The sequence below is a fragment of the Rosa rugosa genome, chromosome 1, assembly GCF_958449725.1.
Source record: "Rosa rugosa chromosome 1, drRosRugo1.1, whole genome shotgun sequence".
NCBI lineage: Eukaryota > Viridiplantae > Streptophyta > Magnoliopsida > Rosales > Rosaceae > Rosa > Rosa rugosa.
Window position 1 is genome coordinate 26,953,225 of NC_084820.1, and position 144,179 is coordinate 27,097,403.

The 144,179-nt window shown below is 40.4% G+C and overlaps 8 protein-coding genes, 1 long non-coding RNA gene and 3 pseudogenes across 11 annotated transcripts; 7 read left to right on the forward strand and 5 right to left on the reverse strand.

The window, feature by feature from the left end:
• Positions 1-12,372: 12,372 nt before the first annotated feature.
• Positions 12,373-50,990, forward strand: LOC133724472 (uncharacterized). Of its 2 annotated transcripts, none has more exons than XM_062151226.1 (3): positions 12,373-12,643; positions 12,729-12,817; positions 50,602-50,990. In XM_062151226.1, the coding sequence occupies exons 1-3, from the start codon at positions 12,475-12,477 to the stop codon at positions 50,734-50,736; spliced, it is 393 nt and encodes a 130-aa protein (XP_062007210.1). In that variant the 5' UTR covers positions 12,373-12,474; the 3' UTR covers positions 50,737-50,990. The 2 variants fall into 2 exon arrangements, with proteins under 2 accessions (XP_062007210.1, XP_062007209.1); XM_062151225.1 differs by lacking the exon at positions 50,602-50,990 and adding an exon at positions 14,172-14,556.
• Positions 16,863-19,569, forward strand: LOC133727360 (G-type lectin S-receptor-like serine/threonine-protein kinase LECRK3). Its single transcript, XM_062154957.1, has one exon. The coding sequence runs from the start codon at positions 17,095-17,097 to the stop codon at positions 19,435-19,437; it is 2,343 nt and encodes a 780-aa protein (XP_062010941.1). The 5' UTR covers positions 16,863-17,094; the 3' UTR covers positions 19,438-19,569.
• On the reverse strand, positions 20,237-23,561 carry LOC133727377 (G-type lectin S-receptor-like serine/threonine-protein kinase LECRK3; annotated as a pseudogene).
• Positions 26,349-107,554, forward strand: LOC133724471 (uncharacterized). 2 transcript variants are annotated; one of them, XM_062151224.1, is made up of 7 exons: positions 26,349-26,467; positions 105,284-105,984; positions 106,195-106,353; positions 106,511-106,624; positions 106,741-106,794; positions 106,876-106,968; positions 107,072-107,554. In XM_062151224.1, the coding sequence occupies exons 2-7, from the start codon at positions 105,313-105,315 to the stop codon at positions 107,213-107,215; spliced, it is 1,236 nt and encodes a 411-aa protein (XP_062007208.1). In that variant the 5' UTR covers positions 26,349-26,467; positions 105,284-105,312; the 3' UTR covers positions 107,216-107,554. The 2 variants fall into 2 exon arrangements, with proteins under 2 accessions (XP_062007208.1, XP_062007207.1); XM_062151223.1 differs by lacking the exon at positions 26,349-26,467 and adding an exon at positions 103,786-103,944.
• On the forward strand, positions 40,069-42,656 carry LOC133724469 (G-type lectin S-receptor-like serine/threonine-protein kinase LECRK3). The gene has a single exon (XM_062151221.1). It carries the CDS (start codon positions 40,241-40,243, stop codon positions 42,569-42,571), a length of 2,331 nt encoding a protein of 776 aa, XP_062007205.1. The 5' UTR covers positions 40,069-40,240; the 3' UTR covers positions 42,572-42,656.
• Positions 42,803-46,776, reverse strand: LOC133724470 (G-type lectin S-receptor-like serine/threonine-protein kinase LECRK3). Its single transcript, XM_062151222.1, has 2 exons — positions 43,674-46,776; positions 42,803-43,180 (listed from the first exon to the last, which is right to left on the reverse strand). Exon 1 carries the CDS (start codon positions 46,774-46,776, stop codon positions 44,464-44,466), a length of 2,313 nt encoding a protein of 770 aa, XP_062007206.1. The 3' UTR covers positions 42,803-43,180; positions 43,674-44,463.
• LOC133727431 (uncharacterized) lies at positions 57,995-59,957 on the reverse strand. Its single transcript, XR_009855178.1, has 3 exons — positions 59,340-59,957; positions 58,809-58,931; positions 57,995-58,576 (listed from the first exon to the last, which is right to left on the reverse strand). It is a non-coding gene; the product is annotated as an uncharacterized LOC133727431 (long non-coding RNA).
• LOC133725356 (G-type lectin S-receptor-like serine/threonine-protein kinase LECRK3) lies at positions 81,229-85,025 on the forward strand (annotated as a pseudogene).
• Positions 99,652-102,153, reverse strand: LOC133727533 (G-type lectin S-receptor-like serine/threonine-protein kinase LECRK3; annotated as a pseudogene).
• Positions 107,555-111,959: 4,405 nt separating the features above from the next.
• On the forward strand, positions 111,960-114,823 carry LOC133724473 (G-type lectin S-receptor-like serine/threonine-protein kinase LECRK3). The gene has a single exon (XM_062151227.1). It carries the CDS (start codon positions 112,140-112,142, stop codon positions 114,591-114,593), a length of 2,454 nt encoding a protein of 817 aa, XP_062007211.1. The 5' UTR covers positions 111,960-112,139; the 3' UTR covers positions 114,594-114,823.
• Positions 114,824-117,022: 2,199 nt separating this feature from the next.
• Positions 117,023-120,020, forward strand: LOC133727664 (G-type lectin S-receptor-like serine/threonine-protein kinase LECRK3). Its single transcript, XM_062155158.1, has one exon. It carries the CDS (start codon positions 117,273-117,275, stop codon positions 119,706-119,708), a length of 2,436 nt encoding a protein of 811 aa, XP_062011142.1. The 5' UTR covers positions 117,023-117,272; the 3' UTR covers positions 119,709-120,020.
• Positions 120,021-126,100: 6,080 nt separating this feature from the next.
• On the reverse strand, positions 126,101-127,048 carry LOC133725363 (uncharacterized). The gene has a single exon (XM_062152585.1). The coding sequence runs from the start codon at positions 127,046-127,048 to the stop codon at positions 126,101-126,103; it is 948 nt and encodes a 315-aa protein (XP_062008569.1).
• Between the last annotated feature and the right edge of the window lie 17,131 nt (positions 127,049-144,179).

Consider the following 144,179-nt stretch of genomic DNA (forward strand, 5'->3'; position numbering starts at 1 on the left):
CAAAACACTAAAGTAAAATTCTAGATCTATCAAAATGAAATTAAAACAACATTAGGTCAACTGCAGATCAAGAATAGACAAACCCAAATAGAAATTAGTTGCAAATTATTACAATTGAGAATCGAAATTAAGTTAGAAATTAAACAAAGCTTCTCAATTTCCAAATCGCATTGAAAAAAAAAAAAAAAAAAACTTCCAACTTCATCTCAACCCCTCCAGATCTATGATTCCATATCCTGCAATACATAAATTTAAAAATCAAAAACCCTTAACATGAATCATATATTATTAACCCACATTGAACACACATGCAAATATGCAATACCAGATATCAATAAAATCAAATCCTAAGTAGAAGTACCTCAGATCTGGTGTTGATGTGGCTGACGTTGGTGGTGATTATCAGGTGCGGTAGAGATAAATCCAGACGCGATGGCTTCGTGGAGCACTACTACTTGCAAGGGTGAGAGACAGTAAGAGGGGGATAGTGCGACGCTGCTATGAGAGAGAGAGAGAGAGAGAGAGAGAGAGAGAGAGAGAGAGAGAGAGAGAGAGAGAGAGAGAGAGAGAGAGGTGCAAAGGGTTAAAGAGGATTTGAATGAGTGAAATCAATCTTGTAGTATGTAGGGTTAGAGAGAAAAGTGAGGATTTGGTGTGATCAGGTGCACGTGAAATCTGTTTCTTGGCCAATGATAGACTAAAAACACATAAAAACAATTATTTTTATATATATTAAGAAATCGCCCGGTTCGGTTTTAAACCAGCCGGTCTGACAACGAAAACCGGTACCGAACCGGGTTTACTCGGTTTCGGTCCAGATTTCCTCATTTCTGCTACTCTTTTCTTTTGTTCGGTCACCGAACCGGAAAAACAGGTCTGGTTCGGCCGGTTTTTAAGGTGTCTTCGGTTTTATGCCCACCCCTAATGAACCTTCATGTGTATTCCGTATTTAGATCCCTATAGAGATACGTAGTGACCACATTTATAAGCTGCACATTTAGTTATTCAGAAACTACCAAACTGACAAGGTAGTGGAGTGCAAAGACATCTATTACGAAAGAATATGTCTCATCGTAGTCAATTCTAAGGCGTTTTGTAAGAAGTCTTACGCCATAAGGCGAGATTACCATTTCTTTTTCTCATCACGCTTTCTATCGAAGACCCATTAGTCAACAGGTTTTATGTTTTGGAGGTGTTGACATCACTGGCTCGAAAACCTTCCTCTTCATTAGAGAATCAAACTTTACCTGGATCGCATCTTTCCATTTAGGCCAAATCTCTCTATGTTGGCATTCATTCATCAACGGAGCGTGGTTCGATATCATGAGACTCAACAAACTCATGCACAATGAAATGAGTGAATACATCATCAATCATGATAGAGTTTCTATCCCACGTCTCATGTACACTAGTATAATTTTTAAAGCGCTCTATATTCTTAGGAATAGGTTCTAACGTTGAGGCGTCCTCCAACGATAACCATAATCAGGAAGATTCTCATGAGACAGATTTTAAGTGTCGATGATCAAAGGATTAAGTTGTGCCAAAGTATCATTCGAACCCACGGGCCTCCCACGCATCCTAGCTGGGGCCATGGCCTGTAACGCCAGAGTGCCACCCTCTATGGCGTTGGTGTCATGTCATCCTTACAGGCATGTTTGCTGCAGGTATGTGTGATCTCGTCACTTTAGCGGGGATCGCGATGAGACATAGTGGGGATAAACCATGACAATTCCAGTCATTCCTGCTGAAAATCCGTGTTCTTATCTCCCCCTAACAACGGGAAGACTGTCTCATCAAAGTGACAATCCGCTAATCTAGCGGTAAGGAGATCGCCTAGCAAGGGCATTAATTGGGGGACGATTGTTGGAGTCTCAAATCTAACGTAGTTGCCCATTCGTCTGTACGGACCCATCATAGAGCGCTGTGGCGGCTCAATTGGCACATAAATGGCACATTCAAATATGCGTAAGTACTAGATACTGGTACCCAGTCACTAGATGTAACGTAGAGGTAGATTGAGTGGCGGTGGGTAGTAGAGAATTAGCATAGTTGCACTCGATATTGCATCACCCTAAGCGGATATAAGGAGATTGGTGAGCATTACCAATTTCCAAGCTACCATCGTAGTCGTTTATGCGAGACCATTTGGGTCTGTATATGGGAATATGATGTCCAACATTAGTCCCATTGCAATAACTATTAAAAGTCTTCGATGTAAACTTTCTAGCATTGTCACGTCCAATTGACTGAATAGGATCATCCGGGGAGTGAGCCCATTATCATATGATATGTACTAGGAGTGTAGTATAAGCAGCATTTACAGGTGGACAATGGCACACCACGTGACCAGCGTGTTTACGTGTCAACCAACATCATGAAATATTTAAACGTCCGCAAGTTGGTTGAATTAGTCCATAGAATCCTCACGGATTCTATGTAAGAACAGAATGAGTATGTTTATATCATTTGCATAGAACGGTCTCAGTCCTAATTTCACTAAGGAACAGGCTTTGTAAAACGACTGATAGGCCTTAGAAGCAACCAATGAGGATTGTGGTTGGGCCTGAGCGTCTAAAACGCTATTTGAAGCAAAGTTGGTGATTGCAGCATCACTTAAGGCGCCATCACCATGATGGATGTTATCCATGGCATCATGGATAGGGATTGTGCCAGCGCCAAGCTGGTGGTGGACGACGGCGGCGCCAGAGGCAGCAGCGGCGGTCACACTTAGTCTAGGAATCAACTTTTGATTCATGCTTCGTTTTGCTCGAAAGAATGGATGTTCGTGTGAAGTCTTTAGTAGATGGATCATCATGACTAGGATGACCTATCCTGTCGTGACAAAGCCAATATGTGTCTAAATCCAAGAGATCTTATCTCACGACTTTAATGGATTTAATAGCTCAAATAGTGACATAGAGTCCACCAGAGAGACACATAAACTTCTCTAAGATGCGCCTTTGTTCGCAATCATTAGAGGTATTGCAAAGAAACCCATTTCCGTTCTCTACATGAGTTTCCGCATGGAATCTGTTGGCTCAAATAGCTCAATAGAGTTCGATTCTACCTAGGAGCGTAGAGAGTTTCTATGACTGTAATCAAGGTGTCATGTGGCAAACGGAATTTGGGCCATTCCATATCCTTGAATTAATTCTAATGGCCCAGCCATCGTAGTCAAAAAGTGATATGCTCATAATCAAAATGGAGTCATAATGAAAAGAACTCGAAATTTTATTCATAAGCCAATGGAGTACATCATTGTTTCTTAACCATTAAGAGAATCTAATCCAAATGAACTAGCTAATGCAAAACAATGGCAGTCGTCTAACTTCTTTCGATAACTCCAAAGCAATTGTGATCAAGTGAGTAGAGAGATGTCGGTGGAGCGAGGCTCGCTTAAGTACTACTAATCTCAAAACCTTTCTAGACATCACACTTACTTTGGATGAGCCTAGTTTGAAGAAAGACTAAGCCATTGGCATTTACTAAAATAATATGACAATTGCCTATATCTCTTGAAAAATAAAAAGACTTAAACAAAATCGCCAGTCTCTTGATCTTGGCTTTTGAAGTCTTCAACCCTCAGAGCGAGATCGTCATCTTGATCTTCTTGCTCCATGTAATTTGCTTCCCTTGCTTCACGATACATGTTGTACGCGTTTGCAACATTCTGGAATACTTTGCATGCTTTGGCCCAATGTCCGGACGCTCCTCACCGAAGAGAAGCATCATTATTGTTACATCCCAAACCTAAATTTATCGGTTTACTAGTCATTTGAACGGTAAACGACAATTACTGCCACTTTTTACTCTGTTTCGATACTTTTAGTGGCCCTAAAAGTTGACTTTTTGTTTGGGTCAAAATTTGAGAACATCTCCTTCATGAAAGTCGTAGAGAACGTTAAACCGAGTCCGAGCATATGTGGTACGTAAAAATCAGAGTTCGTATGCGAAAGTTATGGACGAAATTACAAGTTACTGTTCATGGTAAGTTTCTATATAAATGGAAAGTTACTGTAACTTTCCATTTCCGGAAACCTACCCACTCGGTAACTCTCTCTCTCTCTCCCCGGTTATTTTTTCCGGCATTTCTTCTGATTCCGGCCACCGATCATTCTAGGACCGCCTCTTCCTCCCGTACATGCCTATAGTGGTGGTTCACAGCGATTTGGCCGAAAAACTGCAGATCGAAGCCAAATCCGATCACTGTAGCAGTTGGCTTCAACCGCCGCTTTCTCCCAATTCCGACCACCATCTTTGATGATTCTGGACATTCTGGAAAGCCCATCCTCCACTGGTAAATCCCTCCAAGTTTCATAACTCAATTTGAAGTGTGAAAGGAGAATCAACGATTTGAAGAAGTTACTGTGCAAATTTGCAGATTTCCGATCAAGCTCCAATTTCTGGAAATTCAAGGTATTTTTGGGCTTTGTTGTAGTTGAGAAAGATGTTTGAAATGTTGAGTTGATAATGTTGGTGATCTGGTTCGGAGTTGGCCGGCGACTCGTGGGCCATTGTGGGTGGTGCGTGGAGGCGCGTAGGGCAGAATTTTACTTCTTATTTTTTAGCCATTTAAATCACATATTTGTTGTAGAACTTGTAAATGTATTTTTGGTGGAAATTGGAGAAGTTTGTTACCGATTGTGAATTTCTGAAGTTTGGAGTTTCAGATGTCAATTTATGGGAAACCGACCTTCGGATTTCCCTTGTTCCCGCTAAGGATTACTCTAATCGACGGATTGATATTAGTAGTGAAGTTTAGGTTGAATCTGAGAAGAAATGGAGAAGTTAGTTTACGAGGATTTGATTTTAGAATCGTATTTAATTTGCAAATAATTATGTACAGGGCGACGTACCGAGCTACCGCTCGACAAAGAAACCCGTACGCATGGTCGCCAAAATAGTATTGTGAGTGGACTTTTGTTTTTAAATAATGATGCATGCGATTGTTTTTCCCGAAATAATTATTTGTTTAATTAATTATCATATTATTATAATTTGCTTTTGGGAAATTGATATTGATTTATCTTGATTATGATTTGGGAAATGGGACTTCGTTGGAATTATATTTCTTGTTATTTATCAACTTTTAATTTTGGCGTTGGGAATGCCTTGGCAATGGTTTCGGGTTTTGGTTTTGATCCTAAATTATGATTTATAAATTGATCTTGCTATTTGTTATTAATTTGAGATTATTTTGACGTGTGGGACACGTTGTTGATTTTATAGAATTATCACGAGATTTACCGAGTACGGTTGCGAATCGTACTCGTGCTTGCTTTGGCGAGATTTTGGGGAAGCGTTATGGATTTACTTGTTTTCGAATATTATTTTTCCACCATACTTGGGTTATTTTATTTTTAGTTCTCCTCCTCACATGAGTTGCAGTCGAGGTTCCTCTTCACTTACTTTGTGTTTGTGGGTCGAAGTCAAGGATAGGGCCTGGGAGGCCCGACCTGAACCTGGGAGGCTCCATTGAAGTATGGTGATGTTCGTCTTCCCCATTTTATTTGCTTGTTTAACCAACGGGGCTGGATTATCTTCTTTCTTATGTTTTTTCAAAGTTAAGAAATAAGTTTTGTATATCTTGCACGCATCGAGAATTTTATTTCAAAAGAAAAATTGTGGAAAAGTATAAATTATTCCCTTATTTCTTTTTGTTACAATTATTTATTTTTGTCCACTCACACTAACGTGTTTTTCAATTACTTTCCCCTGGGCCCTTCGATTGCAAATGCCCAGGTTGCTGGCTAGATTAGTTGGGATTGGGCGTACATGGAGTCGAGGCATAGTCAACAGCGTAGCTTTCACGTATTCTTTTTATTTTCGTTTTCCTTGTTTACTTTTTGTATTAGATTTGCTCTGATAACCTATGGGATTAATGCTTTTAGGTTGAGTTTTGTGTTGTGTTGTGGAGATTGTTGTGATTTGGGGAGCAAGGTGGCTCTAGGAGATTAAGGATGGTTTGTTTAGAAGTGTAAATGTGTATTGTACAGGTTTTGGGTAGTCCATTTTTAGGGGAAGTTCCGCCAAATTTTTTGATAGAATTTCTTCTAAGGTGGGCCCCGCAGGGTCACCTCGGATTTCATGGTGAAATCCGGAGCGGGTCCTGTCAATTATAGTCAGACTCCCTTGATCGAGGTGCTTTAGGGTTGTTATTATTCTTGGTGGCGTCATTACCATAACCAGAGGATCTGCCTCCCTCTCTCTTCACATGTTGACCTCCACGGTTCCGTACAAGCCTATCTTGGCGGTTTCCTTCCTCTTTAGGGCGAGAATATGGACCAGAACGTCCAGAATTATCCCTAGCTTTAAGGTTTGGCTCCTGGCCCCCTCCCTTAGGGGCGCAACTATAATTAGACTCTGGAATAGACTTGCTTTTCACTAGGATGTTGTCATGCTTTTCAGCTACATTCATGGCTCAAATAAGCTCATGAAACATTGTGATGCGTCCTGGATTGACATCAATTCAATAATTCTTAGAAATCATCAGTGCAGAGGCGGGGAAGGTAGAGAGAGTCTTCTCGATCAACATCGTATCAATGATGTTCTTTCCACAGAACTCTATCAAAAATTTGATACGAATGGCATCCGAATTGTAGTTAAGTACAGACTTGAAATCACAGAAATGGAGGCTATGTCATCTCACTTCTAAATCAGGAAGCAGGGAGTCACGAACGTTGCCAAAACGCTGCTCGAGTTCTACCCATAGCTTTCTAGGGTCCTCTTATTGAGGTACTCATTCTGGAGCGCGTCATTCATGTGCCTTGTCATGAGAATGATGGCTTTAGCTTGATTTGCCTCCATAGTAGCTCTATTCGCTTCCAAAGCGGCAACTTGTGCATGAGTAAGCACGTTTCGACTTGGCTCTTGGATCGTATCCATGATCCCTTCAGTTTAAGATGCTGGTGCACATCTCGTACCCATTTGTGGTATCCTACGCGTGTTGTCTCCAGTGGAGCAAAGTTCAATTTATTCAGGTTACTCATCATGAAAAAAACAAGAAATTAGGGTTAGTTTCGGAGCGAAAAATGCTACCACGAAAACAATAAAAATTTTTGAGCGTAATCGCTCCCAAGACATTATGAATTTTCGAGCGTAATCGCTTTTAAGAAATTAGGAATTTTGAGCGTAGTCGCTCCCAAGAAATTCGATTCCAAGAGGTATTGGATTATATCGAAACAATGATGTGTTTGTGGTCGATCATAACTTCTCAACAAACTCTAAGTTTGGAGGACTCTATAAGCTCCAAGCTTGGAGTGAGCACAAACCCCCACAGTTCGGCTTTTGGTCACCCCAATGAAGAAGAAAGGAGGGGTAGAAGAAGGGAGATTGCAAGTCCCCAACAAAAAGAAAAGAAATTGAAAGTATGGAAAAACAGAAGCAAAAACGTTTAAAAAATACCTTTTTTTCTTTGACTTTGACCGTGGGCCGCTTCCTTTTTTTTTTTTTTTCTTCTCTTCTTTTGGCAATGTGGGCAGCTGCCCCTTTTTTCTTTCTTTTCTTCTTCTTCTTGCAGTGGGCCGCGTCCTCCCCTTCTTTTTTTTCTTTTCTGGCACGTGGGTCCGCTTCCTTCCTTCTTCTTTTTTTTCTTTGTCTTTTGCTAGCACGTGGGCTTCCTATCTTTTTTTTGTTCTCTTTCGTTTCTTCTTCTAGGCCCGCTTCTCTTTTCTTTTTGCCCACTCCCTCTCTTTTCTTTTTTTTGGGCCGCTCCTTCTTCCTTTTTCTTTTCTTTCTGCCTTGTGCTGGGCTGGCCGGAACTGAGGACAGGTGCAGCGATCTGGGAGTCCCGGCGATTCAAGGACGTGCAGCGGTTCTGCAGTCCAATCCGATAGCTTTCCGGCCGATCTTGGGACTTATGTTTCTAGTTCCCGGATTCTGGAGTTAAGGCGCTGTTTGTGACCAAATTTGACGGTAGATGGAAGTTTGGAAGGTCGCAAACCGGGCAAGGATCCTTTTTCTCTTCTGGGGGCCGGTTCGGTACTTTTCCGGCCAGTTCCAATAACTCCGCCGCCGGTTCTGGGCTCTTGGGATTGGGGGCTTCAAGGTGTGCGACGGTGGTTGCTAGGATTTGAGGGCTACGGAATTAGGGTTTCAGGGTTAGGGCTTCGTGCTGATAACATGTTTTAAGAAAACTGAAATTGGGAGAGAATTGAGTCGTGCTTTCATAGATAATTGGGGCCTCCTTATATAGATGATTACAAGCATAGAGATAAAGTTGTATGTGGAAACATAATCGTACATTGATTGTATATCTATTCAGATTCTCCAAGATTATCTCTAATACGAATCCTATTACAACTAGAGCAAGTAACCTAGAGTTTGAGCCAGACACATATTCTAGATTTACTTAAACAATATAATATTTATCCAGAGCGAGGCCTTGCTCTGAAATTAAAGTGTTATGTTAGAGTTTAGGGTCACTTTTCGGTCTTATATCCACATCGACCGTTCAGTTTTTAGGTACTAATGTATAGATCATCTATGCAAAATTTCCGCCAAATTGATGATCTTCAGATTCAGTTCGTCCATTGGTTTAAGAGAGTTGGATACCTTAATGACTATCAATTTGGCTAAAATTTTGCAGAGATGATCTATACATTAGTACTTAAAAATTGAACGGTCGAGATGTGGATATGTGACCGAAAAGTGACCCTAAACTCTAAAAGCGCACTTTAATTTCAAAACGAGGCCTCGCTATATATATATATATATACTATTATTAAGAGAAGAGAGCTTACTCTCCAAAACTGAAAAATTTGACGAATATAATCCTCTAATATTAAAAAACTTTAGAAATTGAAATAACCAACATGGACAATAATGTCAATTTTAAAAAATAAAAAAGTTTAAATTCCTTAAAATAAAATAAATTATAGTTATTGTTGTAGAAAACTGCTTTAGTTAAGAAACTACCTACTTCCTTACTAAAAAAGAAAACACCCACACACATAGAGTGTGGGCACATGCTATATATATATATATATATGGGAGATGATCCTCTCCTAAGCTCTTTATTTACCTGAGCTTCCTAAGCTTTGAAGCAGATAAAGACATGTGGATCTCTCAAATCTAATGGTCTACAATTTCTCAATTTTATTTCCCTTCCTTTTTCCTTCACAGCCACTTTCTTTCTTCTCTTTCTCTCTCTTCTGTTATTCTTTTCCTTTCTCTTCTCTCTCTTATGCTCTTCTTTTCCTCCTGGTCTTCACTCTCACAACCCAAAATTGCATAGAAAAAATCTTATCTGTGTCATTGAGTTATCTGGATTTTGGTTTAATATGGAAATGGGAGGGTGAGTCTCTCCTTCATGTGTTGTGTTAGTTTGTGAAAAAAAAAAATCCATGATAAGGAAGAACAACTATCTTCGATTCTAATGAACAAAGAAAGAGAGTTAGGGGTAGAAGGAAGAAAACCAAGAAATCAAAGATTAAGACAAAAATCTTGTAGCAGATCGAACAAAACCCAGATATGAACAACAACACCATTTAAAGAAAAGAAAAAAGATTAAAAAAAAAACATGAAGACAGATAGATTTCAATCTAAATGAGAGCTAAAACAAAATGACCCACCAGTCAAAAATCATTGTTTTCTGTTCAAAGATTTCACGGAATAAACTTTCTTATGCTTCAATTCCATCATCCTCTATTTTTCGAGATGGGTAGGCTATGAATTATTTACAACCCCTCCTGACTATTAGACAAAAATTATGAACATCAATTAAGAAGAGCAAAGAAAAATAATGGCAAGACTTAGATAAATAAGGAAGGGAACAAATAAAAATAAGCTCTGCTATGAGTCTATGACCATGATTTGAGAGAAAGATGATGAGGTGTTGAAAGTCTTGAGTTTGAACTTGAAGAAGACGAAGGAGTAGAACTTGGTCAGAGGAAGGATTGACAAGATAAAATAATAAAGTAGGAGGAAAAACTCATATCATCCGTTAGATTCATTCTGTACACGTGTCACTTTCTCGTGAAAAGGTTAGGAAGCTTAGGCAAATAAGAAGCTCTAGGAGAGATTCCTCTCCATATATATATATATATATATATATATATATATATATATATATATATATATATAGGGCCTTTCCATTAAGGGATTCATTCTTTTGGTTTTTCTAGGGATAGGGCATTAGACCAACTTTTCGATTATATTTTTGCATCTCAACCGTTTAGCTTTTAGGTCCTAATGTGCAGATTATTTATGCAAATTTTCAATCAAATCGGTGATCGTTAAGGTATCAAATTAGATTAAATCAACGGACGAACCAAATCTATCAAACTTGAACCGTTCATACTTATAATCTTAAATCGCTATTTTGAATGCCTTAACGATAATCAATTTGACTGAAAATTTATAGAAGTGATCTACACATTAGGACCTAAAAACTGAACGGTTGAAATGCAAAAATATGATCGAAAAGTTGGTCTAATGCTCTATCCTTAGAAAAGACAAAAAAAAAAAAAGGATCCCTTAGTAGAAAGGCTCTATATATATATACTAGTCTTTATTGACACATGTATCTATTTTTATTCTTATTTTTACTTTTTGGAGGAAAAAAAAGTAGGAAGTTATAACGGTAAGATGTGGGAAGTTATATCGGTAGAAAGTGAGATCAAATTTTTTTTTTTTTTGAATTTTTATTTATATTTATATTTTACTATTTACGATAACACCTCTCATATATTAAAAAGTATTTTAAATTAACCTATAGTCTAAGGATATTTAAGTAAATTCACACCCACTTTGTTAGACAAAGTGGGTTCTCTCTTAATAATAACTAGTATTTCTCTACACATGCTCTGCATGTATATGTATTTTTCTTTTCAGAAAAAAAAAAAGAAAAAAAAATAATGGATGAAAACAGTTATTGCAGAGAGAGGCTAGTGGGAGAGAAAAGTGGAATTTGTGGGATTTATTTTGTTTATTTTTTTTAATAAAAATATAATTTGCAATTGTTATAATGGCCCTTGTGATTTAATTAATTCTCAAAGTATTTTAATGTTTTAGGGTCATTTTTGTCAAAAATTTTTATTTTGGCTAACAAAGCCTCTTCTCTTAATAATAGTATAGATATAGACAGATCCTATCAAGAGCGAGGCCTCGCTCTGAAATTAAAGTGCGAGGTTGGAGTTTAGGGTCACTATTCGGTTGCATATCCACATCTCGACCGTTCAGTTTTTAGGTACTAATGTATAGATCATCTATGCAAAATTTCAGCCAAATTGATGGTCGTTAAGGCATTGATAACTGCCTTAAAGCTAGTACGGTTCAGGTTGGACAGATTCAGTTCGTCCATTGGTTTAAGCGAGTTAGATACCTTAAAGATTATCAATTTGGTTGAAATTTTGCAGAGATGATCTATATATTAGTACCTAAAAATTGAACGGTCGAGATGTGGATATGAGACCGAAAAGTGACTCTAAACTCCAACATCGCACTTTACTTAAATTTTTTTTTTTTTTGAATTTTTATTTATATTTATATTTTACTATTTACGATAACACCTCTCATATATTAAAAAGTATTTTAAATTAACCTATAGTCTAAGGATATTTAAGTAAATTCACACCCACTTTGTTAGACAAAGTGGGTTCTCTCTTAATAATAACTAGTATTTCTCTACACATGCTCTGCATGTATATGTATTTTTCTTTTCAGAAAAAAAAAAAGAAAAAAAAATAATGGATGAAAACAGTTATTGCAGAGAGAGGCTAGTGGGAGAGAAAAGTGGAATTTGTGGGATTTATTTTGTTTATTTTTTTTAATAAAAATATAATTTGCAATTGTTATAATGGCCCTTGTGATTTAATTAATTCTCAAAGTATTTTAATGTTTTAGGGTCATTTTTGTCAAAAATTTTTATTTTGGCTAACAAAGCCTCTTCTCTTAATAATAGTATAGATATAGACAGATCCTATCAAGAGCGAGGCCTCGCTCTGAAATTAAAGTGCGAGGTTGGAGTTTAGGGTCACTATTCGGTTGCATATCCACATCTCGACCGTTCAGTTTTTAGGTACTAATGTATAGATCATCTATGCAAAATTTCAGCCAAATTGATGGTCGTTAAGGCATTGATAACTGCCTTAAAGCTAGTACGGTTCAGGTTGGACAGATTCAGTTCGTCCATTGGTTTAAGCGAGTTAGATACCTTAAAGATTATCAATTTGGTTGAAATTTTGCAGAGATGATCTATATATTAGTACCTAAAAATTGAACGGTCGAGATGTGGATATGAGACCGAAAAGTGACTCTAAACTCCAACATCGCACTTTAATTTCAGAGCGAGGCCTCGCTCTGGATAGGATCTGTAGATATATATATCTATAATTTTTTTTTTTTTTTTTTTTGACTCATATGCTTTCTTTGACGCGATCAGAGTTACACGACGGGGGTAATACGTAATTTAGCTTCGAAGCGGTGAGGTGCGAAGCGGCGAGGAGCGAGGCGGGGGAGAAGAAAGAGGAGATGGCTCCAGCGAAGAAGGGAAAGGCCAAGGCCAAACCTGCCGCCGCCACCGAGTCGACTCAGTCCTCCGCTACCAACAATTTCCCGGCATGTATTCGCTCCGTACCTCCCTCCTCCGTCGCCATCACCATCCACGCCAAGCCTGGCTCCAAACTCGCCTCCATCACTGGTCTCTCTCTCTCTTTTCCCTTTTTCAATCTTCAATTTCATCATCTCTGCATTCCTGTAATCTTTGCTTTTCTTTTTGAATGAAGATTTCAGTGATGAGGCGTTGGGTGTCCAGATCGACGCCCCTGCAAAGGACGGCGAAGCTAACGCCGCCCTACTCGACTACATTAGTTCGGTAAGGATTTTGGTTATTTGGAGATCGTAAGAGAGATGATTGGCTTTGTAATTCATACATGAAGGAAATGTGATGTAGTGTGGCTTAGCATAGCTCCAAGAAATTGTGCCTAGAATGGTTAAGCTCTAGACGAAGCTCCCGAGTGTTCAAAGTTGAAAAGAAACTTACTTTGAGAAAAAATATAGTTGAGCTTTGTTTCTATTCCATGAAGAGGAAAATTGTTTCCTTAGTGAATACTTGAGGAGAAGAACATCTGGTTTTTATTAGTGATATTTAGCAACTGAGACGGGAGAGTGGCGGGATTGAAATGCACTGCCAGAATGCTGGTCCTTTTGTGATGAAAGCTTAAGCGAAAGTATGAGTTTGTTTTGACTTCTTGTAATTAGAAATCTCAGCACAATCCAGAGACTTCAAAAGTATGGTTACATATTTACAGGAATAATGATGACTAATAGGGAGGTTGTGTACTTGTTGACATGTATGCAGTGCAATAGGATGCTCATGAGGTTAGTTTAAGGATAGGTTTTATAGATAAAGATACGCAGGTTAAGTTTATGGTGGAGACTGGCAAAGGGCTTGGTTAAGAAATAGTGAAATACTACTTCCCAAGTTTGAAGGGTACTTGTTCTCCTATTCAAGAAAAGTGGTTTTTAGTCGGAAAGCTCTAGTACCTGTAAGCAAACTTTGTTGGGAAAGTGATTTGAGGCATGCAAAGGGGATAAGTATTGAACTAGCAATAGATGTAAGTGGCATAAGTGGTGTTTTGAATGGTGAAACAAACTCCTTGGATGCGATTCTGCAAAGGCACATGGGTGGATGGAAGCTCTTGTCTTTCATTATGTTTCAGAATGTTGATTGTAGTCGAGTCCCCTTAAGATCATGTTTAGTGTGACTAAGAATGGCAACAATTTAGATGGGTTTCTCTTTGTTCCTAAGAATAAAGTTGAAATCCCTTCACAGGTCACTGAGTACTACTCGTCCAAAATTAGCTAGAAACCATTTGTTTAAGTGACTTAAGGTATGGTTTTGCTTGAAAATACGTACTAGATCCCCCCCCACACACACACACAACACACAGATTTACACAAATACATGCATAACTTAATATTTTCCCCCATAAAGACAGAACAGATATTGAAGAAAGTTTGAAGAGACATTCATATCTGTTTCTTTAAGGAGAAGATCAGTAATTTCTGCAATGGGTGGCACAGAATGAGGCCTAAAATTTCAAGGGTCTGATGTTTATTATCATATTATACTTTTCTAGTAAATTTTCTATAAAATGTTTGGTTCTGTAATTGGTCTAGTCAAGCTGTCACATGTGAAAACTTCATATATTCTTCTCGAATTACAGGTTTTAGGTGTAAAAAGAAGGCAGCTTTCTATTGGATGTGGCTCTAAATCAAGAGACAAGGTTGTTATTGTAGAGGAGATGACTCTACAAAGTGTTTTTGACATTCTGGATAAAGCTTCAAAGTGCAGCTCATAGAGTGAGAGATGTAAATATGATCTTTGAATTGGGTGTGAACTTGTGAAGCTTGATGTTAGCACCTAACCAAGTCATACTTGATTTGTCCAGTTCTATCTGTGTTTATAGAAAAGTTTCCCCACTGATGGTTTAGATGCTTCAAAATTTGTATTCTGTTCCCTGTTTACTACAAATAGTTACTTCTTTATAAAAGAAAATTATGCCTAAACTTAATCGGTTAATAATATAATTACATGTTAACTGTCTCAAATATTATTGTCTTCATAATTCATTCTTCATGATATTCTAATTTTATTCCTTTATCTTGTGTACCGGTGTTAGATAGATTTTATAATACCTTACTGCACTATGCATCTTACTCAGTTCAAGAAAAAGTATTTTACACGTTTTCTTGGTGAACAGAATTATGTACACATTATCTGCAATGTCTTCCTTGTTCTTGTTCTTGTTTTTTTTTTTTTTTTCCATTAAATTTCAATGGTGGATGCAACTTCTGTATTGACCTCTTGTAGACCTGCTTTTTAAGGAATCTGAACTTCAAGGCGTTATCATCGTTAAAGTTGGATAACCTTGTGGCTCTTGCAGGCTCCAAGGCTCAAACCAATCTATTTGTGATGAAAGCATCTCTTAACTTACCACACATTATAATCCCTTTTCCAAACTATCTTGCTAGAAGCAGGACATCAACATATGTTGAATGTTTTCTATTTTTCCATTTTACTTCACCAAAAACCATTTAGTTGATATAGTTTTAAGGGAAAATTTTACAAAGAGTACCCGAACTAAGGCCCATTCTAAACTTTAGTACCTGATGTTTAAAGTCCGACCCAACAATCGTACACGCCGTTAGTAACGGTGTTAAGTAGCACATTTTGAGGGATATTTTAGTCACTTCATGTCTTAATCCATTTTTTTTTTTTATTCATTGCAACTTGGTTTCTCTCTCCTTGATTTTCTCCCCATTTATGAGACCAGTTGCATCATATGTAAAAACAAAAAAAAATTGGTCTCATAAATTTTTTTAATTAAAAAAAAAAATTGGATTAAGACATGAAATGACTAAAATATCCCTCAAAATGTGCTACTTAACACCGTTAGTAACGGCGTGTACGATTGTTGGGTCGGATTTCAAACATCGGGTACCAATGTGATAGTTTTGAATAGTCGGGTACTAAAATTTAGAATGGGCCTTAATTCGGGTACTCTTTGTAAAATTTTCTCTAGTTTTAATGTTTGCCTGCTGTCGAATATCAAACAGCCATCATCCTAGATAGGGTTGGCTATTTCAAATAGCGAGCACAAATTTAAAGGTGATTCCATTTGAATCCTCACAGATTCAGGTAGTCCTTCAAAGATTTTTTGTTTTTCTGTTTTTTAATGAAAGATATTTTCACATTTGAACATAACGTTTCTTTTTTTCTTTCAAATAATAATAATAAAAAAAAAGGCCATGACCTTAGCTACTGATTAAATGCACCGTTTTGGTTCAGAACACATAGGTAGGGATGGGAAACAAAAAGACTTCCCTACAAGTTTGGTTGGAATCAAAATGTGCAGAAATTAGTGAACTGATTGATTTGTAGGTTCAAATAGCCTCACCCCCAATTTGAATGTCCTTAAAGTTGGGTGGAGATTTTTCTAATCCTCCAACTCTATCTGCTTCATCTAGTCTATTTTATTTTACATTGTAATTCTGGTTGCAATTAGGTCATGACACATTCATCCTCTATAAATCGTTGCTGTTGACATCGGACGTTTCTAGAACCTGAGAAATCAAATCTGGTTGGTTCGATGTTAAAAGCTTTCATCTGAGTTGTGCATTAATGCAGATTGGATCTGTCATAACGTGTTCACCTCTTTTAGATCTGTTCGTCTTCAGCTTAAAGTACTTTAAGCTGAAAAACTTGGATCCCGACCAAATCTATGATGGTCAAAATATTCAGATTTTTCCATTCGACAAGACTTGAACCATTGTTGCATTGTCCCCCACCCCGAAAAATCTCTAGCGCCCTCATTTTCCCGTTTTTCAAACGGAAATACACAGCCCCTCTCTCGATGGTCTCCTCGTCCCCATCCCAAACCCCCACCTTAGGTGGAAGGTAATTGGGGTAGCAGTGGTGGTGACTTGGATTTTTCATCTTGATCTAGAATATGGAGTCATTGTTGGTTGCCTCTTTGCTCTTTAATTTCTTTATGGCTTAGCTGAGGTTTTCACATGAAACCTTGAGTGGAGTGAGTAAAATAGCAGCCAAAGTTGACATGATCAGTCTGTTAATAAATGTTTTTACGACATACCTCATCATCTTTTCCTGAGCAGTAATTACACCTACAGCCTGAAGGTCGCTAGTTATTATCTATTAATCCTGTCGTAATTGCGAACGAGAACCATAATTTAGTGATAGGCAGAGCAAGAAAAGTCAATATTATCCCAGTCAAGGCATGAGAAAATACAGCCTCATCACTTTTCAAGTTCATTGGAAGTTTCAGACTTTGCCTTGTCTTTAGGTTCCAAGGTCCTTAAAGAAGTTTCAGGCTATAGTGACACAACTTGCAAAAGACGCTCATTTGTGAGGACCTTTGAACCTTGACATTTTCTGAAGAGTGGACTTGACTTGGCTAAAGCAAGTCATTCCTACAGAGAGAACGGGCACCTACAGGTAACAGGTTCATTACTAGCATTAAAGCAACTTTAGAATAAGAACTTCAGGCTACAACCAATTTTGTGGACTGTTTTAAGGAAAAAAAAAAAAAAAGGAGGGGAAAAAAGGTAGAGAAGTCTCATTGAGATATGGCTTTTATAGTTTGTTATCTTCTTGCCTTTGCATTCTTCAATTATGCTGAAGCACAACAACTGCAGTCTAATATAAGCAGGGGATCTGCTTTAACACCCACTACCAACTCCTCATGGTTGTCTCGTTCCGGTATGTATGCCTTTGGCTTTTACAAGCAAGGCAATGGCTTTGCTGTGGGGATAGTTGTTGCTGCAGTCCCCCAAAAGACTGTGGTGTGGACTGCAGATCGAGATGGTGGACTAGTCTCAGACAATGCCACCTTGTTCTTCACAAGTGATGGGATTGCCTTGCAGTCGACAGAAGGCGGGCGAAGTTTGGTGGTTGAGTCTCCAATGCCTATTTCTTCTGCTTCGATGCTTGATTCGGGTAATTTTGTGCTGTACAATGCGAGTCGGGCAATAGTATGGCAAAGCTTCCAGTACCCAACTGATACCTTGTTGCCCACTCAACCACTGCTAGCAGGGAAGGAACTTCTGTCTGCTAAATCAGAAACTAATCACTCATCAGGCATTTTCCGTCTCGCTATGCAAGGTGATGGAAACCTTGTCCAGTACCCTGTTGACACTGGACCAGATGGTGGTGTTCAATATGCGTACTATACATCTAACACAGATAGAGCAGGAACAAATGTGTCCCTTAATTTAGGTGTTGATGGTCGTCTCTACTTGCTCAATGATACTGGTGGAAATTTATTGAATCTCGCCGATGGAGGTCTTCCCACTCGAGGAAAATCTTATCTTATGAGAATTGATGCAGATGGGATTTTTCGTCTGTATTCATATGATCTGAAACAGAAAGGAAATTGGTCCACTGAATGGTCATCTTCAACGGATAGATGTAACCCTAAAGGTATATGCGGAATTAATAGCTATTGTGTCACAATGGGGGCAGCAATTGAGTGTAGATGTCTTCCTGGATTCGAATATGTCAACCCGGGAGATCAGGCTTCAGGTTGTGAGAGAAATTCTTCTGTTGGAGATGTTTGCAAATCAAAGAACTGGAATTGCAACTACACCATGCAAGAACTGGACAGCACCGCATGGGAGGATGAGCCATATATGGCTCTGTCATCTCCAGGTAAAGAAGATTGCAAACAGGCCTGTCTGGAGGATTTGAACTGTCAGGCTGCAGTTTTTGACGGTTCAAGCTGCAGAAAGCAGAGGCTTCCTTTGAGATATGGAAGAAGAGCAGATACTTCGAACATAGTTCTCCTGAAGAAGGTTGTCATGATTTCTGCAGCTCCAGCTCCGGATGCAGTTGTTCCAAAAGGAAGCAGGAAAAATGGTAGAATTGCATTCTTGATTATTGGCGTGTCGTTTACTGCTCTGGGGTCCATTCTGTTGGTGATTTCTGTAATTGTATTATGGAAACACAATGTCTGGGCATATAAAAGAATGAATGAGCTCAATGGTGATGCTGAGTGGAATGAGGATGTAGCTCCGCGACCATATGCTTACGAAGAGCTAGAAAAGATGACTAATAATTTCCATGAAGAGGTTGGTAGAGGAACCTCAGGAACAGTTTACAAAGGGGTGATTGAAAATAGCCAAAAGCTAGTTGCTGTCAAGAGACTTGAGAAAGTTGCAGCTGAAGGCGACAAAGAATTTCAGACTGAAATGAGAATTATTGGCAGAACCCATCACCGGAATTTAGTCCGTTTACTTGGGTACTGTCTTGATGGACCAAAGAGGCTTTTGGTGTATGAGTACATGAGCAATGGTTCACTTGCGGATATACTCTTCACACCTGAGAGGAGACCTTATTGGGAAGAAAGAATGGGAATTGCACGCAACATAGCACGAGGGTTTCTTTATCTCCATGAAGAGTGTGATACACAGATCATTCACTGCGACATAAAACCTCAAAACATACTGATGGATGAGTACATGTGCCCAAAAATCTCTGACTTCGGATTGGCCAAGTCGCTTCAGCCAGAGCAGACTAGAACCACTACCGGCATTAGGGGGACTAAAGGGTATGTTGCGCCTGAGTGGCATAGGAAAATGCCTGTAACAGTTAAAGCAGATGTTTACAGCTTTGGAATTGTGCTGTTGGAGATTTTATGCTGTCGAAGGAATGTGGACTGGAGTCTTCCTCATGATGAAGCTATCTTGGATGAATTAGTCTACCATTATTTTGAGAGTGGTGAGCTCACGAAATTGGTTGGGGATGAAAACATAGACAGAAGGCAATTGGAAAGGGTGGTTAAAGTGGGACTTTGGTGCATCCAGGATGAGCCGTCGCTCCGTCCTTCTATGAAGAAGGTTCTGCTTATGTTGGAAGGGACTGTAGAAATCCCAGTTCCTCCTGGTCCAAATTCATTTCTCAGTACCATCTAGATTCTCAAGTTGTTTGAGCTTTGCATTTGATCGATGTGATAAAAACTTGTTTATGGATACGAGGAATTCTTTGCAAACTTTGTTTTCTGTATGTCCTTGTGTCGTCATGATTTATATATTGCTCCTCTCTAAACTTCTTCATAGAAAAGCTTTTTAAAGTATGAGCTACTTTGTAACTCTAGCATTCATATGATTAAGGAATCTGTAGTAAATGTAATATGCATATAGTATATATTTGGAGCACTGTATGCTTAGTGTTTCGCATAAGATTAGGCTGTGCACCGTATGCATAAGGCAGAAGACTTTAACACGACTATTACTTGAATGCAAAGTCTATGGTGACAGGTCCACTCGGTCTGGTCTGTCCTTTGAATCCAAACTTGTATTCTAAAATTTAACAAAGGAAGAAAAGTCTGGACAATCTCTGTCAAGGCTAGACAAAGTGATTTTCGCTTTCGTCACTTTCTAGTGCAGAACCTTAAACTTCTACAGAGTCTTGACTTGGCATGTATGGCTTAGCTAACTTCATCTCTCCTATGGAAACAATCTAGCAATGCCCCAGATGAATCTCTATTTTCAGACTGAAACATTCTAGTTTGTGTGCGTTGCATGTCGAACCAAATGCAGCTGCAATTTGTGATCTGCAGATATCTATGGAATGCGTTTAAGATATTTGGATGCATACAAGATTGGTATAGAAATAATTGCAGGCACTTTGGGATTATACACAAAAGCAGTCTTACAATGAACAAAGAAAAGTAGACCATAGCAGCAAAGAAAGAAAGAAAAGGAAGTCACATTTTTATAAACTTAAAATTTGGCAAATGATAGTCGTGTTGCAATGGAAACGGAAACAGCAAATACATCATGAATACAAGATAATTACAATCATTACATACAGTCAGTGAAGCATGAGTGAAATCATTATGCAACATGCGAGGCTCAATTTATTTCTTGATTAGATCAGTGCTTGAGGCTCAAACACAATTTAGATATTATTGAGAAAAGAACTTGGATTCGGAGGGATTGGGATGTCCACAGTCCCTTCCAACATAAGCAAAACCTTCTTCATAGAAGGACGAAGCGATGGCTCATCCTGGATGCACCAAAGTCCCACTTTAATCACCTTTTCAAACTGCCTTCTGTTTATCTCTTCATCCCCGAGCAATTTACTGAGCTCACCACTCTCGAAGTAATGGTAGACCAATTCATCCAAGATAGCTTCCTCCTCAGGAACACTCCAGTCCACATTCCTTCGACAGCACACAATCTCCAATAGCACAATTCCAAAGCTATAAACATCTGCTTTAACTGTAATAGGCATTTTCCTATGCCACTCAGGTGCAACGTACCCTTTAGTCCCTCTAATGCCGGTAGTGGTTCTAGTCTGGTCTTGCTGAAGCAACTTTGCCAAACCAAAGTCAGAGATTTTGGGGCACATGAACTCATCCATCAGTATGTTTTGAGGCTTTATGTCACAGTGGATGATCTGTGTATCACACCCTTCATGCAGATAAAGAAAACCCCGTGCTATGTTTCGAGCAAGGATCCGGCTCCTCTAAAGTGAGGACTCTGTGAATTTACTTCAATTTCATAAAATCTTGACACTCCACATGATCTAAGGATCCTAACAATTGCCACCTCACTAAACCATCAATTTTTGGAATTTTATCTAAAAATTATTAATTAACAAAAGAAAAAAATTAGGGATTCTACGAGATTTTTTGGGAAAAAAAATTCTTTTCTTTACACCTGCGTTTGCTGCTTCTCTGTGGTTCCATGGAAACATGTCCATGGGTAGTGAAAGAAAAGCTTTAATCATGCAATTTCATCTGTTTCAAATCCCAATAAGAAAACTTTAAACCCTCAAATTAATTTTTCAAAGTTGTAACAAACCACCTCTATCAATAACAAGATTTATGAAACCCCATATTGATCACAGCCTTTCGCTAAAGTGAAATCCTTGGTTTGCAGTGACCTGCACTTTGCATTGCCTACCTCAATTGTTTCTATAATTATGAATTCATAATTGTGTATATCATTAAGACTCGCACATCAATAATTTTGTATAGATTTTTCTTCAACCATGGAAGCACACAGAAAGAGCAAATGCAATGTTTCAGCACAGAGAAAGAATTGAAGCATAAGATCACGTCAAATCCTTTTTTTTTTTTTTTGGAGTTAATAGTAAGTTATTGGTGTTTAAACTAAAATTCTAAAAATTGGTGGTAGAGTGAGGTGTTAACTATTCGGACCCTTAGATCGGGTGAAGTGTCAAGATTTTATGAAATTAAAGTAAATTCACAGACTCCTCACTTTAGAGGAGCCGGATCCTTCGAGCAATTCCCATTCTTTCTTCCCAATAAGGTTTCCTCTCAGGTGTGAAGAGTATATCTGCAAGTGATCCATTGCTCATGTACTCATAAACCAAAAGCTTCTTTGGTCCATCAAGGCAATACCCAAGCAAACGTACTAAACTCCGGTGATGTGATCTGCCAATAACTTTCATCTCAGTCTCGAATTCTTTTGCTCCGTCAGCTGCAACTTTCTCTAGTTTCTTCACAGCAACTAGCTTTTGGCCACTCAACATTACCCCTTTATAAACTGTTGCCGAAGCTCCTCTACCAACTTCCTCCTTGAAATTATCAGTCATCTTCTCTAACTGTTCATAGGCATATGGTCGCGGAGCCACATCCTCATTCCATTCAACATCACCATTGAGCTTATTCATCCTTTTATAAGCCCAAACATTATGTTTCCAAAACACAATTACAGCTAGAGATCACCAACAAAATGGACCCAAAAGAAGTAAATGAAACTCCAACAATAAGGACTGCAACTCGACCTTCTTTCTTGTTTCCCTTTGGATGGATAATATTATCTGTAGCTGGAGGTTTAGAAATACCAACTTTGATGAAAGCTGAGTTTGGAATATCTAACATTCTTCTTCCATAAGTCAAAGGAAGCCTCTGCTTTTTGCAGCTTCCATCTGCGAAAAGTGCGGCTTCACAGTTGCAATCCTCCAAGCAGGCCTTGTTGCACTCTTCTTTGTCTGATAATGACAAAGTCATGTATGCAAAATTTTGCCATCTTGTGCTGGGCAGTTCTTCCATGATGTATGTGAAGTTTTCATTCTCTGACTTGCAAATATCTGCAACTATATTCCTCCCACAGCCTGAAGTCTGATCCCCTGGCGTGATAGACTCAAATCCTGGAAGGCATTTGCAATCAGCTTCCATATCTCTTGTGACACAGTAACTATTAAATCCGCATAGACCTAAAGGGTCACACTTGTCTCTTGTAGATGACCACTCAACTGACCAGTTTCCATTCTGCTTCAAACTATATGAATACAAGCGAAGAATTCCATCTACATCGAGTCTCACAAGATAAGATTTGCCTTCATCAGTAGCTCCATTCGTAAAATTGTGTATAGTAAAACCAGTGTTGTTGAGTAAGTAGAGATGGCCATCAACATCCAGGTTTAGTGTCACATTCTCTCCACTTCCTGGTGTCTTAGATGTATAGTACTCATACGGAGTACTTGCCGGGGCAGATACCGGGAACTGAACAAGGTTTCCATCAGTTTGCATACTGAGACGGAAAATGCCGGTTGAGCTATTACTTTCGGATTTAGCAGAGTACAGCAATTCCCCTGCTCTCAAACGCTGTTTTGGCAAGATAGTATCAGTTGGAAAGTCAAAACTTTGCCATACTATTTCCTGATCAGAGTCGTATAGTACAAAGTTACCCGAGTCAAGCATTGAAGCAGAGAAAGCAGTCTGAGTAATAGTCGCCACAGATGTTTCGCCTTGAGTCGATTGCAACGAAAGCCCGCCAGATGTAAAGAGCAAGGTGGCATTGTTGGAGACCAAGGGGTGATCACGTTTTGCAGTCCAGACTACAGTCTTTTCAGGCATTCCAGCAAGCAGTACTATCCCGACAGCATAGCCATTGCCTTGCTTATAAAAGCCGAAGGCATACAGACCGGAGCTTGACAACCACGAGGGGTTGGAAGTGGGTGTTAAAGAAGAGTCAGTGCTTATATTAGATGGCCCCGCTTTTGCTTCAGCATTCAGGATAACTGCAAAGGCAAGAAGACAGCCTACAAGAAAAGCCATGCAAGAATAGTAACTCTATGTTTTTTGATTTTTTCTCCTTTCTTTTGCTTTTATATAAGATATAGGATTGATTGGAAGTAAACCAAGTCAAAGTCTTCCAAATTTTTAATAGTCTAGCTTCAAAGGTCCTCACAAATTGCAAGTTGTGTTAGCCAAGTCAACATTCCATTATTTCTTAAAACATAAACAGACGTACGTCTACATTACGCAGAGAATGAAAATTCCAGTGCAGTTGAAAGTGAATTATTCAAACCACTTTGTCTTGCCTTGACGAAGATTGTACCCTAGACTTTTCTTCCTCTGTTAAATTTTCCAATTCTATTTTCATTCCTTGAATTGACCGGAATGCATTAGATTTTCAAAACAAATTAATGATACCATACCCGGAATTTCACATCATTTGCATACAGTTTACATTCAAAGGATGCACCAAACCAAGCGGACCTGTCATCAAAGACTATGCATTCTCAAGAAATAATTAGGGTAAAAGTTATAAATAATCCTTGTAGTTTGGAGTGATGCTCAAAATTAATCTTGTGGTTTAAAAATATTTAATTTTATCCCTGTGGTTCGCGAAACAAATTAATATTGGTCCAAATTCTATTTTTGACAAAAATCTCTCATGTGCAAGGATAAATTTGTCATTTCAATTTAAAGTAGCAAAAGAAATTAAATGAAATAGCATTTGAAAAATGAAATTAAAAAAATAGAAGGTTGTGGAATTCTGATTTTTATTTATTTTAAATTTCTTTTCCTATAAAATTTTTAATTTATTTTGTTTTTTTTTTTTTTTTGAGATGACAAACTTATCCTTACATGTGAATTGGACATGGGAAAGTTTTTGTCAAAATTAGTTTTTAGACCAACTTTGATCAATTTTGCAAATCACAATAGTAAGAATAAACATTTTGAAACAACAAGGTTAATATTGAGTATCACCCCAAATCACAGGGATCATTTATAACTTTTACCCAAATAATTATACATTGACTCTTAACTATCTCCTCAATTTTGCCCTAACAAGCAACGGGTGCCCTAATGGTTAGCCAAGTCAACAATCTTCCAAGGTCCACACTATTAAATTTGGTATGAAAGATAATATTGTATTGATGATTTGTTTATACTGTGAGAATACAATTATATAGGAACAAACGGATTGTTTTTCAAGAAAAGAATATTTGACTCCAGACAATTTAAGAGGAGGGTTGGTCTTAAAATTGAATGATTTTGTTTGAAAATCTTTAAAGAACTAGTGCCAAGAGAATTTGGCAAAGAGTGCAAAGCCATGGGATGGATTTATGTTTTTCTTATTTTTCAGAGACGACCAACAAATTCGACAACTCTAACATGATTGTTTCTGGTTATTGAGTTTAGTTTATTTCGTTTTCCTAGAGTTAACGACGCATAGGAACTTGACGCATAGGAAAAACACTGACAAGAAATATCTTTTTTTTTTTTTTCTAGAGTTAACGACAAGTTAATTTGAGTTAGATGAAAGACCAAAATTTGTGGAAGAGTGATATGTCAATTGTCACAACCTTTAAATTAGATAGAGAATCCAAAGTTTATGAAATTGAAGTAAATTCACACCCTCCTCACTTTAGAAGAGCTGGAAACAAATGGATCAGGCTCCTCTAAAATGAGTAAGTCATGAAGTTCGTGAATTTCGTAAAATCTCCGACCTCCATATAATCTAATGGCTCAAAAATTTCCGTGTCAATTAACAAAATTTTAGAAATTTCTTTCTCACATTAATGTTATTTAATTATTTATTTATTTATTTATTTATTTTTATCAAATAAACAACTCATATACAACAACTAGTCTATTGTGAGTCGAACTCACGATCTCCTACTTATAAATTGGAGACTTATGCCACTTAATTCTATGCATTTTTTTTTCTTTATTCAGTCTCCACCTTTGTTCTCTGCTTCTAAGAACCCGGGCTTCCATGGATCTCTCAGAAAAACAAAGTTGTGGAGATTCATGTGGTACATGCATGAGTGCTTCAGTCCTTCATACTCCACATATATAAGGTTATTGTAGTTAATGAACAGTTGGAATTTAGTCCAAAGAAATTATAAACCAAAAGCTAGAGTCTTCTCCTTCGTTCGCTCTGACTCAGTGAGTGAGCTTCTCAGAGATCGATTCAGGCTCTTCACTGTCTCTATCGATTCAGACTCCGTTCGCTTCGACACAGAGATTGCTTTCTAAAACATATTAGAGAGCAGTCAAAGTTACTTGAAAGATGTCTCTTATTGTCGTGTCCTAAAAAGAGTGTGACATCACGTGTCTCCAGTGTAAAAATATATTGTGATTTTTCCATAAAGAAACAAAAAGGAGAAAAAAAAAAAACTTGAAACGAACCGATCAGCTTACAGTATGATTGAATAATTTAATTTATTTTATTTTTATGTTTCGAAGAAGAAATTAGGATTGACTTAAGAGAAAGTCTTGCGTAGGGCACATGGCGGTGCGACTGTCCAATCAGTGCCCAGCAGGGGGGTATTTTGGGTATTGCACTTTTAAAAATCAGGGGTAGTTTTGGAATAAGGCAAAAACTTTCTAAAGTGTGATTGGCAGGGGTACCACGTGTTTGGTATGACTGACGTACGCAAGAATTTTTCTTGACTTAAAAAGGAAGTATGAGTCACCCCTGCTCGGAGCATGCCTTCTCGGCCCAGTCAGTGTGAATCCCAGCCGTTGTTATTATTTTTGTTGTCAATCATGGCCGTAAAAACGCATTTCTCAGTTACTGTAAAACTGTAAAATGTGGATCAAAACAGAGACCAACTGGAAAATCTGGAAAGAAAGGAAGTGACGGACAATCTTCACCGGAAAAACGCAGGCAACTTTCCGACTCCTCATCAGCGCTTATCGGCCACCGCATTTCGGCGGCGCGTGAACTGGTCAGTATTGCTTTCCTCTGATTCAAATTTTCAAGTTCACCTATCTGTTGCAAATGAATTTGATTCATGTTGGTTTTGTTCCTCCATTAAAATACTGACTTATTAGGGTTCCAATGTGGGATGTGAGCACTTGAAATTAATTGAACACTTGTTGTTGTTGTTGTTGTTACCCTTTCACAATTACAGGGTAATTTCTAATTCAAGTGTATGTGAACATATTATAGGTGTTTACAACTCCTCACTGTGTTGTTGTTGTTGTTGCTCTGATGTCTATGAGCGTATATGGTCACACACCGTTACTCAGAATCAAAACGGAATGAATAACATTTTCAAGGTCTCTTAATTGTTGCACTATGATAGTTGAATTAATCGAAACTCTGGGATAATTGTAGATACAACATCATATTCATCACTGCCCCAAATAAGTTAAGAGCATTTGAACAAGTAATTTTGCTTAATATAACAGTTGTTATATCGATTTAGTAAGTTAAACCATCGGTTTAGTAAATTTTCCCGGGTAATACATCAACTATGGCCTGGTTTTCAGGTATGTTGATACTTTAGACATCATGCGATAGCCTTGTAAGAGTCGTTGAATACCTAAATTTGCTCTGGTGTCCACATTTCCCCTGGACTATTATCTCATATTCTACACTTGTTGAACTTGGTTTGGTAGCCTTAGTATTAGATATGCACCACTCAAATGGTAAAGCAGTAGTAAACTATCAAATTCATGTTAAATATATCTTATTGCCTATGAATTGGAAAGACTGTCCATAGGCAATAAGGAATGTTAGTTGATGTGTTATATTTATATTCTTGGACGAAAGTAGCTGTAAGTTATGATCTTCTCTGGATTATGTGTCCTTTAATCATTGGTTTTACTGGGAGCCTTTATTCCTTGTACGCACGTTAACATACCATGGCGGGCTTGTGTCGTATCTTTGTAGTTTGTAACGAGTGGCAAGGGTTAAGAGAGGTGGAAACTTAGTTGAGAATTTTTATATATTGCTTGTCATTTGAAGTGCATCTTGTCAAGAGTTTCGTTTTTAGGAATTGTGTTAGTTTCTGATAGTTTCAGATCTCCTGAATTTGATCTCTATACATATCTGTTGTATGCGCCATTTGTACTTTATAGTGATCTTTAGCAACTGAGACAGGGAGAGTGGTAGGATTGAAATGTGCTACCAGAATGCTGGTCCTTTTGTGCTGAAAGCTTAAGCGAAAGTACGAGTTTGTTTTGACTTCTTGTAATTATAAATCTCAGCACAATCCAGAGACTTCAAAATTATCGTTACATATTTACAGGAATAATGATGACTAGTAGGGAGGTTGTGTACTTGTTGACACCTATGCAGTGCAATAGGATGCTCATGAGGTTAGTTTAAGGATAGGTTTTATAGATAAAGATACGCTGGGGCTTGGTTAAGAAATAGTGAAATATTACTTCCCAAGTTTGAAGGGTACTTGTTCTCCTATTCAAGAAAAGTGGTTTTTAGTCCGAAAGCTCTAGTACCTGTAAGCAAGCTTTGTTGGGAAAGTGATTTGATGCATGCAAAGGGGATAGTATTGAACTAACAATAGATCTAAGTGGGCTAAGTGATCTTTTGAATTGTGAAACAAACTCCTTGGATGCGATTTTGCAAAGGCACATGGGTGGATGGAAGCTCTTGTCTTTCATTATGTTTCAGAATGTTGATTTAGTCAAGTCCCCTTAAGATCATGTTAAGTGTGACTAGGAATGGCAACAATGTAGATGGGTTTCTCGTTGTTCCTAAGAATAAAGTTGAAATCCCTTCCCAGGTCATTGAGTACTACTCCTCCAAAATTAGCTAGAAACCATTTGTAAGTTTAAGTGACTTAAGTATGGTTTTGCTTGAAAATACGTACTAGATCCCACACACACACACACACGACACACAGACTTACAAAAATACATGCATAACTTAATATTTTCCCCCATAAAGACAGAACCCAAGACAGAACAGATATTGAAGAAAGTTTGATGAGACATTCATATATGTTTCTTATCTTATCAAGAGAAGATCAATAATTTCTGTAATAGGTGGTACAGACTGAGGCCTAAAATTTCAAGGGTCTGATGTTTATTATCATGATTGTATCATAATATAGTTTTCTAGTAAGTTTTCTATAAAATGTTTGGTTCTGTATTTGATCTAGTCGCGCTGTCACATGTGAAAAGTTCATGTATTCTTCTCAAATTACAGGTTTTAGGTGTAACAAGAAGGCAGGTTTCTATTGGATGTGGCTCTAAATCAAGAGACAAGGTTGTTATTGTAGAGGAGATGAGTCTACAAAGTGTTTTTGACATTCCGGATAGAGCTTCAAAGTGCAGCGCATAGGGTGAGAGATGTAAATATGATATTTGAATTGGGTGTGAGCTTGTGAGGCTTGATATTAGGACCTAACCAAGTCATACTTGATTTGTCCAGTTCTATCTGTATTTATAGAAAAGTTTCCCTCCTTATGGTTTAGATGCTTCAAAATTTGTATTCTGTTCCCCGTTTACTACAAATAGTTACTTCTTTATAAAAGAAAATTATGCCTAAACTTAATCGGTCAATACTATGATTACATACATTTTAACTGTCTCAAATATTATTGTCTTCATAATTCCTTCTTCATGATATTCTAATTTTGTTTCTTTATCTTGTGTACCGGTGTTAGATAGATTTTATAATACCTTACTACACTATGCATCTTACTCATTTGAAGAAAAAGTATTTTACACGTTTTCTTGGTGAACAAAAGTATGTACACATTATCTGCAATGTCTTCCTTGTTCTCCCCCCCCCCCCCCCCCCCCCAAAAAAAAATTTCATTGGTGGGTGCAACTTCTTTCTTGACCTCTTGTAGACCTGCTTTTTAAGGAATCTGAACTTCAAGGCGTTATCATCGTTAAAGTTGGATAACCTTGTGGCTCTTGCACTCTCCAAGGCTCAAATCAATCTATTTTTGATGAAAGCATCTTGGTAAGTTATTTACCACACATTAATCCCTTTTCCAAACCTTGCTAGGAGCAGGACATCAACATATGTTGAATGTTTTCTATTTTTCCATTTTACTTCACCAAAAACCATTTAGTTGATATAGTTTTAATGTTTGCTTGCTGTCGAAAATCAAACAGCCATTCATCCTAGATGGGGTTGGCTATTTCAAATAGCCAGCACAAATTCAAAGGTGATTCAGGTAGTCCTTTAAAGATTTTTTCTTTTCTTTTTTTGTAATGAAATTAGTTTTGATCAGTTTTGATCTTTGCACATTTGAACATACCATTTCTTATTTTCTTTCAAATTAAAAGAAAAAAATAATAAGGCCATGACCTTGGCTACTGATTAAATGCACCGTTGTGGTTCAGATTTCAGAACACATGGGTGACTGCACATTAGATAGGTGCCTCTAACATGGCCTCATGGTTTAGAGGTAGGGATGAGAAACAAAAAGTTTTATTCTTTCTTTCCCTACAAGTTTGGTTGGAATGAAAATGTGCAGAAATTAGTGAACTAATTGATTTGTAGGTTCAAATAGCCTCGCCCCCAATTTGAATGTCCTTGAAGTTGGGTGGAGATTTTTCTAATCCTCCAACTCTATCTGCTTCGTCTAGTCTATTTTATTTTACATCTAATTCTGGTTGCAATTAGGTCTTGACACATTCATTTTCTATAAATCGTTGCTGTTGACTTCGGATGTTTTTAGAACCTGAGAAATCAAATCTGGTTGGTTCGATGTTAAAAGCTTTCATCTGAGTTGTGCATTAATGCATTTTGGATCTGTCATAACGTGTTCACCCCTTTTAGATTTGTTCATCTTCAGCCTAAAGTATTTTTAAGCTGAAAAACTTGGATCCAGACCAACAATCTATGATGGTCAAATTATTCAGATTTTTCCATTCAACAAGACTTGAACCATTGTTGCATTACCATCAGCTTCCAGGGCCTCTTTGCTAGAAGTGATAGATGTGCTCCATTGGAGTTGTCTTCTATTTAGACATTCTGAACTTTGGAGCGAGGAACTCTCACAACTCCTAGGCTCAACGTAATCTCTGCAATAGATTCATTGAGCTTCTTGGTCACCCAAGGATTGAAATATCTACGATATTTCTGATATATCCCCCGATATCTTTTTTTTTGGAGGGACTAATATATTATAGGGGAAAATATCTTATTTTCCACCGCTTCTGCGAAATATTTCTGATATCGTCAAAAATCTTCGATATATTAGATATTTGGGATATATCTCCGATAAAATGAAGAAATATTTGTAAAATCTGATGAAAAAAAAAATAGAAAAAAAAAAAACTTTGTTATTCACAGATAAACATACATTATGGAATATGGAGATTATATCAAGGTGTAAAATTTTAACAACGGTTTCTAGTCAGGATGTGTCCTAATAAAGAGGCATATTACCCTGTTTGGAAAAAATACCTTGAAGTGAAACCTCTGAAGGCAGATTTGGGTGAAGTGAAATCCTCTCAAGGAGAATTTGGGTGAGGAGAAGGCGATTCTAGGTGATAAGTAATTATCTAAATGCAAATCTGTATGAAGAGAGATCTCCTCAAGGCAAATCTAGGTTAGGAGAAATACCCTCAAGGCGATCTTGGGTGAGAAGTAATTCTCTAAATGCAGATCTGTGTGAGGAGAGATCTTCTCAAGGCGAATATGAGTGAGGAGAGATCTTCTCAAAGCGAATCTGGGTGAGGAGTATTCCCTTCGAGAGAAATTCGAGTGAGAAGTGGAATCCATGTGAGGAGAAATTCCCTAAAGACGAATCTGGGTGAGGAGAATTCATGATGAAGCAATTTGTACTATATGGATCATATGTCTTAGTCTGATTATTATATTTTTGTAAACCAGCGAGCGACTTTTCAACCACTTAGAGTCTCTTTTCTGATGTAGATGAAGTTGACATTCATATGTTAAATATATGTAATTTCAATAAATTGACTCTTTCAAAAAATATATATTTTTCCAGATATCCCCGATATTATCGATATCTCTCTTTTTTAAAATTCCGATAGTGTTTAAGGACACACTAGTTTGTGTGTCTTGCTCAAACTATGATTACTTGTCTGAGTTGTAATAGGGTTAGTCTTACCGAATCTACGGAGATATCCTAATCATTGTACGATTCAGTTTCCTTGTAAGACTGATATTCTTTGCTTGTAATCCTTTATATAAAGAGGCCTCTATTATCAATGAAACCACAACTCATTCTCTCAATTCTCTATGATGTTCTCTCTGCATACCTTTTTCCTAAAACACGTTATCAGCACGAAACTCTAACCCTGAAACAAATAGCCAAAACCTAAATCCGAATACAAAACCTTGAAACCCTTTCTGCCTCTGCTACACACCTTGAAGCCCTCGACCCCAGGAGTCCAAAACTGGCGGCAGAACCACTAGAACCGGCCTGAAACCTACCCAACCGGTCACCAGAAGCTCCAAACCGTCCGCAGCAAATCTTCCTCCAGTTCGCTGCCTTCCAGACCACCTACAGCTACCAAACTTAGCCACCACCGGCGCCTCGACGCTAGGATTCAGGAATCGGAAGCAGAGCCTCAAGAATTGGTCTAAAAGTGACTGAAACGGCTGCCTTAGTCACTAAACCGCAAGCAGAAAAACCAAACAGAAGCTATTTAGGGCAGTTTCGGCCAATTCCGGCCAAGTTCCGGCTAGCGAGCAGCAACTAGACAGACCTCTGGCGAACGTTTTCAGACCATATTCCAGCCAACTTTTTCGGCGACATATTTTCAGGATGAGTAACCTGAACAAACTGAACTTTGCTCCAGTAGGAACAACTGGCTCTGGATATCACAAGTGGGTTCATGATGTTCGCCAGTATCTCAAGGCCCAAGGAATCCTGGATACAATTTTTTAGCCTAGCCAGGATGTGCCAACTGTTGAGCAAACTCAAGCTTTGGAAGCAAATGGAGTAGCCTTGGAGGCAAATAAGGCGAAAGTCATCATCCTAATTACTCGTCATATGGATGATTCGCTCCAGTACGAGTATATGAATAAAGAAGACCCCAGAAGGTTGTGGGTCTCACTCGAAGAATGCTTTGGCAACGTCCGTGACTCCCTGCTTCCTAACCTAGAAGTGAGATGGCATAATCTCCGCTTTTGTGATTTCAAGATAGTTATTGATTACAACTCGGAAGCACTTCGCATTAAATCCTTAATGGAATTCTGTGGTAAAAAGATCACAGATGTGATGTTGATTGAGAGGACTCTCTCCACCTTGCCCGTCTTTGCTTTGATGGTTGCTAAGAACTATCGAATCGATGTTACTACAGGACGGATCACAAGATTTCATGAGCTCATTGGAGCCATGAATGTCGCTGAAAAGCATGACAACATCCTTGTGAAGAACTATAATTCGAGACCCGTGGGAATAGAGTTTATTCCGGAGACCAATTATAGTCGCGCCCCTAAGAGAGGGCGCCAAGAGCGAAACCTTAAATCTAGGGACATTTCTGGACGTTCTGGTCCATATTCTCTCTCTAATGAGGAAGGTAACCGCCAAAATAGGCGGACACGGAACCGAAGAGGTCAATGTGGGAAGAGAGAGGGAGGCAACGCCTTTGGCCATGTTGGTGACGCCACCAACACTAAGAGCCATCCTAATGACGCTTTCAAAACGCCTCAATCAAGGGAGCATGAGCACAGAGATGTATATTCTCGATGTGGAGCATCTGATCATTGGACACACATTTATAGAGCTCGTGAAGATATTATACCGCCTACAAAGCATATTGTGAAGCAAGAGAAGCTCACTATGTGAAACAAGAAGATCCAGAAGGTGATCTAGAGTGAAGGGTTGAAGACTTAAAATCTGGCTGGGATCTATAGATCGCCAATTCTGTTTAAGTCTTTATTTTTCCAAGAGATGTAATAGGCAATTGCCATATATTTTGTTGTAAATGCCAATGATTTAATTTTTTTTCAAACTAGGCTCATCCAAAGTAAGTGTGATGTATAGGAAGGTTTTGAGATTAGTGGTACTTAAGCGAGCTTTGCTCCACCGACATCTCTCTACTGACCTGGTCACATTTATTTTGGAGTTACCGAAAGAAGTCAAATGACTACCATTGTTTTGCATTAGCTAATATTTGGATTAGATTCTCTTAATGGTTAATAAACAATGATGTACTCCGTTGGCTTATGAATAAAATTTCGAGTCCTTTTCATTATGACTCCATTTGCAATTCTGAGCATATTACTTTGTGACTACGATGGCTGGGTCATTAGGATTAGTTGAAGGACATGGAATAGCCCAAATTCCGCTTGCCAAATGACACATTGATTACTATCACAGAAACTCTCTACGCACCTAGGGAAAATCGAAAACTATTGAGCTATTCTAACCAACGAATTCCATGCGAAAACGCATGTAGAGAAAGGAAAAAGGTTTCTTTTCATTTCCTCTAATGATTGCGAATAAAGGCGTATCTTAGAGAAACCTATGTGTCTCTCTAGTGGATTTTATGTCACCACTATTTGAGCTATTAAATCCAATAGTGATAAGAGAATATCTGTTGGATTTAGACATATATTGGCTTTGTCACGATAGGATAGGTGATCCTAGTCATGATATGATGATCCGTCTATTAAAGACTTCACACGAACATCCATTTCTTCGAGCGAAACGAAGCAAGAATCAAAGGTTGATTCCTGGACTAAGTGTGACCGCCGCCGCCATTGCCTCTGGCGCTGACGCCGTCCACCGCAGGCCTAGGGTCGCCCATGTCCACTCTAATGACGCCATGGTAGGCGTCTTCTATGGTCATGACGCCATGGATGATGTTTCCCACGGCCATGACGCCATGGACGGTTATGTAATCACCAATTTTGCTTATGACAGCTTTTTCAAACGCTTAGGCACAACCAAAATCCTCATTGGTTGCTTCTAAGGCCTCTCGCTCTTTCTACAAAGCCTATTCCTTATGGAAATTAGGACTGAGACCTTCCTACGCAAAGGATACGAAAATACTCATTCTGTTTTTACAGAATTCGAGAGGATTCTGTGGACCGTTTCAACCAACTTGCGGACGTTTAAATATTTCATTTTGTTGGTTGACACACAAACACGCTGGTCACATGTTGTACCATTGTCCACTTGTAATGCTGCTTATACTACACTCCTAGCACAAATCATATGGTGACAGGCTCACTCCCCGGATCATCCCATTCAGTCAATTGGACTTGACAATGCTAAAGAGTTTACATCGAAGACTTTCGATGATTATTGCATATTACTGGGACTGATTTTGGACATCATATTCTCATGTACACACCCAAATGGTCTCGCGGAAATGACTACGATGGTAGCCTAGACATTGGTAATGCACACCAATCTCCCTATATCATTTACGATGCAATATTGCATGCAGCTATGCTAATTCATTTACGACCCACTGCCACGTAATCTATCTATGCGTTATAGCTAGTGACTAGGTACAAGTATCTTGTACTTACGCATATTTGAGTGCGCCATTTATGTGACAATTGTGTCGTCACATCACACCATGATGGGTCCTCCTAGACGAATGGGCAAATACGTTGGAGTTGAGACTCCAACAATCGTCTGCTACTTAATACCCTTGCTAGGCAATCTCTTTACCGCTAGATTTGTGGATTGTCACTTTGATGAGACAGTCTTCCTGTCGTTAGGGGGAGATAAGAACACGGATGTTCAACAGGAACAATAGAAATTGTCGTGGTCTGTCCCCATTATGTCTCATCTTGATCCCCTCTAAAGTGACGAGATCACACATATCTGCTGCAAATATGCCTACAAGGATGGACGTCCCTACAAGAGAACGAAGTGCCACCCTACATGGAGGTAGGCATGGCACCAACGCCATAGAGAGTGGCACTCTGGCGTTACAGGCCATGACCCCAGCTAGGATGTGTAGGAGGCCCGTGGGTTCGAAAGATACTTTCAATCTTTTGATAATCGACACTCAAAATTAATCTCATGAGAATGTTCCGGATTAAGGTTATCATTGGGGGATGCCTCAATGCCAGAACCTATTCCTGAGAATATAGAGCTCTCTAAAAATTATACTAGTGTACATGAGACGTGGGATAAAAACTCCATCACGATTGATGATGTATTCGTGCATTTCATTGCGCATGAATTCGTTGAGTCCGATGATATCGAACCACGCTCCGTTGATGAATGAATTCCAATGTAGAGAAAATTGGCCTAAATGGAAAGATACGATCCAGATTAAGTTGGATTCTCTAACGAATAGGAAGATTTTTCGAGCCAATGATGCTGACACCTCCTAACATAAAATCTATTAACTAATGTGTCTTCGTTAGAAAACGTGATGAGAAAAAGAGATGGTAATCTCGCCTTATGGATCAAGGATTCTCACAAAACGCCCTGGAATCAATTACGAGGAGACATATTCTCCTGTAATGGATGTTATTGCACTTTACTACCTTGTCAGTTTGCTAGTTTCCGAATAACTAAACATGCAGCTTATGAATGTGGTCACTACGTATCTTTATGGGGATCTAAATATGGAATATATATAAAGGTTCCTGGTGAACTTCATTTACTCAAGTCAAGTGGCTCTAGACCACGGAGCGCGTTTGCAATGAGGTTGAAACGCTCACTAAGTGACTACTTCATTGGAAAGGGATATGTAAATGCCCGCATGTTTCTATGACAAGTTCTAGATTCTATCGCGGTTCATGTTGGTGACATTTGAAAGGGAGTTAAGGGAAACCGCTGAACATTTGAAATCCAAGTTTGAGATGAAGGATCTTAGGAGAACACGATTTTGTCTCGGTTTAGAACTTGATCACCATGTTGATGGATGCTTAGGCATTTTGACAAGGTCAAGCCTTCAAAGACACCCATGATCGTTCGTAGTCTTGATCCTAAAAAAGATCCTCTTCGTCTGAAGGATGATGACGAAGATGTGCTAGAGGCAAAAGTGCCCTACATAAGTACAATAGGCGCATTATTGTACTTAGCTCAATGCACAAGACCAGACATCTCATTTGCTGTGAACTTGTTAGCTAGACATAGCTCTGCGCCAAAGCGACGCCATTGGATTGGTGTAAACTATATGTCTCGACACTTGAGATGTACGATTGATATGAGCTTGTTCTATCCCTACATAGAGATGATGGATTCAGACCCATCACACACCAGGAACGCCGCCAACACTGGCCTGCATCCTATATCCCCATCCCAAAACGACATTGGTGATTTGGAAGGTTTTGCTGATTCTGGGTACCTCTCTGACCCACACAAAGGTTGTTCCCAAACTGTTAAGTGTTCAGTATGGGTAAGACCATGATATCTTGGAGGTCTACAGAACAGACCCTAGTCGCTATATCTTCGAACCATGTAGAGATTATTGCTATTCACGAAGTAATTCGTGAATGTATATGGATTGGATCCATAACTACGCATGTTCGAAGCAATTGTGGTTTGAAGTCTACCACAGATGAGCCTACGAGCATTTATGAGGATAATGCCGTTTGCATTGAATAAATGAAGCAAGGCTACATCAAAGGCGACAACACCAAATATAATCAGCAACAACAAACTCTCCTCAAGATCAAACTGAACTAGGTTCGATATGAGAATAGTATGACAAACTTGTTCACTAAGTCATTGCCTAAGTTCCACTTTCAAGAAACATGTTGGTAGCATTTTTTGCAGAAGTTATCCGAGCTCCCATGATCGTAGTCATCAGGGGGAGATGCAGACATTAGGGGGAGATGTCTACATGTTTGGTCTCAAAATGTGAAGGGTGTGTTGTACTATTTTTCTCCTTCGACCGAGGTTATTTTGGTCCCACTGGGTTTTTGTTACTCAACAAGGTTTTTGACGAGGCAACGAGAGTAGCACCACGTTTGGGCGACACAAGGGGGAGTGTTTAAGGACACCTAGTTTGTGTGTCGGGCACAAACTCTGATTACTTGTCTGAGTTGTAATAGGGTTAGTCTTAACTATATCTATGGAGATATCCTAATCATTGTGCGATTCAATTTCCTTATAAAATTGATATTTTTTGCTTGTAATCCTCTATATAAAAAGGCCCTTATTATCAATGAAAGCACAACTCATTCTCTCAATTCTCTCTGCTGTTCTCCTTTTTCCTAAAACAGATAGATATGTAGATACATATATTTTAATCCTTGGATCCACCAACTCAAATTTACATTTCCTAGGCAAGTTGCTTGCTTGTGTAGTCACCAACTCAAATTCATAAAATGAGGACATCCTAATGGTTTTTGCCATCCCTAAAGCCATTAGCAGGATGATGAGGTGCATGCTACAAGTGGTGGATGAGTGTATACTGGCATATACTAGATCAAGACGCCCTCATTTTCCCTCCCTCGTAGGTAATGGTCTCCTCTTCCCAATCCCAAACCCCCACCCTAGGTGGAAGGTAATTGGGATAGCAGTGGTGGTGACTTGGATTTTTCGTCTTGATCTAGTATATGGTTTCATTGTTGGTTGCCTCTTTGTTCTTTTAGGGCTGGGCATTTAAGCCCGAAAACCCTCAAACCTGGACCGGCCCGTCAAAGCCCGACCCGAACGGGCCGGGCCCAATTTTTTTTTAACCAAACGGTTCGGGCCCGGGCCTTGACCTTCAAACAAAAGGTTCGGGCCGGGCCTTGTCTTTCAAAGCTGTCAAAGCCCGTCAGGCCCGTCATAGAGTAAAGAGGACAGATGTTCATGTAGTATTGGTCCTCATATAAGCCTCAAAATCTTTATCATAAGATCATACACACAGGATTGCACTCTTCACTCAAATACCTAAACCTAATCCCTTCATTTCTAATTTTCTTCGTGTAGATCTGAACCTAATACCAACGAGAGTCCGCCTCCTTCTCCTCCGCTGAGACGCCGAGATCCCCGCCGCTGAGACGCCCAGGGCTGCTCTCTCTCTCTCTCCACTTCACTTGCAGAGCTGCAAGCCCGAGAGCCCGAGACTGCTCTCTTTATTCCATTGCCGACCGAGTTCATCTTCCGATCTTCGTCTAAGTTAGCACCGTCTTCGACACTTCGTCTTCGTCTTCACCGGAGAGAGTTCACATCGCACCAGAGGCCGCCTCCGTCTCTCAGTTTCTCCCTCTCCTCCGCCATAGCTGTGAGGCCGAGACACCAAAATAGGAGCCCGTTGTTCTTCAGGTCTACCATCTCGTTTTAGCTTCATGGGTTCCTCACTTTATTGATAAATTTGATCTCTTTTTGTGCTTATTTGGTTTGTAGCTAAACTGGGATTTGGGTTTTTGTTCAGTTCATTGCCTTTTGTATTTTGTTTAGTTAACTGGTTTTTGTATTTTGAGTGTTTGCTGAGAAAATGATGTCGATTAGTGACTGCAAATATGCTTCAATGGTTGATTATCTTGAGTTGCAGTTTCTGGTATTTGTTTCTATATTAAGAGATCTGCAGTTTCCGGTATTTTTGTATATTGAGTTGTTGATAATCTTGAATATTGGTATTGAAGTAGGTTCTCTGTGTACTCCTAGTTGAGTAAACTTTTGGCTCTTGAATGGTTCTTTGTTATTGAAGTAGGTTCTATGTGTAGTGCTAGTTGAGTAAAGTTGCAGCTTGAATGGTTCTTTAACTTCTTTGTTATCTAAATCTATTTATGATGGCTATTGTAGGGAAAACTGTGGAAGCCAATTGATGGATGGCTGCATTCCTGCTGGATAGAAGACTGGAAAAATGGCTACTAAATTGCTGTATCTGAATTAGGACTTTCTATTTCATTGTATATTTGTATTTGAATTGGACACTTCGTATTTGAATTGTAGCTTCAATTGTTCTTGATGAGTATTTGAATTTGGATATTATGTGTTCTGGATATTCGAATTTGCAGCTTGAACTTTGGATCTTGATATTGTGTTTTGATTCAAATCTTCAACAGGTTGATATAAATGAAATCTGGATATATAGCAAACTAGATACGGATATATATATAGGCATAAGCAAAGGTAAAAATACAGGCATTTGGGCCCGGAAGCCCGGCCCGAAATGAAACGGGCCGGTCCCTGATTGTGGCAAAACGGGCTTTGGGCCCGAACCGTAAGAAATGGGCTGGGTCCGGGCCCAGTGAAAATTAAGTCGGACCCGGCCCGTGCCCAGCCCTATGTTCTTTAATTTTTTTATGGCTTAGCTGAGGTTTTTGCATGAAACTTCCAGTGGGGTGAGTAAAGTAGCAGCCAAAGTTCACATGATCAGTCTGTTAATAAATGTTTTTACGACATACCTGATCATCTTTTCCTTAGGTGAGCTGTAATTGCACCTACAGCGTGAAGGTTGCTAGTTATTTTTAGATAACGTTAGTCCTGTCAGAATTGCGGACCAGAACCATAATTTAGTGACTAGCAGAGCAAGAAAAGTCAATGTTATCCCAGTCAAGGCATGAGAAAATACTGCCCCATCACTTTCAAGTTCATTGGAAGTTTCCTTTAGTCTTTGCCTTGTCTTTAGGTTCGAAGTCTTTAAGAAGTTTCAGACTATATTGACACAACTTGCAAAAGACGCTCATTTATGAGGACCTTGGAACCTTGACATTTTCTAAGGGGGACTTGACTTGGCTAAAGCAAGTCATTCCTACAGAGAGAACGAGTTCCTACAGGTTCATTACTACCACTAGAACTTATATTAAAGCAATTTTAGAATAAAAACTTCATAGTACAACCAATTTTGTAGACTGTTTTAAGAAAAAAGAAGAGGAACAAAAGGTAGAGAAGTCTCATTGAGATATGGCTTTTATAGTTTGTTATCTTCTTGCCTCTGCGTTCTTCAATTATGCTGAAGCACAACAACTGCAGTCTAATATAAGCAGGGGCTCTGCTTTAACACCCACTACCAACTCCTCATGGTTGTCTCGTTCCGGTATGTATGCCTTTGGCTTTTACAAGCAAGGCAATGGCTTTGCTGTGGGGATAGTTGTTGCTGGAGTCCCCGAAAAGACTGTGGTGTGGACTGCAGATCGAGATGGTGGACTAGTCTCAAACAATGCCACCTTGTTCTTCACAAGTGATGGGATTGCCTTGCAGTCGACAGAAGGGCGAAGTTTGGTGGTTGAGTCTCCAATGCCTATTTCTTCTGCTTCGATGCTTGATACGGGTAATTTTGTGCTGTACAATGCGAGTCGGGCAATAGTATGGCAAAGCTTCCAGTACCCAACTGATACCTTGTTGCCCACTCAACCACTGCTAGCAGGGAAGGAACTTGTGTCTGCTAAATCAGAAACTGATCACTCATCAGGTATTTTCCGTCTCGCTATGCAAGGTGATGGAAACCTTGTCCAGTACCCTGTTGACACTGGACCAGATGGTGGTGTTCAATATGCGTACTATGCATCTGGCACAGATGGAGAAGGATCAAATGTGTCACTAAATTTAGGTGTTGATGGCCGTCTCTACTTGCTCAATGATACTGGTGGAAATTTAATGAATCTCACCGATGGAGGTCTTCCCACTCGAGGAAATTCTTATCTTATGAGAATTGATGCGGATGGGATTTTTCGTCTGTATTCGTATGATCTTGAACAGAAAGGAAATTGGTCCCCTGAATGGTCATCTTCAACGGATAGATGTGTCCCTAAAGGTATATGCGGATTTAATAGTTACTGTGAAATAATGGGCTGTAGATGTCTTCCTGGATTCGAATCTGTCAACCCGGGAAATCAGACTTCAGGTTGTGAGAGAAATTCTTCCGTTGGAGATGTTTGCAGATCGAAGAATTGGAATTGCAACTACACCATGCAAGAACTGGGCAGCACAACATGGGAGGATGTGCCATATATGGTTCTGTCATCTTCAGGTACAGAAGATTGCAAACAGGCCTGTTTGGAGGATTTGAACTGTCAGGCTGCAGTTCTTGAAGGTGCAAGCTGTAAAAAACAGAGGCTTCCTTTGAGATATGGAAGAACAGTTTCGGGTACTTCGAACATAGTTTTCCTCAAGGAGGTTGTCATGTCTCCTGCAGCTCCAGCTCCAGACGCAGTTGTTCCAAAAGGAAGCAGGAAAAATGGTAGAATTGTATTCTTGATTATTGGCGTGTCATTTACTGCTTTGGGGTCCATTTTGTTGATGATTTCTGTAATTGTATTATGGAAACACAATGTCTGGGCATATAAAAGAATGAATGAATTCAATGGTGATGCTGAGTGGAATGAGGATGTAGCTCCGCGACCATATGCTTATGAAGAGCTAGAAAAGATGACTAATAATTTCAATGAAGAGGTTGGTAGAGGAGCCTCAGGAACTGTCTACAAAGGGGTGATTGGAAATAGCCAAAAGCTAGTTGCTGTCAAGAGACTTGAGAAATTTGCAGCTGAAGGTGACAAAGAATTTCAGACTGAAATGAGAATTATTGGCAGAACCCATCACCGGAATTTAGTCCGTTTACTTGGGTACTGTCTTGATGGACCAAAGAAGCTTTTGGTGTACGAGTACATGAGCAATGGTTCACTTGCAGATATACTTTTCACACATGAGAGGAAACCTTACTGGGAAGAAAGAATGGGAATTGCATGCAACATAGCACGAGGGTTTCTTTATCTCCATGAGGAGTGTGATACACAGATCATTCACTGCGACATAAAACCTCAAAACATACTGATGGATGAGTACATGTGCCCAAAAATCTCTGACTTCGGATTGGCCAAGCTGCTTCAGCCAGAGCAGACTAGAACCACTACCGGCATTAGAGGGACTAAAGGATATGTTGCGCCTGAGTGGCATAGGAAAATGCCTGTAACAGTTAAAGCAGATGTTTACAGCTTTGGAATTGTGCTGTTGGAGATTTTATGCTGTCGTAGAAATGTGGACTGGAGTCTTCCTCATGATGAAGCTATCTTGGATGAATTGGTCTATCATAATTTTGAGAGTGGTGAGCTCAGAAAATTGGTCGGGGATGAAAACATAGACAGAAAGCAATTGGAAAGGGTGGTTAAAGTGGGACTTTGGTGCATCCAGGATGAGCCGTCGCTCCGTCCTTCTATGAAGAAGGTTCTGCTTATGTTGGAAGGGACTGTAGAAATCCCAGTTCCTCCTAGTCCAAATTCATTTCTCAGTACCATCTAGATTCTCAAGTTGTCTGAGCTTTGCCTTGATCGATGTGATAAAACTTATTTATGGATACGAGGAATTCTTTGCGTACTTTGTTCTCTGTATGTCCTTGTGTCATCATGATTTGTATATTGCTACTCTGTAAACTTCTTCATAGAAAAGCTTTTAAACTATGAGCTACTTTGTAACTCTAGCATTCATATAATTAAGGAATCTGTAGTAAATATAATATGCATATAGTATAGGGAAAAAAATGCAAACGGTACCTGACTATAGATACATTAGTAACTTTAGTATCTGACAAAAAAAAATAATACTTTGGTACCTGAAGTTCGGACACCGACTCAACATTAGCACCTAAAACACTGTTTGCCGTTACGGCGTTTGCTAGGTGACAAACTTTGAGGGGTATTCTCGTCCCTTCACTCAATTTCTTCTTCTTCCTCAAGCTCTCTTCGTTGTCTTCTTTCTCCCAACTCTCCCATCATCTTCTCCAGACTATTGCCAAAAGAATGAAACCCATAATTGGGGCAAATTCGGAAATGGCTTCGAATACGAATCAGTCTTTGCTGCCATAGATCGGACCCGACGGCCTTGCTCGGGAGGCCTCCGTCATTACCTACACTGAGAAAGTGATCGAGGAAGGAAGAACAGCATCAATTGAGGAAATATATAGAAGAAAATTACTCTAAAATCCGCGATGTCGAGCGAGAGTTTGCAAGTCTTTCATTGCTCTCCCAATTGTTCTTGGTTTGTTAATGATCGAATATTTAATGTGGTTGCAAACCAAACCCAAAGAAATTCCTCTCTATTGTTCTTCCTTCTCCCTTCTTTTTTTTTTTTTTTTTTTTCCAGATTCTTCATTTTCATTGGTCTGCTGTGTATTTACTCAAATATATTGAAGCATCAATCAAGTTGGGTTGGTTTAGCCTATTGAATATCTAGACTTACACTTTGAATTGAATTGGGTTTTGGATCTTTCCTACAGAGAAGGTGATGGTGGGCGTATGTAGTATATAACTATGTACAGAAAAGGAAACAAGAGGATGGGGGAGAGAGTTGATCCAAATCAACCATAATTAGCAGAGAGAGAGAGAGAGAGAGAGAGAGAGAGTACCGCCTTTTCCAGATCTGTACTTGGAACACTGTATGCTTAGTGTTCTGCATAAGATTAGGCTGTGCACCGTATGCTTGGGGCAAAAGACTTGACACATTATTACTTGAATGCAAAGTCTATGATGACAAGTCCACTCGGTCTGGTTTGTCCTTTGAATCCAAAATTGTATTCTAAACTTTAACAGAGGAACAAAAGTCTGGACCATCTCTGTCAAGGCAAGACAAAGTGATTTTCACTTCCATCACTTTCAAGTGCAGCATTTTCAACTTCTACGGAGTCTTGACTTGTGTATAGGTTCCATATCGGAATGTTGACTTGGCATGGCTTAGCTAACTTCATCTCTCCTATGGAAACAATCTAGCAATGCCTCAGATGAATCTCCATTTTCAGACCAAAACATTCTAGTTTGTGTGCGTTGCATGTTGAACCAAATGCAGCTGCAAATTTGTGATCTGCAGATATCTATGGAATGGGTTGAAGATATTTTGATGCATACAAGATTGGTATGGAAATAATTGCAGACACTTTGGGATTATACACAAAAGCAGGTCTTACAATGATCAAAGAAAAGTAGACAACTGCAGCATAGAAAGAAAGAAAAGGAAGTCACATTTTTATAAACTTACAATTTCGCAAATGAGAGTTGTGTTACAATGGAAATGGAACAACAAAAACATCATGAATACAAGATGATTACATACTGTCAGTGAAGCATGAGTGAAATCATTATGCAACAGGCGAGGCTCAATTGGTTTCTTGATTAGATCAGTACTTGAGGTTCAAACACAATTTAGATGGTATTGAGAAAAGAACTTGGATTCGGAGGGGTTGGGATGTCTACAGTCCCTTCCAACATAAGCAGAACCTTCTTCATTGAAGGACGAAGCGATGGCTCATCCTGGATGCACCAAAGTCCCACTTTAATCACCCTTTCAAATTGCCTTCTGTTTATCTCTTCATCCCCAAGCAATTTACTGAGCTCACCACTCTCAAAGTAATGGTAGACCAATTCATCCAAGATAGCTTCCTCCTCGGGAACACTCCAGTCCACATTCCTTCGACAGCACACAATCTCCAACAGCACAATTCCAAAGCTATAAACATCTGCTTTAACTGTTATAGGCATTTTCCTATGCCACTCAGGCGCAACATACCCTTTAGTCCCTCTAATGCCGGTAGTGGTTCTGGTCTGCTCTGGCTGAAGCAGCTTTGCCAAACCAAAGTCAGAGATTTTGGGGCACATGTACTCATCCATCAATATGTTTTGAGGCTTTATGTCACAGTGGATGATCTGTGTATCACACTCTTCATGCAGATAAAGAAACCCTCGTGCTATGTTTCGAGCAATTCCCATTCTTTCTTCCCAATGAGGTTTCCTCTCAGGTGTGAAGAGAATATCTGCAAGTGAACCATTGCTCATGTACTCATACACCAAAAGCTTCTTTGGTCCATCATGGCAATACCCAAGCAAACGTACTAAACTCCGGTGATGGGTTCTGCCAATAACTTTCATCTCAGTCTGGAATTCTTTTGCTCCTTCAGCTGCAACTTTCTCTAGTTTCTTCACAGCAACTAGCTTTTGACTACTCAACATCACCCCTTTATAAACTATTGCAGAAGCTCCTCTACCGACCTCCTCCTTGAAATTATCAGTCATCTTCTCTAGTTGTTCATAAGCATATGGTTGTGGAGCCACATCCTCATTCCATTCAACATCACCATTGAGCTTATTCATTCTTTTATAAGCCCAAACATTATGTTTCCAAAACATAATTACAGAGATCAGCAACAAAATGGACCCAAAAGCAGTAAATGAAACCCCAACAATAAGGACTGCAACTCCACCTTCTTTCTTGTTTCCCTTTGAATGGATATTATCTGTAGCTGGAGGTTTAGATTTACCAACCTTGATGAAAACTGAGTTTGAAGTGTCATACCTTCTTCTTCCATGACTCAAAGGAAGCCTCTGCTTTTTGCAGCTTCCATCTGCGAAAAGTGCGGCTTCACAGTTGCAATCCTCCAAGCAGGCCTTGTTGCATTCTTCTTTGTCTGATGATGACCAAGTCATGTATGCAACATCATTCCATCTTGTGTCGGGCTGTTCTTCCATTATGTATGTGAAGTTTTCATTCTCTGACTTACAAACATCTGCAACCATATTCCTCCCACAGCCTGAAGTCTGATCCCCAGGGGTGATAGGCTCAAATCCTGGAAGGCATTTGCATTCAGCTTCCATATCCATTAAGACACAATAACTATTAAATCCGCATAGACCTAAAGGGTCACACTTATCTCTTGTAGATAACCACTCAACTGACCAGTTGCCATTGTGCTTCAAAATATACGAATACAAGCGAAGAATTCCATCTACATCAAGTCTCAGAAGATAAGATTTGCCTTCATCAGTAGCTCCATTCGTAATATTTTGTATAGTGAAACCAGTGTTGTTGAGTAAGTAGAGATGGCCATCAACATCCAAGTTTAGTGTCACATTGTCTCCACTTCCTGGCGTGTTAGATGCATAGTAAGCATCCAGAGTAGCTACCGGGTACTGAACAAGGTTTCCATCAGTCTGCATACTGAGACGGAAAATGCCTTTTGAGCTATTAGTTTTGGATTTAGCAGAGTACAGCTCTGCCCCTGCTTTCAAACGCTGTTTTGGCAAAATGGTATCAGTTGGATAGTCAAAACTTTGCCATACTATTTCCTGATCGGAGTTGTATAGTACAAAGTTACCCGAGTCAAGCATTGAAGCAGAGAAAGCAGACTGAGTAGTGGTCGTCACAGGTGTTTCCCCTTGAGTCGATTGCAACGAAAGCCCGCCAGATGTAAAGAGCAAGGTGGCATTGTTGGAGACCAAGGGGTCATCGCGGTTTGCAGTCCAGACTACAGTCTTTTCAGGAACTCCAGCAAGCACTATCCCCACAGCATAGCCATTTCCTTGCTCATAAAAGCCGAAGGCATACAGACCGGAGCTTGACAACCACGAGGGGTTGGAAGTGGGTGTTAAAGAAGAGTCAGTGCTTATATTAGATGGCACCGCTTTTGCTTCAGCATTCAGGATAACTGCAAAGGCAAGAAGACAGCCTACAAGAAAAGCCATGCAATGTTTTTTGATTTTTTTCTCCTTTCTTTTGCTTTTATATAAGATATAAGATTGATTGGAAGTAAACCAAGTCAAAGTATTCCAAATTTTTAATAGTCTAGCCTCCAAGGTCCTCCCAAATTGCAAGTTGTGTTAGCCAAGTCAACATTCCATTATTTCTTAAAACATGAACAGACGTCTACATTACGCAGAGAATGAAATTTCCAGTGCAGTTGAAAGTGAATTCAGACCACTTTGTCTTGCCTTGACGAAGATTGTACTCTAGACTTTTCTTCCTCTGTTAAATTTTCCAATTTTATTTTCATTCCTTGAATTGACAGGACTGCATTAGATTTTCAAAACAAATTAATGATACCATGCATACCCGGAATTTCACATCATTTGCATACAGTTTACATTCAAAGGATGCACCAAACCGAGTGGACCTGTCATCAAAGACTTTGTATTCCCAAGAAATAATTATACATTGATTCTTAACTATCTCCTCCATTTTGCCCTAATAAGCACACAGGTGCCCTAATGGTTAGCCAAGTCAACAATCTTCCAAGGTCCACACTATTAAATTTGGTATGAAAGACAATATTGTATTGATGATTTGTTAATACTGTGAGAATACAATTATATAGGAACAAATGAATTGATGATTTGTTAATTCACTTAACTGCCGTGTCCGGCGGGTTTATCTTTATTCATCAAACCTAGCCTTAAACTAACCCCCATGTGCATCCCGTTGCACCAATGTGTAACAATGGTTTTGAAGACTCTGGATTGTACGTTCTGACATCTATCTAAAATTTTGAACCATGCACATGCACAAACTCACATTTTAATCTCTACGTACTCTCTAGCTCTACTCTCTGTTTCACTTCCCAAACATCTCTTTATTTCCGGTACTTACATGCATCACCAACGAAGCAATTTTCTCTTCCTATCTAGAAATTATAATTCAAACATTCTTTAGTTCTAGTAGGAGTTGCGCTTCAACCTTGAGCATAGGGCAAGTCTAAATTATACGTTTATAACCATTCTATGCACAACTTCTTGAAGCCACGGTAAGCAATAATAGGAACTAAAATGGTCATCATATCCTACCCAATTACATTTTTCTTCTTTTTGTTGGTTCAGTTTGGGTTTATCTATTATGACACGTTTGATAAAGTTACTGATTAATTTGTGTTAGAGAGCAGTCAAAGTTACTTGAAAGATATATCTTATTGTCTTGCTCTAAAAAGAGTGTGACATCATATTACTTTGACTAATATTGTGGTTTTTCCATCAAGAAAAAAAAAAATTAAAGAAGGCTCGAAACGAACGGATTAATTTACAGTTCTTACTATTTAGCCACCCCTGCTCGGAGCATGCCTTCTCGGCCCAGTCAGCATGAATCCTGGCCGTTGTTATTATTTTTGTTGTCAATCATGGCCATAAAACTGTAAAATGTTGATCAAAAGTCAAAACAGAGACCAACTGGAAAATCTGGACAGAAAGGGAGTGACAGACAGACAATCTTTACCGGGAAAACGCAGGCAACTGTCCGACGCGTCATCAGCGCTTATCGGCGACCGCAGTTCGGCGGCGCGTGAAGTGGTCAGTATTGCTTTCCTCTGATTCAAATTTTCAAGTTCACCCATCTTTTGCAAGCGAATTTGATTCATGTTGGTTTTGTTCCTCCATTAAAAATACTGACTTATTAGGGTTCCAATGTGGGATGTAAGCACTTGAAATTAACTGAACACTTGGATGAGGGTAATTTCTAATTCGAAGTTTATGTGAACATATATTAGGTGTTTAGAACTCCTCACTGTGTTGTTGTTGTTGTTGCTGCTTTGATGTCTATGAGTGTATATGGCCACACACCGTTACTCGGAATCGAAGTAGAATGAATAACAATTCAGGGAGGATTGTGTAAATGCAGCAATGCAAAATATCTGAAGTGTTGCACTTTGATAATTGAATCAGTCAAAACTCAGTGGGATAATTGTAGATACACCATCATATTCATCACGGCCCCAAATAATTTTGGAGAAATAATTTTGCTTGGTATAACAGTTATTACATCGATTTAGTAAGTTAAACCATCGGTTTAGTAAATTTTCCCTGGTAATACATCAACTAATGGCCTGGTTCTCAGGCATGTTGATACCTTAGACATTGTGCGATCGGCTTGTAAAAATTCGTTGAATACCTAATTTTGTTCTGGTGTCCACATTTCACCTGGACTATTATCTCATATTCTACACTTGTTGAACTTGGTTTGGTAGCCTTAGTATTAGACACACACCACTCAAATGGTAAAGCTGTAGTAAACTATCAAATTCATGTTAAATATATCTTATTACGTATGAATTGGAAAGACTGTCCATAGGCAATAAGGAATGTTAGTTGATGTGTTATATTCTTGGACGAAAGTAGCTGTAAGTTATGATCTTCTCTAGATTCTGTGTCCTTTAATCATGGGTTTTACTGGGAGCCTTTATTCCTTGTAAGCACGTCAATATACCATGGGGTGCTTGTGTCGTATCTTTGTAGTTTGTAATGAGTGGCAAGGGTTAAGAGAGGTGGAAACTTAGTTGAGAACTTTTATATATTGCTTGTCATTTGAAGTGCATCTTGTCAAGAGTTTTGTTTTCAAGAATTGTGTTACTTTCTGATAGTTTCAGATCTCCTGAATTTGATCTCTATACATATCTGTTGTATGTGCCATTTGTATTTTATATTGATATTTAGCAACTGAGACGGGGAGAGTGGTAGGATTGAAATGCACTACCAGAATGCTGGTCCTTTTGTGATGAAAGCTTAAGCGAAAGTATGAGTTTGTTTTGACTTCTTGTAATTATAAATCTCAGCACAATCCAGAGGCTTCAAAATTATCGTTACATGTTTAGAGGAATAATGATGGCTAATAGGGAGGTTGTGTACTTGTTGACACATATGCAGTGCAATAGGATGCTCATGACCCTTAGTTTAAGGATAGGTTTTATAGATAAAGATATGCAGGCTAAGTTTATGGTGGAAACGGGCAAAGGGCTTGGTTAAGAAATAGTGAAATATTACTTCCCAAGTTTGAAGAGTAATTGTTCTCCTATTCAAGAAAAGTGGTTTTTAGTCGGAAAGCTCTAGTACCTGTAAGCAAGCTTTGTTGGGAAAGTGATTTGATACGTGCAAAGGGGATAAGCATTGAACTAGCAATAGATGTAAGTGGGCTAAGTGGTCTTTTGAATGGTGAAATAAACTCCTTGGATGCGATTTTGCAAAGGCACATGGGTGGATGGAAGCTCTTGTCTTTCATTATGTTTCAGAATGTTGATTGTAGTCAAGTCCCCTTAAGATCATGTTTAGTGTGACTAAGAATGGCAACAATGTAGATGGTTTTCTCTTTGTTCCTAAGAATAGAGTTCACTTCCCAGGTCATTGAGTATTACTCCTCCAAAATTAGCTAGAAACCATTTGTAAGTTTAAGCGACGTAAAGTATGGTTTTGCTTAAAAATACATACTAGATCCCACACACACACACACACACACACAATACACAGACTTACACAAATACATGCATAACTTTATATTTTCCCCTATAAAGACAAAACAGATATTGAAGAAAGTTTGATGAGACATTCATATCTGTTTCTTATCAAGAGAATATCAATAATTTCTGTAATGGGTGGTACAGAATGAGGCTTAAAATTTCTAGAGTCTGATGTTTATTATCATGATTGCATCATAATATAGTTTTCTAGTAAATTTTCAATAAAATATTTGGTTCTTTATTTGGTCTAGTCATGCTGTCACATGTGAAAACTTCATATATTCTTCTCAAATTACAGGTTTTAGGTGTAAAAAGAAGGCAGGTTTCTATTGGATGTGGCTCTAAATCAAGAGACAAGGTTGTTATTGTAGAGGAGATGGCTCTACAAAGTGTTTTTGACATTCTGGATAAAGCTTCAAAGTGCAGCGCATAGAGTGAGAGATGTAAATATGATCTTTGAATTGGATTTGAACTTGTGAAGCTTGATGTTAGCATCTAACCAAGTCATACTTAGAATAGTTTCCCCACTGATGGTTTAGATGCTTCAAAATTTGTATTCTGTTCCCCGTTTACTACAAATAGTTATTTCTTTATAAAAGACAATTATGCCTAAACGTAATCGGTTAATAATATGATTACATTTTAACTGTCTCAAATATTATTGTCTTCATAATTCATTCTTCATGATATTCTAATTTTATTCCTTTAGCTTGTGTACCGGTGTTAGATAGATTTTATAATACCTTACTACACTATGCATCTTACTCAGTTCAAGAAAAAGTAATTTATGTTGTAGTATATATGAGTCATATTGTATGAGTCATGTTGTATGAGTCATAGTATGAGTCATGGTATAAATGTCTATATCATGTAATAGGTACTTGAGTATATAAATATGGTACTTGAGTGTATAATGTAGGTATAGAGACTTATGTGACATACTTTATGCCAAAGGGCAACAAGCATGGCAATTATGATCATTGCAGCCACCATGTGGAGCTGCAGCCCTCAATCAACCAAGAGAAGAATGTCACAAAATTGGTTTTCTCTTTGAGCATTCACACTACAAATGTACTCCTATAAATACACTCTTTTGGGAGATGAATAATACACTTGAATCTCCATTCTCTCTGCAACATTACCCTCTCTCTCTTTCTGTTAATTTCCGTTTTCCTTAAACACCTTATCAGCACGATGTTGCTATAGAATTAGAATTGAAAATCGACAAAGAGTAGAGGAAGTTTATATCCAATTGAAGTCATTTTTCCAAACCTAAAAAAAAACCTCCAAACCCTACCACATATCAAAGCCCTTGTTCTAAAAAGCCCAGAACCGGCCTTGGAACAGCCAGAACCGGCTGAAAACCACCTGAACCGGCCACCGGAAAAATTGAACCGCTTCCTGGTTCTGCACAGCAGCTGCCGAGCCACCTGCCGGGCACTTTTCCTGCGACTTTCCGGCACTTTTCCAGCGACTTTTCGGCACTTTTCTGGCTACTTCCCGGCACTTTTCCGGCGACTTTCCGGACCACTTTCCTGCCAACTTTCCGACCATTTTCCGAACGATTTTCCGGAAACTGCGGACTGTGGGGTACATAAAGGCCAAGGACTATTTCGAGGTATTTCTTACTAAAAGTTCCCGCTTTTGAGTTTTACCTTTTTCCTATGTTTCTTTTTCTCGGGAACTTGCAATTAGAAAGCGGAATCGTGGGGATTCACGCTATACGAACTAAGAGCGTTCATAATCAATGAACTAAGAGTGTTCATAAGACTTCGGACTAAGAGCGTCCGTAAGCATCAATGTATGACTATATAAAGCGGAATCATGGGGATTCACGCTATACGAACTAAGAGCGTTCGTAATCAATGAACTAAGAGTGTTCATAAGACTTCGGACTAAGAGTGTCCGTAAGCATCGATTTATGACCATATAAACATCATTGTTTCGGTCTAATCTAAATATTCTTGGAAGTTGATTTCTTGGTAGCATAGCTCGGAAATCTTATTATTTTAGTTTTCGTGAAAGTTTAACTCCGAAACTAATATATCTTCTTTTCTTATTCTCAGGATGTCGAATGGACCTGGACTCGATTTTCCTATGCTTGACTCAACAGGCTCAGATTACTATAGCTGGGTAACCGATGTTGAGAACCACCTTACTTCGAGGGAGATATTGCCCATAATCCAGGCACTTCGCCAGGGACTTATGTTCCAACGAATGCCCACAAAGGATGCTCAAGCAGTTATCTTGATGCGACGTCATATGGATAAAGCACTCAGGTTGGAGTATATGTCGATCAAGAATGCAAGAGAGCTATGGGTAGCGCTAGAAGAGCGCTTTAGCAATATCCAAGATACCCTCCTCCCTGACTTGAAGATTCAGTGGAATGATATACGCTTCTCCGACTTCAAGTCTGTTTCTGAATACAATTCAGAAGCTCTTCGCCTCAAAGCCATGTTGAGGTTTTGTGGAAAACCTCTCACAGAAGAAGAGCTAATTGAGAAGACTCTCTCCACCTTCCCTGTCGCAGCATTTATACTGTCAAAGCAACATCGCACTGACTTCAATGCTAGACGACTTACGAGGTTTAATGAGCTCATAAATGTTTTGTCGGTAGCTGAAAAGCATGACAACATCCTCGTAAAGAATTATAATTCAAGGCCCATCAAAACCAAGAGCGTTCATGAGGCGAATTATATTGCACCCAAAAGATGGTGCAAGGAGCGGTACCCTAATAACAGGGGATATGGAGGACGAACGAGTCCATATAACCGCCCCAATAAGGAAGGAAACCGCAACTATAGAGCGGGCACACTGGATGGCAACGCCACACGTGGGAGAGGTGGATATGGCAACACCAGCCATGGAGGTCGCACCATGAGATATGGTAGTAGCAGCAACCCTCCTAGGGAATATCCACAACGTGCACAACCTGCACCTCAAATAAAGAGAGCTAACCACAATGACATGTGTCATCGATGTAGATCAATTGAGCACTGGTTCAAGCAATACCATGCAAGTACCCAACTAGCTGCAAGCTACAAGGAGTATAGGCAATTGAGAGAGCAAGAAATCAATCTTGCTGAAGATAAAGATGGTGAAGATATCACTCTCACCACTGAAGACTTCCAAGCTGCAAATAAAGAGCACAAGGATGCCGCAGACTTTGATTAGAATAGTCTTTTCTATTTTCCAAAAACGGCAAATGTGCCTTAGTGAATAAAAGACAATTGTATTAACTCTTTCTCAGTGGCGCACCCAATGAAATATGATGTCTAGGAAGTAATTGAGATCGGGATATTTAAGCGAGTCTCGCTCCACCAACATCTCTCTACTTACCTGGTCATATTTTATTGGAGTTACCAAACGGATTGAGAGACTACAATTTGTCTAAAGTTTGATTTTGGAATAGACTTTGGAAAACTTTGATGTAATCATTGGCTATTAATAAAGTGTCGCATTATTATTCAATGTCATGGACATGTGTTAAAATCCGAACTTTATTATTTGAAAGATATAAAGAGCCAATGGTTTTCATGTGAAAACACATGGTGAGAATGGACAAGAGTTCCTTTGCATCACTTCTAATGACTACGGACATAAACGAGTATTAGAGGAACTTATGTGTCGCTCTAGTGGGTTGCATGCAACCACTATTCGAGTCATTAAATCAAACCATGTCATAAAGAGATGACTTATGGGATTTTGACACATATAAGCTTTGGCACGACCGGTTGGAGCATCCAGGTCATGATATGATGATCCATATATTAAAACACACGGATATCATTCATTTTGCAAAGCTTGCTTTTTAGCAAAAGTAGGATCGAGACCATCCTATGCAAAGGACACTAAATACCATTCTTGCAAAGAATCCAAATTGATATTTGTGGACCCATTCAAACAACTGGCGGACGTTTAAATATCTCATGTTGTTGGTTGACACGCAAACACGCTAGTCACGTGTTGTGCCATTGTCCATCTGTAAAAGCTGCTTATGCTATACTCCTAGCACATATCATATGACAACGGGCTCACTCCCCGGATCATCCTATTCAGTCAATCGGGTTTGACTATGCTAGAGAGTTTACATCGAAGAGTTTCGATGGTTATTGCAATGGGAGATGTTGGATATCACATTCCCATATACACCCCCAAATGGTCTCGTGGAAATAACTACGATGATAGTTTGGACATTGGTGATGCGCACCAAATCTCCTTATAAACCACTTGGGGTGATGCAATATCGCATACAACTATGCTAAATCATCTCCGACCTACCGCCACTCAATATATCTCTGCGTTACAGCTAGTGGCTGAGTACAAGTATTTTGTACTTACGCACATTCGAGTGAGCCATTTATGTGCCAATTGCGCCGCCATAACACACTATGATAGGTCCTTCAAAACGAGTGAGCAACTCAGTTGGATTTGAGACTCCAACAAATCGTCCGCCACTTAATGCCCTTGCAAGGCGATCTCCTTAAAATATCACTTTGGATGAGACAGTCTCCCCGTTGTTAGGGGGAGATAAGAACATGAATGTTCAGCAGGAATGACAGGAATTGTCGTGGTCTGTCCCCACTATGTCTCATCTTGATCCCTATTAAAGTGACGAGAACACACACATTTGCTGCAAATATGCCTGCAAGGAAGGACGTCCCTACAAGAGGACGTAGCGCCACCCTACACAGAGGTAGGCAAGGCGCCAATGCCATAGAGAGTGGCACTCTGGCGTTACAGGCCATGGCTCCAGCTAAGATGCATGGGAGGCCAGTGGATTCGAAGGATACTTTGGCACAAACCAATCCTTGGATCACACTCAACATCCGTCTCATGAGTATCTTCCGGATTATGGTTATCGTTGGGGGAAGCCTCAAACGTCAGAACCTGTTCCTGAGAATATAGAGCTCTATGAAAATTACACTAGTGTACATGAGACGTGGGATAGAAACTCCATCATAATTGATGTTGTAGTTGCGCATTTTGTTGCACATGAGTTTGTTGAGTACGATGATATCGAACCACACTCTGTTGAAGCATGAATACCAACATAGAGAAATTTGGCCTAAATGGAAAGATGCGATCCAGGTTAAGATGGATTCTCTAAACGAAGAGGAAGGTCTTTGAGCCAGTAATGCCAACACCTCCTTACATAAAACCTATTGATTAATAGGTCTTCGTTAGAAAGCTTGTTGAGAAAATGAGATGACAATCTCGCCTTATGGCGCAAGGCTTCTCACAAAAATGCCCTGGAATTGACTACGATGAGACATATTCTCTTGTAATGGATGTCTTTGCACTCCACTACCCTGTCAGTTTGGTAGTTCCCGAATAACTGAACATGCAGCTTATAAATGTGGTCGCTACGTATCTTTATGGGGATCTAGATACGGAATATATATGAAAGTTCATGATGAACTCAATTTACCCAAGTCAAGTGGCTCTAGACCACGGAGCACGTTTGCAATAAAGTTTGAAACGCTCACTAAAGTGACTACTTGATTGGGAAGGGATATGCCCTCGCGTTTTCATAAACAAGTTTCGGATTCTATCGCGGTTCATGTTGGACATGATCTTCATTAGAAGCCCTTAAAGAGCTAAGGGAAACCGCTGAACACTTAAAATTCGAGTTTGAGATGAAGGATTTTTTGGAGAACACGATTATACCTCGGTTTGGAACTTGAGCATCGTGCTAATAAAAGCTTAGGCATTTTTGACAAGGTCAAGCCTTCAAGCACCTCCATGATCGTCCATAGTCTTGATCCTGAAAAAAAGATCCTCTTCGTACAAAGGATGATGACGAAGATGTGCTAGAGGCAGTAGTGCCTTACTTAAGTATAATAAGCACATTATTATACTTAGCTCAATACACAAGACTGAACATCTCATTTTACCATAAATTTATTAGCTAAAGCTCTGCGCCAACGCAACACCATTTGAATGGATGAAAAAGATATATTTAGATACTTGAGATGTATGATCGATATGGGCTTATTCTATCCCTACAAACAGAAACGCCACCAACGCTGGCCTGCGTTTTCTATCCCTACCCCAAAACAACATAAGTGTTTTGGAAGGTTTTGCTGATGTTGAGTATCTCATAACCCATACAAAGGTCTTCCCAAAACTGGTTAAGTGTTCACCATGGGTAAAGACCGCGATATCTTAGAAGTCAACAGAATAGACCTTAGTCGCTATACCTTCGAACGATGCAGAGATTATTGCTTTTCACGAAGTGGTTCGTGAATGTATATGGATTGGATCCATGGTTACGCATGTTCGAATAGTTGTGGTTTGAAAGTCTACCACAGATGAGCCTACAAGAATTTAGGATAATGCTGCTCATTTTTTTGAAACAAATGAAGCAAGGCTATATCAAAAGCGACAACACCAAGCATAATCAGCAACAACAGACTTCCTCAAAGATTGAAATGAATCAAATCCAATCAGAGGATAATGTAGCGGACTTATTCACTAAAAGTCGTTACATAAATCCACCTTCGAGAAACATGTGAAAAGCATCGGATTGGAAAGGTTATCCGAACTCCCATGATTGAAGCAATCAGGGAGAGATATCGACATCAGGGGGAGTTATGATGTCTACATGATCGATCTCGAAGAGTGAAGGACGTGTTGTACTCTTTTTCCTCCTCGAGCTTGTTTTTGTCCCACATGGTTTTACACTCGAGTAAGGTTTTAACGAGGCAACAGATGAAGTGTCACCGCCGAGTTTTGAGCGGCACAAAGAGGAGTATCCAGAAACATACTCCACACTCAACGCGCGTTGTACTCTTTTTCTCCTTCGACCAAGGTTGTTTTTTCCCACAGGGTTTTATTACTTGGCAAGGTTTTTAACGAGGCAACTTAGAAGTGCAAGGCCTAGACAATACTATTGACATGAAATATCCAAGGGGGAGTGTTGTAGTATATATGAGTCATATTGTATGAGTCATGTTGTATGAGTCATAGTATGAGTCATAGTATAATTGTCTATATCATGTAATAGGTACTTGAGTGTATAAATATGGTACTTGAGTGTATAATGTAGGTATAGAGACTTATGTGACATACTTTATGCCAAAGGGCAACAAGCATGGCAATTATGATCATTGCAGCCACCATGTGGAGCTGCAGTCCTCAATCAACCAAGAGAAGAATGTCACAAAATTGGTTTTCTCTTTGAGCATTCACACTACAAATGTACTCCTATAAATACACTCCTTTGGGAGATGAATAATACACTTGAATCTCCATTCTCTCTACAACATTACCCTCTCTCTCTCTCTGTTAATTTCCTTTTTCCTTAAACAATTTACACGTTTTCTTAGTGAACAAAATTATCTGCAATGTCTTCCTTGTTCTTGTTTTTTTTTTTTTTTTTTCCCATTAAATTTCAATGGTTGATGCAACTTCTGTATTGACCTCTTGTAGACCTGGTTTTTAAGGAATCTGAACTTCAAGGCGTTATCATCGTTAACGTTGGATAACCTTGTGGCTCTTGCAGTTTCCAAGGCTCAAACCAATCTATTTGTGATGAAAGCATCTTATAACTTACCACACCTTATAATCCCTTTTCCAAACCACCTTGCTAGAAGCAGGACATCAACATATGTTGAATGTTTTCTATTTTTCCATTTATTTCACCAAAAACCATTTAGTTGATATAGTTTTTCCCTAATGTTGGGAAAATTTCACAAACAGTACACCAAGTAAAGGCCACTAATAATTCTTATACATAAAGTTCCTAACCAAACATTTCGGTACACGAAATCTGAAACTCGACCCACTATCAGTACACGACGTCAATTTGTGACACCAAAATATCCATTATGCCCTCAGTTCTTTTTTTTTTTTTTAAATTTTTTTTTTCTGTTATTTTTTTTTCCTTCGTTTTTATCTCTTTCTTCTTCCTTCTTCCGGCTCCACGAAACCCACCTCTGTTTTCATGTGAGAAGGAGCCCGATCTCACCCACCTCTATTAACTTCTCAGCCACCAAAATAAGTTAACACAGGTGCACACGCACTCTGAAAAAAGAACAAGATGTGAGAAAATTTTATGATCAAAAGAAAGAGCAATGAACCAATTCTCTTTTCCTCTCCTCTAACTTGTCTAGTATAGCTTTCTTTGATGATTCCATGTCATCTCCAGTTTCAACTGATGTTTTGGAGTTGCCAACAGCTTCATCTGATCCGCGAGATCGACTGGTATCCAATGCTGTTGGTGCATTTTCCAGCTCATCTCTCAAATTCTTTTCAGTGTCCTCTAATTCCTGATAACAATATTCATCAATTTCAACAAATTGACTTAAAACTTAACTACAACGCATATCCTCAACATTATAAGACATATTTCTTTTCAAGTCTAAACTTCTAAATTACAAATTACAATCACTAGAAGAAGGCACACTAATCAGATACACAGTTCCAAGCATCATGGGAACTTTTCACATGACTAAATATTGGCTGAGTTACAAATATAAGCTGTAGGACCATAAATCTCACCTCTAACTTCCTCCTAAGTAACTCCGCTTCCTCAATCTTCTCCTGTATTTTACTTTCACAGTTTGATATAGCCTTTTCATATGCAGCATTTTTCTCCTGCAATGTCACCTCTCTCAACTGGACCTATCCACAAGTACAAATAAACATGAACTATATCAACAAAGGAAACATAAAAAGGCACTGATAACCTACAACCATGAAACTCAACCAGGACCAAAAACAAGGAAAAATCCCTGAACTTTAACACAATTTGCAATAGCCACAGCTACACCACAATTTGTCTCGTAGAGAGAGAAAGAGTGTGAGAGTTTTTAGAGTGAGAAGAAGTGAGAGAGAGAGAAAAACAATGGGAAAATCTAACTCCTGCTTCAAAATCAAAGACCCAGATAGAGAAACCTCCTAATTCAAATAAAAAGCAACACGCCCAGATAAGAAAGATCCAAACTTTGAACAAGATATGCAACAATTCAGAGTTGTACACAAGAATCACAATCAAATTCAAAAATCCAGCTACTAAATTTAGAGCAGAACCTGTTCTCGGGTGGAGGAATGGGCGTTCAATTGGAGGGCAAGGGCGGTGTTGGAAGCGAGGGAGTGAGCGTGGAGGTGAGGAAGGCGGCGTTGGAAGCGAGGGAGTTAGCCCGGAAGAAGGAAGAAAGAGATAAAAACGAAGGAAAAAAAAAATAACAGAAAAAAAATTATTAAAAAAAAAAAGAACTGAGGGCATAATGGACATTTTTGTGTCAAAAATTGACGTTGTGTACTGATAGTGGGTCGAGTTTCAGATTTCGTGTACCGAAATGTTTGGTTTGGAACTTTATGTATAAGAATTATTAGTGGCCTTTACTTGGTGTACTATTTGCGAAATTTTCCCTTTAATGTTTGCCTGCTGTCGAATATCAAACAGCCATCATCCTAGATAGGGTATGGCCAAATAGCGAGCACAAATTTAAAGGTGATTCCATTTGAATCCTCACAGATTCAGGTAGTCCTTCAAAGATTTTTTGTTTTTATGTTTTTTAATGAAATTTGTTTAGATCTTTTCACATTTGAACATAACGTTTCTTTTTTTTCTTTCAAATAATAATAATAAAAAAGGCCATGACCTTAGCTACTGATTAAATGCACCGTTTTGGTTCAGAACACATAGGTACCTAGAACATGGCCTCATGGTTTACCTAGAACATGGCCTCATGGTTTAGAGGTAGGGATGGGAAACAAAAAGTTTTATTCTTTCTTTCCCTACAAGTTTGGTTGGAATCAAAATGTGCAGAAATTAGTGAACTGATTGATTTGTAGGTTCAAATAGCCTCACCCCCAATTTGAATGTCCTTAAAGTCGGGTGGAGATTTTTCTAATCCTCCAACTCTATCTGCTTCATATAGTCTATTTTATTTTACATTGTAATTCTAGTTGCAATTAGGTCATGACACATTCATCCTCTATAAATCGTTGCTATTGACATCGGACGTTTCTAGAACCCGAGAAATCAAATCTGGTTGGTTCGATGCTAAAAGCTTTCATCTGAGTTGTGCATTAATGCAGATTGGATCTTGTTTGGCGCAAAAACCAGTTGGCTTGCAAACTGTCTCTTTTGAGCGTGTGCGCAGGCGTGCCAGCACCGTGGGGTGCAGTCGTCGGGGTAGTCCCTTGACCTGACTTCTTCTTCAAGCGTTGTAGACGAGGAGAGCACCAACCTCGCCACAAGGTTCTTCTCTAGCCTTCCGGAAAAGGACTTTCTGCCTTACGGATAAGGACTTTGGGTGTGATCTCTTGGCGTCACCGAATCGATACTTAGTATTATAGACTAAGCAGAGCAATCACTGGGAAGTTTGGAGAAAGCACGGGTTGCGCTAAAGCGTGACTTTAGTTTCGCTGGGTTGCGAGGGCGTTACCCTTGCTTCGCTGGTAGTAACAGTGGCGGTTGCGCTCGCAGTTGGCTCCTAGGGAGACTGGGACTGGAAGTACGGTCGCCGGGTTGATCTGGTGATGCTGACAGTCGGCTCTTGGAGAGACTAGGACTGGCGGGTGGTCACCGGGTTTCAACGAGGTTGAAGGTTTGCTCCGGGGAGGCTTTGTAATCGCTGGGATTGATTGATTTGAGAGATATCTTTTATTCGTCCTTGAAACCTGGTATATATACCAAGGATTTCGACTGTTCCTTGTCACAGAAGGGATATTGATTGAAGTTTCCTATTCAATCCCCGCTACCCGACTCCAATAAGGTTTCGTTTTCCTCATGGATCACGGAATGAGTGAAGCTGTAACCCAAACCTGAGTAGGCTTATTTTTGGGCCGCAGGTATTGGCCCACTGTGCTAAATCCACTAAAGGATCTTGCCAAAATTACTTTTGGGCTCAAACATTACCCCCCAGGCCCCGATATCAGGCCCAAGAAAATGTAACTGATTGAAGGGGACTAAAACGACACGTCTGATGATCGAAACGATGTAATTAATGAAGGTTGCGTCTATTCGCTTGGCAAAACGTCTTTTCGTCGCATCGTTTCCCTCACAAAATCTTTTATTTAAATACCGCAACCACTCTAGGCCTGTCACATCAGAAACCCTTCCAGTCTCTTAAACCAAGAAAAACTCTTGCTCCATACCCACTTTGCAGAAACCCAGAAATGGCTCCCCCAAAGAAAGTCATCATCGATCAGGAAGAACAACTCACTGATAACATCGCTCGTACCTGGGGAGTCAACATCGGTGCCCGCTGTCGCGCCCATACCTCAGTCCAGAGACCTCTGCTTCTCAGGCTTTCAAATCATCACGCCGGACTGGGTCCGACACCGCGAGATTCCATTCCCGATGACGCCATCGTCCTCTATAGCCTGCCCATTCGTCGACCCATTCAAGTCCTCCGGAGGACCCCTGTAGATTTCAACAGTTGGGGTGCGCAGAATCATCGGGCAAAAATAGGGCATTGGCCGTCCAAAATTAGCCCAGATGAGCTTTCCTGGTACCGTGAAGTAAGAGCACGAGATTTGGCTCGCTGGGATATGGCAGGTATAACCCACACTATCGATTTATGCTTTCGCCTTCCTCGCGAGGGAAATCGCTCCCCACTCGCTGCCTTCCTTTGCTTTTGGCACACTGCTACCAATACCTTTGATTTTCGATTTGGCCAAATGAGTATAACATTGTTGGATATCCTCACCATTACCAGATTGCCCATTGATGGCGAGCCCTACCTGCATGGCCAATTCGATTCTGATACCTTTACCTCAACCATGGTCCAAACTGGTCGCAGTACTCACAGCGGCTCCTACCCGCGGTGGTTGGCTTATTACCGCAAAGAGCGCAATGCGACTGGTGGTATTGCTTTTCTGGAGTATTGGCTCTGCAAGTTCATTTTTTGTACTTCTGCATGTAAGCCCACTGGCGCTTGGACTCTTCTAGCAATGGCCCTCTACAACGGTCGCCACGTGGGGCTAGGACAACCAGTGTTGGGTGCCCTCTACCGCACTTTATACCAAGCCACAATGCATCCTTTTGAGACTAGCATTTCTGGCCCTTTTTGGATTCTTGACTTCTGGATTCAAACCTACTTTCCATTCTTCCGCCGCGACGACATTCCTCTGCTACCACCAACCGATGCCCTTCTTGGTCAATGGTTTTGTCGCGAGGCGAGGTACATCTCTCCACCATATTCTGGGTGTTTCTCATACTTGTACCTCTTGCACGAAATGCCCTACTGCGATCTAGTACTTAATAGGAGATTCCCCGCTCCTCTTGAAAATGGGTTTCTTCCTGGGGCACCTGATTATAGCGATCGCGCGCGCTTGGCCTTTCGCCGCGCGATCTCTTGTTCAGACATTAGGCTCGCTGTTGACGAACTCACCTAAGAGCTTTATGCTCCCAACCATTTTGCTCGCCAGTTTGGTCTTATCCAATTGGTGCCATTTCCCCTCTATGATGCCTGGAATTACAACACTTCTTGGCGCCGAATTGGCCCCTTAACTGGACCTCCGCCCGCACAAAGCATGCTTGCACTGGTCGATCTCCCTGATTGGGCGGATAATATCGTCCCCGTGGATGGGACCGCTGAAGATTATGATCAATGGTGGAAGGAAGTCTCTGTTAACTGCTGGAGGCAAAGAGATGACGAACTCTTCGCGGCCATCTTCGAAGAGCTGAGATATCCTTACGATGCTGATACTGAAGAACTTGCTCGCTTCCATAAAAATGAAGAAAGACCTCCACCACCTGAACCGGCTCCGCGACCCGCGCGAGCCCCACGCTTGGTTCAGGCTGGGATTGTAATTCGCGAGCATCCTCCAGAGGTAATTTTTTATCATATTCGTTGTTTCCTTGATCATTTTCACCTTCAAACTCTCAACTCAAAGTTCACAGCAGGGGCGCGCACCGCCTTCAAGCAATCGCGCCGCGGGTGTTCCTCCGGCCACTGGCTCGGCCGCTAAACAGAAAGCAAAGCTGAGCAAACCTGAAGTAGAGGACTCTTCCTCTGATGATGATGATCCTCAAACTGTAAGGATTCCCTTCTTAGCACGTATAATTTGGCAGCCTTCTCAAATTCTAATTTGACTTTGTTTGATAGATTGCTGCTGCTTTAGCACGCAAACGTAGTCGTGCTGAATTCCGGACCGATCTTTGGGCAACAGATGAACCAATCGCTGATCGACTGGTAATATTCCTCTTTAAAGTGAGCATTGACACTTTGGTTTGCCATGTATGATAACGTTTTCTCTGCTTCAGGTTCGTCGTAGGTTTTCGAGGCAAGTTGGGGAAGGCTCCTCTGCTGCCGGCGAGGGTGTATCTGGCATGCCAGCCCAAGAAACCAATGGTGACTCTCCCTCTGCAATCAATGCTGCAAGCAACATGCAGTTGGTTGTAGTTTCGGCGCAAGTCATAGATGACAGCTCGCCTGAGTTTGAAGAAAGGCTACCGCTTCTCCACACTCCCCGCGAGCAACCAATTCTCCTTCTGGAATCAGCAGTGCCCGACTCGGGTCCAACCTTTGGTGAGACTGCCCCAATACCAACAGCCGATTCCCGCGAGCTACCAGCTGAAGAGGTACTTCTCTTAACAAAAAGTTTTATCTTTACCCTTGACTTGGTTATTCTGAAGATGTTTCTTTCTAGGGTCCAAATGTAGAAGCGGTAGTCGAAGAAATAGCGGATGAGGTTCCTGCTGAACCTGTTCCTCATGCCCCCCAAGTCATCGAAGTCGAAGAAATAGGAGCACTTCCTGAACCAGTGCCAGAAGCAATACCTGTCGCGGAGCCTCTTGAGGCCCCTATCGCTGAGCAACCTACTCCGTCCACCTTAGAACGATTAGCTCGCGTGCTTGAAGTGACCCCGCCTGGGGTTGTAGATGATGCCAGAGAAGGTCTTCGTCGTCTATTGGGCCCTGATATTCTAATCCCTGGCGCGCCCACGAGAGTTTTGGAGTATCTGAGAGTGCTTCTCCGCGAGGGCGCTGTCTCTGAAGATCAATTTCAAGAGGTTGACCAGCTGCTGCAGCAACTCCCGCAAGGGCTCAATGAGAGGGCGGTCGCGAGCGCTCAAGCCAGGCAGACCGAAACACACTACCAGACCCTTACTCATCAAACGGACACTGCGCGTGATTTCTTGGGGGACCAAGCTGACCTTATCCGGGATCTGACGCTCGAGAGGAACCATCTGAGGTCCCAGATTCAGGCTCTTCAGGCCCGGTTGACTGATGTCACTGCTAGGCTCGCCCATGCGGAGCCTCAATTAGAACAACCCCTTGCTGCCTTCGAGATGCTGTCCCAAGAACTAGCCCAAGCTCGAGTAGCTGCCCAACAAGCCGCACAAGCCGCAGCGGATGCTAGTTTTCGCCTGGACGAGCTTTTTCTTCGCTTGACCCATGCAGGCCGAAGACTTTTGGGCCTCTAGTATTCCAGTATCAGGCCCATATTTGTATGAACAATATAATTATTAATAATTTAAATATTTAGCCCACATTGCTTGGCCCAAATATATGTTCAAATTACTTGCCACTCGAGGCCTTTAACTTGCCTTCCTTCAGGCAGCTTAGCATTTAACTTGCCTTTATTGCTTTTGAAACTGTTTGAAAAGATAATCTCGAAACAAAGCGGTTACCTCCTTGAAAATTGCCCCGCTTCCCACGCGTTTTCAATTATCTTCATTTCCGAGATCTTTGCATTCAATTCCAACGATACTCTTATTGATGGCGTTGAAAATCCTCCAACTGCCCATTGCGCAGTTAAGGCCACTGAAGCTGGTCCTATAAATACCTGTACTTTGGAGAATAAACACTCAAGCAAATATGGCTTCCCCAGTAATAGTTTCACAAACCCTACTTTGCTTCCTTTTGTTTCTGAAATCTTCTCCTTACGATCTCAGCCTCAACCCCAAATCCTTAGGTTTGATGGCTTAATCTCAATGCCTGGGTAGGTCTTATGGCCTAATCTCAGGTCCATCCGCATGTCTTTGGTCTCTGGAAATCCGGATGGGATTCCCCGGTTTCCATTGGGCTGAAGAACACGCGGCGCTCCTAACGCGGCGGAACCAGATTCTGAGGGATCCCTCTCCTCAGATTTCTCGCGTGGAGCAGGCGGAAGAAGGGAGGAAGGCCACTCGAGGCCGGCTGTTCTTCTTCCGAAGCCTACCTCCGGGAACAGACTGTCAGACTTCTGTCACTCCCCTGGAGGTAGATGTGGTTGTGAGTCGCTTTCTCCTAGAAGAACCCCTCCATCCCGGACGATAAGCCACTAGACGGTTTGGGATGGATTATTTCCTTCCTTCTGCCTCCAGTACAAATGAGAGCAGCTGCAACTCACATCAGAGGAGGCATGTGGGTGAAGAGAGGGAGAGTGTCCATGACCAAAGCTCAGCCACCTTGTCACCACAAGATCACAAGATCCAGAAATTTTCAGCAGATCTGGAACTCTTATGATTATTAAGCCACTTTTGGCCTTGTAAACCATAAATGTAATTATCTCGATTTGTAATGCTTCTGGCCGCAAAGCCACTTTATGAATGAAAGAGTTTCTGAGTATTGTTTCATTTCAAAAAACTGTTATAAAATAAGGCCTCATGCTTAGGCCATTACATATAATTCTCAACACTTGTTGTCAAGGAATTCGAAACAAACTGTTAAATAAGGCCTCATGCATAGGCCATTACATAATAAATGTATAGAGTATTGCCCCCCTAGTTTTCGTAGGCGAAGCAAATCCATGAAACAAAGGCCACAGGAAAGGCCTGAATATGAAGGGATAATGGGAGCCGAGGAAGACTATGGTTGCCCCCCAGTCTGGGAAGAAGGAGGATCTGGAGGGTCCTCATATTCCCAAACACTAGGGTAATATTTCTTCAGGAAACGCTCGTTGATGGGATTGCGATGGATGTCGCCGTCCAAATCTTTGAGGTGAAGGCGGTGAACAACAAAGGGTCCTTCCCATCGTGGAGTCCATTTACCGCGACCGGTCAACTTCTCGCCAAAGGGCAGAACTGCTTTCCAAACAAGGTCACCTTCCTTGTAACTTCGGCCACGCGTCCTCTTATCATAGGCGCGGGCAATGCGCTGTTTTTCCATCACTAAGTTATCCAAAGCCGCTAAGCGCTGCTCGCTCAAGTCTTCATGCTCTTGCCACATCGCTTGGACATAATCTTCGCCGATCAAGTGATGCTGATCCTGGACGCGCAAAGATTGCACGTTGAGTTCTAAGGGTAAAACTGCGTCATGACCAAACATTAGTGCGTATGGTGTTGTAGCAGTAGGGTTCCTCTTGGAGGTGCGATAAGCCCACAGAGTCTCATACAACGTATTGTGCCACAGGCGAGGGTTTTCAGCAAGCATCTTCTTTATAATGGTGATAATAATCTTGTTACTGGCCTCTGCTTGACCGTTGGACTGAGCATAATATGGTGTACTGTGGACGAACTGGATGCCCAGGTCGTTGACAAGCTTCTCGACCTCACCGCCCATGAACGCTGCCCCCCTGTCTGAGACAAGCACTTCAGGGATACCAAACCTGCAGATGATGTTCTGAAAAATAAATTGGCGAATAGTGGCACCGGAAGCCTCTTTCAAAGGCTCAGCTTCGACCCATTTGGTAAAGAAATTAGTGGCCACAATGATGAACTTGTGTTGGAGAGAAGAATGAGGGTGAATCATCCCAACCAAGTCCAATGCCCAGCCTCGTGCAGGCCAAGGCTTGATAATAGGCTGCATGGGAATGTTGGGAACATGTTGCACTGGACCATGTGCCTGGCACTCTTGACATCCTTTCGCGAACGTGATACATTCCTTCAAAATGTTGGGCCAATAATACCCATGTCTGCGGATAAGCCAACGCATCTTAGGGCCTGCTTGATGGGCGCCACATACTCCGGCATGTGTTTCTCGCATTAATCGCTTTGCTTCGCGGCCGTAGACACATCGGAAGTCTATGCCATCTTCCCCTCGTCGTCGCAACTCGTCACCCCTGAGGAAATAGTTTAAGGCAAGAAAACGTATCTTCCTGTCTGTTGTAGGGTCTGGTTGCTTGAGGTAATTGATCAACGGAATTCGCCAATCGACGTCAATAGGCTCCAAGACTGCGACGACCGAATCGTCCGGCGGGTCGAGCCGCGCCAGCCATGAAGGCAACGTGCGGCGTTCGACCTTCAGAATGCGCTCGCGAACCCCATATTTCAATGTGATGCCTGTAGCCAATTGAGCAAGCTCATTGGCCGCAAAATTGCGCTCGCGAGGAATGTATTCCAAATCCGCGTCATCAAACTGATCCAGAAGCTCAATGGCGCGATTCAAATATGGAATGAGCAAACAGCTTACACACCTGTACTTCTCTTGGAGCTGATTTATCACGAGCAGAGAGTCACCGCGTACTTGAACGTCCCTCATTCCCAATTCCAATAACACTTCTAATCCAATGATAAGGGCTTCGTACTCGGCTTGGTTATTTGTGCACTTGAACTCCAATTGGAAAGAATAAGAGAAACGATCACCTGCTGGATTTTCCAGTACAATCCCTGCCCCTGCTAATGTTTCGGTTCTGGAACCATCAAAAAATAATACCCAAGGTTGCAAGGAGATTGTAGCTTGATGCCATATGGCGTACTCTGGAATGCGCGCCAAATCTCGTCGAATTGCGGTAGCGGTAGCTATCTCTAATTTCTTCACTAGGGGAATATCCAACATAGGGTGATGGGCCAGAAAGTCTGCGATAGCTTGTCCCTTCACCGCCTTCTGTGGAACGTATTGTAGCGAGAATTCGGATAGAGCCAGTACCCACTTGCCAATGCGTCCTCTCAGAATAGGTCGCGACAACATGTACTTGACCAGGTCAGTTTGAGCGATGATGCATGTAGTAAAGGATAACATGTAGTGTCGCAACTTGCACGCGGAGAAGTACAGCGTGAGACATAGCTTTTCCATAGGAGTGTACCTTGTCTCGCAATCCGTGAGTGTTCGACTGAGGTAGAAGATGGCATGCTCGACACCTCCGTCATCATCTTGGGCGAGTAGGCTACCAATGGAAGCCTCAGCTGCTGAAATATATAGCTTCAATGGAAAACCAGCTCGAGGGGGAACAAACACTGGTGGACTCGCTAAATAGGCCTTGATTTTGTCGAAAGCCTCTTGATGTTGAGATTCCCAGACAAACTCTTTCTGTCCTTGCAACTTCAGCAGTGGAGAAAAGGGCTGGATCTTACCTGCAGAGTTAGAAATAAAACGTCGCAGGAAGTTGATTTTACCCAGTAGGCGTTGTAGCTCCTTCTTCGTTCGCTGAGGGGAAGCGTTGATGACTGCGTTTGCTTTATCTTCAGGGACCTCAATTCCCCTTTGATGGACAATGAACCCCAGGAAATCTCCTGCTTGAACTCCAAACACGCATTTGGCAGGATTCATCTTAAGTTTATGTTGGCGCATGCGCTCGAAGACTTTCCTGAGATCTGTGATGTGATCCCTTTTCTTCTTGGACTTCACCACTACATCATCGATCTAAACCTCTAAAATCTTTCCCAGGATATCGTGGAAGATCAGGTTCATGGCTCTCTGATAAGTGGCCCCAGCATTCTTCAGCCCAAAAGGCATAACCACATACTCGAAAACGCCCGCGAACCCAGGGCATCTGAACGCGGTTTTATGTCGATCCTCCTCGATGACTGGAATTTGGTGATACCATGCGGTGCCATCCATAAAGGATAGCAATTCGTGTCCTGCTACAGCGTCTACCAACATATCCGCCACCGGCATGGGGTAAACATCTTTAGGTGTAGCGAGATTAAGATCTCTATAATCCACGCAGACCCTCATCTTGCCGTTTTTCTTGCGAACAGGTACTATATTGGATAGCCACTGATTGTATTTGGCCACCCTGATAATGCCTGATTTATGCATTTTCTCGACTTCCTCCTTGACGAGGACTTGGGTTTCTGAATTCATTCTTCGCGGCTCTTGCTTCACAGGCCTCTTGTCAGGGAGTGTTGGCAGCTGATGGCAAACCAAGTCCGGTGACAGGCCGGGCATATCTTCATATTTCTCTGCAAAGCAGTCTTTGAACTCCAGTAATAGCTCAATAAGCCTCTGCTTTTCGCTAGGCTCTAAGTAGGCGCTGATAGCCACTTCCATAGGCTCATCTGTTGTTCCAAGATTAACCTTTTCGGTAGGGTCTCTGACCTTAGGGGGTGTATCGTCCAGCGCTGCCGGAGCTAGCTGAATTTCGACCTCGTCTTCGTGTTCCTGATCAGAGAGTTCTTCATTGACGGTTTCTAAGGTCGCGATTCGATCATAGGCCTCTCTTTCCACTAAGTATGACGATAGCCGTTCATACAACGAGTGGAGGGCCTCTATCCCTTCCTCCGGAAGGTCGTAATCCATTAATCGTTCAAGGGTTTGGGCACAGCGTGGCCAGGCCTTTCCAAGCCTTCTTTTGGGAGCGTGAGCCCCCACTGTGCTAAGTCAGAGGCCGTCACCCCTGTGGGGCGGCCCTTGTTATCAATGCCACTCACCTGCAATGGAGTAATATGCTCCAAGTAATACCTGGCATCTACGTAATTCGCGTAAACTGGGAATGGACGAGGGTCCGCTTTGATCACCTCAGCTTTATTTGTCTCCCTGTTCCACATAACGAGTTCTTGATGGAGAGTTGACGGAACACAATAGCTCCGGTGGATCCAATCTCTGCCCAGAATAGCGCTATAGGCTGCATAATAATCTGTCACAAAGAAAGCATAAACTCCCTCTGCAGGGCCAACCTTGATGCGCAAGAAAAGTAACCCTAAGGTCTTTGTTACAGTCCCCGCGAAGTTCTTGAGTGTAAGGGACGTAGACTGGATTTTCTCTTTCTTGATCCCAAGCAAGTGCATGGTCCTGGTAGTGATGACGTTCACGGCAGCTCCGGTATCAACCATGATCTTGCTTACCTTGGTACCGCCAACTTTTGCTGTGACGTATAAAGGTCGCATGTGTTGGACCATAGCGGGTGTTGGCCTGGTGAAACTCATGAAGAATTCTCTGCTGTTGGCATCCTCTGTTTCAAGAAAGACAGCCTCTTCCACAGGTGCTGTGACCGCCGACGTAATCTGCAAGGGCTGTGCACTACTTTCCTCAGCTTCTACACAATCCTGCGCGGCGACTGGTAGTGCATACCTCGCGGGCAGTACGTATACCATGTTGCAGGACATATCAGTCATAACTGTCTCATCCATGTCCTCATCCAGGTTCAATTTGGGTTCGTTGACAGGGGTGTCAGTGTTGAACTGCTTAGCCAACCGGTCCACCAACGATTCTTCAGTGAGACCTCTTACCTCACATTGCTCATGTTCCTGCATTCCGGTAGCCTGCTTAGGAGAGTTTGACTTTGGTTCCCTGGCTACATTCACCTCAGAAGGGATGACTACTACACTCGGGACCTGTTTAGGTTTCCACTGTAAAGTATCGGTAGTCCTGTCCTTGCCCCCCAGTCTCTAAAAAACTGAGGATTTGGCCTCTGGGTCTTCACGAAACAGCTTGCGTCTGACAGGTGGTCGTCTAGTCAGCGAACTCCCCTTTCGAGTTGGTGGAGGTCTCCTTTCGTCGGTGATCCTGCAAAAAACACTGGGCTTAGATGCCCCTGTTGCTGAGCTCGCTTGCTTCTGGAAGCTGCGGAGAGTCAATAATGGTTTAGCAGCTAGTGCCTCCATCTCTTTCTGATACTGCTCAGGTGATTTGACCAACTGCGAAGGTTTGATCAGGCCTTGGTCCAGAGCCTCCAACGCGCGCTTGGCTTCTCCAAACCGGCGCTGCAGTTTTCTCTTCCTGGAAGGGCTTATCTCTACTGCCTTCCCCTTCTCCCTGGTGTACCACTTACCTTCCTTGATGGTGGCGGTTGAAGCAGGTGGAATATAAGGCTTAGTCAGAATGTCTTTGTGCTTGATCGTAGCCTTCTCCTCTTGTTTCCGATCAACCGCGGCCGCTCTCAGCTTCTTGAACAGATTGGAGTCTTTTGGAGACGGCGGTGACTCCACTTTCTCCTTTTCTCTTGGGCTGGCAGGTTGATAGTTTCGCGATGGCGAAGCCTACTTGATAGGCGGGAGAGAGAATAAAACGAAATGTCTGCTCGACCTCTTCGTGTGACACTTGGATGCCACATTCTTCTTTGCATCGCGAGCATAGGACCACGGATGAAGCTTGGCCTGCTGGTTCAGCCTTCTTCTTTGTAGGGGCCTCATCATTGTCAAATTGGTCTCCTTTCCCCTTTGTATTCAAATCCATGGTTGGTTTCCTGTGGTTCTGCTTGGCCCAGTTCACGTCGACCATGTTGATCCCAGTGTCAGGAAAAGGGTTCAGGTCAACGAGCGCTGCGGCTGTTACTGGAGCTTCTACCTGCAAACTACCATTATTAAGCCATACCTAAATCTGGTCTTTGAGTTTCACACAGTCAGCTGTATTATGATTCCACAGGTTGTGAAATTTGCAGTATTTCTTCCCTTTCAGTTGATCTGGTCGCGGAAAAGGTCCAAAGTCGGTCTTCACCATCTTCGCGGCGATCATCTCATCTAGGATCTCATGCGCTTTATTGGCATCGTATGTATATGTCGCGAATTCAGGTTTAGTGAAGGCCATTGATTTGAGCTTGACAGGTTCCTTGGAGATTTTCAATTGTTTTAAGGCTGGATTCTTCCTCCCTGTCAGCTCATAAGCAGCGATGTCATTATCCTCTTCTTCATCTTCTTCCTACACCAGCTCTTCTTCATGATGATGGTAATAAGGGTCGTAAGTAGCTGGCTGGTAGTGTAGGGCTGCAACTGTGCGATGCTTTCCTGGCACATATGTCCCTTTGGACGCATTCTTTCTTGCATCAGTTTCTCTAAGAAGATGTTCAAAGCTGCCCACTTCTGTGATAAGCTCTCCCATTGATTGGATCATGCTGCCATGTTGCTTCTTTCGCTGGCGAGGCTCCAGTCCCTTGATCGCCAACTTGATCAACTCTTTCTCAGGCAGGATCACGTTAAGTTTGGCCTTCTGAATATGGAAGCGTTGAAGGTATGCACGGCAGACTCAGTAGGTTGCTGGGCCATCTGAGTGAGAGAAGCCAAATCCGCCTCAGGCTCAATGGCTCCAAAAGTTTCTCGAAAGAGCTTTTCCATTGCGGGCCAATCTGCCACTGTTCCTGGTCGGAGTTTGGAAAACCATCTAAAGGCAGCTCCTGAAAGAGAAGTGCCAAAGATCCTGCACTTGAGGATGTCATCATTCTGGTACTGCCCGCATTGCACCTTGAACCTGGCCAAGTGAGTTATTGCATTCTCGTTGTCTTCCCCTGAAAAAGTAGAAAATATGATATTTTTATAACCTCTAGGGAAAGGCGCGAGCATTATATGCGGCGGGAAAGGTCCCTCATAGACCCCATCCATCTGGGCCCTAGGGTTAGCCAGTCTGATCATCTCCTCTACCTCATCTCGTCTCACATATTCTGGACCCGGAGGAGGAGGAGGAGGTGTCGCCACCTCATAGCGAACAACCTGCACAGGTATTGCTTGGTGTACAGCCGCTGCCCCTTCTCCTATCTGTACAATGCGGGTTGTAGCTGGTTGTTGAAGAGTCACTGCTGGCATAGGCATCTCTTTTGCCAGAGCTGTTATCTTGACCGGGTTACCAGCCTGGTCGATCCCGTAATAGCTTCCTGGCAGCTCTTGATATACGTTCTCTGCCCCATCGCTGCCGTATTGAACGAACACGGCAGAGTCGGACGAAGTCTCAACACCTTTCGATGCCTGCTGCTTCTGTCTGGTGGTTTGTCCGCCTGACAAAGTGGCCTTTTCTTTGCTGCCGCCAATAACCAGGGCTTGTTCTTTACCTCTCAATTGCGTGGCAGCAACGGTTGCGGAAGGCGTAGCGGTATTGCTGCTAACCTTCTCTCGCTGATTTGGCTGTACATACTTGCCTGAACCAGATGGTTGGCCAAGGGAACCAAGGATAGCGTTAGAATCTCCTAATGTTTTATTCAACACTTCTCTGGCTTGGTTCAGCTCAGCCCTTTGCATGGCCACCTCGGTTGCAAGAGTCGCTCCATCCTTGCGAAGACCTGCCATATCTGACGCTGTCTGCTTGGTATGGTTCGCAAGAGCCTCAATGATTCTTTTCTGCTGCTGACTCTGGGCATCTGCGATGCTTGTAGCATGAGCCCTTAATGCACTCTCAGTTTGTGACATTAGATGCTTAGTTTCCTCAGCTTGTCGGGAAAGACGCTGGTTTATTTCGCGTATGATCTGGTCAGTTTTTGCGTTTTCCCTTTCAAGATCAGCAGCCATCTTCTTGCGATGATTTTCAATATTTTCCAGGATGATCGCGCATGCGACCTCGGCGGTCGCTCCCTCTGGAATAGGCTTCTCAACGAAAGCCTCTCTTTCTTCACTCTCCACTGTATTGGAGACAGTGGCAGTGACAGGCTCATTGGCCTGATTAGTAGTGACAGTTTGACCCTCAGCAGCAGTCGGGTGATTCTCTCCCTGTTCAGTTGACATATCGGAGGATCGGGAATGAATAGAGAATCTTTGAGTCACTTGTTCTTCAGAAACACCACGACAATCCGCGCGAGGATGCGGTTTGTAACTGGAGGTCTTATGTTTTGAGCAGTTAGCGTAGCCCTTTTGGTAAGGGTTTTCGCTTGACTTCCCAATGGCTAACGTTCACGAAGAGACACTTAGTAGGTCCCACTGGGCGTGCCAAAATGTTTGGCGCAAAAACCAGTTGGCTTGCAAACTGTCTCTTTTGAGCGTGTGCGTAGGCGTGCCAGCACCGTGGGGTGCAGTCGTCGGGGTAGTCCCTTGACCTGACTTCTTCTTCAAGCGTTGTAGACGAGGAGAGCACCAACCTCGCCACAAGGTTCTTCTCTAGCCTTCCGGAAAAGGACTTTCTGCCTTACGGATAAGGACTTTGGGTGTGATCTCTTCGCGTCCCCGAATCGATACTTAGTATTGTAGACTAAGCAGAGCAATCACTGGGAAGTTTGGAGAAAGCACGGGTTGCGCTAAAGCGTGACTTTAGCTTCGCTGGGTTGCGAGGGCGTTACCCTTGCTTCGCTGGTAGTAACAGTGGCGGTTGCGCTCGCAGTCGACTCCTGGGGAGACTGGGACTGGAAGTACGGTCGCCGGGTTGATCTGGTGATGCTGACAGTCGGCTCTTGGAGAGACTAGGACTGGCGGGTGGTCACCGGGTTTCAACGAGGTTGAAGGTTTGCTCCGGGGAGGCTTTGTAATCGCTGGGATTGATTGATTTGAGAGATATCTTTTATTCGTCCTTGAAACCTGGTATATATACCAAGGATTTCGACTGTTCCTTGTCATAGAAGGGATATTGATTGAAGTTTCCTATTCAATCCCCGCTACCCGACTCCAATAAGGTTTCGTTTTCCTCATGGATCACGGAATGGGTGAAGCTATAACCCAAACCCGAGTAGGCTTATTTTTGAGCCACAGGTATCGGCCCACTGTGCTAAATCCACTAAAGGATCTTGCCAAAATTACTTTTGGGCTCAAACAGATCTGTCATAATGTGTTCACCTCTTTTAGATATGTTCGTCTTCAGCTTAAAGTATTTTAAGCTGAAAAACTTGGATCCAGACCAAATCTATGACGGTCAAAATATTCAGATTTTTCCATTCAACAAGACTTGAACCATTGTTGCATTACCCCCCACCCCAAAAAATCTCTGGCGCCCTCATTTTCCCGTTTTTTAAACGGAAATACACAGCCCCTCTCTCGGTGGTCTCCTCGTCCCCATCCCAAACCCCCACCTTAATAAATGTTTTTACGACATACCTGATCATCTTTTCCTTAGGTGAGCTGTAATTGCACCTATGACGTGAAGGTTGCTAGTTATTTTTAGATAACGTTAGTCCAGTTAGAATTGCGGACCAGAACCATAATTTAGTGATAGGTAGAGCAAGAAAAGTCAATGTTTTCCCAGTCAAGGCATGAGAAAATACTGCCTCATCACTTTCAAGTTCGTTGGAAGTATTAGTCTTTGCCTTGTCTTTAGGTTCGAAGCCTTTTAAGAAGTTTCAGACTATATTGACACAACTTGCAAAAGACGCTCATTTATGAGGACCATGGAACCTTGACATTGTTTAAGGGGGACTTTACTTGGCTAGAGCAAGTCAATCCTACAAAGAGAACGAGTTCCTACAGGTTCATTACTACCACTAGAACTTATATTAAAGCAACTTTAGAATAAGAGCTTCAGACTACAGCCAATTTTGTAGACTGTTTTAAGAAGAGGAACAAAAGGTAGAGAAGTCTCATTGAGATATGGCTTTTATAATTTGTTATCTGTTGTAGTATATATGACTCATGTTGTAGTATGTATGAGTCATAGTATAAATGTCTATATCATGTAATAAGTACTTGAGTGTATAGATAGGTACTTGAGTGTATAAACATAGGTACTTGAGTGTATGAAGACTTGTGTGACATGCTTTATACCAAGAGGCAACAAGCATGGCAGATTTCATCATTTAATGCAAGTATGTGGAGCTGCAGCCCTCAATCAACAAGAGAAGATTGTTACCAAATTGAGTTTCTCTTAGAGCTTTCACACTAGCTATGTATTCCTATAAATACATTCCTTTGTGAGAAGAATAATACACATGAATTCTCATTCTCTCTGAATCGAAACTCTATCTCTCTCTGTCAATTTTGATTATCCTTAAACACGTTATCAGCACGAAGTTGCTCTAAAATTAGAATCGAAAATTGACAAGAGTAGAGTTCATCATCAATCGAAGTCATTTTTCCAAACCTACAAAAAACCTCCAAAACCTAGCTCATATCAAAGCCATTGATCCCAGAAGCCCAGAACCGGCCTCAGAATCGCCGGAACCGGCCGGAAAAGGCCTGAACCGGCCGCCGGAATTTTTGAACAGAACCAGACCGCTGCCAAGTGCTGCCGAGCAGCTGCGCAGCAGCTGCCGAGACCCTGCGCAGCAGCTGCCGAGCGACCTGCGCAGCAGCTGCCGAGACCCTGCTCAGCAGCTGCCGAGAAGCTGCGCAGCAGCTGCCGAGCGACCTGCGCAGCAGCTGCCGAGAAGCTGCGCAGCAGCTGCCGAGTCACCTGCCAAACACTTTTAAGTGATTTTCCTGTGCAGATCAGCCTGTTTGCACGCCCCGAAACATCTTGATAGGGACCTCAGATCAAAATCCTTCCTTCATAAAAGTTGTTCGTCTATGTCTCTTCTATCTGACCTCCAAATTGTAGCCCTGTTGGAGTAGTTTTGAGACCTGTACACCATTCGAAGTGGGAGCTGTTCAGCACGCTCGTTCCTGTGCAGATCAGCCTGTTTGCACACCCTGAAACATCTTGTTCAGCACCTTTAATCAAAATACTTTCTTCATCAAAGTTCTTCATATATGTCTTTTCTATCTGACTTCAAAATTTCAGCCCTGTTGAAGTCGTTTTAAGACATGTACACCATTCAAAGTGGGAGCTATTCAGTATGATCGTTCCTGTGCAGATCAACCTGCTTGCACGCCGATAAACGTCCTTTTCGGGACATCTAATCAAAATCATTTCTTCATCAAAGTTGTTAATCTCTGTCTCTTATATCTTATCTCCAAATTTCAGCCCTGCTGGAGCAGTTTTGAGACCTGTATAACATTTGAAGTGCGATCTGTTCAGAAGCAAATTTGCTCCGAATTTCAACAAGTAAGTTTTAAAGATTAAAGTTCCTGTTTTGAGTTTGTATTCCTTTTTCTCTTCTTTTCAGGGACTTGTAATCAAAAAGCAGGAATTGTGGGATTCACTCTAAACGAACTAAGAGTGTTCGTAAATCAATGAACTAGAGTGTTCATAATAATCGGACTAAGAGCGTCCGGAAAACATCAATTTATGGACTAAAAGTGGAATCGTGGGGATTCACTCTAAACGAACTAAGAGTGTTCGTAAATCAATGAACTAAGAGTGTTCATAATAATCGGACTAAGAGCGTCCGCAAAACATCAATTTATGGACTAAAAGTGGAATCGTGGGGATTCACTCTAAACGAACTAAGAGTGTTCGTAAATCAATGAACTAAGAGTGTTCATAATAATCGGACTAAGAGCGTCCGGAAAACATCAATTTATGGACTAAAAGTGGAATCGTGGGGATTCACTCTAAACGAACTAAGAGTGTTCGTAAATCAATGAACTAAGAGTGTTCATAATAATCGGACTAAGAGCGTCCGCAAAACATCAATTTATGGACTAAAAGTGGAATCGTGGGGATTCACTCTAAACGAACTAAGAGTGTTCGTAAATCAATGAACTAAGAGTGTTCATAATAATCGGACTAAGAGCATCCGCAAACATCATTGTTTTCATCTAAATCCAAATATTCTTGGAAATTGATTTCTTGGTAGCATAGCTCAGAAATCTTATTATTTTAGTTTTCGTGGAAGTTTAAACTCCGAAACTAATATATCTTATCTTCCTATTGTTCAGGATGTCGAATGAACCTAGACTCGATTTTCCAATGCTTGACTCAACAGGCTCGGAATACCATGGCTGGGTAACCAACGTTGAGAACCATCTCACTACGAGAGGGATATTGCCCATAATACAAGCACCTAACCAGGGCCTTGTGTTCCAACGAACATCCACAAAGCATGCTGCTCAAGTAATTATCTTGATGTGATACCATATGGATCAATTGAAGCATTGGTTCAAGCAATGCCATGCAAGTACCCAACTAGCTGCAAGCTACAAGGAGTATAGGCAATTGAGAGAGCAAGAAATCAATCTTGCTGAAGATGAAGATATCAATCTTGCTGAAGATGAAGATGGTGAAGATATCACTCTCACCACTGAGGACTTCAAAGTTGTAAAGAGCACGAGGATGCCGCAGACTTTGATTAGAATAGTCCTTTTCTATTTTCCAATAAAACGGCAAATGTGCCTTAGTCAACAAATGACAATTGTATTGACTCTTTCTCATGTGGCGTACCCAATGAAGTATGATGTCTAGGAAAGTAATTGAGATCTGGGTATTTAAGCGAGCCTCGCTCCACCAACATCTCTCTACTTCCCTGGTCATATTTCATTGGAATTACCAAACGGATTGGCAATTACAATTTGTATAAGTTTGATTTTATTTTGGAATAGATTTTGGAAACTTTGATGTAATCATTGGCTATTAATAAAGTGTCGCATTATTATTCAATATCATGGACATGTGTTAATTTCCGAACTTTATTACTTGAAAGATATAAGAGCCAATGATTTTCATGTGAAAACACATTGTAAGAATGGACAAGAGTTCCTTTGCATCGCCTCTAATGACTACGGACATAAACGAGTATTAGAGAAACTTATGTGTCGCTCTAGTGGGTTGCATGCAACCACTATTCGAGTCATTGAATCAAACCATGTCATAAGAGATGACTTATGGGATTCTGACACATATAGGCTTTGGCAAGACCGTTTGGGATATCCAGGTCGTGATATGATGTTCCATATATTAAAGACTTCACGGACATCCATTCCTCAAAACGAAAAGAAGTATGAACCAAAGATTGGTCCAAAGAGTTACTTCGTTTTGCAAAGCTTGCTCTTTAGCAAAGATAGGATCGAGACCATCCTATGCAAAGGACACTAAAGAAAATATACCATTCTTACAATTAATCCAAGGTGATATTTGTGGACCTATTCAACCAACTTGCGGACGTTTAAATATCTCATGATGTTGGTTGACACGCAAACACACTAATCACGTGTTGTGCCATTGTCCATCTATAAAAGCTTCTTATGCTATACTCATAGCACATATAATATGACAACGGGCTCACTCCCCGGATCATCCTATTTAGTCAATTGGATTTTGACTATGCTAGTGAGTATACATCGAAGATTTTCGATGGTTATTGCAAATGGAGTGATGTTGGACATCACATTCCCATATACACACCTAAATGGTCTCGTGGAAATAACTACGATGGTAGTTCAGACATTGGCGATGCGCACCAATCTCTTTATATCCGCTTGGGGTGATGCAAATATCGCATACAACTATGCTAATTCCTCTATGACCTACCGCCACTCAATGTATCCCTGCGTTACAGCTAGTGACTGGGTACAAATATTTTTGTACTTACGCACATTCGAGTGAGTCATTTATGTGCCAATGTGAGTCATTTATGTGCCAATTGCGCCGCCACAGCGCCTATGGTAGGTCCTTAAAAACAAGTGAGCAACTTAGTTGGAATTGAGACTCCAACAATCGTTCGCCACTTAATGCCCTTGCAAGGCGATCTCCTTACCGTCTGATTTACGGATGTCACTTTGATGAGACAGTCTTCCCGTCGTTAGGGGGAGATAAGAACACGAATGTTCAGCAGGAACGACAGGAATTGTCGTGGTCTGTCCCCACTATGTCTCATCTCGATCCCTATTAAAGTGACGAGATCACACACATTTGCTGCACAAATGCCTGCAAGGAAGGACGTCCCTATAAGAGGACGTAGCGCCACCCTACACAGAGGTAGGCAAGGCGCCAACGTCATAGAAAGTGGCACTCTGGCGTTACAGGCCATGGCCCTAGCTAGGATGCGTGGGAAGCCCGTGGATTCGAAGGATATTTTGGCATCCTTAGATCATCGACACTCAACATCCGTCTCGTGAGTATCTTCTGGATTATGGTTATCGTTGGGGGACGCCTCAACGTCAGAACCTATTCCTGAGAATATAGAGCTCTATGAAAATTACACTAGTGTACATGAGACGTGGAATAGAAACTCCATCATAATTGATGATGTAGTTGCGCATTCTGTTGCGCATGAGTTTGTTGAGACCGATGATATCGAACCACGCTCCGTTGAAGCATGAATACCAACGTAGAGAAATTTAGCCTAAATGGAAAGATGCGATCCAGATTAAACGAAGAGGAAGGTCTTTGAGCCAGTGATGTCAACACCTCCTTACATAAAACCTATTGATTAATGGGTCTTCGTTAGAAAGCGTGTTGAGAAAACGAGATGGCAATCTCGCCTTATGGCGCAAGGCTTCTCACAAAACGCCCTGGAATTGACTACGATGAGACATATTCTCACGTAATGGATGACATTACATCCACTACCCTGTCAGTTTGGTAGTTTCCAAATAACTGAACATGCAGCTTATAAAAGTGGTCACTACGTATCTCTATGGGGATCTAGATACGGAATATACATGAAAGTTCATAGTGAAACTTTATTTACCTAAATCAAGTGGCTCTAGACCACGGAGCGCGTTTGCAATAGAATTGAAACGCTCACTAAAGTGACTACTTGATTGGGAAGGGATATGCCCGTGCGTTTCCATAACAAGTTTCGGATTCTATCACGGTTTTCATGTTGGACATGATCTTCATTAGAAGCCCTTAATGAGTTAAGGGAAACCGTTGAACACTTGAAATCCGAGTTTGAGATGAAGGATTTTTGGGGAAACACAATTAAGCCTCGATTTTTGAACTTGAGCACCGTGTTGATAGATGCTTAGCCATTTTGACAAGGTCAAGCCTTCAAGCACCCCATGATCATTCGTAGTCTTGATCCTGAAAAGGCTCTTCGTCTGAATGGATGATCAGACGAAGATGTGCTAGAGAGGCTGAAGTGCCTTACTCAAGTACAATAAAGCGCATTATTGTACTTAGCTCAATGCACAAGACTGGACATCTCACTTTGCCATAAACTTGTTAGCTAAAGGTATAGCTCTGCGCCAACGCAACGCCATTAGATTGGTGTAAAAAGATATCTTTCGGTACTTGAGATATACGATCGATATGGGCTTATTCTATCCCTATAGAGAGATGATGGATTCAGATCCATCACACACCAGAAACGCCGCCAAACGCTGGCCTGCGTATTCTATCCCTACCCCAAAACGACATAAGTGTTTTGGAAGGTTTTTGCTGATATTGGGTATCTCTTGACCCATACAAAGGTCTTCCCAGACTGGTGAAGTGTTCACCATGGGTATGACCGTGATATCTTGAAGGTCTATAGAATAGACCTTAGTCGCTATATCTTCGAACGATGCAGAGATTATTGCTCTTCACGAAGTGGTTCGTGAATGTATATGGATTGGATCCATAGTTACGCATGTTCGAATAGTTGTGGTTTGAAGTCTACCACAAGATGAGCCTACAAGCATTTAAGATAATGCTGCTTATTTTGAAACAAATGAAGCAAGGCTGCATGAAAAGCGACAACATCAAGCATAAAATCAGCAATAACAGACTCTCCTCAAAGATCAATAAGAGGGGGGGATGTCTACATATATGGTCTCAAAACGTGAAGAGTGTGTTGTGCTCTTTTTCCCTTTCGACCGAGATTATTTTTTGTCCCACAGGGTTTTTATTACTCGGCAAGGTTTTTAATGAGGCAACGAGAGAAGCACCACGTTTGAGAGACACAAAGGAGATGTTGAAATCAGGGGGAGTATCCAGAAGTATACCCACTTGACCATCGTGTACTCTTTTTGTCCTTCGTCCAGGGTTATTTTGTCCCACTGGGTTTTGTTACCTGGCAAGGTTTTAACGAGGCACATCTTTAGCATGGTCGCCCCACTTATACTACATCCTGAAGATGTTTTGATTCAACATATATGCTTTTGCTCATCTTTTACCTTCGACCACGGGTTTTTCCCACTGGGTTTTCCGGGCAATGTTTTGTTGCAGCAACTCTATTTGCATCCCTCTCGTAGACATATTACCTACTTATGATGCTGATAAGAAGACTCCACTTATCTCTGAAGCTATGATATTGCATACTCCACACTCAACGCGCGTTGTGCTCTTTTTCTCCTTCGACCAAGGTTGTTTTTCCCACAGGGTTTTATTACTTGACAAGGTTTTTAACGAGGCAACTTCGAAGCGCACGGCATAGACAATACTATTGACATGAAATATCCAAGGGGGAGTGTTGTAGTATATATGACTCATGTTGTAGTATGTATGAGTCATAGTATAAATGTCTATATCATGTAATAAGTACTTGAGTGTATAGATAGGTACTTGAGTGTATAAACATAGGTACTTGAGTGTATGAAGACTTGTGTGACATGCTTTATACCAAGAGGCAACAAGCATGGCAGATTTCATCATTGAATGCAAGTATGTGGAGCTGCAGCCCTCAATCAACAAGAGAAGATTGTTACCAAATTGAGTTTCTCTTAGAGCTTTCACACTAGCTATGTATTCCTATAAATACATTCCTTTGTGAGAAGAATAATACACATGAATTCTCATTCTCTCTGAATCGAAACTCTCTCTCTCTCTGTCAATTTTGATTATCCTTAAACATTATCTTCTTGCCTTTGCGTTCTTCAATTATGCTGAAGCACAACAACTGCAGTCTAATATAAGCAGGGGCTCTGCTTTAACACCCACTACCAACTCCTCATGGTTGTCTCGTTCCGGTATGTATGCCTTTGGCTTTTACAAGCAAGGCAATGGATTTGCTGTAGGGATAGTTGTTGCTGCAGTCCCCCAAAAGACTGTGGTGTGGACTGCAGATCGAGATGGTGGACTAGTCTCAGACAATGCCACCTTGTTCTTCACAAGTGATGGGATTGCCTTGCAGTCGACAGAAGGGCGAAGTTTGGTGGTTGAGTCTCCAATGCCTATTTCTTCTGCTACGATGCTTGATTCGGGTAATTTTGTGTTGTACAATGCGAGTCGGGCAGTAGTATGGCAAAGCTTCCAGTACCCAACTGATACCTTGTTGCCCACTCAACCACTGCTAGCAGGGAAGGAACTTCGGTCTGCTAAATCAGAAACTGATCACTCATCAGGCATTTTCTGTCTCGCTATGCAAGTTGACTGAAACCTTGTCCAGTATCCTGTGGACACTCCACCAGTATCTCAATATGCGTACTATGCATCTCTCACATATCTACCAGGATCAAATGTGTCGCTAAATTTTGGTGTTGATGGCCGTCTCTACTTGCTCAGTGATACTGGTGGAAATTATTTAAAGAATATCACCGATGGAGGTCTTCCCATTCAAGGAAAATCTTATCTTGTGAGAATTGATGCAGATGGGATTCTTCGTCTGTATTCATATGATCTGAAACAGAAAGGAAATTGGTCTATTAAATGGGAATCTTCCACGAATAGATGTGACCCTAAAGGTATATGCGGAGTTAATAGTTACTGTGTAACAATGGGCTGTAGATGTCTTCCTGGATTCGAATTTGTCAACCCGGCAAATCAGACTTCAGGTTGTGAGAGAAATTCTTCCGTTGGAGATGTTTGCAGATCGAAGAATTGGAATTGCAACTACACCATGCAAGAACTGGGCAGCACAGCATGGTATGATGAGCCATATGTGGTTCTGTCATCTTCAGGTAAAGAAGATTGCAAACAAGCCTGTTTGGAGGATTTGAACTGTCTGGCTGCAGTTTTTGACGGTTCAAGTTGCAGAAAGCAGAGGCTTCCTTTGAGATACGGAAGAAGAGAGGAGGATACTTTAAACGTAATTTTCCTCAAGGAGGTTGTCATGTCTTCTGCAGCTCCAGCTCCAGATGCGGTTGTTCCAAAAGGAAGCAGGAAAAATGGTAGAATTGTATTCTTGATTGTTGGCGTGTCATTTACTGCTTTGGGGTCCATTTTGTTGGTGATTTCTGTAATTGTATTATGGAAACACAATGTCTGGGCATATAAAAGAATGAATGAGCTCAATGGTGATGCTAAGTGGAATGAGGATGTGGCTCCGCGACCATATGCTTATGAAGAGCTAGAAAAGATGACTAATAATTTCAATGATGAGGTTGGTAGAGGAGCCTCAGGAACAGTTTACAAAGGGGTGATCGAAAATAGCCAAAAGCTAGTTGCTGTCAAGAGACTTGAGAAAGTTGCAGCTGAAGGCGACAAAGAATTTCAGACTGAAATGAGAATTATTGGCAGAACCCATCATCGGAATTTAGTCCGTTTATTTGGGTACTGTCTTGATGGACCAAAGAAGCTTTTAGTGTATGAGTACATGAGCGATGGTTCACTTGCAGATATACTCTTCACACCTGAGAGGAAACCTTATTGGGAAAAAAGAATGGGAATTGCAAGGAACATAGCACGAGGGTTTCTTTATCTCCATGAAGAGTGTGATACACAGATCATTCACTGCGACATAAAACCTCAAAACATACTGATGGATGAGTTTCTCTGACTTCGGACTGGCCAAGCTGCTTCAACCAGAGCAGACCAGAACCACTACCGGCATTAGAGGGACTAAAGGGTATGTTGCGCCTGAGTGGCATAGGAAAATGCCTATAACAGTTAAAGCAGATGTTTACAGCTTTGGAATTGTGCTGTTGGAGATTTTATGCTGTCGAAGGAATGTAGACTGGAGTCTTCCTCATGATGAAGCTATCTTGGATGAATTGGTCTACCATTATTTTGAGAGTGGTGAGCTCAGGAAATTGGTTGGGGATGAAAACATAGACAGAAAGCAATTGGAAAGGGTGGTTAAAGTGGGACTTTGGTGCATCCAGGATGAGCCGTCACTCCGTCCTTCTATGAAGAAGGTTCTGCTTATGTTGGAAGGGACTGTAGAAATCCCAGTTCCTCCTAGTCCAAATTCATTTCTCAGTACCATCTAGATTCTCAAGTTGTTTGAGCTTTGCATTTGATCCATGTGATAAAACTTGTTTATGGATACGAGTAATTATTTGCATACTTTGTTCTCTGTATGTCCTTGTGTCATCATGATTTGTATATTGCTGCTCTGTAAACTTCTTCATAGAACAACTTTTTAAAGTATGAGCCACTTTGTAACTCTAGCATTCATATGGTTAAGGAATCTGTAGTAAATATAATATGCATTTTGTATATATACTTGGAGCGCTGTATGCTTACCGTTTTGCATAAGATTACGTACACTATGCACCGTATGCTTGGGGCAAAGGACTTGGGACAATTATTACTTGAATACAAAGTCTATGATGACAGGTCCACTCGGTCTAGTCCCTCTGAATCCAAAATTGTATTCTAAGATTTAACAAAGGAAGAAAAGTCTGGACTATGATCTGTCAAGGCAAGACGAAGTGATTTTCACTTCAATTCCATCACTTTCTAGTGCAGCATCTTCAACTTCTACAGTCTTGACTTGTGTTTAGGTTCTATATTGGAATGTTGACTTGGCATATATGGGTTAGCTAACTTCATCTCTCCTATAGAAACAATCTGGCAATGCCCCAGGTGAATCTCTATTTTCAGACCAAAACATTCTAGTTTGTGTGCGTTGCATGTCGAACCAAATCCAGCTGCAATTTGTGATCTGCAGATATATATGGAATGGATTTAAGATATTTGGATGCATACAAGATTTGTATGGAAATAATTGCAGACACTTTGGGATTATACACAAAAGCAGTCTTACAATGAACAAAGAAAAGTAGACCATTGCAGCAAAGAAAGAAAGAAAAGGAAGTCACATTTTTATAAAGTTGTTGAAGGATGTTGTATTCTAGTGTGCCTCTTCAAACTAGGGTTTAGTTCTAGAGTTGTAATAGGAGAAGGTACTAGGTCCCCTAATTGTATTTAGATTCTATTACTTTGTATGTACTCTGTAAATTCCTATATAGAGGGCTCCTATTATCAATAATAGAACACACAATTTCTCTCATCTTTCTCTCAAATCATATTTTCCTACAACACGTTATCAGCACGAGCCCTAACCCTAGCCCTAAAAACCAAAACCCTAAAACTCTCCTCACCTAAAAAAAAGCTGCCACAAGCCCTAACAAACCCTAACACCCGAAAGCTTCCCTCACCAAAACTACCGCACGCACCTAACCCTAGCTAGCCACTCCACACGCTGCCCGTACAGCCCCTGCGCACCTGTGTGCCGCCGCTATCCCCTGCTACTTCCGTTGCTTCTTATTGCTGCTACTATTTTGCTATTGTTGTTTTGCTGCTGCTGCTGTTTTGCCTGTTGTTGTTTTGCTACTGCTGCTTGCTGTTTTGCTCCTGTTTTGCTACTGCTGTTTTGCTGTTGTTGCTACTGCTGCCCCAACACGCTTGCATCAACACGCGCGTGTTCTCAAGCCTCGAATCAACAAGTAAGTTTTTAAGATTAAAGTTCCTGCTTTCTTGTCTTTTAAATTTCTTTATTTTCTTCACGATTTGCAATATACGAACATGGGTTCGATTATTTAAATAAGCGGAATTGTGGGGATTCATGCTATATACGAATTAGAGCGTTCGGATCGTAGGACTAAGAGCGTCCTCAAGCATTGATCTTTGACCATATTAAACATCATTGTTTCGGTCTAATCCAAATGTTCTTGGAAATCGATTTCTTGGTAGCATAGCTCGGAAATCTTATTAATATTAGTTTTCGTGGAAGCATTGACTCTGAAACTAATTCGTTCTGGTTTCACTTTTCAGGATGTTGAACTCGAACGGACTCAATTTTGTTCCATTGGATTATGCAGGCAAAAGATACCTATTGTGGGCTCAGGACGTTGAGCTCCATCTTATTTCCCGTGATCTATTGCACACAATCCAAGAGCTTTGTTCTGAAGGAACTGCTCCAGACCCACAAACTGAGATTGACAATTCCAGGGCACTTGCCGTAATGATGCGTCATATGGATAGAGACCTCCAGTTTGAGTTCATGAATGAGGATAGCGCTATAAAGCTATGGCAAGCGCTTCAGGAACGTTATGGTAATGTTCATGACTCCATCCTTCCGAATTTAGAAGCATAATGGAATGATCTTCGCTTCTCTGACTTTGATACAGTCATGCAATTTTATTCGGAGGCTCGCCACATCAAAGAAATGATGCGCATCTGTGGCAAGACGATCACAGAAGACCAATTGATTGAGAAAACCCTCAATACCTTCCCTGTCTGTGCTATGAGGTCCTCTGATTTATTCCGGACTCATGTAAACACAAGACGGATCACAAGTTTTCAACAGCTTATTGAAGCTATGGCCACTGCTAAAAGACATGGCAACGAGCTTGTGAGAAGAGAAATTGATAGGCTTCGAGATGGCCACCAAGAGCATCGTTCCATGGCTAGAGAAAGTCGCCATAGACGTCATGATTCATATGATCGAAATGCTCATGAAGGTAATCGCCAAAGGCGACGATTACGCGACCATAGGAGCCGTGACTTTGAGGGACGAAGGGATGGAAACCATGAAGCCAATGTTGGCCATGGTCATAATTTTCCAACGCCTCAGATCCTAGGGACCATGCATATTGTGCCAATGCGCCTCAATCAAGGGAGAATCCTCTTCATGGTGTCTATTTCTGATATGGAACGTCTGATCAATAGACCTGAGTTTGCAATGTACCTAAGAAGGTAGCCACCTCATGGTGATCAAGATATTGAGTCAAAGAAGACTTCAAATCTGGCGATGAAGATAAAATGCCGTAGATTTTTATAGTATTTTATTTTCCAAGAATTGTGTAAATTTTGGATTAGATTTTTGGTTACGAAACTTTGATGTAATAATTAGCTATTAATAAAGTGTCGATTCTTTTATTTCTTGTCTTGGACATATTTTAATTTGAACTTTATTATTTCAAAGATATAAGAGCCAATGATTTTCATGTAGAAACACATTGTGAGAATGGACAAGAGTTCCTTTGCATCACTTCTAATGACTATGGATGATAGGAGCATTTTAATGTGGTATTTTAATAGTTAATTCCTCACATTTTGCTTAGTTAATTCCTTAACGAATCGATTTTTAATTCAATTTTTATTTTTAGGTACATTGGAGTAGATGATGATGAAATAAGTGTTAGGTCCATAAAATGATGGAGAAAAATGGAAATGCACTAAAAAGGTCAACTTTACACATTTTCCTACTCCGGCTAGGAGAAACCAAGCCAAGCAAGGAAGAAGGAGCGACCACCTGACCAAATGAACTTCAAATGAGCTGAAACCTTCCAGATCCATTCTAGACATCCTAAGAAACATTTCTTATGAAGAGTGCAAGAGCCAAAAAGAAGTGGAAGGCCTTCAAACAGTCAGCCCAATTTTCTGCAGAAGCAAAACTGGAAAACTGGACCTGTAAGGAGTCCAGCAGAAATTCCGGCCCAAACACATGGAGATAAATTCTGAAAATTTTACAGAATGATCTACACTCATGATGGATCATTTCATATGAAGAAGTCACGGGCAAAATCTGAAGTCTTGGTGGAGAATTAATTGAAGGAAAAATGAGTAGAAAGTGACTCAAACCTAACAAATTCCATTAGTGTTTAAATATTCAAACCTAACAAATTCCATTAGTGTTTAAATATTCAAACCTAATAAATTCCATTAATGTTTAAATGCTCAAACCTAACATATCATCATTTGTTTAAATCCAAATAGTTTTGCTTGGTAGCCTATAAATAGAGGCTACAACAAAGAAGAAAGGACATTCCTTCATCCATTCCATCTTCTTTGTCTCTCCATTTCCTTTCCATTTTCCTTTCCATCCTCTAGTTTCAAGTTTAGTCATCTCCACGAGTTCAAGCAAGGCCAAAGAAGAAGAAGAGAAGCCGTGAGCACTTCCATCCATAGCCATCCTTGAAGCTTGCTTTCGAGTTTCAAGAATCCACAACGTGAATCATCCATCTCATCTTCATCCACGGTGTAATTCGATTCTCCTTTGTAACCTTTGCTTTGAATTTCGTTGGTTATGAACTAGTTGACATATATGTTTGAACAAAGTATTATTTCTGGAATTTTTATGATTAATTGAGAATTTTCAAATTCATATATTGTGATTCGAGAGTTGCTTATGTGGGTTTGTTTAATTAAATTTGCGTTATAGATAACTTTTGTATTTTAATCTTATGTGGTTGCAAACACTTAGGGTTTCGATATGAATGGTGCTAGGTTTAAGAACATGAAATCGACTTTTCGTTTTGTGTAAACTTGAATCAAAGTAGTAAAGGTTTTGTACAAAGATCGAATTTAATTAAAGAGAATTGCAATTAGGTGGACTTTTCCATACTAAGTTGTACACTTGAGTTGATAGCCTTTCTCTATGTGTAATGCGTTAAACATGACATGATTGACTAGCTTTCTAGGGTTTGATTGCATGTTTGATAGGATTAATCTAGGTGCTTTCGCTTAGGTTAATTAGCATTGAAAAGTAAAAAATGGGAATTCATTTGCTTTCGAATGTTTCACATGATCAACTCCTTTCTCATGACTTAGATGAACAATATTAGGGTTTGAATCAATTTTAATCATAAGTTTCGGTTTTGATCTTTGTTCTTTCATTCCATTCGTATTTTTATGTTTTTGCATTTTAATTGTTTTTGTTAACTTAGTTTCATTTTCGAAAAAACCAAAAACAAAATCCCCCCTTTTCGTGTAAAATGTTTATATTTTGTGAATACATTTGTGAATATTATACTTTGTTTTAATTTTAATTGTTTAATTGTTTGACAATGACAGGTGTACCCTCAATCCCCGGAATAGAACGATCCCTATTTGCTTATACTACTAACGATCTTTTCAGGGTTAAATTATGCGCTTGCTTTGAGCGTATCAATTTTTGGCGCCGTTGCTAGGTTTAAGAACATGAAATCGACTTTTCGTTTTGTGTAAACTTGAATCAAAGTAGTAAAGGTTTTGTACAAAGATCGAATTTAATTAAAGAGAATTGCAATTAGGTGGACTTTTCCATACTAAGTTGTACACTTGAGTTGATAGCCTTTCTCTATGTGTAATGCGTTAAACATGACATGATTGACTAGCTTTCTAGGGTTTGATTGCATGTTTGATAGGATTAATCTAGGTGCTTTCGCTTAGGTTAATTAGCATTGAAAAGTAAAAAATGGGAATTCATTTGCTTTCGAATGTTTCACATGATCAACTCCTTTCTCATGACTTAGATGAACAATATTAGGGTTTGAATCAATTTTAATCATAAGTTTCGGTTTTGATCTTTGTTCCTTCATTCCATTCGTATTTTTATGTTTTTGCATTTTAATTGTTTTTGTTAACTTAGTTTCATTTTCGAAAAAACCAAAAACAAAATCCCCCCTTTTCGTGTAAAATGTTTATATTTTGTGAATACATTTGTGAATATTATACTTTGTTTTAATTTTAATTGTTTAATTGTTTGACAATGACAGGTGTACCCTCAATCCCCGGAATAGAACGATCCCTATTTGCTTATACTACTAACAATCTTTTCAGGGTTAAATTATGCGCTTGCTTTGAGCGTATCAATTTTTGGCGCCGTTGCCGGGGAATTGAAAAATCACTTGTTTTTGTTTATAATTGTTGTATATAAACTGTTTGATACTTAGTTTAAATTAACTAGGTTGTTTTTTTTTTATTGTTGAATACGAGTTTAATTGTGAGTTGTAAATTAAAGAAGGAATAGGTGAAGTCGTGTTTATTAATATTGGCCTAAACCCCTTATTGGTACCTAGTTCAGGTCCCTTATGGTTGAGGGCGGCCTTTATTAACATTCATTGAACTGTCTAACACACTTAGGACCTTTTACATCCTAGTAAGAATATCCTATGTGAGATGGTGTCTAGGAAGGGGACAACGTTCATGACGGGTTTTTGAATCCAGAAGTGCTTATAAATGGGCTTAGCTCATGCCAAAATGGATTTTTCCTCTCGTGTTCACCCTCCCCTACCTGGCCATTTCAGTAAGGTTGCCCAACGGATGTAGGAGGGACTTTGTGTCTAGACGACTATACTTGGGCCGCACGTCCACTTGATTTACCGCTTGGAATTAGATTTGATATCAATAATGTTTATAACAAAAGAAATACTTGTGCATACTCTTTACGTGTAAATTATTTTGTTGTTTCACACTTTATACTTGTAAAAATACTTTTTACGTTTTATACTCACTTGTGTACTTAACTTGTGTCTTATGTACAAAATACTTGTTAATTATACTTGTAGTTTGTAATTCATAGTTACTTGTTTATTATTTTTTTTTTTTTTTTGTATTTCTTTGTTAATATTAAGTTACTAACTTTATTTAATGTAGGTACCGTCTGGCTGCAAGACGTAAAATACAAGCGCTGCTTGGGAGGCAACCCAATTCAGAATATAATCAGATTTGCTTTCTCTTCCCCTTTTACTCCTCCATTTTCTTTTTGTTTTAGTAGTTATTTTCGTAAATTCCATCCCTATATGCTTACTTATTTCATTGCATGCTTTTAATTGATTACATTGAGGATAATGCAATATTTAAGTGTGGGGGAAGGGATTTATATTTTTGTCTTTCATTTTGAATCCTATAAATATTTTTGTCTTTCATTTTGAGTCCTATATTTTAAAAAATAATAATAATAATAATAAAAAATAAAAAATAAAAAAAAATAAAAAATAAAAAATAAAAAAATAATAAAATAAAATGCATTCATTCAGTCTTATTAAATTCAGCTTTTTACAAAAAAAAAAAAAACAAAAATAAATAAATAAAAAAATAATAATAAAAAAAAATAAAAAAAAAAATATCTCCCAAATTGTATATTTTGTATTTCTTAGTTAATTATAGTTACTAACTTTCTAATTTCTATTCTGTCTGGCTGAAAGACGTTAAACTCAAGCGCTGCTTGGGAGGCAACCCAATTCAGAAGTAGCTGTGAAGGAGTCTACCTACACAGATTTGCTTTCTCTTTCCCTATCTCTTTTTATTTTTTATTTTTTTTCTCTTTTGTTTTTATTTTAGGATTTATTTTCATAAATGTCTTCTATCTATGCTTATTTGTTTCATTGCATGCTTATGATTGATTACATTGAGGACAATGCAATATTTAAGTGTGGGGGAAAGGATTTATATTTGAGTCTTTTATTTTGAGTCAGATATATTGGAAAATACAAAAAAATCGAAAAATGTCAAAAATTAAAAAAATTTCGTTGATTTTATTTATTGAGTCTTAGTCCTTTGTTTTTATTTTTGAGTCATAGGATGCCCTTTTAACTGTCTAGGATGAGCTTATATCTCTGAAATTAAGGCTAAAAGAGGATCACAAGATTGGGATAATATTTGATGATATTCTTTGGTTAATTATGATTTATGAAAAGCATATGAATGTGTAGTAGATATGGTGCATGCGTAACTTTGGTACAGAATATGAACATGTGGATGATAAGTTATGATTCATAATAACCCTTGTGAGAATTTGAGCCATGTGCCCTTTTTTTGTTGAGTGATTAATGGAAAAAAAAATGAATTATACTCTTATTTTCTTGGCGATGATTCTGTTGATCTCATTATTCTTTCATCTTGATTGATTACATGCCATAGATTAAGTTTAATGGACTAGAGAATGCTAGAATTCGCTCTTGTGCTTGTTAAGACGTTTTGTCAATACATGGCCCTGATTCTGGAAAGGATAGAGGCACCTAGGAACTACCACCATTGCCAAATAAGCCTGTGTCCCTATTTGTGCCCGTCGTGGGACCCCCTTAGATAAACCCCTTTGAGCCTACATTAAGCCTTTTCTTTCATCACCCTAAAAATCCTTAACCCCTGAACCTTAGTATAGTTATAATCCTACCCTTTGTTCTAAAAACTTAGTGGAGCTATCTTTTGAGACTTACTACATGATGGTGACAAGGATTAAGAAGAGGTGAAAATTCAAGTGTGGGGGTAGACTTGTCCATAAAAAAATTAAAAAAAAAAAATAAAAAAATATAAAAAAAAAAGAATGTTTATGGATTTTAGTCCCCCATACTTGGTGAGTTTGGAGATTGTTTTGAATTGAAGGCCCACTATCGAAAAATTTGGTCTTTGTCCAATTCACTAGAATCAAAGGGAGTTTAGAATGAAGATGAAGACATTAAGCCCTTTTATAAAGCCTCATGAGTATGACGTTATGCCTTGGTGGATTTCTAGAAGTCTCTCTACATCAACATGAGCTCTGCTAGGTTTTTAGGATACTTTGTTAAAATTCCTTACCCTTTCATTTCTTAAAACCTTGAGCCTTAGCCCCATTACAACCTTTGAGAAGACCTTCTTGATCCTTAAGATGGGACAGCCTTTGATGTGGAGATGAGTTACAAGAGTTGAACATATGGCTTGGGTCCATTCGTGCAAGTAGTTGATATCTTTCATGAGATCTTTTAAAAAAAAAAAAAAAAATTATATTCACAAAGTGCTTTTTGTTTCTTATATATGTGAGCTATTTGATTGCCTCAAAATATTTTCTCTCACATATAATTGAGTGATTATAAGCTTTTAAGCATGAGCCTTGAATCTTAGAGAAGAAAGAGTGATATATCCATGTGAGGTTTGAATCATGACTTGTTTGAAATATGTTGAGCTCCACTCACCACCATTGTTTACTCCCAAGTCTTACATGCTTATATGTGGATTATATTTTGTAATTACCTCTTGAATATCTTGATGATGTGATTCTTGGTTAAGTGCTAATCTTGGTGTCTTGAAAGTATGAGATTTCTGAGACAATATGTTAAAGGGCAATAGAGGTCTTTGTGATGTCAACATCATGGTCTTTGTCTTTGAATTTACTCTTTTATGTGTGACGTTTTTTTTTTTTTTTTTTTTTTTTTTTTTTTTTTTTTTTTTTTTTCTTTGTGTTTTGCTTTGTGTTTTACGTTTTTGGTTTCTTTGAGTCTTTGTGTTTTTGTTTCCATACTTAGTCAATTTTTTCGTTGGTTTCTTTGTTTTGTGTCATAGTCTTTTTGGTTTGTTAGTTTTTGATTTTGCTAAGGGACTAGCAAAAGCTAAGTGTGGGGGAATTTGATAGGAGCATTTTAATGTGGTATTTTAATAGTTAATTCCTCACATTTTGCTTAGTTAATTCCTTAACGAATCGATTTTTAATTCAATTTTTATTTTTAGGTACATTGGAGTAGATGATGATGAAATAAGTGTTAGGTCCATAAAATGATGGAGAAAAATGGAAATGCACTAAAAAGGTCAACTTTACACATTTTCCTACTCCGGCTAGGAGAAACCAAGCCAAGCAAGGAAGAAGGAGCGACCACCTGACCAAATGAACTTCAAATGAGCTGAAACCTTCCAGATCCATTCTAGACATCCTAAGAAACATTTCTTATGAAGAGTGCAAGAGCCAAAAAGAAGTGGAAGGCCTTCAAACAGTCAGCCCAATTTTCTGCAGAAGCAAAACTGGAAAACTGGACCTGTAAGGAGTCCAGCAGAAATTCCGGCCCAAACACATGGAGATAAATTCTGAAAATTTTACAGAATGATCTACACTCATGATGGATCATTTCATATGAAGAAGTCACGGGCAAAATCTGAAGTCTTGGTGGAGAATTAATTGAAGGAAAAATGAGTAGAAAGTGACTCAAACCTAACAAATTCCATTAGTGTTTAAATATTCAAACCTAACAAATTCCATTAGTGTTTAAATATTCAAACCTAATAAATTCCATTAATGTTTAAATGCTCAAACCTAACATATCATCATTTGTTTAAATCCAAATAGTTTTGCTTGGTAGCCTATAAATAGAGGCTACAACAAAGAAGAAAGGACATTCCTTCATCCATTCCATCTTCTTTGTCTCTCCATTTCCTTTCCATTTTCCTTTCCATCCTCTAGTTTCAAGTTTAGTCATCTCCACGAGTTCAAGCAAGGCCAAAGAAGAAGAAGAGAAGCCGTGAGCACTTCCATCCATAGCCATCCTTGAAGCTTGCTTTCGAGTTTCAAGAATCCACAACGTGAATCATCCATCTCATCTTCATCCACGGTGTAATTCGATTCTCCTTTGTAACCTTTGCTTTGAATTTCGTTGGTTATGAACTAGTTGACATATATGTTTGAACAAAGTATTATTTCTGGAATTTTTATGATTAATTGAGAATTTTCAAATTCATATATTGTGATTCGAGAGTTGCTTATGTGGGTTTGTTTAATTAAATTTGCGTTATAGATAACTTTTGTATTTTAATCTTATGTGGTTGCAAACACTTAGGGTTTCGATATGAATGGTGCTAGGTTTAAGAACATGAAATCGACTTTTCGTTTTGTGTAAACTTGAATCAAAGTAGTAAAGGTTTTGTACAAAGATCGAATTTAATTAAAGAGAATTGCAATTAGGTGGACTTTTCCATACTAAGTTGTACACTTGAGTTGATAGCCTTTCTCTATGTGTAATGCGTTAAACATGACATGATTGACTAGCTTTCTAGGGTTTGATTGCATGTTTGATAGGATTAATCTAGGTGCTTTCGCTTAGGTTAATTAGCATTGAAAAGTAAAAAATGGGAATTCATTTGCTTTCGAATGTTTCACATGATCAACTCCTTTCTCATGACTTAGATGAACAATATTAGGGTTTGAATCAATTTTAATCATAAGTTTCGGTTTTGATCTTTGTTCCTTCATTCCATTCGTATTTTTATGTTTTTGCATTTTAATTGTTTTTGTTAACTTAGTTTCATTTTCGAAAAAACCAAAAACAAAATCCCCCCTTTTCGTGTAAAATGTTTATATTTTGTGAATACATTTGTGAATATTATACTTTGTTTTAATTTTAATTGTTTAATTGTTTGACAATGACAGGTGTACCCTCAATCCCCGGAATAGAACGATCCCTATTTGCTTATACTACTAACGATCTTTTCAGGGTTAAATTATGCGCTTGCTTTGAGCGTATCAATGGACATAAACGAGTATTAGAGAAACTTATGTGTCGCTCTAGTGGGTTGTATACAACCACTATTCGCATCACTGAACCCAACTATGTCATGAGAGATGACTTATGGGATTCTGACACATATAGGCTTTGGCATAACCGTTGGGGACACCCAGGTCATGATATGATGATCCGTATACTAAAGACTTCATACGGACATTCATTTTTCAAAACGAAAAGAAGTAAAAACCGAAATTCGGTCCAAGGAAGGGCACATGCGCCACACGGCGCCATCCCTATGCACAACCGGCCATCAATGGCTAGCGCCGCCTACCCCCTGCGGCCCGAAGATGGCTTTGACGCCACCAATGCCTCCTTGGCCCATTTTTCTACTTCTAAAATCCATTGTGACTTCGTGGCTCAACCAAATTCTTCTAAAAGCTTCTAAGGCCCATCGTTTATTTTACAAAGCCTGCTCTTTGGCAAAATTAGGATCGAGACCATCCTATGCAAAGGACCCAATGGAAATATTTTCATTCTTACAAATAATCCAAGGGGATTCAGTAGACCGATTCAACCAACGTGCGGATTGTTTAGATGTTGGTTGATGTGCGGACACGCTGGTCACGTGTTGCGCTATCGCCTACTCGTAATGCTGCTTATGATAAACTCCTGGCCCAGATCATATGGCTACGGGCTCACTATCCGGATCATCTCATTCAGTCAATTCGACTTGATAATGCTAGAGAGTTTACATCGAAACAATTTTCGATGACTATTGCTTATCATTGGGGATTGATATTAGGTATCATATTCCCATGAACACACCCCCATGGTCTCACGAAAAAGCCATCATTAAATGACTACGATGGTAGCCCGGACATTGGTAATGCGCACCGATATTTCTGCTTGGGGTTATGCAATATCGCATGCAGCTATGCTAATTCGTCTACAACTCATAGCCACTCAACTTTTATTTGCGTTACAGTTAGTGACTGGGTGCCAGTCTAAATATCTCGTACTTATGCATATTTGAGTGTGCTTAATTATGTGCCAATTGCGCCACCACAGCGCATCAAAATGGGTCATTGCAACGAATGCATATATATATATTTATGTTGGATATAAATCTCCAACTATCCGTCCGCTATGTAGAACCCTTGACAGACGATCTCTTTACCGCTAGATTTGCGGATTGTCACCTTGATGAGATAGTCTTCCCGTCGTTAAAGGGAGATTTGAAAGTCAACGTTCAACAAGAATGACAGGAATTGTCGCGGTCTATCCCCACTATGTCTCATCTCAATTCCCTAAAAGTGACGAGATCACATATACCTGCTGCAAACATGCCTGCAAGGATAGATGTCCCCTCAAGAGGACATGGCGCCACCCAAAAGAGATGGGCACGGCACCACCACCATGGATGGTGGTATAGTGACTCCACAATGTGGCATAATGGCGTCATATGCCATGGGTTCCGCTAGAGAGCGTAGGAGACCCATAGGTTAGATGGATTCTGGCCCTAGGAAGAGAGTGAGTTTTGGCACAACTTGATCCATTGATCATTGATACTCAAAATCTGTCTCATGAGAATATTCTGGATTGTGGTTATGTCCAAGAGACATCGTTGGGGGACGCCTCAACGTTAGAACCAACTCCTGAGAATATAGAGATCTCTACAAATTACACTAGTGTACATAAGGACGTGGGATTATTAAGACCAATGACATCGAACCTTGCTTCGTTGAAGAATGCCAACGTAGAGAAAATTGGCCTAAATGGAAAGATGTGATCTAGGTTGAATTGGATTCACTAATGAAGAGGAAGGATTTCGGGCCTGAGATGCCAACACCTCCGAACATAAAACCTGTTGACATTAATAGGTCTTTGTTAGATAGCATGATGAGAAAAAGATATGGTAATCTCGCCTTATGGCGCAAGGCTTCTCACAAAACGCCCTGGAATCGACTACGAGAAGACATATTCTCTCATAATGGATGTCATTGCACTCAACTACCTTGTCAGTTTAGTAGTTTTCCGAATAACTGAACATGCAGCTTACGAATGTGGTCACTATGTATCTTTATGGGGATCTAGATACGGAATATAATGAGTGGCTCTAGACCATGGAGCGCGTTTGCAACGAGGTTGAAACGCTCACTAAAGTGATTATTTGATTGGGAAAGGGATATGATGAAATATGCCCATGCGTATTTATTAAAAGGACAAGTTTTGGATTTACAATCGTAGCAGTTTATGTCAATGACATGAATCTGATTGGAACTCTAGATGAGTTAAGAGAAACTGCTAAGTACTTGAAATCCGAATTTGAGATGAAAGATCTTGGGAAGACACGGTTTTGTCTCGGATTAGAAATCGAGCATCGTAGTGATGAGATTATGATCCATTAGTCAGCGTACACTCAGAAATTACTAAGGCGCTTTAATGAAGATAAAGCAAAGCCTGTAAGTACTCCCATGATTGGCCAAAGTCTTGAGCCCAAAAAAGATCCATTTCATCCAAAGGATGAGGACGAAGAGTTGTTAGAGGCAGAAGTGCCCTACCTAAGTGCAATAAGTGCATTATTGTACTTAGCTCAATGCACAAGACCGGATATCTCATTCGCAGTGAACTTGTTAGCTCGACATAGTTCCTTACCAACACGTCGCCATTGGATTGATGTAAAGACAATCTTTCGATACTTAAAAGGTACGATTGATATGAGTCTATTTTATCCCTACAAAGACAAAAGAAATGACGGAAGTTTGGGATCGGACCCCATAAGGCAAAACGCCAATTTCCGTGATACAGCCGCCAACGCCACTACACATAATGGCCGGCGTCCTACTCATCTTCCCCTCCATCAAAACGATAGTAATGTCTTGATGGGTTTTGCTGATGCAGGGTATCTCTCTGACCCTCACAAAGGTCGCTCCCAAACAAGTTATGTCTTTACCATGGGAAGCACTGCGATATCTTGGAGGTCTACAAAACAGACCCTTGTTGCTACTTCCTCAAATCATGCGGAGATTATTGCTCTACATGAAGCTGTGCGTGAATGCATATGGCTAAGGTCTGTAATTAGACACATTCGAGGAACTTGTGGTTTGAAGTCTACCACAGATGAACCTACATGCATTTATGAAGATAATGCAGCATGTATTGAGCAAATGAAATTAGGTTTCATCAAGGGCGACAACACCAAGCATATATCGCCTAAGTTGTTTTACAATCAGCAACAACAATCACTTCTAAAGATTGAAGTAAATCAAATCCGATCAGAGGATAATGTAGCGGACTTATTTACTAAGTCGTTACCTAAATCCACCTTCGAGAAACATGTGAAGAGCATCGGATTGAGAAAGTTATCCAAACTCCCATGATTGCAGCAATCAGGGGGAGATGTCGACATCAGGGGGAGGATGATGTCTACATGTTCGATCTCTAAGAGTGAAGGACGTGTTGTGCTCTTTTTGTCCTTCGACCAGGGTTATTTTTGTCCCACTGAGTTTTTGTTACCAAGCAAGGTTTTTAGTGAGGCAACGATCAAAGCGTCATCATCAAGTTTGAGCGGCACAAGGGGGAGTGTTGAAGGATGTTGTGTTCTAGTGTGCCTCTTCAAACTAGGGTTTAGTTCTAGAGTTGTAATAGGAGAAGGTACTAGGTTCCCTAATTGTATTTAGATTCTATTACCTTGTATGTACTCTGTAAATCCCTATATAAAGGGCTCCTATTATCTATAATAGAACACACAATTTCTCTCATCTTTCTCTCAAATCATATTTTCCTACAACAAAACTTAAAATTTGGCAAATGAGAGTTGTGTTTGCAATGGAAACGGAAACAGCAAATACATCATGAATACAAGATGATTGCAATCATTACGTACAGTCAATGAAGCATGAGTGAAATCATTATGCAACATGCGAGGCTCAATTGATTTCTTGATTAGATCAGTGCTTGAGGCTCGAACACAATTTAGATGGTATTGAGAAAAGAACTTGGATTCGGAGGGATTGGGATATCTACAGTCCCTTCCAACATAAGCAGAACCTTCTTCATAGAAGGACGAAGCATTGGCTCATCCTGGATGCACCAAAGTCCCACTTTAATCGCCCTTTCAAATTGCCTTCTGTTTATCTCTTCATCCCCAAGCAATTTACTGAGTTCACCACTCTCGAAGTAATGGTAGACCAATTCATCCAAGATAGCTTCCTCCACATGAAGACTCCAGTCCACATTCCTTCGACAGCACACAATCTCCAACAACACAATTCCAAAGCTATAAACATCTGCTTTAACTGTAATTGGCATTTTCCTATGCCACTCAGGCGCAACATACCCTTTAGTCCCTCTAATTCCGGTAGTGGTTCTAGTCGATCTGGTCTTGCTGAAGCAACTTTGCCAAACCAAAGTCAGAGATTTTGGGGCACATGTACTCATCCATCAGTATGTTTTGAGGCTTTATGTCACAGTGGATGATCTGTGTATCACACTCTTCATGCAGATAAAGAAACCCCCGTGCTATGTGTCGAGCTATTTCCATTCTTTCTTCCCAATAAGGTTTCCTCTCAGGTGTGAAGAGTATATCTGCAAGTGATCCATTGCTCATGTACTCATACACCAAAAGCTTCTTTGGGCCATCAAGGCAATACCCAAGCAAACGTACTAAACTTCGGTGATGAGTTCTGCCAATAACTTTCATCTCAGTCTGGAATTCTTTTGCTCCTTCAGCTGCAACTTTCTCTAGTTTCTTCACAGCAACTAGCTTTTGGCAACTCAACATCACCCCTTTATAAACTGTTGCAGAAGCTCCTCTACCAACCTCCTCCTTGAAATTATCAGTCATCTTCTCTAGTTGTTCATAAGCAAATGGTCGCGGAGCCACGTCCTCATTCCATTCAACATCACCATTGAGCTTATTCATCCTTTTATAAGCCCATACATTATGTTTCCAAAACACAATTACAGAGATCACCAACAAAATGGACCCAAAAGCAGTAAATGAAACTCCAAGAATAAGGACTGCAACTCGACCTTCTTTCTTGTTTCCCTTTGGATGGATAATATTATCTGTAGCTGGAGGTTTACAAATACCAACCTTGATGAAAGCTGAGTTTGAAGTATCTAACCTTCTTCTTCCAAGATTCAAAGGAAGCCTCTGCTTTCTGCAGCTTCCATCTGCGAAAAGTGCGGCTTCACAGTTGCAATCCTCCAAGCAGGCCTTGTTGCATTCTTCTTTGTCTGATGATGACCAGGTCATGTATGCAACATTTTCCCATCTTGTGCTGGGCAGTTCTTCCATGATGTATGTGAAGTTTTCATTCTCTGACTCGCAAATATCTGCAACTATATTCCTCCCACAGCCTGAAGTCTGATCCCCCGGGGTGATAGACTCGAATCCTGGAAGGCATTTGCATTCAGCTTCCATATCTCTTGTGACACAGTAACTATTAAATCCGCATAGACCTAAAGGGTCACACTTATCTCTTGTAGAATTCCACTCAACTGACCAGCTTCCATTCTGCTTCAAATTATATGAATACAAGCGAAAAATTCCATCTACATCAAGTCTCACGAGTTAAGATTTGCCTTGATCAACAGGAATACCTCCATTCGTAATATTGTGTATATTGAAACGAGTGTTGTTGAGTAAGTAGAGATGGCCATCAGCATCCAAGTTCAGTGTCACGTTGTCTCCACTTCCGTCTGTTTGAGATGCATAGTAAGCATACGTACGGAGCAGTTGCTGGGGCAGATGCTGGATACTGAACAAGGTTTCCATCAGTTTGCATACTGAGACGGAAAATGCCAGTTGAGCTATTAGTTTTGGATTTAGCAGAGTAAAGATGTGAGCCTGCTCTCAAACGTTGTTTTGGCAAAAGGGTATCAGTTGGAGAGTCAAAACTTTGCCATACTATTTTCCGATCGGAGTTGTATAGTACAAAGTTACCCGAGTCAAGCATTGAAGCAGAGAAAGCAGACTCAGTAATAGTCGCCACAGATGTTTCCCCTTGAGTCTACTGCAACGAAAGCCCGCCAGATGTAAAGAGCAAGGTGGCATTGTTGGAGACCAGGGGGCCATCGCGTTTTGCAGTCCAGACTACAGTCTTTTCAGGGATTCCAGCAAGCACTATCCCCACAGCATAGCCATTGCCTTGCTTATAAAAACCGAAGGCATACAGACCGGAGCTTGACAACCACGAGGAGTTGGAAGTGGGTGTTAAAGAAGAGCCAGTGCTTATATTAGATGGCACGGCTTTTGCTTCACCATTCAGGATAACTGCAAAGGCAAGAAGACAGCCTACAAGAAAAGCCATGAAAGAATATCTCAGTTGTGTAACCTCTCCATAATCTCTCCTTTCTATTGCTTTAATATAAGATATAAGATTGAGTGGATGTAAACCAAGTCAAAGTCTTTCAAATTTTTCATTGTCTAGCTAAGGTCCCTCACAAATTGCAAGTTGTGTTAGCCAAGTCAACATTCCATTATTTCTTATAACATATACCTGCATTACGCAGAGACTGAAAATTCCAGTGCAGTTGAAAGTGATGGAAGTGAATTCAAACGACTTTGTCTTGCCTTGAGGGAGATGGTACTCTAGACAAGAATTTCTAAACAAATTAATGCTACCATACCAGGAATTTCACATCATTGGCATACAATTTACATTCAAAGGATGCACCAAACCGAGTGGATCGACCTGTCATCAAAGACTTTGCATTCTGAAGAAATAATTATACATTGATTCTTAAATCTAAACTATCTCCTCAATTTTGCCGTAATAAGCACACAGGTGCCCTAACCTATCTTCCAAGGTCCACACCACATTACAGTCACCATTTTAGAAAAAAAAAGAAATGAGGGTTACTGAGAAGAGCTCCCACCCACCCCCTTAGCCTTCCACAAACTCATCTGATAAGTTGTCTCACCACTTCAAAAGATCGCTTACCCGACTTCCCTCAAAGTTAGCCCAATGTTCGTCTCCATTAAAGGTTGGTTATACTTAAGATCAAGGACTAAAATCCACCTTTTGAATTATAAAACAAGTGACGTTTGCACTGATAAACAAGTTAACTCTCATTCATGCACCGAATTCACTTAACTGCCGTGTCTGGCTTAAACTAATCCTCATGTGCATCCCATTGCACCAATGTGCAGCAATGGTTTTGAAGACTCTGGATTGTACGTTCTGTGACATCTATCCAAAATTTTGAACCACATGCACAAACTCACATTTTAATCTCTACGTGCTCTCTCTACTCTCTGTTTCACTTCCCAAACATCTCTTTATTTCCAGTACTTGCATGCATCAACAACGAAGCAATTTTCTCTTCCTATCTAGAAACATAATTCAAACATTCTTTAGTTCTAGTAGGAGTTTCGCTTCAACCTTGAGCATAGGGCAAGTCTAAATTAATTATAAGTTTATAACCATTCTATGACAACTTCTTGAAGCCATGGTAAGCAATAGTAGGAACTAAAATGGTCTTCACATATGAACAACTTGAACCAAAATTCCTACCCAAATTTTTTTTTTCTTTTTGTTGGTTGAGATTGGGTTTATCTATTATGGCACGTTTAGTAAAGTTTCAAACGACTCAAAAACTCCGAGGCTTAAGTTTAATATAAGTTGTTAATTTCAAGATTTGTCTTTTATATACTGATTCGTGTTAGAAAACAGTCAAAGTTACTTTACTGATTCGTCTTTGTTTTTTGGGTTTATCTCTTATTGCCGTATCCTAAAAAGAGTGTGACATCATATTACTTTGACTAATATCGTGGTTTTTCCATCATGAAACCAAAAAACAAAAATAATAATAATAATAATAAAGAAGGCTTGAAACGAACCGATCAATTTACAGTATTTAGCCACCCCTGCTCGGACCATGCCTTCTCGGCCCAGTCAGCATGAATCCCAGCCATTGTTATTTATTTTTGTTGTCAATCATTTCTCAGTTAGTGTAAAACTGTAAAACTGTAAAATGTGGATCAAAATAGAGACCAACTAGAAAATCTGGAAAGAAAGGAAGTGACAGACAATCTTCACCGGAAAAACGCAGGCAACTTTCCGACTCCTCGTCAGCGCCTATCGGCCACCGCACTTGGGCGGCGCGTGAACTGGTCAGTATTGCTTTCCTCTGATTCAAATTTTCCTATCTGTTGCAAACGAATTTGATTCATGTTGGTTTTGTTCCTCCATTAAAATACCGACTTATTAGGGTTCCAATGTGGGATTTGAGCACTTGAAATTAATTGAGTACTTGGCTGACGGTGACTTCTAATTCAAGTGTATGTGTTCATATGGTGGGTGTTTAGAACTCCTCACTATGCTGTTGTTGTTGTTGCATTATCAGTGTAGAATGAATAACATTTCAAGGAGGATTGTGTAAATGCAGCAATGCAAAATATCTGAATTGTTGCACTGTGATGGTTGAATTAATCGAAACTCGGTGGGATGATTGTAGATACACCATCATGTTCGTCACTGTCCCCAAACAATTTAGAGCATTTGGACAAGTAATTTTGCTTGCTATAACAGTTGTTGCATCGATTTAGCAAGTTAAACCATCGTAAATTTTCCCTGGTAATACATGGAATCTATGCTGCAGTAGTTTTTTTGTCATCAAATGAGTGCCCTGGTTTCTTTCAACTAATGGCCTCTTTTCAGTCATGTTGATACTTTGGACATCGTGTGATAGCCTTGTAAAAGTCGTTGAATACCTAAATTTGTTCTGGTGTCCACATTTCCCCTGGACTATTATCTCATATTCTACACTTGTTGAACTTGGTTTGGTAGCCTTAGTATTACACACCCACTACTCAATTGGTAAAGCTATAGTAAACTATCAAATTCATGTTAAACATATCTTATTACCTATGAGTTGGAAAGACTTTCCATAGGCAATAAGGAATATTAGTTGATGTGTTATATTCTTGGATGAAAGTAGCTGTAAGTTATGATCTTCTCTGGATTCAGTGTCTTGTATTCATTGGTCTTACTGGGAGCCTTTATTCCTTGTAAGCACGTCAACATACCATGGCGGGCTTGTGTCGTATCTTTGTAGTTTGTAACGAGTGGCAAGGGTTAAGAGAGGTGGAAACTTAGTTGACAACTGTTTTAAATTGCTTGTCATTTGAAGTGCACCTTGACCAGAGTTTTGCTTTTTGGAATTGTTTTAGGTTCTGATAGTTTCAGATTGCCTGAATAAACATACTGGCATGTTTATTCATGCACCCTTTATGTGCTTTTAAGTGATTTTGAATTTCATGTTCAGTTGCAGAAGAACTTGGTTTGTCAGGTATTGTGGCTAGATTAAGGACCGAGTTAGGCAGTTAGTCAATAGAATTTGACCTTTATACATCTGTTGTATGCGCCATTTGAATTTTATACTGTTAAATAGTTTCAACCCAGATGGCCAGATGCTTAGTTTGTTGACATCGATTTTTGATTTTCAAATAGGCTTTTCAGACATCTTGGTTTATCCAAGCATGAACTTTGAGCATCCCAGTTCGAGTGATTGCCGATACACAGAGGTCCAATCTGCTGATCAGGACTCAGCTGAACCACAACAGGAAGAGAGGGTCAGTTATGGGGATGAGAATTTTACTGCCAAAAGCCGTGTTGGGAAAAGTTTTGCAGAATTGACTGCAGAGGATGTAGAAGGAAGAGAATTTGCCACTCTGGATGATGCCGAAAATTGGTATAGAATGTATGCAACTGCACTTGGTTTTATGACAAGATTGCAGAGGGTTACTAGAGGGATTGGAGGCAGGATAACGAGGCGAAGATTGGTTTGTAATAAAGAAGGTAAAAGAGAAGCAAAGTGGCTGCAAAAAGAGGACCGCGTTCGTAATGCTAAGCAAGAGACCCGATGCAACTGCCTAGCAGCATGCTGTATCCATTTCAATAAGAATAGTCAAACATACATTATCACTGAATTCAAAACTGAACACAATCACGATCTTGCCATGCATTCCAATGGTTCGGTTACTAATGCAGACACGGGACACCTTGGTGCAAGGCGCACTTGTTCAGTCAGCACCTCTAGGGCAGATGACTACACGGTGAAAAGCAATGGGGGGTTTGAGTTTGTGGGAGACACTGAGAAGGATCTTTTCAACAAGATAGAGGCAGAGCCAAGGGCCAAATTGTTTAAGCAGGTACACTCTGATGTACCTTAAGGTCGGATACTTGGGACAGTAATGTTCTGGTTTTGTAATATACTATCTGGTGACGATGATTGGAAAATAAGAACAGTTACAGGGTGAATAAATGAATATGAATCGGTTTGGGCCTGCTTCGAACAATGTTGTATCTGAATCATATTTGTGTATAAGTTGTAATAATGATGAAGGTTGTCATGTTTGCAGGGGGAAGAAACTGCACCAATAGTGGAGGTGAGTGACATTACAATGCCACCTTGGAGCATTAACCTAGTAGGGTTCGGCGATGAGTATAGATGCGATCACGTTGACATACCACGGGGAGTGACTTATAGCTATGTCTCATTGTCACCACATGTTAAAGCGGTAATTGCGGCCGAATTCTTTCTGTAGTCTTTCAGAAATGAAATATGAAATGGATTGACTCATGCAGGTTGGGTTGGGAAATTTTCCCATCTAGTTTGGGATGCAGTATTGGGTTCCTCAAAATTAAGTATGTGACCCGATGTGATCTGTAACACAGGTTAGTGCCGACACAGCGTCAACATTACTTCGGCAGATTGCTGGTCTGACATCAATAGCAACAGAGCAGTCGCTAAAGGCGCGTGACGAGATTTTGCGCCTGAAGAGGGACAGTGTGAGGGTTCCATCTCAAACAGGAGATGCAAATACATTTGATTGATTACATTGTATTGGTCGTATTCACTAAGTCCACTTCATTGACATTGTAACATTTATTATTGTTTATAACAGGAGCTGGCACTCAAGACAAAGGAAGCTGAAGCTGCGGTGCTGAAGAGGGAATTAGTGAGATGAACATTTCTTTTGTTATTTTGGTCACAAGAGTTTTACATAATTTTCCCTCACTCGCAAAGGAAATGATTACAGGCTGAGTGTCGGCGAGAGTTGGAATTGGTGAATTCGGCAGATAAATATAGGTACAGAACCATCGAAGAGGTTGGCGGGAATTCTAAAAAGCAGGTTCGTCAGCAAAATGAATTGCAAATGTTGGCACTAAACTGCATTATAGGGATCGACTGTGCAATATAGTACAATTACTTGTGATTTAAATCCATTCGTGCAGATTACAGAGGATAACTGCAATAGGGGTCAATCTCCAGAGGGTGGTGCTGATATTCAACTTTTATGCTCACTGGGTGGGTGGAAAAGTGGCTTTTCCCCAGACAAAGATATGGAATTTGATTCAAGTAAGCGTAAGAGGCGATAACGACTTGCAAACAGACAATATTACCAATAATGACGAGGTTGGCTTCCGAGCAAAGTTACAAGTTGGGGTGTGGTGTCTGTGGAAGGATGGCCTGCCGGACCCAGTAGAAATTGAGGGAAAGGCAAATACTTGGAAGGCGAAAATGGGCTAGACCGTCTGTTCCATTGTCTTGTGTCCTAAAACTTAAAATTGTAATGCTTGCAGATACTTCTACTCTTGGACTAACAGGTTGAGGGGCTTTAATACCTTCTCAACCTGTTTAATTCAATGGTAACCTTGTACTTATTCATACACTTTGCAAAAACTATATCAGTTGAAATCTGTTACTGGTTTGGCTCAGTTCAGGGATATAGAATCATGATCTCACAACATTTCCCCAGCAAGAATGAGAATGATCACCAACATTAGTCGATGGATCTCTGCAACAGCTAGTTCCTGATCGAATGATCTACCAACTATAGGGATGGTGAAAACAGGATTGGTACAAAAAGACCCGCAACCCCTTACAACGAGCCAAAGTCCTCTTGTTCTCCAAAAGGCTCTCATTTGATGCAGAGTCTTCCTCTACATTCTGAAGTGGAGAGAGGATTGCTCAAGCATATTCATAATCAATATGCGCCAGTTCATTTTAAATATAGGCATGTAGCTGTTAAGTTTTTAACTTGGAATCGGAGGGATTGGGATGTCTACATTTACCTAAGTTTTTAGATTCATATGGAAAAGAATATATATCACAATGTTGTCCACAAAATACGTCTGCAGGTGTAGCAGAGATGGCAAGACATTCAAAGTGCATGGAGGTAACCAAGGTTCGAACCATGGTGCCCGCAAACCATTGCTTGGAATCCAAGTTGGACTTGACGTGATGTTGACTCATGTGAGAATGGTGAAAAATGCAAATTGGTTTTTTGCTTGGAATTTCAGTTGGACTTGACGTGATGTTGACTCATGTGAGTAAGGGAGGTGAAGTTGGAACTTTCAAATAATTAATGCAAATAACTAATTTGCTCTCAAAATAACAGAAATTCCACAAGACTTTTTTTACCTATCAATTATTTCTCCTTTCCTGATTGGGGGGTTGGGTCCTGTTATTAAAGCTGAAAAAGACTTTGCTCTCGAAATAACAGAAATTCCACAAGACTCTTTTTACCTATCAATTATTTTTCCTTTCTTGGTTGGGGGGTTGGGTCCTGTTATTAAAGCTAAAAAGACTTTGCTTGGAATTTCAGTTGGACTTGACGTGATGTTGAGTCATGTGAGAATGGGAGGTGAAGTTGGAACTTTCAAATAATTAATGCAAATAACTAATTTGCTCTCGAAATAACAGAAATTCCACAAGAATTATTTCTCCTTTCCTGGTTAGGGGGTTGGGTCCTGTTATTAAAGCTGAAAAAGACCACGGGACGACTTCATCAAAAGATAGAGTCTTGTACTTTTCTGACCATACAATATGAACTCGGTTCCGTGAACCAACTACAATTACGGATTTAGAGAAAAGTTGGGTCTTTAGCAATTACACTTCATAAGAGAAGATGCACTTATGTAGCAAGGGCAACTGCTGATTTGCCTACTAAATCGGTACTTGCCAATCCACTTTTCATCTAAAATTAGTAATTGTCTTCACTTTGTAAATGCACCAATAAAAGGCAATTCTAATGTCAATATTGTCACGCTCCGGATTTTGAATAATAAATTCAAATCCGAAACATGAATTAAACCACATAATCAAATATACGTTCTGAATTTTTTTCTCAAAATAACCTCACCATACGATACACAACTCCAAATCTCGAAACCTCGAATTTATTATTACAATTCACTCTCACAAGTAAAATTGTAAAGCTCTAAATGAGCATAACACACCTCACAAAGTAAATCAGATTGACGCAATTGCAGCTACTCTACGCAGCTCGATCTCCGTCCTGATTCTCTTAACCTGTAGTAGTACCCGCTACACAATTTGAATAGTGTACCGGGATTGCAACAACACAAACCCGGTAAGCTTTTGACAGCTAGTATGAGTAAACAAGAAAGAACTGTTGATTTATTAAATTACAATTATTATAACTCAACAACAACCATAACATAAAAGAAAGAATACTCTCAAGTATCCTCAACAGTTCTCACACAAGACCCCTCACAGTCTCAAGCATCCTCAACATTACTCAAACATGACCACTCACAGTCTCAAGTAACCTCAACATTTCCCTCACAACACCACTCAACAATTGGCAGACAGACTAGAGCTCTAACTGATCGTTTCCACCTACCCGGCGCGAGAGCGTGGTTCACGATTTAATACTATTCAGTTCCACCTACCCGCGCGCGAGAGCGTGGTTCACTGATAGTATGCCATGGTCACCCCGTGACCTATTGATCTCCACAGATCACAACAAATTATTGTTCCTCAACAATAAAACTCAACATCTCTCTCAATATATTGTTTCTCAACAATAAACTCAATACCTCTCACAATATATTGTTTCTCAACAATAACTCAACACAACTCCAACAATACATATTATTTCACGTAAATAATATATATACAGACATTCACACTGGAATGCCTATTAATACCAACTATAGTTCATATAATTGCAATAAAATAAAGTAATATGTTTTGGGTTCGTAATATGAACCACGTGAGGTTTACTTACCTCCAATTCCCACTGCGTCTTCTAAAAGCCAAATATAAATCTGAATCGTCCACCAACTCGATTCGTCAATCACCTAATCAGATATTATCTTGACTTAGTAAATCAATCAAAAACCACACATATACGGAAAATCCAACGGTCGGATCGAGATTATACGATGATCCAACGATCGGATCCTAATTTAATGATGATCCAACGGTCGGATCGAAATTAAACGATGATCCAACGGTCGGATCCTAATTTAATGATGATCCAACAGTCGGATCGAAATTACACGATGATCCAACGGTCGGATCTTAATTTAATGATGATCCAACGGTCAGATCCTCACGGATCGCCCTTAGGATCATCCTCCAAAATTATCACGAAGATCCAACGGTCAGATCTTAATTTAATGATGATCCAACGGTCGAATCCTCACGGATCGCCCTTAGGATCATCCTCCAAAATTATCACGAAGATCCAACGGTCAGATCTTCTTGAATCACTCTAACAAACATCTCCATAAAATTATACGAAAATCTGACGGTCGGATTCTCACGAATCGCCTTCCGAATCACCATTTCTCAATTATACGAAGATCCAACTGTCAGATCTTCGCCCGTGACCACACAAAGTCATCGGGACAGTCATACGATCAACATATCTAAATTTGAAGTAAAACCGACGGTCAGATCTTCGCAGATCGTAAACCGAAAGTAATGCGTAAAAACCGAAACCCTAGCATGCATCAACTTTCTCCAAAATGACATTATAATATATCCAAACGACCGTATCGATGCGTAGATGAATAAACTGAAAACAGAACACCAAAATATGGCCGGACGCTCCGCCACAAGCGGCGGGTCAAGCTGTGGTCAACGGCGGCGGTCAACTCCGGGTCAACCACTTCCGATGCAAAAGTCGTCAACTACAAACTTGTTCAAAATGAAGAGTTGATCAACTTTCATACCTGGAGCTAAGTCTGGTTTGGCCTAGATTGTCCTAGATCAAGTCTGGATTAATCTCGGCTGTCTGATCACGTTTCCAGATTCAACCACAGCCCTCCGAATTTCAAACCTTGATCTTTCACTCCACGCTCAAAATCGTCGTGCAAGGAGGATATGAGGATGATCAGGGGGAGGAGGAGATCACGAAAATGGGAAGGATCGGCCGAGGTGATGTCGGAAAATAGGTTTTCCGGCCGGATCCGTTTTCGGGTCTGTGGCTGCTCCGATCTCCAAGTTCCGGCGGCTTCTTTCGTGATCGAGCACCAAGGGGACGACGGCGACAAGGAGGCGAAGCCGTCTGTGGTGGTCTCATCGTCGGAGGACGTCGGAAAACGCCGGATAAGTCGGGTCGGGTCTGAGGGTTTCGATCGAGAGAGAGAGAGAGAGAACCGGAGGGACTGTTCCGCAAAAAGAAAATTGTTTCGTCCTTAATGAAAAAAGACAGAAATTTCCTTATTTATAGAAAATTCCCAATTTTCAAATATTCATAACTTATTCATACAAACTCTGAATATTGCGTTCCACATATGCACGCGATCGTATCGACGAGCTCTACAACTTTCATGAAGGAAGTTTTCCCAAATTTGTAACGTATAAAAAGTCACTTTTTGAGACCCCCTAAATAACGTTCTTTTTCGAAAATAAAATCGTTCGAACTAATTCCACACTCCTCCAAGCTTCGTACTCGTGCCCACGACTACGAAATCATTTCCAAAATGTCATCGGAAATTAAATTGAATTTTTCGGGTATTACAAATATACTATTTGGACTTTAAAATAGATTATTTAATTAATTTACCATGAGATTAAATTTAAAATTTGATTATTAGATGGAGGTTGAAAGATTGTAAATTTTTTTTATTTTTTGGTATATGAAGTGAAGGAAAGCAAATGGGTATTTCAAAACACATAGTTAAACAAATAGAGATTTTTTTTTTTCATTGTTTTGGTTTTTTATGGAAAGAAGAAATTAAAATAAATAAATTGACTTTGTCAATTAAACAGAGGCCGTTGAATTGATATGAAAGAGATCTGGCCCTTGGTAGAAACCCACATAAGTGTGGGAGCCACGGCCTTGGTCAGCCAATTGAGTCGGTCAGCCAATTGCTCGACTTGCTGGGACCCACGAATTGCCGCTGCATTCTTTCTTTTCCTCATTTCCACTGATTGGTCACCCAATCAAACAGCCGGTGCATTTGCTCTTATGGGGTGTTCTTCAATAATAGAGATATTTCTGTGTTGATTGATCAGTCTAGCTATCGAACTCCTAGCTCCCTCATGGCTTCTTCTTCTGTACTGGTTATATTCTTACTCAGTACTGTTTTGATTATTATCTCGATCATGCCCAATGTAAAAGCTCAAAGAAACCACTCCAAATCCAATTTTAACATCAGCCTGGGCTCCTCTCTATCCCCCAATGTTGATAACCTCAGTATTTCTTCATGGTTGTCATCTTCTGGCCGTTTCGCCTTCGGTTTCTACCCACAAGGCAACGGCTTTGCTGTTGGTATACGGCTTCTTGATCCACCAAACAACACAGTTGTGTGGACTGCAAATCGAGATGACCCCCCTGTCTCCCCAAACTCTACACTGAAACTAACAAGAGACGGTCTCTTGCTTCGATCAGAGGGAGGCAAAGAAATACCTATTGCTAATGGCTCAAGTTTACAAGCGACTGGTGCTTCATCAAACTCATCAACTGCGTCTGCAGCTATGCTCGACTCCGGAAACTTTGTACTGTATGATAAGACTTCTCATGTTATCTGGGAGAGCTTCGGTCTCCCAACGGATACAATACTGGGAGGCCAAGATTTGTGGCCGCCCATGGGTCTGGTATCTAGTGCATCTGTTGTAGACCACTCCAGCGGGCAATTTTCCTTGGTGATGCAGGATGATGGACACCTTGTAGCCTACCCGCCAAACAGTTCTTCTGCTTATTGGGCTTCTATGACCTATAGTGGTTTCCATCTTACTCTCAACCTATCAGGCTTTCTCGTTTTGAGTAGCCAATCCAGTGATCTGATTGTTCAGGTCTTGGCAAACGGCTCGTACCATCACCCACAAGACAATCAAACCACAATCTACCGAGCAACGCTTGATGTCGATGGGAATTTCAGATTGTACTTGCATAACTTTCTGATGTCCGGTAGTTCAGAGGGAGCTGTAATGGCTATTTGGTCAGCTTTGCAAGATCCTTGCGACGTCAAAGGCATTTGTGGCTTCAACAGTTATTGTGAAGTAGTCATGCAAAAGAAAGCAGCTGAAGTAGAGTGCAAATGTTACCCTGGATTTGTTTACAACAACGCCAGTCAGAAGTCTCTCGGGTGCTATCATAATTTCCCTGTAGACGGCTGCACCAGAAATGAAGAGCCACGGCTGTGGTACACGGTAGAGGCCTTGGACAATACATCGTGGAATAATCAATCTTATTCAGTGACACCAAATCAAAACAAGGAAGATTGCAGTGACTCTTGCCTGGGAGACTGCAATTGTTGGGCTGTGCTATATACAGATGCTGATTGCAGAAAATACAACCTTCCACTTTTATATGGCAAAACAACTTCAAATATATTCTCTAAGGGTTTCGTCAAAGTGCTTCTAACCAAACGCCCGACGGTAAATGAAAGCAAGAATAATAGTCTAATTCTAATTCTTGCCATCACTCTGGGTTCCATTGCATTCTTGTGTTTTGTCTTTGCCATCTCGAGTTTCACCATATACAAGCACCGAGTTCATAGGTACAAGAAGCTGTTAAAACATTCGAGTTTGGCATTAGCTGAACAAGAGTACTTCACTTTACAATCGTTTTCTTATGCTGAGCTCGAAAGAGCAACATATGGCTTCAAGGAAGAGATAGGAAGGGGTACTTTCGGAGCTGTTTATAAAGGAACTCTATCCGGGGGCAGCTCTAACAAAACTGTTGCTGTTAAAAGACTGGAGAACGTGGTTGATGAAGGAGTAAGGGAATTTATAGCTGAAATTACCACCATTGGACGAACTCACCACAGAAACTTAATTCAGTTGCTTGGTTTCTGTATTGAGGGTTCTCGGAAGCTTCTTGTTTATGAATACATGAGCAATGGCTCACTTGCGGATCTTATCTTTAAGGCCAAAAGTGTGCACTCATCTTGGAAAGAAAGGGTAAGACTTGTATTCGATGTGGCTAAAGGGGTCCTCTATTTACATGACGAATGCAGTGTCCATATCATTCACTCCAATTTGAAACCCCAAAACGTACTCTTGGATCATACTTGGACGGCTAAGATATCTGATTTCGGTTTGGCTAGGCTGGTGCCAAATGAAACAAAAATCAACTCTACTGGAGGAGGAGGAGGAGCGGGAACAGTCGAAGAGGTGAGAAGAGGTTACTTGGCGCCTGAATGGCAGAAGAATGCTCTGATATCTGTAAAAGCTGATATCTACAGTTTTGGTATTGTGCTTCTAGAGATTGTATGTTGTAGAAGAAACATTGAAGTAAATGTTTCAACACCAGATGAGATAATTCTTTCGAGTTGGGTCAGTAAATGCTTTGCTGCTGGAGAATTAGATAAGCTTGTGGAGAACGATGAAAATGTAGATTTGAAGACCCTAGAAAGAATGGTGAAGGTGGGGTTGTGGTGTGTTCAACATGATCCAGCTTTGCGTCCTTTGATGAAGAATGTAATCTTGATGTTGGAAGGGACAATGGACATACCAGTTCCCCCATGTCCAGAGCTTCCCTCTCTTGTTTGATGAATGTGTTTCCAACTTATCTCTTGATAAATTATGTATACGTGTTTATAGGAATAAGTGAATAACCTAGACTAATCGATTTAGACTCTTTCATACTAATTTGGTGTTGGTGAAGATTAGTCTCTTCTAGCTGAAGAAATGTTTCTGGACTCTGTTCTGTAAATTAAGATATAGATATATATATTGTACTCAATAATCAATATAAGACCACGTTTATTCATTACAATTAAGATGAAGGTTTATTGTACTTTGGTACTAACCTGTAAAATACATGGTTGATCATGGTACTTCTCCTCTGAGCAATTAATCTTTAGGCAATCTCCCTAAATGGGGCAGTGTGTTAATAAAGTGCTTCTCATTGCTAGGGCAGTGACCAAGATCTCTTTATTGAGGCATTATAAAACTAGGTTCCTTTACGGGAGGTTTCCCAGTCCTATTCCATATAGGCCTAATGAACACATACATGTACAAATATGAATACTTATATATGATACAGGTAATGGCCATAAAACATACGTATCCATAATGAATCAGGATATGAATCAGATAATTACCAACATTGTCCAATTACTTATTCTGCAAGGGATGTAGCTAAGTTGTTGCATTCCTTATTGAGTATTATATATCATTGAAAGAAATCATGGCTTCAATGCGTTATGACTAATCATGTTCGTATCAGTAATTTTCTAGACTGTTATTTGTCATTGAAAGAAATTCAATTAGATCAATTACGAGTATCTTTTTCTTGAGTGTAAGTGCGGCAAATTGTGCCTCAATTTTCAACAGTATGCACAGGATAAAGATTTCAATTCTTCAAAAGCCACGAGGGGGGTACGAATTTTTCATTTATCATTTCGCAGTAATTTCATTCGTATTCTGCACTAAATTCCAGATGAAAGTCATGAAACTAAAGAAATTGCTGTCATGTGCAGTCTTATCAAGCTTACACATGTGAAGACTTTGATCATCACATCACATACGGTGATGTCAATAAGCTTGCATTATTAGTTTCTCGGAAGCTCAGAAATCTTGCAAGTTGCAAGTATTCAAACTAAGTTACTAATATTAATGCATCTTTTGACTCCTGGTCTACGATGTTGAAACTTGCCTACCATCCACTATTAGCTCTTAGTTGTTGGCATTTACCAACACATTTTGGAATAGAACCAAAGGAAAACTAAACTGCCATTAATTCAATGAACTAAACAATAACTAATGAACACATTTCTATCTTACTTATTTTACGCACAAGACTTTTCAATTATTAGAAAAATTTATATTAGGGGAGTGCTATATACACACTCACTTGAGTGTGTGTGAGCCACACTCAGACAAGTGTTAACTTCTCATGGCTTTCCACTATTTAATTACAGAATAATAATTAATGCAACTTTGAATTTATTTTTTTCTATATCTCTACCCCTGTTTTGGAAAACATATATACAGACCTTCTTCTTTCTACTTTCCTTTCCCGCCACAAGCCAATTAAAGCTTCAATTTTCCCGCACCTGAGGGCTTAATTAATTACCTCAAAGTAAACTTTTAGATCCCTGATTTAGAGAGAAAAAAGAACAAGCTTCGGAGATGCAATTTCCAGCTATATTAGTTACTTCCGTGGCTTGCTTTTTACATTGAGGTAAGATTCTTAATTAATTTATGTGATTTTTGTGTCAGTAGTTGGTACTGATATATACTCATGATGGTCCCTAATTAAATTGGTACTCTATTGTGAGGTAATTCTTACTCTTATATACCTGATTTCCTTTTTTATTTGACATGATTGTAGGAAATCAGTTAATTGACCTGCTATCATTTATATTGTCCAATTAGCCTTGATGGTTATTCTCAGGCAGTGAAAATTGGTTAAATAGTAGATTTTTTTCTGATGTAATTTTGCAAAACATTAATGGAAATAATAATCTTATTTTACTGTTTTTTTTTTTGAATAATATTGTTCTTATTTTTTGTTGATCTTAATGGTTGAAGAAAAAAAAGGATCTTATAATACCTTACCAACCAAGTTTGCTAAATGTTAGTACTTGAAAAGTAATAAACTACCTAGCTGCTATTACTAATAAATGCAGCATCATTGTAGCCGAATAAGTCAAGAATGGAGAGGCTAGTTTGTTTGATTATATGGTGTTTTATAATGCTCGTAATAGGCTATTAAGTGGTACCCATTTTTTGTTATAAGCATTTTCACAATCTCATGGGTTTTGATTAAAATGGGTTCTAGCTATTCAGCGTTCTATCTAGAAATAGATAGTGGAGGCAAAGTAAAAAATGGAGGGAGAAATATAGTTGGGGGTAGAGATGGAAAACAATAAATTCAAAGTACCATTAATTATTATTGTGTCATTAAATAGTAGAAAGTCATGAGAAGTTGACACTTGTCTGAGTGTGTATATAGCACTCCCCATTATATTAAGTTAAAAGTTACCTTGGAAATAATGCGGATAACTCCACAGGAAGACTTGCAAGTCAAGCACGCTGATATGCTCAATAATGAAATAGAAGACTTGGTATTTTTCTTCTCCTTTCCTGGTTTGGGATGAGTGGCTTGTTCAGTTGGGTATTTTCCGTCAATAGACAATTCTACACTCTGCATTACGAATTATATTTATCCTTTTGCCCACACATAGATAAGAGTAAAGAGAGAGTTCTGAAAATAATCCAAGCATGCTTAGGAATATTATGGCTTCCACTGCCATTGCTATCCTTCTCTTCTCACTATATTCTCTATGTGAAGGAGCTCAACAAATCAACGATTCTAGCCACATACGCCTGGGATCTTCACTCTTTCCAGAAACTCACCCCAGCTCATGGCCTTCTGCCTCTGGCCAGTTCGAATTCGGCTTTTATCAGCAAGGAAGTGGTTTCGCTGTTGGAATTTGGTTGGTGGGAGTAGACCAAAACACAACTGTATGGACAGCAAACCGTGATGATCCCCCACTGCTGCCCTCACCAAATAATATAGTGAAGCTGCAGTTAGCCACTGATGGCAAGCTTGTTCTAACCAGTGACCAAAGTCATAAAAAAGTAGTCATCGCAAATGCAACGTACGGTTCTGTTTCCTCTGCCTCCATGCTTGATTCTGGAAACTTCGTTCTTTACGACGAAATCTATAAAGTGATCTGGGAGAGTTTCAATCATCCTACTGATACTATCCTGGGTGGTCAGACTCTGCCGACTGGGGGTCAATTAGTCTCCAGTTTGTCCGATGCTGACCACTCAACACGACGTTTTCATCTCAACATGCAGACTGACGGAAACCTTGTTCTGTACCCAGAAAACTCTGAAAACTCTCCGATAGATGCCTACTATTCTACAGGTACTGATGGGAACTTGAACCTTGACCTCTATCTCAACAGTACAGATGGCGGTCTTGCTCTAATCAACACCACCAGCTCGGAAGTTTATAGTGTCATCAATAGGCGTAGTGGTAATAATGATCTAGCCTATAACAACGCTGTATATCGGGCAACTGTTGGCGTGAACGGAGTATTACGGGTGTATTCTCATCAGATTTTTTTCGAAAGCCTCCAAGCTCCTGTTATTATGTGGAACCAACCAAATGATCCTTGCAATGTTAATGGCGTGTGTGGCCTTGACAGCTATTGCACACTCAATGATGGCCAACTAGACTGTGTTTGCCTTCCTGGATCAGATTACGCTGACCTCAACCGCAGGACTATGGGTTGCTTGAGAAACTATTCAGAACCGGCGTGTGCAGCTGGCGGCAAACAGAATACAACCTTTTATGACATACTCACCATGAAAAATATGGCCTGGGTAGATGCTCCTTACTTTGAAGCCACAATGACCATGGAAGAATGCAAGAGGTCTTGTCTAGAGGACTGCAATTGTGGAGCAGCTCTGTTCGAGCAGACACTGTGTAAGAAACAGAAGCCACCACTCAGATATGTGAAAAGAGATCTGCGGAAATCCGACACAGACAGAGCTTTCTTGAAGGTAAGCACGTTAACAACAAGTCCTGAAAGCAAGAATAATGGAACTGAAACTAAAGAACCCACTACGGTTGTTATCCGAAGCAAGAAAGTCATTGTGCAAATTCTTGTTTTAACCTTGGGTCTCATCCTCTTCTCATGTGTTGCGCTAGCAATATCTGGATTTTACATTTTCAAAATTCGAGTTCTGAGGTACAAAAGGCTGACAGAGATTAATGGGAATCTGGGGCTGGCTGATGAGGAACTCACTATGAGAGTTTTTTCATACAACGAGCTGAAGAGGGCTACAAATGGTTTCAAGCAAGAATTGGGGAAGGGCTCCTTCGGAGCAGTTTACAAAGGGGCTCTAAATAGAGGGAAAAAACTCATTGCAGTGAAAAGACTAGAGAAGTTGGTGGAAGAAGGGGAGAGGGAGTTTCGAGCGGAGATGCAAGCAATTGGAAGAACTCATCACAAGAACTTAGTTCGGTTGCTGGGTTACTCTGCTGAGGACTCAAAAAGGCTCCTGGTCTATGAATATATGAGCAATGGCTCCCTTGCAGATCTTCTTTTCAAGAAAGAATGGCATCCAGCTTGGGATGAAAGAGTGAGAATTGCAGTTGATGTCGCAAGAGGTCTCCTCTATTTACATGAAGAGTGCAACTCCCCTGTCATTCATTGCGACATAAAGCCTCAAAACATTCTGATGGATGAATTTTGGAATGCTAAAATCTCTGATTTTGGGCTTGCAAAACTGCTAATGCCAGATCAAACAAGGACCTTCACAGGGATAAGAGGGACAAGAGGGTATTTGGCACCAGAATGGCAAAAGAACACTCCAATCTCAGTGAAGGCAGATATCTACAGTTTTGGTATAGTGCTTCTTGAACTTATGTGTTGCAGGAGGAACTTGGACGTCCGTGTTAGAGAAGACGAGATAGTTCTTTCTACTTGGGTTTATAAGTGCTTTGTCAGTAGAGAGCTGCATAAACTTATTGTGGGTGGCGAAGAAGTGAACAAGAAGAGCTTGGAGAATATGGTTAAGGTGGGATTATGGTGTATACAAGATGAACCAGCTCTGCGTCCATCAATGAAGTCTGTAGTATTGATGTTACAAGGCATTACTGATATATCTATCCCTCCATGTCCAACCACTGCTTCTATGTGATAAACCACTAGCAGTGTGGGGAAATGTTCCTCTGCTTATTTGCAGTCTGTTAAAGTATAAGCTACCAGAATGCTATTGGCACACGGCATGGTGCTAGTATGGGAAAAATAAATAGAATGAAATATCAAAGAGAGTTGTCTGTAGTATGGTTCATTGTATTGATACTTGATGGTAGTGGTGATCTTACTAAATGTGTTAAGCTAAGAGTTGTAATCGTATCTATCCATGTTGCAAGTATTTTAAGTATATCTAAACACCCTTTAATTGTCTTGTACTTTTGGCTATCCTTGACTTCGGAACCAGATTATATAAGAAATTCAGGGGTGCAATTCAAACAAATTTCAATAGGGTTAGCACATCATAGAAATTTGACAGTATTCAATCCTGGTATGCAAGTGAAGAAGTGAGAGAATAAAAGAGAACTAGTTTGGTTTTCTTATATAGGCAGATTTCTTAGCTGTAATAACTAAATTTAGCATGCTCTTACCTTTCCACAATATCTTTCAAGCTGAAGAACGTCGGTTGCCATGTCCAATTGGGATCCAATAGCCTCAACATAATCACCTGCACCTGTTTCTGCTGGAGACTACCTTGAGAGGCCGAAATTCAGCCACGTGAACTTAGGCCTCATCATCTTAGTGTTCTAGTGCAACAAAACACAAGAATATGTCATTCATATATTATGTTCTAACAATCAGTCAACTTTGCTTTTGCAGCTACTATATGCTGTGTAGGACAGCAGCATTTCTATTGTTCTCTGTTCACAATATAGCATATTATCAAATTAAGAATAAAGTGATATGTAAATCTGGAGTAGCCTTTTATTCACAAGACATCACTGAAAGTAGAAAGCAAATATGCTCCAAGAAAAGAAAATATGAGTTCCAAATTCGATGATAAACATATACATTTTTACTTTTGGATCTTCTAAATGATAATAGTCAGGTGGACACCCTTTGTTTAAGTCTGCAAACCTAGTTAACCCCAACTCACACATACAATTTCCTTTTTTTTTTTTTTTTTTTTTTTTGTGGTGGTGGTTTGGGGGGGGGGGCAAGCATGAAGTAAGGATCAAAAGTCAACCACTTCAGATTCCATCAGATCAGATGAGTCTTGCATAGAGGTTCACAAATAGGTTACGGAAAAGTGGACAGAGGTGCCAAAATAGGTAATGGAAATTAGTTCAGGTAACACTAGGGTAGTTTAAGGTACCATTTGAGGGATTTTTTTTTTTTTTTTTTCCCCTTTAAATGATGCAGTGAGACTGTAGCACTTCCCAGCTAGGCTTGCATGACAAACAAATTGACTGAATGCAGAACCAGAAAAGCAATATCAGACTGATAAGCCATGCCATTAGTAACAACGCAAGTAAGGAGCTACCATGCAGCTGCAGAAACCAATCTGTTGGCAATTTGTTCTTTGACTCTCCTATGCTGCTGAATATAAGCACTCACATCTCTCCCTGCACAAACTTCCACCATTGCAAATATTCAACCTGCATCCGACGATTTTTTTTTTTTTTTTGGGGGGGTGGGGTGTGGAGATAAGGTTCTATGAATCCGTCAGCAAATTTCAGATGTCATGAAAGTGAAAAAAGAATGGGGAGAAGACTAATATAGTGTTTTGCATCTGCATTAGTCATATGGCAATACTTCAGCATCACTTTGCATATGTTCATCTATTTCATCCTACTAATTAAATATAGATACATATCACTTAAGTGACTTAACTGATACTAGATATTGTTGAAAAACGAACATAAAACTGTTTCAGAAAATGGAGAGAGCTTTGTTGGGAAGAACTTGAGAGAGAGAGAGTTTAGATGCAGAGAAGGATGGAGATTCAAGTGTTTATTCATCTCACAATGGAGGGTTTATATAGGAATACAAAGCTAGTGTGAATGCTATGGTAAGAAGTCCATTATAGTGCCTTCAATGATCATAGCTGCAACTCCACATGTTTGCTGCAATTATGAGAGCTGTCATGCTTGTAGTGGCTTCAATGATCATAGCTGCAACTCCACATGGTTGCTGCAATTATGAGAGCTGCCATGCTTGTAGTGGCTTCAATGATCATAGCTGCAACTCCACATGATATAGACATTTATATTACAACACTCCCCCTTGGATATTTCATGTTAATAGTATTGTCTAGGTCGTGCGCTTCTAAGTTGCCTCGTTAAAAAAAACTTGCCAAGTAATAAAAACCCTGTGGGAAAAACAACCTTGGTCGAAGGAGAAAAAGAGCACAACGCTCATGAGTGTGGGGTAGCAATATCATAGCTTCGGAGATAAGTGGAGTCTTCTTATCAGCATCATAAGTAGGTAGTATGTCTACGAGAGGGATGCATTTAGATTTGCTACACCAAAACCTTGCCCGGTAAACCCAGTGGGAAAAACCCGTGGTCGAAGGGAAAAGATGAGCAAATGCATATATGTTGAATCAAAACATCTTCAGGATGGAGCGACTATGCTAAAGATGTGCCTCGTTAAAACCTTGCCAGGTAATAAAACCCAGTGGGACAAAATAACCCTGGACGAAGGACAAAAGAGTACACGATGGTCAAGTGGGTATGCTTCTGGATACTCCCCCTGATTTCAACTTCCCCTAAAAGTTACATGTTAGGTAATTCAGATAATTTACGTAGACCAATACCTTGTACATGCTTCTGGAATGTAGACTTTGGTAGTGACTTAGTGAAGAGGTCTGCACGATTGTCTTCAGATCGAATCTGCTTGACCTCAATCTTCTGATGCTCTTGTTGTTGCTGATTGAAGAAAAACTTTGGTGCAATATGTTTGGTGTTGTCTCCTTTGATGAAACCTGTCTTCATTTGCTCGATGCAAGCAGCATTATCCTCGTGGATAGTGGTTGGTTCATCAGTGGTGGAATGCAGGCCACATGTGCTTTGAACATGCTTTGTGATGGCTCTCAACCATATACATTCACGTACTGCTTCGTGAAGAGCTAAAATCTCAGCATGATTCGAAGAGGTAGCAACAAGGGTCTGTTTTGTAGACCTCCAAGAAATTGCGGTATTCCCAATGGTAAAGACATAACCAGTTTGGGAACGTGCCTTGTGTGGGTCTGATAGATAGCCTGCATCAGCATATCCAACAAGGCGAGCATCATTCTGAGGATCAAGGGGGTTTGATCCATTTCTTGATGCATAGGGATAAAATAAGCCCATATCAATCGTTCCTCTAAGATAACGAAAAATATCTTTTATACCATTCCAGTGGCGGCGTGTTGGTGCAGAGCTATATCTAGCTAACAAGTTCACAGAAAATGAAATGTCTGGTCTAGTGCATTGAGTCAAGTACAATAATGCACCTATTGCACTTAGATATGGGACTTCTGGTGCCAATATCTCTTCGTTATCATCTGCGGGACGAAACGGATCTCTCTTAGGGTCTAGACTTCGGATGACCATGGGTGTGCTTGAAGGTTTCGCTTTATCCTCATTAAAGCGTCTTAACACCTTCTGGATGTAGTTTGATTGATGAAGCAGAATCCCATCAGCACGGTGCTCAAGCTCCAGGCCGAGGCAGTAATTCGTTCTCCCAAGATCTTTCATTTCGAATTCAGACTTCAGGTGCTTGGCGGTTTCTTTGATCTCTTCAGGAGTACCAATCAGATTCATGTCATCGACATAAACTGCCACAATTGCAAATCCAGAACTTGTTTTCTTAATAAACACGCATGGGCATAGTTCATTGTTTACATATCCCATCTCAATCAAATATTCACTTAGACGGTTGTACCACATCCGTCCAGATTGTTTCAATCCATAAAGTGAACGCCTCAAACGAATGGAGAGGGTGTTCCGTGGTCTAGAACTATTTGTATCTGGTATCTTAAGTCCTTCAGGAACTTTCATGTATATCTCTGTATCAAGATCCCCATAGAGATAAGCTGTGACCACATCCATTAGCTGCATATTTAGTTTTTCGGAAATTGCTAAACTGATGAGGTAGCGGAACGTTATAACATCCATTACAGGAGAATATGTCTCATCGTAATCAATCCCAGGGCGTTGAGAGAATCCTTGCGCCACTAGACGAGCCTTGTATCTTACAATCTCGTTTTCCTCATTACGCTTCCTTACAAATACCCATTTAAATCCTACAGGTTTAACATGGTGAGGTGTGGGAACGACAGGTCCGAACACTTTTCTCTTTGTCAAGGAATCTAATTCGACCTGAATTGCTTCTTTCCATTTTGGCCAGTCGTCTCTACGTTGACATTCATCAACAGAGCGAGGTTCGATGTCATCGCTAGTTATAATTTCGGTAGCTACCGCGAATACAAATATATCATCGATGATAATCTCATTCCGATTCCAAATCTCACTTAAGCATGCATAATTTATAGAGATTTCTCTATTCTCGAGAGTGGGTTCAGACGTTGGAGCGTCCCCCAACGTTGTCTCTTCTAGGACGGACCCATAATCTGGAATTATCTCGTGAGATGGATCAGTTGAGATCGCGATGTCTAGTGGATTCGTTTGTGCCGGTTTTACCCTCTTCCGGGGATAGGAATTCTTCGAACCTAGTGGTCTACCTCGCTTCTGGGCAGGGACATGTGACTGGTTAGCCGCCATGGTCGTACCTCGTCCATCCGGGACAACGCGTCCTACAGGGACATCTATTCTTGCAGGCACATTTGCAGCAGGTATATGTGATCTCGTCACTTTAGCTAGATCAGAGAAAGCGTCTGGCATATTTTGGGCTACACTCTGTAGATCTAGAATTCTTCGCACTTCATTATCGCATTGTGCGGTTCGGGGATCAAGATGAGACATAGTGGGGACATTCCACGTCAATTCACGTCGTTCATCAGGAACGGTAACGTTCTTATCTCCCCCTAACGGCGGGAAGACTGTCTCATCAAAGTGACAATCCACAAATCTAGCGGTAAAGAGATCGCCTGTCAAGGGCTCTAAAAAGCGTATAATGGATGGAGATTCATAACCGATATATATGCCCATCCTTCGTTGAGGACCCATTTTTGTACGTTGTGGCGGCGCAATTGGCACGAGAACTGCACACCCAAATACACGTAAGTGCGAAACATCAGGTTCGTACCCAGTCACCAACTGTAACGCGGAATAAGGTTGGGTGGCAATGGGCCTCAGTCGGACCAACATGGCTGCATGCAAAATTGCATGGCCCCACGCAGATACTGGAAGCTTGGTTCGCATTACCAAGGTCCGTGCGATCATTTGTAATCTTTTAATGAACGCTTCTGCGAGACCATTCTGGGTGTGAACATAGGGAACTGGATGCTCAACATTAATCCCAAGGGACATGCAATAATCATCAAAAGATTTTGATGTAAACTCTCCGGCATTATCAAGTCTTATGGACTTGATTGGATAATCCGGGTGGTGAGCCCTTAATTTAATGATCTGGGCAAGGAGTTTAGCAAACGCAGCATTTCTTGTGGACAATAGTGTAACATGTGACCACCTTGTCGATGCATCAACCAAAACCATGAAATATTTAAATGGTCCGCATGGTGGTTGGATAGGTCCACATATATCCCCTTGTATCCTTTGTAGAAAAAGGTTGGAGTCTTTTTCAGTCTTTGCATATGATGGTCTTATATTTAATTTTCCCAATGAGCAAGCTTGGCATAATGTGTTACTGTACACAAGATCCTTATTGGTAAGGGGATGCCCGTGGGATGAATTTAGGATACGGCGCATCATACTTTGACCTGGGTGTCCCAAACGGTCATGCCAAAGCAAGTAGTTGCTCGAATTGGTTAGCTTCTGGCTGGTTATGTGATTTGCCTCAATTGATCTAATGGTAGCCATGTAGAGACCACTCGAGAGGCATTTTAGCTTCTCCAATGTACGCTTCCGGCCATACAAATTGGAGGTTATGCAAAGATATTCCACTCCTTTTTCCTCAGTGGTTTCAACGTGATAACCGTTGGCTCGAATATCCTTAAAACTCAATAACGTTCTTCTGGAACGTGGAGAATATAAGGCCTCATTAATGGTAAATTCAGTACCATTGGACAACATAAATTGGGCTTTGCCATGGCCCTCTATCAGGTTGGATTGACCTGATATAGTTGTCACAGAGGTATGAGTAGGCAATAAGTTTAAAAAAAACTTCCTATCTCGGAGTATGGTGTGCGTAGTAGCACTATCAGCTAGACAACAAACTTCCTCACAAGACATGCCTATTCACATATTTAACTCAATGGATCACATGTATGAAAATAAATAACTTTATTGAATTAAACATCCAAGCATAACCAAATTATGTAAAACTAATATTCCAAAAATCACCAAAGATAATCTGAAAAATAGAAAGCATTATTCATAATAATAACATAGATATGGCACAAGTGCCTATTATGCCCATGTCCTCGAGTTTTCAATCCTCGATGTATCCATTGGCTGCTTGGAAATCAGTAATCTCCAAGGTGGTATCCATAGGGACTGACTCTTCCACAAGGTTGGCCTCTCGAGTTCCGCGTCTGGCGTGATACTCTCCTATCTCTTCATCTGTTGCACGACAGGTGCGGGACCAATGGTCAGTGCCTCCACATCTATAACATAGATTATGCTGATTTTGAGGGCGACGGGCCGGACCAGGGTTCTCTCTAATTTGAGCTTGTCGGACTTGGCCATTTCGGTTTCCACCACGTGGGCCTTGTCCACGTCCTCCTCGACCCCTTGGGCCATTGCCTGGGTGGTCACGATCATATGGGCCATTTCTGGGCCCATTTCTCCTTCCATGCCTTGGACGTTCAGACCTTCTTCCCCTTCCACGGCCCCGGTTCCTCCTTCCACGATTATTTTCGTGATGGGCAATAGTATTTGCTTCAGGCAAAGGAATTGCTCTAGTACCGGTGGGCCTTGCTTGATCATTCCTCAGAAGTAGGTTGTTGTTCTTTTCAGCGAGCAACAGGATGGTGATTAATTCGGAGAATCTAGCAAAGTTTCTTTCCCTGTATTGTTGCTGCAGGACCATACAGGAAGGTGGGAAGGTGGAGAAAGTTTTCTCCAGTAGGTCGGCTTCTGTGAGCTCTTCTCCACAGAATTTTAGGAGTGACCGAATCCGGCAGATTTCAGAGTTATACTCATTGACAGTCTTGAAATCTTGGAAACGTATGTTCTGCCAATCGTGCCTTGCTTCCGGCAAGTAGATGGCCCTTTGGTGGTTGAATCGCTCTTCTAGAGCGACCCAAAGAGATCGTGGGTCTTCTTCAGCTAAATATTCCACCTTGAGTGCTTCTTCCATATGTTTCCTGATGAAAATCATAGCCCTTGCCTTCATGTCTTCAGGGGTGATGTTGTCAGCAATAATCGTTGATCTCATCTTATTTGCAGTCAGATGAAGCTTGACATCTTGGGTCCACTTGAGATAGTTCCTTCCGGAAACTTCCAAAGCGACAAAGTCAAGTTTGTTGAGATTTGACATTCTTTGGTTGTAGAGCTGGTAGAGTGAAGTTGATTGAATGATGAACTGCCTCTTCTCTGCAACCCAAGAGTTATTCACCTCTCCTCTTGTCAATCTGCAATCCAAATCGTAGAGCTATTCGTGCTGATAACGTGTTGAAAAACGAACATAAAACTGTTTCAGAAAATGGAGAGAGCTTTGTTGGGAAGAACTTGAGAGAGAGAGAGTTTAGATGCAGAGAAGGATGGAGATTCAAGTGTTTATTCATCTCACAATGGAGGGTTTATATAGGAATACAAAGCTAGTGTGAATGCTATGGTAAGAAGTCCATTATAGTGCCTTCAATGATCATAGCTGCAACTCCACATGTTTGCTGCAATTATGAGAGCTGCCATGCTTGTAGTGGCTTCAATGATCATAGCTGCAACTCCACATGGTTGCTGCAATTATGAGAGCTGCCATGCTTGTAGTGGCTTCAATGATCATAGCTGCAACTCCACATGATATAGACATTTATATTACAACAGATATAAGATATAAGCAGATGCATTCCAGATTTCAGAAGACTGACAATGTATCGAATAGAACAAGTAGCGCATAGATTACACACCAGATATTTGAAGAGTACTGAAGGTTACCACTGAATAGATTACAAATCCTATATACAGGAATCTGCCTATTTTCTAGCAATCTATATTTGGATTTGAAGCCTTTTAAACATCAGACACAACTTGCATTACAGCATATATGGGACATATAATTTGCAGTTCCCAACTGGTTATCAAAGGAGCTGTAACAGTAAAATGAAGATTCACTCAATTCTACTCGACACATTCCCTGATTAGCCGTAGGCCCAAAACACAGAGAGCTTCCACATTTCTCACCAAGATACATCAGATTTAATCTGTTTGGCTCTAAGTGCCGTCTTATCATTTATAGCGAGTAAAAAGTTCAACCCAAGGCATAAGATATAGTGCAACGTGGTTTTCATGTTTTACTATCCTGGAGAATGAAACATTAACATATTGCACATACTCCACCACAAAATAAAGTCCAACTCTCAAACAAGAATGCTAGATGTCTCAAATGCATTTCCTTTAGGTGAGTTAGATTCATCGATCTCCACGTCATTCAGGAGAAAATTTGTCTCTTTTATGTACCAGATCATGATGAAAATGTTAGCTCATCAAGTAAACGCCTGAACGAAAGCGGAAGCAGTAATGTAGTATCAAACTATCAACATCTGGAAAGAACAAAAATACAGTAATTGTAAGCTTAAATATATATATTGGTTCAGAACAAGCATCAGCGACAAACCTACTCTCACATGGCAAAGGCCTTTCTGCATTCACAATGCAAAGAGTAATGAACCCTGGCCTTCATGCTTATCTCAGCCTTTTACTGGGGACGTAGATGAAGGAACAACCTATAAATATCAATTGGTCATCAATCGTTAATGTAACTAAACAATGACAGAATCGAAGTGTTGACCCTAAAACATGCAACTCGATCCAGAAAGTTCCTCGGCACATGCAATAAGTGAACAAACTAAATAAATAACCAAGTGATAATCTAAACCAACATCTGCCGAAATCTCCAAATTACGTACGATATTGCCGAAATCTACATCCAAAAAGAGACTCTAAGTGGTTGAAAAGTCGCTCGTTAGTCTACAAAAGTACAATAATGAGACCAAGACATATGACCCATATAGTACGAATTGTTTCATTATGAATTCTCCTCGCCCAGATTCATCTTTAGGGAACTTCTCCTCGTGTGGATTCCACTCCTCATTCGGATTTCCCTCAAAGTGAATACTCCTCATCACCTAGATTCGTTTTGAGGAGATCTCTCCTTAACCATATTTACCTTGAGGAGATCTCTCCTCACACAGATTTGCATTTAGAGAATTACTTCTCACCCGGAATCGCCTTGAGGCTAGGGTATTTCTCCTCACCCAGATTCACCTTGAGGAGATCTCATTTCAGATAAATTTGAATTATTTCTACCCAGAATCGCCTTGAGGGTGTTTCTCCTCACCCAAATTCGCCTGGAGAGGATTTTGCTTCACCCAAAGAGGTTTCACTTCAAAGGTTCAATGTATTTTTCTCAAACAGGTTAAGTTGCCTCTTTATTTGGTCATATCCTAACTAGAAACTGTTATTAAAATTTTACACCCTGTATAACCTCCTCCATATTCCATAATGTATGTTTTTGTGAATAATTGAGTTTTTTTTCTATTTTTTTTTCATCAGATTTTACAAATATTTTTTCATTTTATCGGGTATATATCCCAAATATCTAATATATCGGGAATATATCATGGATATTTGACGATATCAGAGAAATTTTGCAGAAACGGTGGAAGATAAGATATTTTCCCCATATGATATATCGGTCCCTCCAAAAAGGGAGATATTGGGGAATATATTAAAAATATCGCAGATATTTCAATCCTTGAACGAGACTATATCTAATGAATTTTTGTTTTTTTTGACAAAGCATTAGGTGTTTGAACTCCAAATTTGTGCAATATAAAACATGTTGAATCTGAAGAATTAAAATTTGGTCATTTGCATGTTATTAGAGAACACAAAAGGAACTCGTTCAACCTGTTTATTAAAGGAGCCAGCTCGGATTGTAAATTTATAATAGGGTAAATTCCTCCTATGATACCTGAGGTATTGCTACTTGCCGTTGAAGGTGAAATATTCGAATTTATGTTAAAGAAATATAATAATCAGATATTTTTTTGTACTATTCTCTATGAATCCACTGATTTTTCCTCCAAAACTTGGATTTTTCCTCCTCTTCATAAACACAATGCGATAATATTATTTGGTATTATTTTAGGTCTTCATCATTTTTTGGGTCATTTAGGAGAAAATGAAAATGAATTAATGCTTTTGGGTTATGTTAAAGTTGACATAATTGAATTTTATGTTTAAAAAAATTTAGTTGTACGAGACTAGTTTCAATGGAGTACTCTCATGGGTGTTCACTATATGATTACTATATTTCTTAAACATAAAATTCGAATATTTCACCTTCAACATAATCCATAAGCATTAATTCATACCTATAAAATTATGAAGAAAATCAACCCACAAACTCATTTTTTTTATTATGTTTTTATACATATATTCTAAATGTCAATTTTATCCTTACATTTAAAAGAAAAATTAACATAAGTACCAAAGTGTCAAACGGAGTACGTCTAACTTCAAGTACCAAACTGTCCCCTTTAATACATCAGGTATCAAACTGTCTAAGTAGCAATACCTCAGGTACCATAGGAGGAATTTACCCTTTATAATAACTCGGTGATGAATGGTTTACATGGTCAAGTGGTGAAGTCATAACATAATATTTCAAAATTTTTAAGTAACTTTTTTTATTAAGACACCAACCTGCGGTCCACAAAATAATCTTGGTCTATAATTGAGGTGTACCTATTTAGTTAGCTCATTGAGTTTGGGTTGGCTTTTCCAACGGAATTACTAAATTGCTTGGATTTGGGTTTATCTATTATGGCACGTTTACTATATTCAAATTTTTTTTTTTTTTTGAGAAGTACTATAGTAAAAATAATATACTATATTCTGTTAAAGGAAAAACATATTGTGTGCCTTCATCAAAGCAACTGACGAAGAGGGAATCAAGGAATCAGTGATTACCATCAATCAGCACAATTACGGATGAATCAGCATTTAGTATCATTAATGTAATCAATATTTCCGTTGTAATTCTATCCCTATATAAAGGGACTATGAAATGAAATGAGTAGACCAATTCCAATTGTCATTCTACTTTAACACGTTATCAGCACGCTCAGAGCCAATAGCCAAGAAAAAAAAAAACTCTAGTTTTCTTGTTTATTTCCGTCGAAAAAAAAAACTAAAAACCCTAGAAGAAAAAAAATATTTTCTTCTTTTTCTGCCGCCACCATCTCAAAAAAAAAGAAAATTGCAGATCGGCCTTCGTCTCCCTCTCAAGCTGGTCTTCACCTCACCGGTCAGCCCACCCGCCTACAGCCCTATACCGGCCTGAACCCAACAAGATCCCGGTTTCATTTGCGTCGGCCTGAACGTTGCCTGCATCTCCTGTCGCAGCCCGAGCCGACTCCAGCTTGCACCGGCCTCTCCTATTCAACTACCGCAAAGTTCCACAGCCGGTCAGATCGGCCCCTGCCCTTTACCGCCTGCGCAGATCCCACACGGAGCGCAGCAACCCACTCACAGCAGGCCTCATCCTCCCGGCAGCCCACCCCGCGTCTGCAGCTGCCCACCCGCGCCTTGCAGCCGGCCAAACCACGCCTTGCAGCAGCCTCAGCCTTGACCTCGTCGCCGCTGCAACCTCCAGGGAGCAACCTGTAACCCAGCAAACTAGCAGAAACCCAGAAGGAAGAAGACGCGAAAGAAGAAAAAAAAAAGAAGAGAAAAAAGTGAGCCGGCCCAAAGAAAAGGTCCCGCCCAGAGAAAAAAAAGAGGAGGCCCCCCCGGCCCAAAAAAAAAAAAAAAAAAAAAACAGAATTAAAAGAAGAGAGAAAAGAAGAATAAAAGAGAGAGAAAAAAAAAAGAAAAGGTTATCCGGCCCAAAGTAATAGCCGCTCCAAAGAAAAAAAATAGAGGCCCTGCGGCCCAGACACAAAAAAAAAAGCCAAAGAAAAGGCCCTTGGCCTAGAAAAAAAAAAAGTGGTAATTGAAAAAAAAAAAAAAAAAAAAAAAAACCTGCAGGCCCAGAAAAGAAAAATTGTGCGGCCCAGAAACGAAAAAAAAAACAGGCCCTGCAGCCCAACAAATCAGCAGGCCCAGCAGAACCCGAAAAAAAAAAACATCGCTACGCACGCCTGCATCAACACGCGCGTGCGTTAGGATTGTTTTTCTCAAAACCAAGTATGTTCTCTTTTATTTTCATACTATGGTATATTTAATTATTTATAATTAGAATTTTTTATTTTATTTTTGAGCATGCTATTTTATTGCTTGTTATATATGTGATATATATTCGTGGAATCTAAAGCATGTGAATTTTATTTATATTTTAAGCATGCCTTGTTTTTTATGTTTTATATAATTACCTTTAAGCATGATTATATATTTCATTGTTTATGGTTTATTTGTGAAATTTTAAGCATGTTTTTATTTTCATTTACGCTTATATAAATTATGCCTACGCATGCTTTCTATTATGCTACTGTTTATATAATATTTTACGCATGCTATATTATTGCTATTATTATGTGTAGTATATAATTTGTTGTATATTTGTGAAATTTGAGCATGCCATGTAGTTTATTTTTATATATGCTCTGTTTAAATGTGCTATGATTAATTTTTAGAATGCAACATATAAAATCCGTTTTGCCATGATAATGAAAATTCATGCGCATTATCCATACACACTTACTGTGATAAAGTATTTTCACATAGCATCGAAAAAAAAATATGACCATTACGAATCTTGGTCTTGAAATCTAATTCATATTTTTTGAAAAATAATTTACGTGGATGTCTTTATGACTGCGTAATTTATATCTTCTCTCTTGTTTATGTAGATGGCTGATCCAACTCGACCTGAATTTGACATCTTGGACTCAGAAGGACTTGAGTATCATCGTTGGGTTTCCGATATGGAAACTGCCTTTGTGGCAAAAGACTACATTGCCACCATTACCGACCCCAAAGATGATGAACTATCTAACAAGGTGAAAGCAAATGCCTTAATGTTTCTTAGGCGACATATTGATCCTAGCCTACGCTGGGAGTACCTTCAGTTGAAGACACCCAAAGAACTGTGGGATGCCCTTAAGGGACGTTTTGGGAACAGTCATGACACTTTGCTCCCAGAACTGGCTGTTCAGTGGAATGGAATCCGCTTGCTTGACTATAAAAGGGTCAATGACTTCAACAAGGACATGTTGCGCCTACAGACACGTCTCAATTTCTGTGGAAGGGAAATCACAGAAGATGATATGATCTACAAGACTCTTTCCACCTTTCCTACTTCAGCGCTTATACTAGCGGACCAGTATAGGCTGGAGTATGACAACAAAAGAATCACAACCTTCAATAAGCTGATCAGCCTACTGCAAGTGGCTGAGAGGCAAAATGAGGATCTCTTGAACAACAATGCTAGGCCCACTGGGACAAAGAAAATTCCCGAGGCTAATTATGGAAAAATAAAAGGTGGAAAGAACTCCAATGCAAAGGGGTTTGAACGTGCTGATCCCTACCCACGTGGCAATAATGCACCACGTGGAAAGGGACGTGGAGGTGATGGAAACAAGGTGCAAAAGGCACCTAAGAACCCTTCAGTCAAATAGGATAGAGTTGGCAATGAACCATGCTATAGGTGTGGAATCATTGGACATTGGTACAAGAACTGCCAAGCAAACAACAGAGTAGCAGCCAATTACAAGAGGTATAGAGAGTCTAAAGAACAAGAGGCTCACTATATGGAAGAAGGAGGTCATGACCTAGACGTCAACCTTACAATTGCAGACTTCAATGGCAAAGAGGAACTTGCTAAGTCAATGGATGCTCTCAATCTTGACTGATCTGCTTTATTTATTTTATTTTCCAAAGACAGTTGTGAAGGCATAATGCCTCATTTTTAATTAGACTACTACTTGGTCTTAAAGTTTATTTCAATACTGGTTTGATGAATTAGAACAAGACCTTGATTTGATTATCGTTGGCTTATTAATAATTTTGAATTTTATTCTGAAGCACTGAATTTATTCAAATTTATTTACTACACATATTTATATGGTTCGAAATTGCACTATAAAGATGTAAAGCAATACATCTAGAAAAAGAAAAAATTATTTGGATGAAAAAATTATCATTCTACATAAATACAAATACTCTAAAGAATATGAGATACGCTCTGTATGCACCAAGAGCTAATCGAACCTTGTTAAGTATCAAAGATATTCATGCCAACAATTATCATGTAAAAACAAACTGTGAGAATGGAACTGAATACTTTTATATTACCTCTAATGAATGTGGAAGGAAACGCATTTTAGAGAAACTTATGAGTCAATCTAGTGGACTGTACCTCACTACGATTCGGATCATTGAATCCTATGCTGTCACCAACAATGAAATGTGGGACACTGACTCATACAGGCTTTGACATGACCGCCTAGGGCACCCCGGTCGTGACATGATGATCCGTATTTTAAAGAACTCATATGGACATCCCTTCTTTCGAGTGAAACATAAAATGGGACAAAAATCTGTCACACTGCAAGGTGTCGGTTCTAGTATTGCTCAAATGCAGTCATTGCCTTCTGAAGTACCAGAAGCACTACCTCCCTCCCATTATGCCTCATTGACTATCTCAAAGGCACATCACTCATTTTGCAAAGCCTGCTCTTTAGCAAAAACAGGATCGAGACCTTCCTATGCTAAAGATACAAAACAAAACATTCCATTCTTACAAAGGATACAAGGACATATCTGTGGACCTATCCATCCAGAATGCGGACCATTCAAGTACTTTATGGTTCTGGTGGATGCCTCGACACGCTGGTCACATGTCGTTTTAGTGTCCACAAGAAATGCTGCAAAACTCCTAGCACAGACTATACGTTTAAGGGCTCACCACCCTGATCACCCTATCAAGTCTATAAGGCTTGATAACGCTGGAGAGTTTACATCAAAAGCATTTGATGAATATTGCATGTCTATTGGGATCGTTATAGAGCATCCTGTACCCCATGTGCATACACAAAATGGTCTCGCAGAAGCCACCATCAAAAGGCTACAGATGGTGGCAAGGGCATTGGTTATGCGCACCAACCTGCCTATATCTGCATGGGGTTATGCAATATTGCACGCAGCTTTACTTATTCGTTTCAGACCCACTGCTAGCCAACCATTTTCTGCGTACCAGTTGGTAACTGGATCTGAGCCTGACATTTCACACTTACGCATATTTGGTTGAGCAGTATATGTGCCTATTGCGCCCCCACAGCGCACCAAAATGGGTCATCAGAGACGATTAAGTATTTATGTTGGATACGAATCCCCAACAATTATCCGCTATTTGGAAACCCTTGACAGGCGATCTCTTTACCGCTAGATTTGCGGTTTGTCACTTTGATGAGACAGTCTTCCCGTCGTTAGGGGGAGATAGGAAAAAGGATTTTCCAAGGGAACGACAGGAATTGTTGTGGTTTGTCCCCACTCTGTCTCATTTTGATCCCCGCACTTCACAAAGTGAAAGTGAAGTGAAAAGAATAATCAATCTTCAGAACGTAGCAGATTCGATGCCTGATGCGTTTACTGATATCGCAAAAGTGACGAGATCACATATACCAGCTGCAAATGTGCCTGCAAGGTTAGAAGTCCCCAACAAGGGGCACGGTGCCGCAGATAGAGGCACTGCAGCCACACTTAGTGGAGGTGTGGTTGAGGCCGTGGCTCCCCAAGGAAGAGGGGGAGGCCACTTGGTTCGATTGACACTCACCCAAGGAAGAAGAGGGCGAGTAAGGCACAAACCAATCATCAATGTATACAATCCCTCTCATGAGATTGTCTCTGATTATAGTTATGTCCATGAATCAATACTGGAGGACGCTCCGATGTTAAAAATGATTCCAGAGAACAAAGAAATCTCAAAGGATTATGAGAGTGCGTATGAGTTGATAGAAAGATCTTCCATACACATTGATGATATATACTGTCGCTCAAGGAATCATAGAGCACGATGATATCGAACCACGCTCTGTTGCAAAATGTCAACAAAGAGCAGATTGGCCTAAATGGAAAGAAGCAATCCAGGCAGAATTAGATTCTCTGACAAAGAGACAGGTATTTGGTCCGGTAGTGCTAACCCCACCAAGTGTAAAGTCTGTAGGACATAAATGGGTCTTTGTCAGAAAGCGTAATGAGAAGAATGAAGTCCTGAGGTATAAGGCTCGCCTTGTGGCGCAAGGTTTCTCACAACGCCCTGGAATTGACTACGAGGAGACATACTCTCCCGTAATGGACGTTATAACGTTCCGCTACTTAGTTAGCATAGTAATTTCCGAAGGACTGGAAATGCAGCTCATGGATGTGGTTACTACATATCTCTATGGGGATCTAGATTCAGAGATATATATGAAAATGCCTGATGGCCTTACATTACCCAAGTCAAGTGACTCTAAACCACGGAGTGCGTTTGCAATTAAGTTGAAACGCTCACTTTACGGAATGAAACAATCCGGGCGGATGTGGTATACCCGTCTAAGTGACTACTTGATTGGGAAGGGATATAAGAACGATGAAGTATGCCCCTGCGTATTCATAAAGAAAACAAGTTCCGGATTTGCAACTGTAGCTGTATATGTCGACGATATGAACATAATAGGTACTCTTGACGAAATAAGAGAAACCGCGAGCTATTTGAAATCCGAATTTGAGATGAAGGATCTTGGGAAAACTCGATTCTATCTAGGCCTTGAACTAGAACACCGAGTTTGTGGAATACTAATCCACCAGTCTGCGCATGTCCAAAAGTCAGGCGATATAACATGGACAAAGCGCATCCTGCTAGCACTCCCATGATCGGTCGAAGCTTGGATGCAAGGAAAGATCCATTTCGTCCAAAGGAAGATGACGAAGAAGTGTTGGGAGCTGAAATTCCCTATCTAAGTGCAATAGGCGCATTATTGTACTTAACCCAATGTACTCGACCAGAGATTGCATTCTCAGTGAACTTGTTAGCTAGATTTAGCTCAGCGCCAACGCAGCGTCACTGGAATGGTATCAAGAACATCTTCGATACCTAAAAGGAACCATTGACTTGGGACTGTTCTTTCCCTACAGAGAGACAAGAGGGACCGCAGATGGAACTGCAATCCCTAAAGGAAATGTTGATGGCGAAAGCGCCACTCCCTACACCGAAACGCCAAATGACATTTTGGTTGGTTTTGCTGATACTGGGTATCTCTCTGACCCACATAAAGGTCGTTCCCAAACTGGTTATGTATTTACCAATGGGAACACGACGATATCTTGGAGATCAACCAAGCAAACCCATGTGGCTACCTCCTCGAACCACTCCGAGATCATTACTCTACATGAGGCGGTTCGTGAGTGTGTACGGTTAAGAGCTATCATCACACATATTCGAGGGACTAGTGGTTTGAGTTCTACCACTGAAGAGCCGACTTGCATTAATAAAGATAATGCAGCTTGCATCGAACAGATGAAGCTAGGGCATATCAAGGGTGATAATACAAAACACATATCACTAAAGTTTTCTACAATCAGCAACAACAGACCCTCCTCAAGATTCAAGTGAATCAAGTAAGGTCTGAGGAGAATATGGCAGATTTGTTCACCAAATCATTGCCTAAGGCCATATTTGAGAAACATGTTAAAAGCATAGGAATGCGAAGACTTTCCAAGCTCCCCTGATTAATGTAAGTATCAGGGGGAGGTGAAGACGTCAGGGGGAGTCTAACACACACACATGTCATCCTCAAATGTAAAAGGTGCGTTGTGCTCTTTTCCTTCGACCAAGGCGTATTTTTTGTCCCACAGGGTTTTTATTGTTTCTTGGCAAGGTTTTTAGTGAGGCAACAACTCATGCACCATTTTGCTTTGACTTGGCACAAGGGGGAGTGTTAAAGGAAAAACATATTGTGTGCCTTCATCAAAGCAACTGACGAAGAGGGAATCAAGGAATCAGTGATTACCATCAATCAGCACAATTACGGATGAATCAGCATTTAGTATCATTAATGTAATCAATATTTCCGTTGTAATTCTATCCCTATATAAAGGGACTATGAAATGAAATGAGTAGACCAATTCCAATTGTCATTCTACTTTAACATATTCAAAATTTTAAACGACTCAAAAAATCTTAGGCTAAACTTTAATAAGTTGTTAGTGTTTTAGAGAAACTGAAATTGAGAGGAATTTGCTGTGTATTCTCATTGATAATAGGGACCTCTTTATATAGAGGATTACAATGCATAGAATCTCAATCGTACAATAAAAGTAATCGTACATTGAATAGGAATCTAGATCCTTCTAATTTAACCCTATTACCACTAGGTCAAGTAACCTAGAGTTTGGGCCAAACACAAATAGAGATATCCTTAAACACTCCCCCTTGTGTTGTCCAAACTCGGTGTTTCTCTCGTTGCCTCGTTAAAAACCTTGTCGAGTAACAAAAACCCAGTGGGACAAAAATAACCTCGGTCGAAGGGGGAAAAGAGCACAACACACCCTTCACGTTTCGAGGTGAACATGTAGACATCTCCCCCTGATGTCTGCGCCTCCCCCTGATGACTACGATCATGGGAGTTCAGATAATTTCCGCAAGCCAATTCTTGCCACATGTTTCTCGAACGTGGATTTGGGTAATGACTTAGTAAACAAGTCTGCCGCATTGTCCTCAGATCGAACCTGGTTCACTTTGATCTTGAGGAGCTTCTGTTGTTGCTGATTCTAGAAGAATTTGGGCGATATATGCTTGGTGTTGTCGCCTTTGATGTAGCCTTCCTTCATTTGTTCAATGCAAGCAGCATTATCCTCATAAATGCTCGTTGGCTCATCTGTGGTAGACTTCAAACCACAATTGCTTCGAATATGCGTAACTATGGATCGAAGCCATATACATTCACGAACTGCTTCGTGAAGAGCAATAATCTCTGCATGATTAGAAGAAGTAACGACTAAGGTCTGTTTTGTAGACCTCCAAGATATCGCGGTCTTTCCTATGGTGAAAACATAACCAGTTTGGGAGCGACCTTTGTGTGGGTCAGAGAGGTACCCAGCATCAGCAAAACCTTCCAAAACACTTATATCATTTTGGGATGGGGATAGGGGACGCAGTCCACCATGTGTGGCGTCCCTAGCACTTGATGGGTCCGAATCCATCTTCTCTCTGCAGGGATAGAACAAGCCCATATCAATCGTACCACTTAGGTATCGAAAGATATCTTTAAAACCAGTCCAATGGCGTCGTGTAGGCGCAGAGCTATATCTAGCTAGCAAGTTCACAGCGAATGAGATATTCGGTCTTGTGCATTGAGCTAAGTACAATAATGCGCCTATTGCACTTAGGTAGGGCACTTCTGCCTCTAGCACTTCTTCATCGTCATCTTTTGGACGAAATTGATCCTTCTTTGGATCAAGACTACGGACGACCATTGGGGTGCTTGAAGGCTTAATCTTATCAGTGTTGAAACGCCTAAGCATCTTTTGGGTATAAGCTGATTGATGAATCAGGATACCATCTCTACGGTGCTCAAGTTCTAAACCGAGGCAAAACCGTGTTTTCCCAAGATCTTTCATCTCAAACTCGGATTTCAAGTGTTCAGCGGTTTCCCTTAACTCTTTAAGGGTGCCAATTATGTTCATGTCATCGACATAAACCGCTACTATTGCAAATCCGGAACTTGTCCTTTTTATGAACACACATGGGCATAGTTCATTGTTGACATATCCCTTTCCAATCAAGTAGTCACTTAGACGGTTATACCACATCCGTCCGGATTGTTTCAATCCATATAGTGAGCGTTTCAATCTAATCGCAAACGCGCTCCGTGGTTTAGAGCCACTTGATTTGGGTAACTGAATTCCGTCTGGAATCTTCATGTATATCTCTGTATCTAGATCCCCATATAGATACGCAGTAACCACATCCATAAGCTGCATGTTCAGTTTTTTGGAAACTACCAAACTGACAAGGTAGCGGACCGTTATGACGTCCATTACGGGAGAATAGGTCTCCTCGTAGTCGATTCCAGAGCGTTGTGAGAAACCTTGCGCCACAAGGCGAGCTTTGTACCTTACAATCTCGTTTTTCTCATTACGCTTTCTAACGAATACCCATTTGTAACCAACTGGTTTGGTGTTGGGCGGTATTGGCACAACTGGTCCGAATACCTTTCTTTTCGCTAGAGAATCAAGTTCTGCCTGGATCGCATCTTTCCACTTTGGCCAATCAACTCTACGTTGGCATTCATCAACGGAGCGTGGTTCGATGTCATCGGTCTCAATAATCTCACGCGCCACTGAATACGCGAATACATCATCAATGATGATGGAGTTTCTTTCCCACGTCCCATGTACACTAGTGTAATTAACAGAGATCTCTACGTTCTCAGGGATAGGTTCTGACATTGAGGCGTCCCCCAATGATGTCTCTTGGACATAACCATAATCCGGAACATTCTCATGGGACGGATTTTGAGTATCGATGATCAAAGGATTTGTTTGTGCCTCATTCGCTCTCTTTCTAGGGCGAGTATCCTTCGAACCAATCGGTCTACCGCGCTTTCTTGCGGGACCTGCGGCCATAGATGCCACATCATTACCATGTTGGGCAATGGCGCCATCTCCTGGTGTCACAGGAGAGGCGTGATGTCCAGTATTTGGGACATTGATCCTTGCAGGCACGTTTGCAGCAGGTATGTGTGATCTCGTCACTTTGGCAACATCAGAAAACGCATCAGGCAGAGTGTCTGCTACGTTCAGGAGCTCGATTATTCTTCGCACTTCAAGTTCGGACTGTGCGGTACGGGGATCGAGATGAGACATAGTGGGGACAGACCACGACAATTCCTGTCGTTCCTGTTGAACATATGTGTTCTTATCTCCTCCTAACGACGGGAAGATTGTCTCATCAAAGTGACAATCCGCAAATCTAGCGGTAAAGAGATCGCCTGTCAAGGGTTCAAGGTAGCGGACGATCGTTGGAGATTCATATCCAACGTAAATGCCCATTCGTCGTTGTGGACCCATCTTAGTACGCTGTGGCGGCGTAATAGGCACACTATGCGTTTTCCGTTCTCACTATGCGTTTCCGCATGGAATCCGTTGGCTCTAATATCTTTAAAGCTCAATAAGGTTCGATTTGCCTTAGGAGCGTAGAGAGCTTCAGTGACTTTAATCAAGGTGCCATTAGGCAAAAGGAATTGGGTCATTCCATGTCCTTGAACTAAACCTGATGGCCCAGCCATCGTAGTCACAGATGAATATGTAGGCAACATCTCCAAGAATAATTGCCTATGTCGTAGAATGGTGTGCGTAGTCGCACTATCCGCAAGATATTGAAGTTCATCCATTCCTAAAAGAAAAGCTCGTAATTAAAAAGGAGTCATAAAGAAAAGAACTCAACTTTTATTAATAAGCCAAACGGAATTACATCATCGTTTCTTTAACCAAAGAAAATCTAATCCAATAAACTAGTTAATGCAAAACAATGGTAGTCGTCTAACTCCTTTCGGTAATTCCAATGTAAATGTGACCAGGTGAGTAGAGAGATGTCGGTGGAGCGAGGCTCACTTAAGTACCACTTATCTCAAAACCTTCCTAGACATCACACTCACATTGAGTACGCCTACTTTGAAGAAAGACTAATAGCATTGGCATCTACTATAAAAATAATATGGCAATTGCCTACATCTCTTAGAAATAAAAAGACTTAATCAAAATCGCCAATTTTTGGGTCTTGATCCTTGTAGTCTTCCACCCTTAGATCGAGATCTCCATCTTGATCTTCTTGTTCCATGTAATTTGCCTCCCTTGCTTCACGATACATCTTGTATGCGTTTGCAACGTTCTGGGATGCAGTACACTTCTTTGCCCAATGTCCACTTGATCCACATCTGAGACAAGCATCATTATGGTCAGGTTCCCTTGATCGAGGCGCTCTAGGAGCGTTTTGTAGACGGTTATTGCCTTTGGTGGCGTTACCACCATAACCGGAGGCTTGGCCTCTCTCTCTCTTCACACGTTTACCTCCACGGTTCCGTGCACGCCTATCTTGGCGATTTCCTTCCTCTTTAGGGCGAGAATATGGACCAGAACGTCCAAAATTATCCCTACTCTTAGGGTTTCGCTCCTTGCGTCCTCCCTTGGAGGCGCGACTATAATTAGCAAGGTTCTAAAAAACGGCCTAGGCGCTGGGCGCCGGCGTACCGTCCCGATTTTGGCCTGGGCGAAGGTATTAGGCGCTGGCCTCTTAGGCGCCCGCCTAGGCGAGCTAGGCGGAGGCTAGGCGGCCTGGGCGGAGCCGGCTGGGCGCTGGGCGGCTTGAATATTTTTTTTTTTATCCTCATTCGTCAAATCGACGAATTCTCTTCTCTCATTCTCTTAGTTCGCCGATAACCCAGAACTGAAAAACCCATTTTCTAAGCACACAAATCACAATTCAAAATCAAAATCATCAATTTGGGTGCAGAGAAAACATGGGATTCTGCACTTTGGTTCAAGAAAAGCAAAAGCTTCAATCTTTACTATAATCCCCAATTTTCTTCAACACATTTTCTGGGCAACGAAACAGAGAAAGAGAGTAGTACTAGGCTAGTAGCTTACATGTTAAAGATTGGAAATTACGTTGAGGTTGGTGGAGATCATGGAGGTCTCAGATTTGTGGTGCCTTGCCTTGGGTTTTGAAGCAGAGAATGGAAGAGAGAGAGAGATATACAGAGAACTGGAAGAGAGAGAGAACGGAAGTAGTTAATTGGTTTGGTGGGAGGTTGGAATTAAGCCGAAGACTCAAGGTGGGATTTTTTTATTTTATTTTATTAAACTTTTTTTCTTTTAAGGGGAAAAATGTCAACAAAGAAACTAGGTGGAGGCCCAGCCCGAACTTGTCAATGAGCAATGTCTTGGTCCATGCCATTCTTTTTATTTTCAAACATTATCTATATTTTATATTTTTATTTATATAATTATATGTTATAAAAATAAAAATAAATATAAAAATAAAAACCGCCTAGTCCCCGCCTAGCTGGGCGCTAGGCCTCGGGTCACCGCCCGACTAGCGCCTAGCGTTTTTTAGAACCTTGATAATTAGACTCCGGAATTGACTTGGTTCCCACGGGTCTGGAGTTATAGTTCTTCACAAGTATGTTGTCGTGCTTTTCAGCTACGTTCAAGGCACTAATTAGCTCATGAAATCTTGTGATGCGTCTGGCATTGACATCAATCCGATAGTTTTTGGCTATCATCAATGCATGGACGGGGAAGGTGGAGAGAGTCTTCTCGATCAACATCGTATCAGTGATGTTCTGTCCACAGAATTCCGTCATAGACTTGATACGAAGTGCTTCTGAATTGTAGTCAAGTACAGACTTGAAATCACAGAAGCGGAGGCTATGCCATCTCACTTCTAAGTCTGGAAGCAGGGAATCACGGACGTTGCCAAAACGCTGCTCGAGTTCTACCCATAGTCTTCTTGGGTCTTCCTCATTGAGGTACTCATTTTGGAGCGCGTCATTCATGTGCCTTGTCATGAGAATGATGGCTTTAGCTTCATTCGCCTCTCTCGTAGCTCTATTTGCTTCAAAAGCAGCAGCTTGTTGAGGAGTACGCACGTCCTGACTTGGCTCTTGGATCGTACTCAGAATCCCATCAGTCTTAAGATGCTGGCGCACATCACGGACCCACTTGTGGTATCCTGCGCCTGTTGTCTCTAGTGGAGCGAAGCTCAACTTGTTCAGGTTACTCATCTTGAAAAACAACAAGAAAATAGGGTTAGTTTCGGAGCGAAAAAGGCTACCACGAAAATCTATAAAATTTCTTAGCGTAGTCGCTTCCAAGAAATTAGGGATTTTCTGAGCGTAGTCGCTTCCAAGAAAATCTGATTCCAAGAGGGGTTTTTGGATTAGATCGAAACGACGATGTAAGTGGTCGATCGTTTTCTTCTCAACAAACTCTAAGTTTGGAGGACTCTACAAGCTCTAAGCTCGGAGTAAGCACGAACCCCCACAGTTCGGCTTTTGGTCTCCCCTATGAAGAAGAAAGGGGGGTAGAAGAAGGGATGTTGGAAGTCCCCGAGAAAAGAAGAAGAAATTGAAAAACTTCAAAAACGGGAACTTTTAGAAAAGTTTACCTTGAAAAATAGCCGGAAATCTTGACCGGAAAAGTCGTTGAAGATGGCCGGAAAAAGGTCGCCGGGGGTCGCAGGAAAAGTGGCCGGAAACTGGTGGCCGGAGCTAGGCAGGTTGGTGCAGGGCTGCTGCAGGGCTTGTGCGGGGCTGCTGCAGGTGACTTGCAGAGGCTGTGCAGAAGCTATAAGGAGGCTA

What these genes read in the sequence shown, in the direction of transcription:
- LOC133724472 (XM_062151226.1), top strand. Translation starts at nt 12,475, where the DNA reads ATGGCTCCAGCGAAGAAGGGAAAGGCCAAGGCCAAACCTGCCGCCGCC. An exon ending in CAAACTCGCCTCCATCACTG is followed by an intron (nt 12,644 to 12,728) that starts GTCTCTCTCTCT and finishes TTTTGAATGAAG; the next exon opens with ATTTCAGTGATGAGGCGTTG. An exon ending in TACTCGACTACATTAGTTCG is followed by an intron (nt 12,818 to 50,601) that starts GTAAGGATTTTG and finishes CTCAAATTACAG; the next exon opens with GTTTTAGGTGTAAAAAGAAG.
- LOC133727360 (XM_062154957.1), top strand. Translation starts at nt 17,095, where the DNA reads ATGGCTTTTATAGTTTGTTATCTTCTTGCCTTTGCATTCTTCAATTAT.
- LOC133724469 (XM_062151221.1), top strand. Translation starts at nt 40,241, where the DNA reads ATGGCTTTTATAGTTTGTTATCTTCTTGCCTCTGCGTTCTTCAATTAT.
- LOC133724470 (XM_062151222.1), bottom strand. Translation starts at nt 46,776, where the DNA reads ATGGCTTTTCTTGTAGGCTGTCTTCTTGCCTTTGCAGTTATCCTGAAT.
- LOC133724471 (XM_062151224.1), top strand. Translation starts at nt 105,313, where the DNA reads ATGAACTTTGAGCATCCCAGTTCGAGTGATTGCCGATACACAGAGGTC. An exon ending in TGTCACCACATGTTAAAGCG is followed by an intron (nt 106,354 to 106,510) that starts GTAATTGCGGCC and finishes TCTGTAACACAG; the next exon opens with GTTAGTGCCGACACAGCGTC. An exon ending in TGCGCCTGAAGAGGGACAGT is followed by an intron (nt 106,625 to 106,740) that starts GTGAGGGTTCCA and finishes TGTTTATAACAG; the next exon opens with GAGCTGGCACTCAAGACAAA.
- LOC133724473 (XM_062151227.1), top strand. Translation starts at nt 112,140, where the DNA reads ATGGCTTCTTCTTCTGTACTGGTTATATTCTTACTCAGTACTGTTTTG.
- LOC133727664 (XM_062155158.1), top strand. Translation starts at nt 117,273, where the DNA reads ATGCTTAGGAATATTATGGCTTCCACTGCCATTGCTATCCTTCTCTTC.
- LOC133725363 (XM_062152585.1), bottom strand. Translation starts at nt 127,048, where the DNA reads ATGAGATCAACGATTATTGCTGACAACATCACCCCTGAAGACATGAAG.